Raw genomic sequence first — 144,179 nt, forward strand, 5'->3', positions numbered from 1 at the left:
CTGAGAAAAACTTAAATGCTACATTATGTTGATGATTTTCAAATCATGCTTCAGAATTACTGTACATCATCTGAACCACTTGGACACTCTTAGGTCAAATTAATCAATCAAGTGATCTCAACCATCCTGTACGGCTGTACGCATCCTATTCTCTGGTCATGGGTGTTAACTATCCAAACTACTTTTGTAAGTGTGATGGTACAATGTAGCCAAGACCTGGTTGAAATTGCAAAACTTTTGAGCTAATAGCAAATGCTGAACTTTATCTTTTGTCTGCGTTTAAATAACAATGTCCTTCCGAACTGATAATATTGATTTTGAATCTCGATTGCTACTTCTTTTATGTTCAATGATATTAATGATGACGATACGTCAACATGTTTTATGTGATTAAAATTGAACTGACAGCATTTTATTCAACTAGGTAACTTCTATATGAATGTTGGCTGCAGAATCTGCTTTAGGGTCGTTACAGGAAGGCTCTAATATAGAAACATATTGGGGTGCTTCAAAGAAGTCGTGGTCTGGGTTAGTGTTGATGTTTCTCTCTCATCTAGATGTTCCGCTAATATATCACTTTGAATATGTAACTGTATATCCTTCTCATTTACTTTCTGTAAAAACACAGGTTTTCTTCCCAGAATGTGCAAATGGAAGTGTGATGCAGGTCGACTTGGTCTCTTCAAGTCTATCCCTAGCATCCCCGAACTTAACAACATGAAGGTATCCTGTGACGTAAACTGTTATACATAAAGCTGCTAAGCGTAAACATTTAACTGGTAGATAAGAAAGTTGAGATTTTTTTTTGTTACTATTGACGAGTTCATCAGCTCTTAAGAGCATACAGTAAAACTGGTAGATAGGACAGTACAGTACAAGACCCTAAACTGATAGTGGAAATGTTAAAGAGCGTATAGTTCGGAAATCTAATGAATAGGAAAAAAAATACAACCTATCCAGGTACGCATTCAACAGAATTCCATATCTTACCATGCCACATTTCTGGTTACCACCACCACCTAACGAGTTGAACTCTGAAAACGTCAAATTTATCATAAGAGGTAGATCGGCTAAGAAAGGATGGTATAGAATGACAACAGATTCTAGTCTAAAACGTGAAAAGATTACTCTCAAACTGATAAGGGCCGGTGGAGGATTCTTAATCAGGGATTCACAGATGGAAGCGGTTTGTACCGGAGAGGTCATGTTCTCAAAAGATTTAGATTACGGCGTAAGGGGATACAAAATGTTGATAATAGCATCTGCTCTGAAAACGATTGGGGGGAGTACATGGTTCCCCCTTGAAATTTCTACAGATAATGTCTTTGTTATTGATATATTGAAATTTCGTGCGATCACAGGCGAGACCTTTGAATCATGAGCTAGCAGTGGTCATGTAATGTGCGCAGAGTAGCACTAGGATGATGCTATAACTGAGAGTAAGTAATGGACAGAAATCAAAAGCAACGCTTATTGATTGCCTTGAAATTTCGTGCAATCACAGCCAAGATCTTCAAATCACGACGCATCTTCCTTCCCTTCACTGGTAAATGAACAAACCCTTCATAACGATCTCTGTCCATTATCTCTTGTAGTAGTAGATGGAGCTTGTGATATTGAATCCACTCATAGCCTGGCCTAGGAACTGTAATCACTGATTTTCCAGCTACCTGGATGGTATTTGCTAGGTAGTCCTCCCCAAAATTAGCTTCCCTTGGCATAGGAGTGAAACTAATATCCTTCCAGCCCCACTTTCCATTTGAAACAATGAGCTGTGCTTCAATTGTCAGCATGATTTTCTGATATATCCATTATAGTTTCTCGCTGCAAAGATTTGTCTTGTAAAGCGACTCCAGATCGTGCCTAAGATCCCACAGAACGTCACTTCTCAATATATCAATAACAAAGGCATTATCTGTAGAAATTTCAAGGGGGAAACATGTACTCCCCCCAATCGTTTTCTGAGCAGATGTTATTATCAACATTTCGTATCTCCTTACGTCGTAATCTAAATCTTTTGAGAACATGACCTCTCCGGTACAAACCGCTTCCATCTCTGAATCCCTGATTAAGAATCCTCCACCGGCCCTTATCAATTTGAGAGTAATCTTTTCACGTTTTAGACTAGAATATGTTGTCATTCTATACCATCATTTCTTAGCCGATCTACCTCTTATGATAAATTTGACGTGTTCAGAGTTCAATTCGTGAGGTGGTGGTGGTTACCAGAAAGGTGGCATGGTAAGATATGGAATTCTTTTGAATGCGTACCTGGAGCGGTTGTACCTCCTCCAGTACAGCGGGACTGACCCAGTTAAAGCTGTTATTGGATCGGATCGTCGACTCAGAAACAGTTGACTCAGATGTTTGTTAACTTCCACGACACGTGGAAACTCAGTGCTGAAAATCTTAGTGTACTTGTAGGTCGAATAGGAACCGTATGGATATGATGTAGATGCAGATGAAATTACGGCTAAAGAAGATGAAGAAAGGAGGATATCAAAGCAATTTGTAATGAATATGCAGAAAACGGCGAAGAAAGTAACGACAATGAATTTGTTGAGGTAATTAAAGATGACGAAGATGGTGATTCAATAAGATAAATCACTCTCGGCAAAGAAGATGAAGAAGAAGTAGAAGAAATCACCTTTCTTTGCACAGAGATTGATGATGACGACGATGAAGAACATGTCGAATTTGAAATCATGATTGAAGACGACAACGATGACGATGAACCAATTGGGGAAGATAAAGAATCAAGAAACACTAATTTTCTAAAAAAAATCTGAAAAATCCCATGGTTTCTGTCGGTAACAGAGATGATGATCGATCACGACTTCCCAAATTTGCATTCAGATGATTTTTCTTCGCTAGGGTTTCCGATTTAGAACCTGTGAAGTGGAATTCTCAATTTCTAATTTTTTGGTTTTTTCTTGATCTTGGAAAGCTCTGGTTTTAGTGGTTTCCTTAATCCTCGATTAATAGACGCTTCTATAATACCATCAAGCGTCCGGAGTTTAGATTTAAGTCGGTTTTGATTCATAGTTGCTAATTTGTGTTTCTTTTTTTCAACTCCTAATTTTGATCAGGGATGTCTTTACTTGGCCACAATGATTTTGGTTTAAGCACAGGGGATTTGTGGGCAGGGAGGATAGAAATTGCTACTTGTGTTCATTAAAGGGTGCCCCAAGTTGTAAGTTCTGTCACTTTTAATTTCATTGGAGTAGTGTTAGTGTCATGTAGACTTCATTGCAACCCATAAGTTGAACATCTCATCTAGGGTGATGCTTCCTTAAACTGTTAGCTTCTATTCATTGAAAATTTAGCCCCTCAATGATTATAATGTCTCATTTTTATTAATTGGAACGCTAAGGAGGGTCTAGATTTCTTCTTCCTATTTGGGTGCAATTGTGCCAATTTAAGACTTGATTTAAGCTGAGGAATTCTTACACTCTACATTGTCAATCGAGTATAGCATCTCAACCATTTGAACATTCTTAGTCTTAGGTCAAATTAATCAACCGAGTCATCTCTACCATCCTGTAAGCATCCCATTTTTTGGTCATGAGCGTTAACTATCCAAAAAACTTTTGTAAGTTTGATGACTCTGTTGAAATGGCAAAACTTTTGAGCTAATAGCAAATGTTAAACCTTTATCTTTCGCGTGCATTGAAATAACAATGTCTTTCGAAACTGACAATTCTTTTTTCTTTTTTTTTCTTTTTTTGTTATGCAAATTCTGGCTATACATAATATATCTCCATCACTTCATATTACTATTTATGGAGTTATTGAACTTCATCTCTTGTTTCTCGGAAGGTTACATCAAAGCATCTTGAAGGAGGGAATGAACAGAAAGTGGATGTTGGTTATGGAGAAGCTTTTGTTCAAACGCAATGTTACAAGGCTATATAACCGGAAAGGATCATCTATATGACCTGAAAGGATCGTCCAGGTTATGGTATAATCCAGATGCAAGTGGGAGCAATAAGGTTCATCCGGATCAGAACCTGATTGAAGTGATGCCAACTTCTCCGATTTTTCTTGGAAACAAAGCAAAGATATCGCGTGGGAGAGCTGTCTGGAATGATACTCCCTTTCTTAAAGTAAGCCTATCAACTAACAGCCAGTTCAGTTAATGAAATTAATGATGACGATGATGATATGAACTCCGACTATCTTACGTTTTTTTTTCTTCGTGGCAGTCGATTGATGTGATGGATTACTCGTTACTGGTGGGTGCGGACGAGGAGAAGAGTGTGTCCATGACATCATAGATTTGACAAGGCAGTACACTTTGAACAAGCACCTTGAGAAATGGGTCAAGTGCTTCGGTTATTTTTAGGAGGTTCGAAAAATGAGTCCTCCTCACCGTAGTCACGCCAAAGCAGTACAAGAAGCGGTTCAGAAAAGCTATGTCGAGGTATTTCCTTATGGTCCCAATTCAGTGGTCCCCTCCAACTACGATTCCCAGTCGGATCTGGATAGCTTGCATGTTGGAGGAACTTCTCATGATTGAAAATACAGTATGAGCCACTGAAGGTGATAACCTGTGCATAATTCGTCAACTCAAGCTTAGAATGGCATATATCCTTGTCTCCGTCTGAGCCCTTAAGAAAATTTGTTTGTTTCCTCCTTTTTTAGAGAATCTGTTGATTTGTTAAAATAACAGTTTTCACATCCCAATAAGGTTATTTTGGGGTTTTCATTAATTTGGTTTACCTTTCAGAAAAAGAAATTCTGCACGGCCTTCTCCCAGATTCGCTCTTGAATTGAATGACTTATGCAATGTCTTGACGGATTTTTTGTGGGTCACAGGTTTGCCATTGTAATTGTGGATTGTGCTCTTTATAGGACAGATTTCTCTGGAAGGGGAGAACTGTCAACTAGGCAAATGCATCGTGCGAAGTTTTTAAGGAGCATGCAGAAGTTGGCTGTTCACGGTTGAGGTAGAACCCATAACTGCAACTCCTCATAGAAATCTATCCACTGCTCGGTTTAGTATCTGAGAGATCTTCTCTTAGCAGTTATTATTGGGGGTTGCTGCTCTGTTGTTGTTGTTGTAGGTCGGTAATGCTGTAGTTACTACCAACCAAGCTGTTGCGCAAGTTGATGGTTCTGCTATCTTTGCTGGGACACAAATTAAACATGATGGCTCATGCTTCTACAACAAGGTATGTTCTTTATGATGGGTCTCTATACCTTTCAACTGCATTTTTTTCCGATTAATAACACTGTACAGGCGGTAACAAAAATTATGTCAGACTACCACTGCGTAAAGGGAGGGCAGAGGAGCGTATCTCTAAAATAATCAGCTCTCCATGTTTAGCAAAAGCTGAAGCATGGTTTCAGATATCCGCAGAAGGTGTTGCCGACGTCAAGGACTGACTGATTGGCAATTGAAAACCATTCACTCTTTCTTACTCCACCAAGTCATGCAATTGCACTTTCTACCTAATCCGAAGAATCCAAGAAGTTGTATATCTGGAATTTAGTTTGTGCAGGGTGGTTGTTCAATGTATAGTCACTATTGTCTTAACCGATTTATCTTCGACGTTAATCTTTCTTGTTTGTTTGTAATGTCTTTATATGAAAATGAGCTCGAAAATTTTTGCATCCCAGCCATCACGATTCAAACGGCATATGACGGAAATTTGTAGGGTTATCTATTCATCTTCCTTTGCTTTTAATCCTAAGAGCATCCACAGTGGGCGATCAAACCCACATTTTTGGTCCAAAACCGTGATGCAGTGGAACAGACTAAAGATCAAATTCCAGACTAAACCCAAATTTTGGAGTATATTTGGTTTGGGACCAAAACCAAAACCAAATTTGGTCGAGCAGAGTTAAAATGTCCGTTTGGAGTGGGGTGGAGCTATAATGTTCGCCTGGAGTGGGGCGGAGCTATAATGTCCGCCTGTATTAAAGAAAAAATAATAAAAAATTAATGGGGCGAACATTATGAATAACGTCAATAAGAGGAAAAAAAATCTGGGACGAACATTTCAGCAACGCTCGATCAAATATAGTCGAGCACCGTAACGTGACAGCACCATTGCAATTGCTCTATAAGAACTCTTGAGCAGTTTCCTAGTACCAAATTTTGTAAAGTGCTAAAACAGCCTAGCTAGTTCACTTTTGAGTCGAGCTGGTCTTTCCAAATTTTATACGTTCGGGAAAAAATTTCCAGATTTTATATGTTTGGGAAAAGTTATTTCTGGGCTACTTTCCTGACTGACAGACAACTAATTTGCAAAAAAAAAATCCCAATTATCAAACTAGAAAAATTCGGACTTTTACAAGTTTGAGAAAATCTATTATCTGGATAGAACTCCTAAAAAAAGAAATTATAAATGAAGTCGTTGAAACTGCGGACTGATATGGATTTTTGGCAGAGGGGAGAGTAAATATTATTTTTTTTGAAACTGGAAAATATATTGATAAAATTGGTGAAAATTGCAGAAGGAGAATCATTTTCCTAAGAACTAGACATCTATCCGTTCTTGCTTTCTTAGCTAGAATGTCACCTACCTTATTTTCCCAAGTCAAGCAAATATCGTAGTTGACACGCTGATTCAAACCATCTCCTTATATTTTTCCATTCTAGACTAAATTAACCTTGTTAAATACATCCGCTATCTTATAAAATTCACCCTTGCCATCCAGAAAAACCTCCACTAAATGTTTTAATACCCACACGGGACATCAAACTACTGGGTCAAGGTTCATGGATGAACCAGTAGTATAACAATGGGTCAATGGGTCATTAATGATTAGTCATCAACAGTAGCACTAATGTTGTCTAATGTATTGACCTTGAGACGTGGTGGTAATGGAGCAGTAACCACTGGGTGAATAAAGATTAGCATCTTAAAACTCTAAATCTCCTTTAAACACAGAGAAAAAAACCCAAGCCGCCTCCATTTTTCCGGCTCAGATCTTCCCCTTCGGGGGTGGATTTGACCAAAACAACTGTGACCCTTCTTCACTCTATACTTATATTTTCTTATTACAGTTGTCTTTTTAAGTTTATTTAGAGTGTTGGTTTTGCATCTGACTTGTTTAGATCATAAATTTATTGTATGTAGAAGGATATTTCAAATGAACACACAGAAGTGCAAGATATAGCCTACCCCAAAACCCCCTTTCTTACATCAATACGGGGGCAAAAACCGAAATAACAATACAAACAACCATGACCATTGGAAATGATTCAAAATGTCTTATAATGTCCTAAACTTATTGTCTGTAGAAGGATATTCCAAAAGAACACACAGAAGTGCAAGATATAGCCTACCCCAAAATCCCCTTTCTTACATTTATTCAATACGAGGACAAAAATCGAAATAACAATACAGACTATCATGACCATTAGAAATGGTTCAAAATGTCTTATAATATGATAAACTTATTGTCTGTAGAAGGATATTCCAAAAGAACACACAGAAGTGCAAGATATAGCCTACCCCAAAACCCCCGTTCTTACATGTTCAATACGGGGTCAAAAACCGAAATAACCTTACAGACCACCATGACCATTGGGAATGGTTCAAAATTTCTTATAATGTCCTAAAATAATTGTCTGTAGAAGGATATTCTAAAAGAACACACATAAGTGCATGATACAGCCTACTCCAAAATCCCCTTTCTTACATTTATTCAATACGGGGGCAAAAACCGAAATAACAATACAGACCACCATGACCATTGAAAATGGTTCAAAATATCTTACAATGTCCTAAAATTATTGTTTGTAGAAGTATATTCCAAAAGAACACACACAAATGCAAGATATAGCCAACCCCAAAATCCTCATTCTTACATTTGTTCAATACGGGTCAAAATCCGAAATAACAATACGGACCCCCATGACCGTTGGGAATGGTTCAACAAGTCTTATAATGTCCTAAAATTATTGTCTGTAGAAGGATATTCAAAAACAACACACTGAAGAGTAAGAAATAGCCTACCCCAAAATCCACTTTCTTACATTTATTCAATACGGGGTCAAAAACCGAAATAACCATACAGACCACCATGACCATTGGGAATGGTTCAAAACGTCTTATAATGTCCTAAAATAATTGTTTGTAGAAGGATATTCCAAAAGAACACACAGAAATGCAAGATATAGCCTACCCCAAAATCCCTTTCTTTCAATTTATTCAATACGAGGGCAAAAAACGAAATAACAATACAGACCAACTGTAGGTGCTGCAATGAAGAAAATGGGAACTGTAGGTGCTGCAATGAAGAAAATGGGAGAGCTAGATACTGAGATAGGGAAGATACGAAGCTGTCGTAACCGTGGAATGTGGCTGAACTAAAGTTGTGATGCACATTGAGGCGCCGTAGGACCTTAGGCCTTGGAAAATTGGACCAGTAAGCTAAGCTGACTGACTCTGACTCACCATCTGACTAAATCATGACTCAGTTCTTGACCGGGTTGACTCAGCTATCCTAAACGGATTGACTCGTTTTTGACCGGTAATCGGATGACTTTGCCGGTGTCCTGAGATATTTTCCCGTCCAATTTCCGGCGATCGAACATCTCTTTTACAAAAAAAAATCATTTTGCAAATCTGAATCCTTGAAATCACGTAGTGGAGTCGTGTCGTCAAGTTTTTCGGTCGGCCTTCCCACCGTGACAACGGTTGTACTAGTATATGCTAAAATCCCCGAATTCTTCGAGAACCCTAATTTAGATAAATCCGCAAATTGATAATTACAAACCCTAAATGATCGATTGAAATTCAAAAATCATCAATAAGATGAATTAGCACTAACCCATAATCTCAAATTGAGAGGATTTACAAAAAAAAAAGTAAAAAAAAAAATAAAAAAATAAAGTTTCGAATTTATGATGTTGCCGATGTTCATGTTTGTCTGTACATACCATTATTCTTCCTCCTTCTAGTATCTTTCTCTTCAATAAATCATTTAATTAAATCATCACATAATCTATAATTCCACACATATAAAAAGATTTAAGAAGAGTTGTGTATATACGGAAGAACATAAAGAGAAACGGGTTGTATACATGCAAAAAAACAAAGTGAGAAGGTTGGATACGAAGAACGAGATTATGTTTCCCGCAAGATCTAAGTTCTTAGGACGGTTCATATGGGTGTGGAAAATCAATAGATTTTCTAGTTTTGCACCCACTATGAGGCGAGGTCAAGTCTCGACCGCTCGGTCAAGACTAAACCGAACGGTTTAGTTTAAATCGTTATCGGTGTAATGTTGATCGCTTATTAGTTGTTTAGTTTTTATTTTTTCTTCTCTCCTACTTTTTAGTTATTATGATAGATTTTTATTATAATAAGGACCCACAAAATACTTTATAATCCTTAAACATTAATAAAGACCCCGCCAAACACAAACAACAAATTTTTTTATTGATGAGGGTCCCACAAAAGACAATATAATATACTACTTTAATAAAATTTGTCAGTTTTATCATAGTGGGGAAACTAGTTCGCCATTCCATGTGGCATGGTAAAACAACCTTTATACAACCTCTCATACTATAATAAGATAATTTGTTCCCATGTTGTACATGTTGGTGGTCAAAATTCTGAGGATCGGTAGGGTTAGAAATTTCATAAACCATGTCAATTTCTGCCTTATATGCATTATCAACATTATCACATCCTTCGTCTGTGCTTGAAGGTTGAACTATAAAACAAGCTTGGTATAGGGGCGGCAAGGAATGGTAGAGGGGAGGCAAGAAATAGTAAGACAAAAAGGGTCATTAGGTGGTAATTGAAGTGCCCCTTATCAAATGAAATATGAAAATGACCAATTAACCCTCATTGTTAATAATCAAGATTAGTGATTGGTAATCAAGTTTAGTGTTTGATAATCAAAATTAGTGTGATAACTAATCTTCCCTTATAATAAATCTAAAATCTGATTTTTATACTTATGAAAATTAAGAAAAAATATTAGAGGAGAGGAAAAAAAATTTATGTGATATTTGTGAAACCCTAAATTTTGATTCTCTCAACCAAAATGAGTGATTTCAGTGGCAACTTTGAGGTGGGTGAATCTCTATATGATAGACAAAAAAAGTACTACATACCTCTTGATGGAGATCCTGATATGGAGTATTTGTTAGATGGTAGAGATGTTTTAACCCAAGATGAAGGTAAATCTCAACCAATTGAAGAAATTAACCAAGAAAGTGAAGAACCCATAACTAAAAATGATCAGGTATACTTATAAACTAGTTCCCATTAGTTTTTTGTTGCTTAAAATTCTCTAAAGTACGTAAAAATATCAAACTTTTAAAATTTTCAGAAGAACATACGGTTGGAATTGAGCTCGTTACCAACCGTACCTAGTGGTTACGGTTGGTAACTTCATCAGTTACCAACCGTATGTTCTTCAATTTTGGGGAAAATACCAGTTACGGTTGGTTACGAATTTTCAATACCAACCGTACCTGATCTTCCTATGCATGGCAGTATTTACTGCACTTGGTACGGTTGGAATTAAGAATTAGTCACCAACCGTATATTACTCTGTATGACGGTACGGTTGGTAACTAATTCTCAAAATCCAACCGTAAACCTAGGTTCTGTTGATAATTTTTGTATCGTAACCAACCGTACCTAGGGTTCGGTTGGTATAGTATTATCGATACCAACCGTACATGTAAGCATAAATTTGTTTTGTTGCCTAGTTTAGACTAATGTTGCTATATTTTTGTCCAGATCCTTGTTGTACCTCCTACAATGGATGACCAACCTTTAGCAAATCAACTTCTCACCAAAGATTCTAGCTCTCACTATTTAACCGAGGAGACATGGGAGGACAAAAACGATGCAAAGAAGTGGGCTAGAGAACGAGGCAATTTGATTAGGTGTATCATAGTTTGTAATGGTACCACTAATGATAGTGCCTTTCAAATGGTTTGCGAGTGTAGTGGCAAACATAAAAGTAACGCAAAAAAAGATACCTTGGAAGTAGTAAAGACAAAGAAGAAGAATACTACTTTCATTAAGAAGACAGAATGCCCCTTCAAGCTTCAGTTTAAAAGGAACAAGGCAAAGAGGTGGTTTTTGGAGAAAGTTGTATGTGGTAGTCATAACCACCCTATACCCGAGAGTTTTCTATCACACGCTTATGTTGGACGCCTTACCAAAGAAGAAGAGAATATCGGGGAATCATTGACACAAATTCGTATGAAGCCGATTGATATCCTCGCTCACTTAAAGGAAAGGAACCCTCAAAATGCTTCTAATTTGGATAACATCTACAATGCAAGAAAAAAATACAAGGCCAAGAAATGGGAACAACGGCACGAAATGCAACAACTAAAGCATTTGGGTGAGATGCATAACTACTCCGTATTCCACGATGATGATGAGAAAGGACGAATAAAACATCTTTTGTTGGCTAATCCCGAGTTTGTGAAGTTGGCACGGTGCTATCATCAAATCCTTCTAATGGATTGCACATACAAAACCAACAAGTTTGAGATGCCGTTGTTGAACTTTGTTGGACAAACTTCTACCAATGCTCCTTTTAGTGTTGGTTTTTGCTTCTTGAAAGATGAGCTCGAAGAGAGCTATGTGTGGGCATTGAACCAAGTGAAGCTATTCTACATAGAGGGATATACTCCAAAAGTCATTATTACCGACAAGGAACAAGCTTTGTTGAATGCAATAAGGAGGGTTTTCCCGGAAGCTCATAACCTTCTTTGCACGTTCCATTTGTGGAAAAGCATTGAAACTAAGTGCATGAGGTTTGTCCGTCCAACCAAAAAAGGCGAAATGGATAGAATAAAGAAACTACCGTTACATAAACAAGATGAGGCCAAAGAGAAATTTAAGAAGGATGACAAGTTGGCGGAACTAAAATGGGAAAGTTTTAAAACGGAGTGGAAAGCCTTGACATATTCTATCACCGTGGATGAATATGAGGATAGAGATCGTATGTTAGTGGCTCATTGGGAAAAAGGTTATCCAAGTGTTGTGAAGTATTTGTTAGATAATTAGTTGGATCCGCACAAAGACAAGTTCATATCGGCGTTCACTAACCAATATAAGCACTATGACAACCAAGCTACAAGTACGGCGGAGTCATCTCACAACCGGTTGAAGAAGAAACTTCATAGTTGTAATGGTGGGTTGGTTACGTTATTCGAAGCCATTCATTCGTATTTCCTCCGTGATCACGATAGAGTTACGGAGTCTTTTGAAAAAAGAAAGAGCAAGCAACACACCAAATGGTTAGATAATAAGTGGCTAAGGGGAATTACACATCAAGTTTCGCATAAAGCAATTGAGAAGATAATGTATGAAGTCCAACATTATGAATGGGGCGATTATGAAGAAGAGTGTGTTTGTCCAAACATGACAAGTTTGGGACTCCCATGTCGGCATGTTATAGCCACGTACCAAGACAAAGTGATCCCTATTCAAGATTTTGATCCTTTTTGGAAACAATTATCCTTCCGTGAAAATTTTTTTGATGATCAATTAGGAGGAACGTTTGCCGAAACCGAGATTGTAAGAGCTCTAGAAGAGAAATATGCTTCACTAAGCCAAGGCCAAAGGAAAATATGGTTGAGTAGCTTGAGAGATTTAGTATATCCACAATTTAGGTATGATATCAAGGAACCACCAAAGGGGACGAGTAAGGGGAGGCCTTCTACCAAAAAAAAGAGGTATGTAGGAAATAAAAAAGCAAGAGAATTGGCGGAAGAATCAAAGAAAAGAGATCCTTGTGGTTATGAGTGGTTGCAAAAGGAATATAAAGCGGAGGATGAGAGGGAAGAGGATGATGTGCAAGGTAGAACCAAATGAAAAACAGGACAAGTGGATAAAGGTGACACAAGCCGTCGAAATGTACAACAAAGATGTACCGAGCTTCCTACTCAAGAAAGCACGACAAGCAAAATTGATGTTAAAGGAAAAGGTCCGGTGTATCGCTCTAAAGAACAACAAAGAAACAAAGTTGATGATAAAGGAAATGGTTGCAAAGAAAGTGGAGAAAAAGATGATGAATTTAAATGTAAAGGTTCCAATGTCGGTCCCGAGGTTTCCTCCCAAAATAGTTCAATAAAAAGGCTTGTTGGTAGAGTTGGTGTTAAACAATTAGCAATGAACGGTGGAAAGAGTCCGATGGTTGGAATAATTCCGTCAAGTGCTGACAAGGAGAAGGAGACGATTCATATAAAAGGATTGCCTAAAGCACCACCTAGAGACGAGAATGGTCGATATATCCGGAACAGTTACATTATCTATGAATATTACCTTCGTTTTTTCCCCGACTATATTCGTGGTTATATCAAGGCCACGGAGGATGTTCATGGTGATGGGAATTGTGGTTACCACGTCTTCGTGGATCAACTTGGACCATTTGAAGACGCGACAGGGTGGGGTTGTGACCAAGTTACTTACGTAAGGAAAAAAATCTTAATGGAATTACGTGGTCACCGCGACTTCTATAAACCGATGATAAATGATTATAGAAACGAAACCGGTGAGGTGTTAAATGAGAGCTTCAACGAAATGGAAAAGCGGTTAACCGACAACATATGTTTGACAAGGGAATATTGGATGTGCATGCCTATATGTGGCCAACTACTTGCCAACGCATTCAATTGCGTCATTCATTTAATCTCCAGGGACTTGAGCATTACATTTTCACCAACAAGAGTTCCGTTTGACGAAGACTTGTCAATTAAAAAAACAGTTGTGATGGGGCATGTAGAAGGAAATCATTACATTGGCCTCCGATTGCATGAAGGAAGTCCACTACCTCCATTGTGGACGGAATTTGGTTGTGACAGTGAACTCCCCAAAACTTGGTGCAATCGATTTGAGGAAAGGATTGAATTATGGAAGGCCATAATTCAATCTATGCCTAAGCAATTCGTACTTATGAGCGATGATGAAGAATGAATGAATGAAGTATTATGTTCAAAGTAGTTCAAAGAATGTTGAAAGTGACAATATCATAAATAATTTTGATGTTTTGATTATTTAAATCAACATATTAAATTTCATTCATATTAAATTTTGATGATTTTGATTTTTTTTGATGATTTTGATTATTTAAATCAACATATTAATGATACTAAAATGATATTAAATTTCACACATGGGAAATTCTTAAAAACCAAGAGATACGGCTGGTAACCGGATTAGAGTTACCAACCGTATATGTCTAAAAGGATACAGGAAGATATACGGTTGGTTAGCTTAGTTGCGTTATCAACCGTACCTGATAATTTAGGCCACATCCCACTCCCAGTTTACATACGGTTGGTTAGATCTCTTGGTTACCAACCGTACCATTATATACCGTTGGTATTTTTGTTGCGTTACCAACCGTATCTGGTATGTTAGTTGAGTTATAATCCAAATTTATAGATAGTATCCAGTTGTTCATTTCCATAACTAACACATATAAGCTCATAAGCTAAATTTGTAGATTTATAGATAGTATGAACAAGCTAAATTCCATAACATCGACAAAAAATTATCCACAACAATATTCATGACATCCAAACACAATTATCCATAACAAATATTCATGACATCCACACAAAATTATTCATAACAATTATCCATGGCGGCCGCCACGACCTCTTTTGTCGGTGCTACCACCACCACCGCGAGTTTTAGGACCACCGCGACCGCGACCACCTCTTCAGCTATGACCCACCCCGCCATCCTCCTCTTCATCATGTGTGTCTTCGCTGCTAGGTGAAGGTTGACGATGGCTACTACTCGCACCTCCAAGAGAGTCTCTACTCCTCTTTGAGCCTCGTTCTTCCATGACCAACCCCTCGTACAATTCACCCATGTTGGGATTATGCAAATTCCTTATTTGATCTTGCAAGATCTTTTGCTGAGGAGCTTTAAGAGGAGTAGAACCACGTATACATGAAGTCATGCTATTCGCCAAAGCTTGTCCCCGCTCTTTCTATTGACATGTAAAAAAGAGTGTTAAGAGATTATTTCATTATATACATTAATCTTCAAATCCAAAGTCATGAGGATAACAAAATTACGTACCGACATGAAGTATAGCTTCTTCCAAGACACACCAAATAGACCCGTTTTCTCTTTGGTCTTATCAACCGCATTCCTTTGTGATACAGCCTTATGAATCGCTTGTTGGGCCTCCGGATCATTATTGATCACATATGGATGACCAAAATAAGTATACCAATTCATGTAATCAGCAGCGGCTTCTTTCGTGTTGATACAAGGAACTGCCTCTCCCGCTGCGAGTTGGTATCTTTCTTCATGACGATTGTTCCAAGCATCAACCGTAGGAGTTGGGCGGTAGTTGAGTACAATGGTGGGGCCTTTTGTCTCGGATCCTTCCTTGGATAACTTGAAGTTTTCCTTGATATCCCTTACTTGAATATGACCAGTTTGGCGTAGAATGCGACGAGGATTGGTCATAACGTAACCAATGGGATGATACAATGGTCCGTTGTAGCCTGCGGTCTCTGTGAACCTACGAACATCAACTTCATTGCGGATCCTCACATAAGGGTCAAAGATAACATCTTCAACGCTTAAAGCATCTATTTGCTCCCTCATTCAAATGAGCTTGTCATCTTTGAACCTTTGTTGTCTACCGGTGAACATGAACTTCTTTCCCGTAGGGGAAAAATCATCCTCCTCCCAATTAGTAGGAGGGGCCAAGCTAGGAAAGTGGTCATAAACCCATGCCTAAAAAGAAGAGTGAGTATAGTCCATTAATCTCATGACTAAAAATATAACAAAACATTATATAATTGAATAAAAATGAAATCAAACTTACCATTAGAATCGCAACATTCCCGACAATTTCAGTAGCTGCAACCCTCGAGGATTTCCTTAGGCTATCAAGTAGATATGCAAGGGTGGCAGTGGCCCACGAATAGTTTTTGGTGTTGTCCAAATTCTTCAACAATTGAAGATAATGAACATTCACCCGATTTCCCGAGTTGTCGGGAAAGAATACGATCCCAAGAGAGTACAACAAGTAAGCTGTGGCTGTACGCTTAGCTGTTATTCGATCAATCACCTCACCTGCCTTTTCCCTCTTGAAAGTTCCTTTGAAATTTTTCCTCAGATTCTTCAACAACAGCTTCTTCAACGGGTTTTTTATTTTGTGTGGTTCCTTTGGGTCATAACCACCAGCCAACTTAAACTCCATCTCGGTTTCATCTTTGCCCCACCCAAGTGTTTCTTCAAGAAGAGCGTAAAGGTCAGACCAAGCCATGTTGTTGTTGAAACCTTTAAATACTGATTGTCCTTCAACTTCAAGGTCAGTAATTTGCTTCACATCGTCCGATGTTATTGTCATCTCTCCAAATGGAAGATGAAATGTATTGGTTTCAAGCCAATATCGTTCTCTGAAGGCAGAGACCACAACACTATCGTACTCCGTTTGGCAATTGAGGGTTCCGGGCGCTAATCCTGTACTTACTACTAGATCTCGAACCAAATCACATTCCTTACTTAATGGCCAATGTTTAGCCCTTTGACGCTTGAGCAATTTTGTGCATCTTGCATGGTCCTATAAAACACAAATATACAAAAATATTAAACACATATTGATGAACTCAAATAAACAAACAAAATGGATCACAAACAGTTGAAATTTGAATGCTAAGAAAAACAAGAAAAAACATACCCTTGTCTGACAGACTTTTGCGGCCCAAGAATCCTTATAACCAAATAAGATGGAAGACTTATCTGGAGCCTCGACCCAAAGCATTCTGTTCTTCTTTGCTGGCAACAACAGTTCTTTGCCTTTAGGAATATGCAACCCTTTTGGTGCGGGCTCCTTTCTCGGCTTCTTTTCTTTCCTTTGCGGAGGTGAATAAACAACTACCTCTTTTCCTTTGGTATTTCTACCTCTTCATCATTTTCTTCCTCTTCCGTTTCTTCATCATTCTCTTCATCTTCCTCCTCTTCATCATTTGCTTCCTCTTCCTCTTCTTCGTAATTTGATTCATCTTCCTCCTCTCCACCATCACCGGTTTGCCTAGCTTCTTCTTCAGCTTCATCATTAGTTCCTTCCTCTTCAATTTCACGGTTAGTTTCATCTCTAACCTCTTCTTGAACATTATGTTCCCTTCCTTCTAACTCAACTACAGATTGAGCCACAGGTTGCTCCCTCAACTTAATTTCAAACCTGTTCTTCTTCCTCATCTCATCCTTGTGTATACCCCTATTTTGAAATCCTAAGTGTTTCTCACCTCGAGGGGTGGGTGTGTGGTCAATCGGGGTCAAGATATTTCCTCTCTTTTTCCTACACAAGCATTACAATTGATTGATTAACTAAGAGATAATAAATAATATTTAAACAAAACACAAACAAATTCCTGCTTAGGCCAACACACGGTTGGTAACTTGCTTTGGATTACCAACCGTATGTTTGATACGGTTGGTAACTTATTTTTCGACACCAACCGTATCTCACATACGGTTGGTAATTCAAGCTTGGTTTCCAGCCGAACATTCCAAAAACTACACAGGAGAATATACGGTTGGTAAATTTCCTTGGGTTACAAACCGTATGCTAGGTACGGTTGGTAACTCACGTTTCGCTACCAACCGTACCTAAACCTAATTTTCAAGGTACGGTTGGTAACTTGCAACATACCAACCGTATGTTCTTAATATGTTGCAGGTACGGTTGGCATCGAAGTTGTTTCCAACCGTACCTCATAAGAAATTTTCAATTTGCAGTTCCAAATTCGATCCAAAACCCTAACTTTTCATGCAAAACTAACTTAAATCAAAACACAATAGACTAAGCACTAACTGGGTTTTCGAAACGTACCTTAAATAAGTCATTTTAACTGATTTTGATTGTCTAGGAGTTTGAAATTGATGTTCTTGACCTAATGGAGGATTAGAACCGCTACAATCTTCAGCAACTTTCTTCTTCGACATCTCTAATATAGTTTGAAGGAGACGATTATCAATTTACTCGCCGATTAATCGAAGAACAACGATGAATTTTTTTTTAATGGTGGTATAGAAGAAGTGAACCGTATGAAGAAGATGAAGTAAAACCAATTTTGTTTTTAAAATCAGTTTTAATTGGGTTAATAATGGGAAGGGAAATTCAGTATTTTCAACCACAAAAGCAATGATAAATTAGTCCACTTGAGGGGAAAAGGGTAATCTGATCAATTAAAAACCCCCATGGGATACTCCCTAACCAATTCAAGGGACATTTCTATCATCCTTGCCGCCCCTCTACCATTCCTTGCCGCCCCTATACCAAGCTTGCTATAAAAAGTTCTAGAGTATGTGAGTTGGACGTAGATTATGAAACCTCAACATAAATTGAGGAATCTTCTTTTAGATCCATGCCTTCTACTTAGACTTGCTCCTTTGCTTTCTGCTATTTTTTCTAAGCTTCTTTAGCCTTTTCTTTCTTTCCAAGAGTTCAAATTGTCTGCAAGGACAAAAGAACATACCAAACACATGATTTTTATTCACCAAGTTCCCAAATTTAGGTCTTCAATGAGGTTCATAATCTGCGCAGAAAAATACCTTCTCTGAGCAGATTCTTCCTCCTCTACAAGCAACTTCTGACACCTTAGAGCTTCTGCATCTTTCTCGAAAGGGCATTCCTTAATCTGCATTGCAATATAATTATTAGACCGAAATAGATATAGATGCAATGAGCTATTGAGCAGAATATGTCCAACAAAATCAGAATGAGGTATAAATTAGTTACCAGTTTTTGCTCGACTAAGAAACTTGTGCAAGCGATTAAATTCTTCATTTCGAGTCCAACCTTCCAAGGTTTGCCATCAAACATAAATTTTTGCATTTGATATAGATATGCCAGGAAACAAAATGGCATCTCGCTGGCATCATGAAGGATATTGAATAATTCAGTAGAGGATATAAGAAACCTCAAAGGACTTTCTTGAATGAGATCCTGGAAAAAGCATATGCACCTTTGAATACCTTAAAACTGACAGATACTACAATAATGTAAATGAACAACAAATACTGAACGAGTGTCTAACCAATAGAGCAGCGCCAGCCTTGACGTAACTCCGAGGCAGTGAGAAAAACCCTGGTTTACGGATAAACAATGCCAATTCCCTTATAACTGCAGATCCAGGAACACCCTGCAATTTATTTCTTTTTAGAAAGCATGCAACAATAGATTAAAATGCACATATATTGCGCCAAACAAACCACAACAAATGAACGAAAATCTCACAAAAATAAAAATAAAAAATTCAAATAACTGAATAAGGACAACAAAACAACTACAGGATTCCTCAAACAAATTACTCATGTACCTCTATTCTACAACATTTAAGTCATTCAGATTTTTCCTCTCTGAAAGCTTATCTAGAGCCTTCAAGAGCCTAAAAATCACTATTTCCTGTCTATCTTCTCAAGTCGATAGCTTCTTCTCATGCTCAATATTTTCCCCTTCAGAATAACTATAGTATGACTCAAATTAAAATAAAAATGAAATGATATTCCAGCACCCACAAGAAAAGGAATATAGCGACAAAACAAGGGTAGTTAGTTTGATGAACCATCTCGATGCACAAGCTTCACAAGCATTGAAGTAATTTCTAACTTCTCACCCTCAATCTTGGTTCTGAACTGATCTCAAGGGACAATATCAATTAAGTCGATTTTACAAGTGGGGAGCACATCCAGTTTCTCAAAATTTTATCTCTATAGGGATAATCCTATATATATAGCACTCAACATACTGCACAATAAAGCCCTAAAAACAGAAATCATGCCCCATTTTCTGATAATTTTACACTAGTAAGATGTCTATGCTTAATGTATTAAGCAACAACTTGAGAAACTGTACGACTCTGAAACCGTAAAAAGCAATATAGGTGCAATGAAAAATTACTGAATGAAACCCCAAAATTGGGTAGACAACTTACATATTCATAAGAAGAAGAAAGATATTGACCACGACGAGTTACATCTTTGAGCAATACTGAAATCGCTCACCTTCATTTTCCAGCAGACTCTCAATCAACTCTAATATCAACACCCATTTTTGAATTCTTCTTCTTTACTTTCAAAATCACCCCAGATTACTTCAATTGAAGTTTCTCTGTTGGAGTTTGGGGGACTACGAAAATAAAACAACGAACGAGGAGGAGGAAGAAAAAGAAAAACCAAAAAAAAAAAAAAAGGTGGCCAGGATTCGAACCCGCAACGTTTAGGTGACGTTACCCTAGATTTTACTACAATGCCCTTCAACTATTACAACATTTCCAACCTCCGTGTCCGCACATTAAATCTAGGTGATTACCCATCATTTTTGTTATATTTGCGCCAATTTTAGTGAGAAATGGAAGCATAGAGGGGCTCTTTAGTCCTTTCATTGTTGATTAAATTGTTTGGAACACCAAAATTCAATCTTTTTGTGTGAATCGATGACTTAGGATTTACAAAAAAGTGGCCATATAAAGGTCCTCCGTCGCTTCACTTGGTCGGTCCAATTAACTTCTTTTCTAATTTATGAATTGGGTATTTGTAATTTTTTATAGATCAATGATTCATCATACACGATTGATTCAATTTGATGTTTGTTTTTATGAATCCTGAGAATAAGTTTGGGAATATTTTCCGGAGAAAAATAATGGAAATGGTTAACATATGAAGGAGGAATAGGTGAACAATTGAGAGTTGTTGTTGCAGTGGTGAGCAAATATGAGGAATTAGTACAGAAACAAGGAAGGATCAGTACGAATGTGTATGACTGTGCATCAACAATTGAGAGTTGTTGATATGGGTTATATTTAGTTAAAGAAATCAGTAAAGAGTCTATGAAAAATTTAATGGAATGGACTTGGTGACAGTTTTGTTGCCTTTTAAGAGTATATGAAGCTCCAGTTGATACTAGAGAATGGTTTACACGGAAGAAGAGTCGGAAATGATTTGATGCTACCGAGACTATATTACACCAAATTATTGGTGAGAGAAGCTGAGAAGGGTCTGTTAGACGTGAGTCTGGTTTGGTAGTTGCAAACTGTTGGTGTCGTGTGTTTCACCCAAAGTGTTGCGTAAGGATTCTTTCGAGATGGTAAAATCCCCTGAATATGATTAAGTTCGTGTATATGGGGCAAAAAAAATCATTTACTTCGGGGCAAAAAGTTATCAAGAACAACCCTGTAGAATCCCTAGATTTATGTGTTTTTCTTACCCCTATGCCTCCGCCCATGGGATAACTATGTTAGTACATATAATAGATCGGTAGAAAAATGCATCACAACATCGGGTTTAATATTTCACTTTGTTGTGTTAACACACTGGAAACTCGATAAAATTATCAAAAATTGTTCGTATTAACGTGCAGTTGCTTAAAAAGTTCAAAATTATCATATCAGACTAACTATGAACTAAATGAATTAGGCAATTTGGAATGCAAGTAACATGAGTCCAATTTTGTGCACACTCCTTTAAAGAGTGTGCACAAAACAAAAGAACCTTATTCGTTGCTGAAAAACAGGTGTTTTCTATTTAATAAAATGGATTTTCTTCTAAAAAAATTTTGATTTTTATCTTTAAAAAGAAAAGAAAATATATACCAAATCTAACTTCCCTTAAAATCATGCATGATTTAGCATCAAACACGTTGCACATGAATTATACTACCATTTCCTTGGATGATGTTTTTGGTACCATGTGTATTACCAGACTTCGCAGTACAGAAATCCAACATATTATTACTACTGAAACTAGGAACACAAGGACTTGGAGTTGGAGATGTAACTGGCATAACTTAGCTATGGGGAGACCAATTAGGTACTGATTTTCCATTTGATGTATGAAATTCACCATTACTTAGAAGACCGTAAAAATAAGCCTCGCTTTAAGATGATCAACTATTGAATTATTATTATGATTTACTTCAGATGGGTACAAACTTTGTTCCCTCTTGTTCTCTGACTTCTTAAGTTGTTGATCATATTGATTACTCATACCTGATCTTTAATCTCCTTAATTATTCTACAACTGCTGATCCTCCCCTAAAAACCAAACAAGAAAATGAAATTATTGAAACCCGACCATCGTATAGAACACGTTGCAACATACATATAGAGAGTGACAGTCATTCAAATAGATCAATCTATAAGAAAACCATAAACGATTTCATGTAGATTTTAGCTAACATTATCCAAAACAGGTTGGCTGCACTTGAATTTCTGTATGTATTATATAGTGGAAAACAATACTACTTTTCATGAATGGATTAACTCTTGGTTCTCTAACACTAACAGAAATGGTTATATAATGCAGTGGGCTGCGTTTTGTAGTATTATAACATGGCACATCTGGAAAGCCAGATGTAATTGGGTTTTTAGAAAGGAAAACAGAATAATGCAACTACGGCTAACACCATAGTAAAATTCATAAATAGTGTCGCTACCACTAATAACTCAAGATACAATTTATTTCAAATAACCCAATGTTTGATGAATTCCTAGGTATGTGTACTTTGGAGAACAGATCTACGATAGCAAAAATGTGTTACACTATTAACATTTCTCTGACCATGATAGATCATATTTCATCATCAGGCATTGGATTAACTTTAACTGATTTTGCAGGGTATACAATTGAAGCTAGGGAAAGTACATGTAATTCTACCAACAAAGAAGATCCGGAGAAGAAAGGTGCTAAAATTGCTTTCCGGTGGGCAACACAATGGAGTGGTCATGAAGTAGCTTTTCAGAGTGATTCAATGCCTACTTTGCTGCTGCTTAAAGGAATGTATATTGAAGCAAGAAAACTGAGATACATTATTAGTAGTGACTTCCAAAGTATCAATCATGAAGTAGTGAACTTTAAGATTTCAGAACTTATTTTTTGTAACAGATTAAATGTAATATATGGGAAGCTGATACTGCGGATTTTTGTAATATCTATAACCTCCAACACAGATGGACATGAATTGATCTAGGAGGCTTGCTTAACTCTTATAATCATCAGTTTTTTAATGAACCCGTTCCTTGGTCGAATTTTGATCCGATCTTGGTAACAAACTTTGAATTGTTATGTTAGAGGGTATCTTCCTCTTTTTTATGAAAAAAAAACATTATCCAAGAAAGAGAGAACAAATATTGAATGATTCTAGGAATGTTATATTTGATGTATATTTTCTTTCCTTTTTAAATATTAAAATTAGATTTATTTAAAAGAAAAAAATAATTTTATTAAACAGAAAACGTCAGTTTTTGAGGAACCAATAAGGTTCTTTTGTTTTACATAAGTGAACTCCAAGTAACATTTTGGAATCTTCACAAAAGGTTGAACCAGGCCCACAATATCTACAAATTTATAGCTACTCATAGATCCCACGGGTATAAAATATCCGAAAATGATACGTATACCGATTTTACTCCCGACGGAAAATCCCGCGTCTAACAAACCTCGGGCCCATATTAACCCATTTATAATCTCGATGTTAAGAACGTTCCACTGGGATGTTGGATTGCCAATCGGGAGTAATCGCAGAATTTGGACGCGGTGAGTGTATCGCCACTATAACCTAGAAAACACCTAAAAATTCATGATGTGTCATACTTATCTTTACACGTTCTCATCAGATAAATGAATGATATTAGTATTTTATTATGAGCCGTTATATTCATGTAGTTTCCCTATCCGGAGATTTTTTTCTTTTCTTGTTTTTTGTTTTTTTAGAAAAGATATTATTTGGGCTTTTTACTAAAGTGACCATGTTTTTGTAGTATATTTAAGAAACTGGCCGTTATTTCAAATCTTTTTATAAAGTGGCCGATATTGACAATTTCATCCCGTTTTTTAAAAAAAACGGGTAACTGCAGTTAACCGTGTATGTGTCCGTTATTCTACTTAAGAAAAGACATGTTAACCCCTCTTTTGAACTAACTCGGTCGAACCTAGTTAAACGGTACCAAGAGACTAGCTAGGTTACTACCTAGTTAAACCATGAGCGATTCATGTTCTTCTTCCTGTAACGTGTTCTTCCCCAAATTGAATCATTATCAAGAACCCTAATCAACCAAAGCTCTTAAGTCTTAACACATCACCAACAGTCCTACCACATAAACTCTAAATCATCCATCAATCACCTAAGACAGAGAAATTTATTCACTTCTCCCTGTCTTTTCTCTGCCAAAATTGATCAAGCTATGATATTCTCTCTCTGTCAATTTATCATTGCAAATTTCGAATCATCAATTCATTAAAAACACAACTATCCGCATCTTGAATTAGTAAAAAAAATTCATATATGATAAAACCCCTAAATTTCTCAAGAACCCTAATTAAGAGAGGATCCCCAATTTAACATTCAAAAATCCTAATTCATGAAATTAAATTCAAACAAACATGCATAAGATGAATCAACACAAACCCATTGTCTCAAATTGAATCAATTAATGAATCATCAAAATCGTCAAAAAAATATATAACTACCAACTTACAAGAGATTAAAAACAATTGAGACAAAGAAGTTCTGCTGGTGGTAGATCGTTCAATTCTCACAATATTAGAAACTCCAAAACAATCCAAACTTCCAACCTATATCAGAAATCAAAACCACTCAATTGAAGAAGAAGATGGAAGAACTTTCTGCAGCTCTCCTCCTTTGATTTCTGATATCTTCCCAAAACTTCAAACATCTTCTAAACATAGTACTATTGATCTTTTCCTCTTAATTTCTTAAAACTTCAAAAATCTTCTAACTGCTCACCAACTACGTCTCCTTCTACATACTACAGCTCTCGCTCTCCTCTGCTTGAGATTTTTTTTTCTGAAACGAAAATAGGGTGGACACAGTAAAGAGATATCTAGGGTTACTTAGGATATGGTGGTAATTTTGACGGGGATAATTGACTAAATCAAAGTGGTTGACCATTTTGGTGGATCCGGTTGGAAAATCTAACGGAAAGGCCATTTTATAAAAGAATTTGAAATTCTGGCCGGTTTATTAATTGTATGCTCGGAAGCCGATCAATTTCTTAATTTGCCCATATTATTTTCATTTGATTTTGGGGCAAAATATCTCCGTTTTCCTTTTTAGGTCCATTTATCTATAAACGCTAAATATCTAGGCCTTAAATATCTTCGTGCTCTTTCCACCAGAGATACACAGAGCCGAGAGAGACAGAGAGATTGAAAGAAAGAAAGAAAGCACACGCTCTTTCTACTTTCTTCTCTCTAAGGCTAAGCCTGTTTCCTTACAGTTTGTTTGTGTTGGGTCTGGGTTTCTTTGATTGCAAACCTAATAGGTATTTGTTGTTATACTTTTTGGCTTAATTTATTAAACTTTGTTTATGTGCAAAGATTTTAATTTTGAAATGATTTTAATGTTTTAATGCAGAAGGTTTGATTGTGAGGGATTAGTGGGTTGTTTGAGTAAGCTCAATAGACATGAAGAACTGGAGGAATTCAGTTGAGAACAACCAAGGTTTGTTTTAGAATTTGCCACTATGTAATGGTGAATTTGATGTTTTGGGCCCTTTATTTTAAGTAAATTATTGAGGGTTCCCAAGTAGTTCTCACTCTCACAGGCAATACCCCCTCAATTGCCAACAAGTTACACAAGTCACTGATAAAATGAATTTTTCATTGTTGGGAGTTATTTGGTGATTAGAGGTTTGGAGTCTGTTCAGTTACATTATTTGTGCCAAACCTCTAAGATCCGGAAAGAGAAAACAACAAGAATTTGATATGTGCTCACTAGCTGGTTGCAAGAATGCTTCAACCAGCATTGGGTAAGCAGGGCATAAGACTGGACACGTGGTCCCGTTTTGTTGTGGCGTGTTTAAGATCTTTTTTTGTGTTTGCTCTGTGCTAGTTAAACTTTGTTGCTAATGACGGTGCTAACAGAAGGGGTTTTCTTTTTAAGTTTCACATCTCTGCATACAAGTCATGTATATTGTAGTGTCTTGATGTTTTGTCCTTTGGTCTTGTGAATTTATTATGTCTAGGAGGATTGAGAACAAACGAGAGAAATTTAGTGGCTGAGATGATTGAGGTGAGAAAAGTTAGGACTGCGTTTATGGTGGAGAAATGTCGAAACAGGAATGAAGCAGTCATGTGTCCCAAACCACAGAGACAAAATATAAGGTCTTGCCGACTATACTTATTTCTCTGTTACTAAATGATGCCTGCTTGTTTTATTGGTTGAAATGTGTTCGCAATATATAAATAAACTTTTACTGTTAAGTGAAGTCTACATTATCTCGAATACAACTCACATTGGCTGAATAGTTGCATTGCTAAAACTGTTTTTCTTTAAAATCAAAGTGGTGCTGGTTACACCTAGTATAAATGCACCCAGACACCCAGTAGTATTTCTTAGTTATCTGTTTACACCTGATTAGGAGAATTCTTGCTTGAATGAGATTCAATCTCAGCTTAAATGGGTGAGAACCAAGATTAATTGAATTATGGCCTAGAGGCTAGTAGTAGTAGATGACGGTTATCAATAGTTAGGTACATAAATTGTAATCTGTCAGAACTCAGTGTAATTTAAGGGCTTGAGCTTCTATATTGGTCAAAATATATATAAAGCTGATTTGTTCAAAGCAACAACAGTTTCCAAAGCCACCGAACTACCGGTAAACAATGCAGATGGTCATGCCGATTCTCCCTTTGTAACAACTTGGAAGAGGTGACAGGAAATTTAGTTAGTAATTGATTCTATTGATTGTAAATGCTAGAATAGAACTCTCCCTTCTTTATGCTCTGAATGCACTTCACTTCTTATTGTAATTACATCTCACTGTAAATTGATATGAATAATAATGCGACTTTCAGGCCTTGGGGGGGGGGGGGGGGGGGGGGGGGGGGGGGGTATGCCGACCAAAACATAGCAGGTCAGCTTTCACATATCTTTGCGGGCAAGGTTTGTTATCTGCTACCCATTTTTATTTCTTTTTATGATTCGTAACCAGAGTTGTGTTGGCTAACCGTGCTTTTTGCTTCCAGCAGGCATCCCCGCCATTTTACTCAGGTTCTCCTCCTATCCGTTCTAGTAACCCTGTAACCCAAGATGCCCGTTTCCGTGAACAGAGGGGTCAAGCAAACCCTATTCGTGATTTTTGTATAGAAAGTTCAGAAGTTGATCGGATTCGAAGCATCACAACGATGGCCTGAGACAATTTTCCCACGCATACCACCACACCTACGTGTTATCTGTATCAAGTGAGCTTATTCGGTTTTTGTAACTGCGAAACTGTAGGATTCGATTATCATGTATAAAGTTTCATTTCTTCAAGTTAGTTTACCTTCCTTCAAAACTTTGGTTTTGTTAAGAAGTTATGTAAATCCTGTAGCTTTTCAGGCCTTCATTATACAATGAATCGGAAACAAAGAGTTTCTGATCTGAGAATGGTTGATGAATAAATTTTATCTTTTTGGTACTATTAGCGTCTGAATTTATTAATTTCATTTTCCAAAATCCTTGGAAAGAATAATCCAATTCACTTTCTTCCCGGTTTACTATCGATTTGCATGGACCAGAAGTGCTGCTACATACATATCCATGCTAAGTTGGTTCGCCCAAAAACGCATCACTAAGTTGGTTTCGAAGGGTTACAACGACTCTAAAGAAGCCAGCTTCCTCAAACAAAATCACTACTGTGTTGTCCCCTCCCAGAAATACCAGCAACTTCTCCAAACTCCAGTTTTGAGCCATCAGAGTTGAGAAGATATTTCAATCTTTTACAGAGTGGCCTCTATGAACTACATGTTCTGCCTTGTAGTTTCAACCCTAAAAATGGAAGCCGAAACTGTAAGATTGCTAATGATTCACTTGGATGTAATTCTAGTATTTACACTCTACTGCAGACCAAAATAGACAAAAAAATTTTTTGCATAATGGAGGTGCATTTCTGGTTATAGTGGGGCTGTTTAACTCATTGGGCCCAAGTGGAGACCTGCAACAGACCAGATATGGACTGGAGAATACATGCTTTATTCTGCAAGGTTCACATTTGAGTTAAACAGCCCACTAAACTTATACACAGATGGTAATACAAACCTCAAATAAGAGAATTCAAATGCTAATGAAACAACTAGCATAAACAACTCATGAAGATAGTAAGCAAAAGATAAAATTCACATAGAACAAGTAACTCGATGGTGCTTGTTCACATCAACAACAACCATGAGTGTTTCTCAAAACCAATTTCTGAACATTTCAATGCAACCACAAAAGCAATATAATATTCGCAAAGAGTATAAGGTTAATCAAGAACTAGCACCCTTTCACGTGAAGTCCAACAAGCACCTTCTCTAATTCGTACGGAGATAAAACATAATATAAGGAACACACCTAAGCCTGCAATTAAACAATCAAACACAAGCGAGTGTCTGAATGTATTGAAAAGAAAAATTGGATCGACCAAACTGGTTTGAATGACCTGGTGCCAGTCTATGAATTTCCTTGAAGCTCTTGTCCTGTATATCATAAGAAAAAACTTTATCTTGGATTAGTAACACAATCTTCGAAGAATTGCTTTCTACTTCCTCTACCAGCAATACATCAAAGTCAGGGGGCCGTGGGTACAAAATGATCAATTCTTGGGGAGAAACATGATATTTTACATTCCATCCCGTGTAGTCAGTCTCCATTTCCAAAACTTCAAAACTAGAAAGTGAAGCAGGACTGACAATTAGATGCAAGTGACCCCTACACTCCCCGAAGAATTTAACCATCACTCTATCCTCTACCTTAGGAACAGAACGGTAGTCTGGCATTTTCATTCTTAATTCTTGATCAACATTGAAATAAAAAGAATTCCCTTCTATCGATGGGTCAATCCAGTGCAACGAACCTTTCCAAAATACTCCACTTTTATAGAGGAAGCTACGACGAGGTGCAGAAAAAACATCTCCATAAAGCTTCCAAGTAGCAGTTTCAGATGAGTATATCTCCAATTGAAGATCCGCATTGGTATCAGAATCTTCAGGTTGTTTGGTGAACCAAATGCAAACAACTTTGTAGTGTGGTGAACTGTGTGGATCGTATGCCAAGCTGACACTAGAATACCCAACGAAACCCTTTTCTTTTCCCTGAGATCCACACACAATAGACCGAAATTGTTTAGTAAAAGGATTGCAAACGTAATAGGTGCGCTCCAAGAAACTTGCTCTAATGCTGCTACAACATATCAGACCATTGCAAGATTGGTCAATTCTTATACCTTTCGGATCCTGAATAAAATCTAGGGTTTCAAAAGGGGCAGCGGATGAGGAGGACCCATCTAGCGAAACGAATTCCAGTTCCGGTTGATTTGTATGTAAAATTAGCCCATTGACTGGATGTGGGTATTGATGACAATGTTCCCTAGCAAAAAATGGATCAGATATAACGGATCGCCATTTTTTGGAAACGAGTTTGAACTGAAGCAGAATTTTAATTGGTAAACGCGACAAAATCTGTATCAAGATATCAACACTGCTAACTACAAGAGAGAGTGATGATGGATTCTCATGAGGATTCATCACACAAGTAGAAATTGGATTCATCTCTTGAACAGTAAATAATGTAAATCAACAAATTCTAAATTTTGGAATCCAGAATATACCTCTCAGTTGCATCAAATCATTTACTTTGAAGCTCAAGCGATCATTATTTTTGCAAGCTCCATACATAAGAAAACCCTAACTGTCGTTCCTTCCTTTCTGATTCAACTTCCATCGACCCCAATTTAAGAAAAATTGGGAAGGGGGTGTTCGAGTCAAGTCAAACTGTGTCAAGTTCGGTCAAGCCAAGTCAATACTAAGCTGCATAACAGCCGCCGCAACCATGTAGCCACGGGGAGAATGCCAATGGCTCAAATGATCACCCACCCGGAGGCCAGGGCTTTAGCCCTAGTAATAGCTTTAAAATCCTAAATGAGTGGATTTAGGAGTAGTCTAGCACCAGTGTTCTATACTATAAAATAAAAATAAAATGATCACCCGCCGACCATTTCAAAGAAGCATATTTAAAAGAAAAAAAAACAATAACAAATTAGGTGTTGACCACTTTCGAATTCAGGTCATTGAAATCATTATCCAGTAAATTTACGAATCACTAGTATCATGATCCCATAGTTTTACATAGTTTTAGTGAAAAATTAATTTTTCATCAGAGCTTTTCTGCCCGTTAGAAATTTCAAAAACATTTTATAGTTTTGTAAAATACGTAAAAAATACTTTTACAACTCCAAAAATCATAAAACTTGGTGGGGTGAACAATATATATGTCTACTAGTTGTAGAAAAAAGCATTCAGCAAAACTCTTCTTGAGCTTAGAGATAAACCCGAAACTCTAAAACTCAATATAACTTTAAATTTTGTTCTTTCATTGGTTTTGTAAATTATTAAAAAAAATACTTTACAATTCCAAAAATTACGAAATTTAGTGTGGGTATCAATAAAGATGTCTAATACATCGTGTTAAAAGGATTTTGTTTTATTGGCAGCAACTTGGTGGATGAATCATGTTGAGTAGCATGCGGAACAAAAATGATAGAGGCACGTATTAGATACGATGTCCTAAAGACAATATCGCACGCTACTCCTCTAAACCGAGAGATGATATAGCTTCATTGGCGAGTTACCTCCAGAATATAACTATCGTTAGCGTTCCTTCTTGTAGGATACAAGAGAACGTCCTAAGAACTTGCAGTGCAAAACAACTCAGTGAAACCACCTTGTTTCACACAAATAACTCATAGAGAAAAATGGAAGAAGAAAACTTGTTTTCTGTATTTTTCTACTATTCTGTTTTTCTATTAAAAACATAGGAGTTAATGTTAAATTGTTTTTCTCTCAAAAATGAAGTATTTCTTTTTGTTTCTTTTTGTTTTTTTTTTCTCTTTTAGCTACTGAAAACATGAGAAGAGTTCTATCTTTTTCTACTTTACCCTCCTTTTCTTATATTGTTTCAAAAGTTAAGAACCATGAAAATAATCTCAACGTTGGAAACAATAAGGATAGTCTCATGCCACAAAATAAATGAGAAGATTCTTTTTATTGATAAAAGAAATGTCAGGCATGCATTAAACAATGACAAGGAAAAATGTGAAAGCAGGTTTTGAAACACAAGACATTGTTTTACCTATTCACAAAATAGGACCAGGAATCTGTTTCAACAACTCTCTTTATTGGATTTGTAGTAGGGACAAAAAGGCAAGACCTGCAAAACACAAAAAAAATACTCGGACGCTCAAGTTAGAAACAATTTCATGCAGTGCTTATTGAATTTGTGGGAATAAAAAGGCAAGACCTGCAAAACACAAACAAGAAACTCCGACGCTCAAGTTTGAGTTAAAAATATTTACCTTTTTAATTTAAACAAAATTCATGCTCAAACGAAATCTTACTTGCATGACTCTACACTCTAACCCGCTCAGGTTTGTCTACATAACCTTCCTATTGTTCCTCACTTGACCTGTATACCAAATTTACGGGAACATTTTAGTAAAAAGTATCAAAATTATGTTTCTCCAAGAACCAAATAGGTCTAAAAGCTCAATGTACTTTAGTGCAATCAGACTATTAATAGAAAACAAAACTAGTCATAAAAACCCAAGGTGACCATACTTGTGGTACAAAAATCCCACTCAAATGTTGGGATCCATTAAAACTCCATCTTAAACAAAAGTGATACAAAAACCCCAAATTTTTAAAAATTGAAAAAAAAACCCAAATTTCAAAATCGGTTTCATCAAATTCTTTGGGGTTTTTGTGTTACTTTTGTTTTAATGGTTTTTTTTTGTTACTTTTGTTTTGATGGTTTTTTTGTGAATGGATAGTGACACCTTTGGGGTTGTAACTCGCGGACCGTTTATACTTTCTATGGGAGGAAATCACACTCTCCCATCTTTCAAAAAAATTGTGCCTAAAGTGAAAATATCACTTGTCTTGAAACGGAGGGAACACATCGTTTTATTAGTTGCAATGGAATATAAGTTGATGCATAAACCAAAATATAGTTGGTTTGCATAATAGATATACATTAAATTTTTGAAAATTGTGCCTAAAATAAAAAACACCTCCGAATTTTTTGTAAAAACTCTAAATTTGATATTGTCGTTTGTACTCATTGCGTAGATATTTTTATAATCTTTTCGACGAAATAAAATTTGTAAAATTTCAAGGAACGAATTTTTAAATATGTTATTTAAAGTTTGCTTTCCAATTATACCTCTTAAAAAATAGGATACACAAGGACTTATAGTAATCGGACTAAAAAGGAAGGACAAGTTAGTCCTTTCATTTTTGATTGATTTTTTTTGTTACAAACACCAAAGCCAATCTTTTGTGTAAAATTTGACAAAAAAGTCATACCTCACATTGACACAAAATCACCATATATAAGATCCTCTCTCACTTCGTTTGGTGGGCCCAATTAAGATTAAGCAATATTAAGTACATGTTGGAGCGTCATTCCAAGTTGATCCTGAATTACATAGTTGTTAAGAAACTGAGGGTGCATATCCATCCAAATGTGTGTTGTTGATACGTGTCTGAGGGATTGTGTTTTGTCAATTGCAAAGTTGCCAGAACATCAGTTGTTTGATTTGCTTCCCTATAGAAATGGAATATCCGCAAATTTGGTATTTGGTGCACTAAATACTTGATTTTGTGGATGAGAGGTTGAATGTGCCATGGTGGAGAAGTGTTAGTGGTGAGGTAGTATACGAGAGCTAACGAGTCAGATTGGATGATTAGGGATGCGGTATTCATGGTGCAAGCTTGTTCAACCCAATTACCATCCCTCTTGTCTCAGTCATTATTGCTAAAGTAAATCCAAGTGGTTCAGCTATCGTACAAACCATTTTTTTGTCTTTATATCGAAGCACCGCTCCTGCTCCAGCAAAACCTGGATTATATCGTGATGCTCCGTCACAGTTTAATTTAATGATACCCTAGGAGGATGGATCCATCCCACTGAAGAATAATAGTGATGTGATTGGATGTGTCAAGCCTCGGGGCTAATGATGGATGATGATGTTGACATTATTAGAATTTTGTAGCTTCTTTTAGAGATTAAAAACATGGTGATGTTTGGTGGTTCATAAGTATGTTGGAAGCATAATTTGTTTCTATGATTCCATGTGTGCCATTAGATATAACACAGGTGGATTATGAATTCAAACGGTAGCTTGGTGTGGGTGAATAGGATGTAATAGATTTTGGACATTGGTTAGAGGGATAATGGTCAGAATATTTTTGGCGCAGTAAAATTCCTATATGTTCCCGCACTAGTTTAGATTCAGGGCATAAGCATAACAGGTGGGATAAGGTTTCTGGAGACTAGTTGCAGGCTTGCAACATTGACAAATAGGGGTTTTTATGATTCGTCTATGATGAAGTAATTCTTTAATAGGCAACCCATTGTTTAGAGTTTCCTTGTAAAAATTTGGATTTTTATATTCAACTAGGATAGTCTCTCCAAAATCACTCATCCCCTCATGATTTTTTCTAGCCATCCATGGTAGGCAAACTGAAACATTAATTGCTTCATAAAAGAAGTGCTACGAGCTAAAAAAGAAAAAGCTTCTGCCATAGTTTAGATTACTAAATTGGTGGAATTTTAATTTTGCCAATATATTTTAATTCAATTAAAGAAAAAAAACAACCTTGTTATAGGGGCGGTAAGGAAGGAATGGTAGAGAGGCGGCATAGAATAGTAAGACAAAAATGGTCATTAGATGGTAATTGAAGTGTCCCTTATCAAATGAAATATGAAAATGACCAATTTACCTTTATTGTTAATAATCAAGATTAGTGATTGATAATCAAGTTTAGTGATTGATAATCAAGTTTAGTGTTTGATAATCAAGATTAGTGTGATAACTAATTTTCACTTATAATAAATCTAAAATCAGATTTTTAGAGTTATGAAAATTAAGAAAAAAAGTTTAGAGGAGAGGAAAAAACTTATGTGATATTTGTGAAACCCTAGATTTTGATTCACTCAACCAAAATGAGTGATTTCAATGGCAACTTTGAGGTGGGTGATCAAAATTAGTTCCCATTAGTTTTTTGTTGATCAAATAATCTAAAGTATGTAAAAAAACCAAATTTTTAAAATTTGACGAAGAACATACGATTGGAAATAAGCTAGTTACCAACCGTAACTTCTAGTTACGGTTCGAAAGGTATCCAAAATCAACCGTACCTGCAAATTTTGAAGAATATACGGTTGGTTTCAACCCAAAACGAACCGTACCTTGAAAAAATTGAGAATTAGGTTTACGTACGGTTGGTATCGGAACCTTAGTTACCAACCGTACCTGGGTCCGGTTGGTAACTTAAAGCACATTACCAACCGTATATTGGGTTCGGTTGGTAACTTGATGCAGGTTACCAACCGTACATCACTGCTTCAAAAGTTCTTAACATTCAGGATGATGTACGGTTGGTAACCTGCATCAAGTTACCAACCGGACCCAGTATACGGTTGGTAATGTGATTTAAGTTACCAATCGGACCCAGGTACGGTTGGTAACTAAGGTTTCGATAGCAACCGTACCTAAACCTAATTCTCAATTTTTTCAAGGTACGGTTCGTATTTGGGTTGAAACCAACCGTATGTTCTTCAAAATTTGCAGGTACGGTTGGTATGTGGGTTATTTGCAACCGAACCTCACATGCAAAATTCATTTTCCAGTTTCAATTTCGATCCAAACCCCTAATTTTTCATACAAAACTAACTTAAATCAAACACAATAAACTAAACCCTAACTGGGTTTAATTGAAGAGGACGATAAAAAATCAATTTTAATGGTGGTGGAGAGGAGGAGAAGAGAGATGAAGTAAAGTGGAAAAAAAAACTGTTTTGCTTTTCAGTTTGAATTGGGTTAATAATGGGGAAGGACAATTCAGTATTTTCAACCACAAAAGCAAGGATAAACTAGTCCATTTGAGGTGAAAAGGATAATCTAGTCAATTAACAACCTCCATAGGACACCTCCTGACCAATTAAAGGGACATTGCTATCACCCTTACCACCCCTCTACCATTCCTTGCCGCCCTATACCAAGCTTGAAAAAAAAGATCTATACGGGAATCATTTTTGGAAATTTTTTTTGGGAAAGCAATAAAAAGAATGACGTTTCCTAATTCCTATGTGTTGCCACGTGTGAGACATCGATACTTATTATCAGAGAATGTGAAGCATCGGTACTTATTATCCTAACGTTTTTAGGGGCCACTCAAAAGAAATTAGGGGTCAACAATCAAACAAAAAAGGTCACCCAATCCTAAATTGTGTTCACCCCTTATCTCCCATATTTCGTAATGACAAAATTACCCTTCGATATTCGGTAGTTTGAGCAGGATTCGGGTGATAAAAAAATTTGAGGGATTTTTTTTTTTTTTTTTTTTTGCTTTTTCGAACTTTGGTTCAACCATAATCGGTAGTAAAGTGTGTTACTTTAACTTCCGAATGTATATTGGTCCCAAAATGAGATTTTTCCAAAATCCTTTAATTTTCGACTTTGGTACAACCATAATCGGTAGTAAAGTGTGTTACTTTAACTTCCGAATGTATATTTGCCCCAAAATGATATTTTGCCAAAATCCTTAAATTTTCGAACTTTGGTACAACCATAATTCGGTAGTACATTGTGAGTAGCTCCGAATAGACAATCGTAGACGACCAGAATCGGGTAGTAAATTTGACTTCCGAATGTATATTGTCCCCAAAATGAGATATTGCCAAAATCCTAAAATTTTCGAACTTTGGTACTACCATAGTCGGTAGTAAAGTGTGTTACTTTAACCTCCGAATATACTAAATTTTTGAATTTTAGCACTACCATAATCGGTAGTAAATTTAACTTCCGAACGTATATTGGCCCCAAAATGAGATTTTACCAAAATCCTAAAATTTTCGAACTTTGGTACTACCATAATCGGTAGTAAAGTGTGTTACTTTAACCTCCGAATATACTCAATTTTCGAATATTAGTACTACCATAATCGGTAGTAAATTTGATTTCCGAATGTATATTGGCCCCAAAATGTGATTTTGCAAAATCTTAAAATTTTCGAATTTTGGTACTACCATAATCGGTATAAAGTGTGTTACTTTAACCTCCGAATATATTCAATTTTCGAATATTAGTACTACCATAATCGGTAGTAAATTTGACTTCCGAATGTATATTGGCCCCAAAATATGATTTTGCCAAAATCCTAAAATTTTCGAACTTTGGTACTACCATAATCGGTAGTAAAGTGTGTTACTTTAACCTTCGAATATACTAAATTTTCGTATTTTAGTACTACCATAATCGGAAGTGAATTGTGTTAATAAGTGATGCTTATTATCTGCCGATTGTGTTCATGGCCTCAAATTCAAATTTTCAAAACTTAACAAAAGTTTTAAAATTTTATACTTTCACAATCGGTAGTTAATGATGTTCATTATCTATCGATTGTGCGTAACTTTTTGTACAGAGAAATTTAATTTTTAGAATCAAGAATAATCGGTAGATATCGATCAATTTACCTACCGATTATGGTTGATGTTCTTAAGAAACGAAGAACATCAACCATAATCGGTAGGTAAAGTAGATTATTATCTACCGATTATGTTTCTGCTAGTGTAAATCCAAGAACATCAACCATAATCGGTAGGTAAAATAGATAGTTATCTACCGATTATGTTTCTGCTACTGTAAATCCAAGAAAATTTTCGGATCAAATTTTTGATTTCAAGTAATCAAATCCTAATTTTGAATCACAACTACTATCATCTATTCGTTTTGTTTGTTGAACTCTTTTTTTTTTTGATGTTCTAAGTTTCAACTTTAAGGTTAATGAATTTTGGGTTTTAATTTTAAACAATCAATCATAACATTTGCTTGATCGATGATCTTTGTTTTCAATCAAAATTAAAATGATGGAAAAAATTTCAATGGGTGGAAACGAGAAGAAGAAGTAGAATGATATGATTATGAAAATAAAGGATATAGGTTTAGATTTAGTATAAAGGTGAAGGACAATATAGACAATTTTTTATTTTTAAGACATCCCTTAACCTCCTTCAGTGGATGGGAATAAAAAGGTGGTCCCTAATTCTTTTTGAGTGGCCCCTAAAAACGCTAGGCTTATTATCATCACTATCCGTTTTTACATAGACGAAGTTAGGTATACCTATAAAAACATTTGAATATGTGGCATGGATCATAGATGTAGGGTGGTGCCAGATGGGGTCTTAAACATTTTTTACACCACCTATGAAACATGAAAATAACAACATTTACACGAAATAAAAAACAAGAGGGACATTGGAACATTAAAGTTTCAGAGATTCGAACTCTGTCTGTGACATTGGACTATACAGAAAATAAAAATCAAGAGGGACAAGAAGAGGAGAGAGAACTTGACCTCTTTTGCAGAGTGAATATAGGATGAGTATATAGGATTAGGAATAAATCGTTTTGACCCAAGAATTTCTCTAATAGAGAGGTGGAATGTGCACCCCGGTTTTGATGGGTGCACAAATTTGAACTCGATGGTCTACAGCTTTATTATTGTTCCATACAAAAATACATACATGTATATAGAAACTTTTCAGGATACTATGAAATTTTTGACATTTTCTATAATTATATAGTATTAGATATAGTAGAAGATAAATCATCTTTTTTTTTTTTTGCTAAGACAATAAATTTCATTCCAAAGATAAAGACTACATGTTTAGAAGAAAGACAAGTTTATCGTCAAACCATTCCTACATTACATTGTTCCTTCTAAAATGCATGGATGCTTTATCAGCTAAAGATATAAAAATTCTGTTAATCTAATCTTGAAAAAGGAAAATTGCTTAAAGAAATTGACATTCATCTAGAATTGTTTGACTAAACCAACACAGTTGGTTGTTATTATTGTTCAAATAAGCAATTTCACTCTTGGCATCATTGTGAATGCAGAAACTGCTAATGCCTTTATCTTCCATCAATTTGATTCCTTCTAGTATGGCAATGCATCGTGCTTCTTTAGCTGTTCTTGCTACTCCTTTGTTGAGTTTGCATCTTCGAAGGTCCCTGCCATATCAGTTAAAACAAGCCCATAATCTGCTTCATTAGTGTTTTGCCAAATCTTGCATTACAGTAAGGAATGCTACACAAATCAGGCAGACCATTGTTGTTTGGGACCTGAATAGGTAAAGGTGGACTAGCTGGTTGATTATGAGCCACATGCATACAACGATTTATGCCTTCTATCAGTTTCATAGAATATATTGTTGACAATGTTAATCGGCATAGCAGTTTTATTTTGGAAAATCCGAAAACGCCTATCTCTCCATATACACCAAGCTGTGACAAATATCGCCTGCTTTGTTGCTAAACTATGACTACTCTTCAGCCAATCATCAAACCATCTTCTTATGTCAATATCAAATTTTTCCTCTTCCCTAAAAGAGGCAAGATGACAAAATGGAGTGTTTGCCCATACAGATTTTGCATATGGGTAGAATAAAAGTAAATGTTCAGTTGTTTCAGCTAAGTTAGCATCACACAAGAAACACAGATCAGTTTGGGTTCTATATTGCATGAGTCTAGCATTGGTTAGAAGAATATTTTCTATACATTTCCATATAAAAAAGTTATATTTTGGTTTAGGGTGGGAAAGTTCCAAAGATCTTTGCATGTAGGTTGACTATGATGGGGGTTCTGCATGAATTGTAGCTCACCTGCAAGTGCCTTATAGGCTGTTTTCACTGAGAAATCACCATATCTGGTATGCAACCATACTAATCTGTCATTTCCAGTGAGAGAATTTTAATCCTAAGAATCTTTTGAGCATTTTATATAGTGAAGAAACTATTAATAAGTTATACATTCCATGTCCTGGTACTAGCTACAATGAAATCAACAACTAGCATGTCAGGGTTGGGGTAAATATGACAAAGTGGAAGAGATTCTTCTGGTATCTGATTGTCTGTGAATGCATGAATGCTTAGTCCATTTCGAACTTCCCAAATAGAGTTTTCTCTAATGATTTTTATACCAACTTTTATACCCTTCCATAACCAAGATGAATCTAATGGTTTCCTAGCATGCAAATAATGATTTTTTTTGAAATACTTACATTTCAATATTTTAACCAAAAACTCACTCCGCGAGTGAATTAGAGCCCAGGAAAGTTCGACAAGCATTGCTTTATTAAAGATTCTTAAGTCTTTAAAGCCCAACCCACCTTGCATTTTGTGAGAACAAGCATTACTCTTTTTTTTATAAACAGACCTCTAACAAAGACTAGCTAGAGATGCAGTTGACAAGTCTAGGAGTAGTGACCCCCCTTACATCATTTTGAAATAAAAAAACTAAGAAACTAGGTAAATTTCCTATCCAAATGCCTTCCCTTTCCTTTGAAGCTCCATCTTTAGTGAGTTTACCATCCACGTTATTATCTTCTCTGTAACGTTGTCTGAACTTAAGTTGGTTGAAGTAGATCTTTAGGTTGTTGATTTCTCTAACAAGCCTCTTAGTTTCTCACTCCGACTGAGAAATCCATTTGCACGGTTGGATTGCATATTATGAGTCATTATTTACCTCCAGATTAGTAATCCCCAACTCCACAACCAAACGAAGCCCATTCATAATGTCCCAAACTTTTGCAACATTATTTGAGTTCTTGAAAATATGTTTATTGTAACAAGCAACAAAGTCTCCTCCTTCGCTCCTAATGATGCCTCCAATCCCTGGAAAACCATCATCATTAGCAGAACCATCAGTATTTAGCTTATAAAAACCAGCATTAGGAACCTCCCATGCAATATGAATCTCATGTTTGTTCTTGGTATAATGATATTCCCTAGAATATTGCAGAGCTTTCGCAAGGATTAACTGAGCAGTAAATCTTACGTTTTCAAACAGAAAATTTTCCAATGAATCCAAATACTCCAAAGGATAAAAGGACATAAATCCTGTCATTTAATTCCCCCTATTTGAACATCAATAAAATATATTTTTCTAAATAAAGTTGGGGACATTGGTTCAAGGTCAAATTGCACACCAAATATGTCGTTGAGCTATCTTCATATATGCCAAATATTTGGGAAACCGAAAAATAAATGAATACAATCCTCAAGGTCATCATTACACAACCTATAACCCGGATGATTAACATCACCTTTACGGTAAAGAAATCCATTCATCTTAAGCTTGTTATGTCACAATTTCCAAAGATATATCCGGTCAGTATTAGTATTATGATAATTAAAATTACTTACTTGAAGATGCTTGTAAGCATCTTTTATAGTAACTTTCCCAGTAGTATTTCCAGTCCATACAAGACTATCCCTAATATCAGCACTATCACTTATAAGAATAGCCATGACCAAGTCCATTACATTGCCAGGAACACTGCTAGTTAATTTCATAATATCCCAGTCCTTCCTTGAAGAATCAATGTAATCACTAACAGTCTCTCTAAGAACAGAGCTACCATCTATTTATATCATATCAACAATTGAGCTATTAGAGACCCAAGGATCTCTCCAAAAATCAACAGTAGCACCACCTCCTATACTCAATTGCACACTATTCCTGATAGTATTTCTACCTTTGATTATACTCCTCCAACAACTTGAAGATCTAGATTTCACATCCACATCCCATAAATTCTGGTTTTTGAAGTACTTAGCCTCTAACAACTTAGTCATTGTACTATCAACAGTCTTAATTCCCTCGATAGTCACCTCCCTACTGAGAAAATCATTTTCATTAGCAGTAACCACAGCTGGAAAGAGGGTCCTTAGCTCACTATCACACAAAACAATGTTAGTTGAGGTAAACAGACTTTCAAAATGATTAACTATGACAGATTCAATATCTTAAGCATATTTAACCCACTCACCTTTATTATTTTTAATCATGGAAATGGTTTTTTTTATCCTAACAAGCGTAGACGTATGAAAGAACCTAGTGTTCTAATCATCTTCCTTAAGCCAAGAAATATGAGATTTTTGTCTCCAAAAGGTCTATTCTAACTTCAGAAGTCTAAGATACTCTACAACACAACCATTCACTCCAATCTTGGCGGTATCAGAAGGCCAAGAATAAAATTCATTTTGTACCTTTCTAAGATTCTCTTGAGAAACTGCAATTTGTGTTTGGATATCACCAAAGACATGTTTATTCAATTTTTTGAATTCCATATGGATCTTAACAATATTGTTAAAAAAACTATCAGTAACATTATTATCCATGTTAGTATTCCAATTATCTTTAACAACATCACTAAATCTAGGGTCCTTAACCCACATAGCTTCAAAACAAAAAGGTCTAGGTTTAAACCTTGTTTTAGATTCAATATCAATAAGAATGGCTCTGTGGTCCGGATTAAAATAAGAGAAATGAGTTACCTGAACCTTGTTGAATCGATTGATCCAATTTGAGTTGGCAACGACTCTGTCCAATCTCTCCTTAATATTACCAACTCCCACCCTCTTGTTATTCCAAGTGAATTTAGGAACATTGAAACCCAAATCAATCAGTCCATAGTTATCCATGAAATCTCTTAGTTCAGATAATTGGCTAGGAGCAGGACTTCTCCCACCTCTCTTTTCCTGACTGCCTCCAATGATATTAAAATCTCCCATTACCACCCACTCAGAATTATGAACATCAGACACGGCTTGGAGCTCGTTCCACACCTTCTTTATACTTGACTTATTAGTATTTCCATAAATGGTGGATAAAATCCAAGGACTCTTGGAGTTTGAGATGACCACATCATGAACCGCCCATCTTTTCTGCCTAATGGCTTGAATATCCACCTCATCCGGGTTCCACAAAAGACACATTCCTCCAGAGAAACCCTCAGTATCGATCACTATGGACTTTTCATAGCCCAATTGTCTAACAATACCTTCCACATGAGGAGCAAGCACTCTAGTCTCAAGGAAATCCACAATATTTGGCTTATGTCTCTTGATCAATTTATTCATAACACGATTAATGAGGGCCTCACAACACCCCTACGATTCCACATTAAGATCTTCCTCGACAAATCATTAAAGATTCCAATTATCTTTAACAACATCACTACATCTAGGGTCCTCATCCCATATAGATTCAAAACGAAAAAAGTCTAGGTTTAAACTCTGTTTTAGATTCTATATCAATAAGAATGGCTATATGGTCCGAATTAAAATAAGAGAGATGAGTTTCCTGAACCTTGTTAAATCAATTGATCCAATTTGAGTTGGCAAAGGTTGTGTCCAATCTCTCCTTAATATTAGCAACTCCCACTTGGTAGGTTTCTAAAAGGTGTAAAAAATTATCCCCGGCCAAAAACTTGGTGGGCCCGGAGATATGTATAAAATTAAAGCGCAATGAAAACGCGGGCCTACAGTAATACCGCAAGTGCACGGTCGTCAGTTGTAGCTCGTGCAAGTACGGGTCGATCCACAGAGATCGGGTGTGTTTTGGAGTGTTCTAGCTAATTGGGTTCCTAAATTGCTATTGGGCTATGAAGCCTTTTTGGCTTCAATTGGGCTTAATGGGTTTGTTTCAATAAAATGAACTGAGTTTGGGCTCAGTTAGTCTTTGAAGTGCAAATGGGCTTTGGGCCTTTGATTGAGCTTTGGGCTCAATTTCACCCTAACAGTGAAGTGATCTTTCACTGTAATTTGGCTTTGGGCCTTCTGGAATGAAATGTATTGGGCTTGGCTAATGAACTAGACATTTGGGCTTCACTGAATTGAACTTGGGCTTAGTTGGCTTGGAGAGGCAGCAGCAGTAGCAAGACTGCACAGCAGCTGCACAAGCAGTGCAAGTAGCAGCAGCAGCCTAAGCAATGAAAGCAGCTACAGCAGGGAAAAACAAGGCAATGAAAGGCAAAGCAGGGCAAATAGTATGATGCAGCAGCAGCACAAGTGCTGCACAGCAGGGGAATTCAAAGCAGCAAGGCAATGCAGTGAAAGAAAGAAAGCAGCAGCAACAGGGTTGCAGCAGCAGCTGCAGCTGCACAAGCAGTGCACAGCAGCACAAGGCCAAGAGAAGAAAGCAGAGCTGGCAGTGAAGCAAAAACAAATGAAGAAAAACAATGCAGCAGTGCAAGGCAAGTGAGAAAGAAAAGATGGCAGTGAACAAAACAGTGAAGACAGTAAAGAAAAAACAAGCAGAGAACAATGCAAGAACTAAACAAAGCAAATACTAGACATCAAAGAAAAATGATAAAACAAACCAAGGCCTAAGGCCAAGGGCAGGGATGATGGTGAAACTGAAATGGAGCAAAACTAAGGCACTCTTCTAGAGTGGGAAGAGAACTAGCTTGCTCATTGTCACTAGTGAGCACTAGTTTCTCCCCACTACTCAATCAACTCAGTGCAACCTAAGCATACACAAGGAATGGCAAGAAAATCAGCTTGCTATGAGCACTGATTTCTTCCATTGCACAATCAGCACAACGCTTCTAAGATATCTAGCCTAGCATTTCATCAAATGTGACAGCAAATTAAACACAACAATGAACATGTAACTGACAGTGAGCAACAACAAACATGAACACAACTAACTGAACTAACAATGAACATTTAACAGAAACACTAACAGGATACAACATAACAGGACACAAGTAACATGAACATGAAACTGAACTAACAATGAACATTTAACAGAACAGCAAATTGAACTAAAAAGGAACAACATTAACAGACATGAACTGAAATTAACATGTGAACTGAAATTAACAGGACATGAAAGTCCTGGATGTCGGCTAATCCAAACATAGTTTCTACAACACACCCACACCCATATTTATACCCACAGACAATTAGGGTTTTCAATAAAAATCCCCAAATTTGAGAAATTAGGGCTTTTAGAAATTGGAGAAATCTCACCTAATTCTCTGAAATTGTTGTCGACCCATAACTCTATTTGTCCTTCTCTACCTCTCCATGCCTTCAATTGCGTCAATTTCTAGCTATCAACCTAGTTCCTCGAGTACACATGCCATCAGTGAGAGGCGTGAAATGGATGAACTAACTTGACAGTTAGGAGAGATGGTGGCGTCTGTGATGTCGGGGAAGTGGGTGGTTTGGCAGTGGAGATGGGGGTGAAGTGAAGGCTGGTACGGTGGAGGCAGGAGATGGTGTTTGGTGGTGGCAGGACATGGTGTCTCTGCTGTGGAGGGGAGGTGATGGAAGAGGGGCTCGATGGTTTGGGAGAGACGGGGGGTGTCTGGTTAGGTGGTAGGGTTCGGTTGCTAGGGTGTTAGGCGGCTTCATCAAGAGATGATGTTTCGTGAGATGGGCCGCGAGATGCGAAGCTGGTAGGTGGATCGGATGGTGATGTGAAGTGAAGCTTGTATCGACCGTCAGATTTTTTGATACAACGAAGTTAACGGCTCTAGATGGGGTTAGGTGTTGTAGTGTTAGTCGGAGATATCAAACTTTGATGAACAGCAAGGGAGCGACCGTTGGATTCAACTACCATCTAATCTGAAGGCTTGGAATTTCATCGCTGTGGTGGGCAGAGACTTCAGATTTTGATGCTCTATGAAGGAGCGACCGTCGGATGCTTCTGAGAACTGATCTGATGGCTGAGAACGGAGGCGCTTTTGTGTGTAGAAAATGAGGTTGTGCGCACCATTCTTCGCGGCTTCCTTGCGTAATTTCTCCCGGCTTTTCACTACTTTTCTGCTCTTTTCGCTCCGCGACTCATCCGAACTTTATTTATTACCTAAAAATGCAAAATTAATTAAAAAAAATATTTATTCTTGAAAACAATGAAAATACAGAATATGGGATAAAATGTAGAATTAATGCACAAAAGATGAGTTAAATGCCAACAAAAAGGGATAAATATATACAATATTTGGCACTCATCACCACTCTCTAGTTATTCCAAGTGAATTTAGTCCCATTGAAACCCAAATCAATCAGTCCGCAACTATCCATGAAATCTCTTAATTTAGATAATTGGCTAGGAGCAGGACTTCTCCCACCTTGTTTTTCCTGATTGCCTCCAATGACATTCAAATCTCCCATTACCATCCACTCGAAATTAGGAACATCAGACACGTCTTGGAGCTCATTTCACACCCTCTTTCTATTTTCCTTATTATTACTTCCATAAATGGTGGACAGAATCCAAGGACTCTTGGAGTTTGAGCTGACTACAGCATGAACAGCCAATATTTTCTGCTTAGTGGCTTGAATATCCACCTCATCCGGGTTCCAAAAGACACATTTCTGCAGAGAAACCCTCGGGGTCGAACACTATGGACTTTTCATAGCCAAATTTTCTAACAATACCTGCCACATGAGGAGCAAGCACTCTAGTCTCAAGCAAATCCACAATATTTGGCTATGTCTCTTGATTAATTTATCCATAACACGAGTAAATGAGGGCCTAGCAGCACCCCTACAATTCCACATTAAAATCTTTATCGACAAATCATTAAAGATTCCAATTATCTTTAACAACATCACTAAATCTAGGGTCCTCATCCCACATAGCTTCAAAACGAAAAGGTCTAGGTTTAAACTTTGTTTTAGATTCTATATCAATAAGAATGGCTCTATGGTCCGAATTAAATAAGAGAGATGAGTTGCCTGAACCTTGTTGAATCAATTGATCCAATTTGAGTTGGCAAAGGTTGTGTCCAACCTCTCCTTAATATTAACAACTCCCACTCTCTAGTTATTCCAGGTGAATTTAGTCCCATTGAAACCCAAATCAATCAGTCCGCAGCTATTCATGAAATCTCTTAATTCAGATAATTGGCTAGGAGCAGGACTTCTTCCACCTCTTTTTTCCCGACTGCCTCCAATGACATTCAAATCTCCCATTACTATCCACTCAAAATAGGAACATCAGACACGTCTTGGACCTCATTTCACACCCTATTTCTATTTTCCTTATTATTACTTCCATAAATGGTGGACAACATCCAAGGACTCTTGGACTTTGCGTTGACCACAGCGTGAACCGCCCATCTTTTCTTCCTAGTGGCTTGAATATCCACGTCATCCGGGTTCCACAAAAGACACATTTCTGCATAGAAACCCTCGGGGTCGACCAATATGGACTTTTCATAGCCAAATTTTCTAACAATACCTTCCACATGAGGAGCAATCACCCTAGTCTCAAGCAAATCCATAATATTTGGCTATGTCTCTTGATTAATTTATCCATAACACGAGTAAATGAGGGCCTAGCATCACCCCTACAATTCCACATTAAAATCTTCATCGACAAATCATTAAATATTCCAATTATCTTTAACAACATCACTAAATCTAGGGTCCTCATCCCACATAGCTTCAAAACGAAAAGGTCTATGTTTAAACTTTGTTTTAGATTTTATATCAATAAGAAAAGACTTTATGGTCCGAATTAAAATAAGAGAGATGAGTTACCTGAACATTGTTGAATCAATTGATCCAATTTGAGTTGGCAATGGATCTTTCCAATCTCTCCTCAATATTAGCAACTCCCACTCTCTAGTTATTCCAAGTGAATTTAGGCTCATTGAAATCCAAATCAATCAGTCCTCAGCTATCCATGAAATCTCTTAATTCATATAATTGGATAGGAGCAAGACTTCTCCCACCTCTTTTTTCCTGACTGCCTCTCATGACATTCAAATCTCCCATTACCATCCACTCGAAATTAGGAACATCAGACACGGCTTGGAGATCATTTCACACTCTCTTTCTATTTGCCTTATTATTACTTCCATAAATGGTGGACAGAATCCAATGATTATTGGACTTTTCGCTGACCGCAGCATGAACCCCCATCTGGTCTGCCTAGTGGCTTGAATATCCACCTCATCCGGATTCCACAAAAGATACATTCCTCCAGATAATCCCTCAGGATTGACCACTATGGATTTTTCATAGCCCGATTATCTAACAATACCTTCCGCATGAGGAGCAAACACTCTAGTCTCAAGCAAATCCACAATATTTGGCTTATGTCTCTTGATCAATTTATTCATAACACGAGTAAATGAGGGCCTAGCAGCACCCCTAAAATTCCACATTAAAATCTGCATCGACAAATTATTAAAGAATTTAGGAACTTAAATGAACCTGAAAGGACCTCTAGGTAGTTTCCTTTTCATCCTCCTTGCTAATGCAGCCTTGTTCAACTCCAATAATGGAGTGAGACTGGTCTTGAACTGTCGTTGGTAAAATATTTCCGGATCCAAACGTGCAGTTAAGATCATCTTGAACTTCAATAGATCGTTTGGGCGTCTTACAAGAGCCGAGGTTTTCACCATTGGAGATAACTTCGCCTCCATAATTGTTGCATCTTGCCACATCCTTGACACGCAATCTAGTTCTTCCCTTCCATGATTTAGAAACTCCTATGGATCCATGCGTGTCTAGTTTGAAGGTGAAATTCTTAATGTAATCAGAGTTTGTTGGATTATGTCCAAAAATATACTCCAGTCCAGTTGTTCTTGTGGATGCACTATTGTTGGTAACACTTGGTTCAGCTGGCTTATCAATTGAGCAATGTCCTCCATCATTTGAAGTTTAATGTCCACCCTTGAAATTTGTTTTATCACTATTCTGTCAGATGGTTCTGCATTGCCTGAAAATCCTCTTGTGCTCTCCTCACTGGTGAGTCTTCTACCCTCCACTGCACCACTGACGACATTGGACAAAATTATTGAAAACGGATGATTGTTGAGTTCCATTTTCCTGATTGTTTTTTCCGCTTGCTGAATCCTCCATTACGTTTTTGCCTTTAATTATAGCCCTTTGGTCATTAACTTTCCCATCATTAACTCCCCTCCCACTATCCTTATTGGCATAGTTACTTTTCTTCCGATTAATATTCCTACCTGAAGATGCTTACACTACCTCTTTTATTAGCCTTCACTTCCTTGATTTGTAACTGCTTTACAAACCTATCATATTTCCCACCATGCATTCCACTATAATCATTTTGATTGTTACCATTTTGAGCATTAATTGTTACCTCACTACTGTGATCAACCAAATTCTATTCTGCCAGAGAAGCAAACCTGTTAGATACCCCCTACTACTATCTTGCACCTGTTGGCTTTCCTCTCCAAGCCGATTAGGCAAACCACTGCTTATACAACCCTTTTGTTTTCTTCCAGATACAACTGTCCAAATATTATTACTTTTGGTGTTACTCACACTAATATCTCCATGGCCAACAAAGTATTTCTTTCCTTTAGATGTAATATGTGCATTTAAAAAACTGAACCTAGAATTTGTCTTGTTATCCTGCACCATTTGGTTAGATACTCGAGTACCATTTCCTTTAGCCTTATTCTTCTTTTTGTCAACCAACATCTACGGGACAAAGCTTTCCTCAATATTAATGGGACGATCTTTACTACCAACCATATTCTTCTCTGAGCTTTTTGCACCTGCAACATTAGTAATATTAGAGACACCGCTTGATTCATGGACAATCTGTGGGAAATTTTCCTTTTTATGAGACAATTCCCCGCAATGAAAACATATCATGTTAACACCTTCATATTCAATTTTTTTTGTTTAATGAGACCTATTTGAACTAGAGAGACTAATGGTTTATTAGTACAAACATCAGCACAAACTCTAGCAAACCTCCCTCTTAAAACTAATTCAATGGTAGTATCCACTTTTATGAGTCTACCTAGTTTTGTTCCTACTTTCTCTAACACTGACTTATCAAAATATTCAAGAGGAAGTTCAAGAAGCCTAGCCCATACAAATTTTGTACGAATTGAAGCTTCAGAGGGTTTGAATTTAGGTGACCATCTTCTCATCGAAAGATAATGTCCACCAATAAACCAAGGACCTTCACATATAGCAAATCTATAATCATCAGGATTCTCAAAATTAAAAAGAAAAAAATCGAATCTAAGATCAAGGATATGTACCTTACCAGTTGGTTTCCGAAATTCATTAACCTTTAAAGACATAAATTTAAACCCTACTGTCTTTTCTACCACTTTCTCAATCAGGCAATGCTTCAATTGTTGAACAATTCGTTTTTGGGTATCAACATCTAAGGAAATGGATGGAATACCATTATCTGTATCAACTTCACTTGTAGTTTCCGCATTCATCTCTTCGAATTCCATCTCCATGTCCTGCAATCCCCATTCACGAAAGAAATTTTCCTATCTTGCTGCAGTATTCACAAAGGCATCATGATAATAAATGTGTTTTGATTGAACAAACTGAGGTTGGGAAGAAACACAATTGGAATCTCCTCTGTCAACTAATTGATCAATACACATGTTCTCAACTTGAAACCCGTGTGTTTCTTTATCAGCCTTAAATCGGAAAGTAGATCCATCATATGAGTATTAACTCCACTTACAACAGTACAATTCCCACCGTTAGTGTTTGGTTGAATCCCACCAGGTTCAACTGTACCATCCATGATTTCTAATTCCTTATTAATCATCAGAAATTGAAGAAAAATTTAACGAGTTGGAAAGTTATTTGTCGCATGAGTTTTCGCCCGAGTTGTCTCTCTCTCTTCAAACATTACTCTAGTTATAAATACCCCCTGAGTTGTTATCTCCCACCAGAAATCCCTTTGGGATTGTTCAACTTTTTGCATAATGGTATCTGGTATGAGAAAGATACTTATGTGATATATTATAGAAGATAAATCATCAATTTAGTTTATTTCGGACAAATCAAGATATCATTCATACTAGGAAAATAACTTATTATATGAATGATAAAATTCATGTAACAAGATTTATAGTTCTTCAATATATTATTAACTATTGATATATAGAGGTAAATTCCTTAAGGCGGGACTGAAAAAACCTATTAATATTAAAACGTAGAGGTTATTACTATTTGTAACTGTCCCAAGTTAGGATCATGATTTATTATTAATATGTATAGATTATTAATATATGGAGGTTCTAATTACTATGATAAAAAAAAAGGTTCTTTGTCGTCATGATATTTGGCGTGTGCATGATAAAATCGATATACCTTTGCGTATTAATTCAAAACTCATGTTTTATTTTTTCCATCGTTAGTACTCAATTCCTCCGATCTTCATCGTTTCTTCACTCCCCTTAACCATTACCCCCCCCCCCCCCCCCACACCAATCAAAATCTCTACCCCAATTAATCCACCGCCACTAGCACCACAACCATAACCCAACCACCATCGCCATAACCAGCATCACCACCACCGTAATCAGGTATATATTTAACTTTTTTTTTTGAGTTCAAATTCAATTATATCCATTTCTTTTGATTTTAAATTCAATTGTTACCATTTTTCGAATTTAATCTTTTTGCTTATGTCGAACGAAACCAGCTGATCAACAAGGGAAAAAAACATAATAAATTCTACGAATACCCCAAATCAAAACGAATAGAACAAATTCTGTGGACTACCCAAAATCAAATCGACCACAACAAATTTTGTGAACTACATAAAATCAAATCGTACAATACTGTGATTTTGGAAGTCAAGATGGAAACGAGGACTGGGTACAAATTATGAAGGATTTGGGGAAGTTTTTAACCGTTAAAGTTAAAGCTGGCATGTGTTGTTTCCATTGACTGTGATAGTGAATAAATATGATTAAAATTATTAGGAGTTAGGTGGGCTTATTCTTAAACAAGATATTTAAAAAGAGGAATCTAGAAATATAAGCTTGTTTTATCTTGCGTTTTCGAATATATGCCCATTTTTTTTTTTGAAGTTTTCGCATATATGTCTATTTTGACTTGGTCCCACTGATTTTTTTGAATTTTTTTTGGATATCGTTAAGTGCAAGAAGGCAGTTATCTCATCTATTAAAAATTCTTAGTTACCCTTGAACCACATTTCCTTTGTGCAAGGTCGATTTCCCACCAGTTAAAAACCCTGAACTCTATACCCTGAACTTGGGAATGATGAAGCCTGTATCAAAAACATGAACCCTAAACCATAAATCCTGAACTTGCGAATGATGACCCCTTTTGGGGAACGATATAACGAACCTAAAAATGGTGAAACAATCCTGAATGAAGATCAACGAACCTTAAAAATTATGAAGAATGTCAATGTGGCAACGAATAAAGGCTAAATAAGTAAAATTATAATAGGACTTAACCAAGATGGATGTAAAAATGGAGACATTCCTATATTTAGAAAGTTGAAAAAACGGACTTATACTTGTAAACTGGGTTTCGAATAGGCCTAAATTTCTCAATTTCTCGTATAAGAAGCTATAAGTTGTATTTGAATAAAGCTTTTAGCTATGAATTTATTAGTGGACAACATGTTCTTTTCTTGGGTTTTCTTCTGGACATATGTGTAGGGTTATGAGATTCAAATTTGCAGGGAAGTAGCCATCATCAGTTGCACGTACACACTGTTTATAAAAATAAATGATTCCTTCTTTTCCCGACGGAACCACAAAAAATTTTCCTGACATTAAAACTAGCAGTTTTAGCACTCGCAATCTATGTTTTAAAAGGCGAGCGCCCCAAGCGTAGGACCATCGCCCGAGGAATCCAGTTCTACAATGTTTTCCACGCTGGAGCTTTAGGAGAGCGAGTTAGGCGCTATCCTAAGCGCCAAAGGAGTCATGGGTAGGTGGTAAACGTGTTAGCATTTCTGCGACCATGCCTCCATTCTTCTTCATCATCTCGTCGATTCTTCTTCAACATATTGACAATATCATCATATCTTCACAAGTACGGTAAAATTTTCCTAAACTATGATATTAATGAGAATTATGTATATAATTTAATCAAAGACAATGTCAAACATCCAATCAAATTTTTATTGCAGAGATTTTATAGCTAATTAGTTGACAAATATTCAATTATAATTGTAGAGATTTTACAACTAATTAATTATCAGGTATTCAATTAAACCTTAAAAAAAGAAAGCCAAAATAACTATACATATGTTCTCAATATCCTTAATATACTATTTAGAATTAATGAAAAATTACCGCCAGTTTACTCATGATATCTCTCCTCGCAAAATTCACACTCAGATTCAAAAACCAATCTCATGAATACATGCAGGAATTCTCGCATGAGTCATTTAAGGAAAGTCAATGAGGAACTGAAGTTTCGCAATACAATTATTGCCCTTATTTGTCGAGCTAAAATTAAAGTCATGTTCAGAGCCTGGCCTGAGTGTGTGTGCAGGAGGTGCGACGCACATGGCCCATCTAAGGCCAAAGCCCTTTTTCAAGCACAAAAATTAAGCCCACTCGTGACATATATATGATTTATATCTCATGTACGTGTTCACTTAGGTCTCCTTTCTATTCTTATTTCTTCCTTCAGATCTAAAGGGAAAATTATCTTTAAAACCTCTAAACTTTTCTACAAAAAAAAACCTAACCAAGGAAACTCCACTCTTATCTTTTGTTCAATAACAAATTAACTAATAAGACCAATAAATCACTCTAATTTAGTGATGTATGCTAACAATCAACATCCTTCTCCCTCCTCTTTCAAGGATTCGAGGTAATCTAAGATTTCCTTTTTATAAAAATGTAAGACTAATAATGGAATTTTAATATTGTTTCGTTGATATAATCTGAAAGATTCAGGGTTTAGTTATTGGTGATGATTTTAGCTTGTTGTTTGATTTAAGGTCAACTTCACCTTAATTAGGTTTGAAAATTGATCTTAATCTTCACAGGGACAATATTTAGTCTTTATAGGTCTTTTAGGTACAAATATTTTGGTTAACTAACTCACATATGGGAGAACTTGAAGTCATTTACAAAGAACGCGCAATTGGGGGATAGAGGAAAAAGACAAAAACTGGATCTAAATATCAAATCAGGGTCACCTCTTATCTAAGTATTTTATATAATTCCTAATCTACCCCTTACTAATCAGTTTTAGTGGTTAATTATAATTAGTTATGTTAATTGATTAGTTTGAAAATGATTTATAGAAATCTTTATCATTTTGGAGAGATTAGAAGTATGAATGGTGGGTTCAAAATTTTTGGTTGAGATGAGTGACCATAGTGACCAAAGAGTTGTCTTTGAGTCTTCAAAATTTATGTTGAATCTTCTCCAGATGTAACTTTGGATTCACCATGGCTACACCTGCAAAACATCCTGCTGGCATTGATATAATTATGAATACCATGCCGGAACAACCTAAACCGTCATGGTATTCATAGTTATATCAATGCCCACACAATGTTGGAAATTTTCAGAAATGTTTGCCTCTACGCAGAGTTTTCAGAGTGCGAAACAGGGTCTCGTAGATTATTTTTTTTGGTACTGAAATCCAAAACCTATTCCGTTTTGAAATTTTTCTGGTTTTAATCAGTCCACTACCGGCAAATGATGTAAAGTATCCAGAAAATTGAATTTTTTTTCACTTGACTACCGGCATTGATAAATTTCTATAGAGCATGTCGGCATTAAGTTACGACATTGAATGTTAGTTACCAAATATGCCGGCACTATTTTTCGGCATGGTCTTCATTAATTCTGGCGATGTATTTTTTTTTTTAATTTCGACATGGTCTTCATCACTACCGCCATGGTCTTCATCACTTCCGACATGGTCTTCATCACTACCGACATGTTCTTCATCACTTCCAGCATGGTCTTCATCACTACCGGCATGGTCTTCATCACTTCTGGCATGGTCTTCATCACTGCCGAATGTAAAAAAAAATCGTTTTCAAAGTGGAGAATATTTATGTTTTAAATCCCTAACCCTAATGGGAATGACGGTAGTGAAGATGGAAATGAGGGATATGATTTTGTTTTTTGATTTGAAGTTATTAGATTTTTATTTGAGGGAAGGTTATTTTAATATTTTCATACCCAAAAATACCCCTTAGCAGACACTAAGAGGGAAGTAATTCATCTCCCTCAATTACGCGTTCTTTACAAAAGATACGTTCAGTAAATACTAGAAAAACTAGTTGATAATCTTTTTTTAGACCATTTTTTTTGTTGAACTAGACAATATGTATAAAAACAATGCTTAAAACGGTAAATTTTTTTTTTATTCTTATGTTATATATATTAATCATCCTAGTTTCATTTTTCATTGGTATTCGAAATTGTCGGGGAAAAAAATTTGAACTTAAAAAGAACATGCGATTAAGTTCGCACAAGGCCCTACTACGCACAGGATTGGCTCTGCTCATGTTCATCTTCCTTCTCATCCTCTTGGTTTCGTAGTCTTTCTTTTTCTCCTCAATGAATATGAATGTGCTTGAAGTTGTTCATGCTGATGGAATTTGTTTCTGTTGTTGTGTGATTTATGTCATCTGCCAGCATTTGTGTTATGAAGATTCCTCGAAGCTTAACCTGGACATGTTAATAGGTGGATCTGTCTCAAGAGAGAAAGGGAGTTTCTGTATTAACGTTAGTGCCTTACCTACTAAAAATAACCCAAAAATCGGTATATAGAAGATCTAGGTGCAAGGCGACTCCTTAGGCGCCTAGGCCACGGAATCGGCGCCTTGACTAGCACGTAATATAGTATAGCTCGCAAGGCTTTGGTTTCAACTGTATTTGGTTTAGAAAAACAGCTAGGTTCAGCTCCAGCGGCGGGTGCACACCGCGTGCAATTTAACTAGTATAAATAAAGAAATGATCCAACCAAATGTTAAAAAAACATTGTAAAATAAAATATGTCCCGTCATTCAATGATGGTAAAACTTGGGCGTTAACTACGAAACTGGACACACATGTCACGTCTTCAATTATATTATGGTAGGTGGTCAGTTAAATGTGTTTCGTTTGACCCCCTCTCTCTGTTTCACATCTTCTTCATCTCTCCAACTCTTTGTATCTAAAACGCTTAGATCCTTCTTGAACTGGCTTAGATCCACATAGGCTATGAACCCTCTTCGATCTCCTAAAGTCTATGCGTTTAAAAGTCATACTGGTAAGTTAAATCTTTAAAACAGTTTTAATATGTGATTATTCAATCGTAAATATTCAAAAGATGAATATAGAGAGACTTAGAAGCAAAACCATTATTAGCGATCCTTTAATCTTGATGAGGAAGATACACCTTTCAACAAAACAAAAAGTATAGTGACAGAGATTAGGGTTCCTGTAATATTAAGAGTTTCTATTTTATTTTCATATTTAGATTAGGATTACTCTAATACTTTGTTCTTTTTTAAATAATTTTTACTTTTCTTTCTGCTGCAATACCAGCATAAAGAAAGTTGCTTCAAAAAAAAACAATCTTCCTAATGATGTTTACTTGAAACGAACTTCCCTGAAACATAGAGAGAGATGGAGATAAAACGGTAGATTACTGTTTCGATAGATTAGGGTTACTGTTTCTGTAATATATACGACCTTTAACAAAACAACAAAAACTGTTTCGACAGATTAGGGTTACTGTTTCTGTAATATATGTGACCTTTAACAAAACAACAAAATAAAATAAAAATTATAATAATAATACAGTGAGAGTTTTTTTTTCGTTTTTTGTTTTAGACATCCCACCATTAATATTTCCCTAATGATGTTTATCATCTAATATGTAAACTGCTGATCAATAATATTCATACCTTCCCTAGCAAAAAAAAAAAGAAGCAATATTCATATGCTAATTATATACATATGGTGATATTATATTTTGTTAATTAGTAGAGTAGTTTTTTAAGTGAAAGCTTAAATACATGTTATTTACTTATTTTGTCATTTTAAGTTCAATTTTATTTTATTTTATGTATAAGTTCAATTTTTAAGAGTACTGACAATTGTGTGGTGCAAAAAGGAGAGACATCTGCTGTCAAAAAAAAGTGCAAATGGATGCGTATGCAATCAAGTAAGGTTGTTTGCGAGGTTTTTGGAATTCATACCAGCTTCTTAATAGGTTTCAGAAAGGTGTCAAGAGCTGAAATTGGGGAATTTGAGGAAGTTAAGGATTCAAACGTGTTGCCCTGTGTTGCATAGGCTTAAGATAATTCAGTTTAATCCGAGGAAGATTCAGTCAAACCTGGATCTGAGCTAGTAATAAAGCACGTCTATCAGCATTGGTCATCAGAGTCAGATTATACAAAATGATCTCGTTGACTATATAAGAAGGACAAAGTAGGGGATCATTAAAAAAAAGTAGGGGATGGAAGGAGGACAAAGGTTGGAATTCAGGTGGCTTGGAGACAAGGTCCCAAAGGATAGGTTTCCTAATTCAGGGATGGGTCAGGATTTGGTTATCATCAGCTGTGATTCGGGAGGTGGGCTTTGGGTCTTTGAGGAAGAAGGCTGAGTAATGAACAAACTAATGATTTAGCTGATCTGTAGTATCTCCTTGATGGCATCAGCTTAAACTCTACAGTGGATGTGAGATCTTGGAGATGGGATCCAAATGGGGTGTTTTTAGTTGAGTGATGCTACAAGGGGCTACAACAAAGCTCAGGTATGCTTTCCCTTATACAAAAATTTCAAATACAAGAGTTCCTATAAAAATTGCTTTCTTTGTGTGGCTAGTTCATCATGGCGCCATCCAACACAAGACATCTAGAGTTCCTACAAAAATTCCTTCTTTTTTTTGTGGCTGATTCATCATGGCGCCATCCTAACACAAGACAATCTTGTGAAAAGGGTATGAAATTCGTTAAATTGATGGATTTTTTGTTCAAAAAAGAAGCTGAAACCATCAATCACCTGTTTATGCACTGCTCTATTATTGTGCAGCTTGGTGAGGCTGCTCTCTTCTTGCTAGGTTTTTGATTTTCATTGCAATCCCCTTGGTCTCTATTGTACTCATTTTTGTTTTTTTTTTTTGCTCTAACTTTCTTTGATGTATTGATCAAAATAAAAAGATTTTGTTAAAAAGCAATCTGTTGGGCTATAAAAGTTGGGGATTTGGTTTGGCACTTGGAAGCTGCACTACCAGTGGCGGATGTACAGCCAGACTTGGGATGGCTTAAGCCACCCCCAAACTTAGAATTTTTTTTAAAACAGGTAGTGGAGCTTAGCCAATTCGAATACAAAACCAGCTGAAATTGTTACAAGACACCCCTAGCTTGCATAAACTTTTTCCAAGCCACTCCTAGTTCCAAATCCTAGCTCCGCCCCTGTGCACTACTCGGTTAATGTCATTTATTCTCCTTATATGTTTCTGAATTTTTTACTTTGTTAATCGAGTATGTCGATGAAATGATGTAAGGTGGAAGTCTGAAGATAAAATCTTTGTTCAACTACCATTAAAACAAGGATCCTGGTTAATACCTGATGAGAAGAATATGAGTAGCACCGTCCTTTGCATTATTTCATCTCACGATTTTAGCATTGTGTGAACTTCCTGTACACTCTTTAGTCTTTACAGAGTTGTACATGAATGGTATTATATGTTGTTAGTATAAATGCCTTCTGTTGGATAATTAGTTAACTGATGAGAAGTTCAACGCTTTTATCAGGTGCTACCAAATATACTGTTCCGTCTTTGCTGGTTGTGTGTGGGTAATTTGGAATTGTGTTTTGGAACTTTTTTCTTGCAATGTTGAACTTTTCCAGGTTTGTTCGAGTGTAAATATCTGGATGTACTATTCTTCTGGTCCTTATTATGTGCGCAGAGTTATTTCATGGCACTTAATATCTTCGGTGATACATATACTTGGTTACTGAACAAGGAACTTTCCTCTTCTCTGGGTTTCAGAGAGCGTTAATTATCTTAGTTTGCAACAACTAATTTCTGGATTTGATAGAATGGCTGGATGTGTGTGCTTGATTTTGTCTCAGGAATTTCTTCCGTCCTAACTGACATCATTTCCAAATTACATGCTGCCAGCTTGTGTCGCCAAGTACCAAGGTAAACATTTCTTTCTCATTATCCATATTAGATCACATCTTATTATTTTGTGGCATATTTGCACACTCTGTTCAACCTTGGGTGGAATTAAATTAAAATTCTGCTGCTTCCATAAGGTCGACCCAATGGTAATCATGTTTTCCGTTAGTTTACAAACCTTAATGGACTTTTGTTTATGAACCTTAATGGATTGGATTTGTTGCGAGTGTAATGATTGAAGTATGGGTCTGTGAATCAGTATGTAAAGAAGGTTGTCATCCTTATTTGGCGAAGCCATTATATGCTTGTTGCACCTCTAAGACCAACAGGAAAGCTTGCAATCAGTATGACTATTAATAGTTTGACAAACTTTAAACTTTGGAATAAGATGTATGTTGTTTGAATAGCCTCTACTCTAGAGCAAAATGTAGTGTGTATGCTGTTTCAAGTAAAACAGTGCGCTGACATTATTATTATTTATTTATTTTCAGTTTGTCCAAAGAGAACTGGATGGTCTGGAATTCATTTGGCTTGTAGCTTGTGGTCTGGAATTCATTTGGCTTGTAGTGTGTTCATGTCTTAAGAGAATATCATATATTGTACTTGCTCAAGGGAATTCATTTGGCTTGTAGCTTGTGGTTTGGAATTCATTTGGCTTGTAGCGTGTTCATGTCTGGAATTCGTCAGACAAGGGAAAGAAAGAAGAATTGTGGTTGTTTTTTCTCGTTGAGAGGTTTATGCATTGCTGAAAATAATGGAGATTTCGAGCTGGTTGTCCAGGACATAATCTTGAGGGTGAAAGCACATCTGTCGCTTACTTTAATCGGTGGAAAGAAGACGAGGAGCAACTAATGGCCGAATTGACCATAAGTGGTGTGCATCCCTGACAGGTACTTTGGGCACTGAAAGAGAAGAACAAAGATTGTCTCGCGCAAACAACAAAAGATCAAGTATAAAATGTCAGTGGGCAGGAAAAATGTCAGTTGGAACATGTAAAAGTTGTCAACCCAGTACCATTACATGGTGTGGCATATGAAGGATATAAATACGTCTGAGTTATAGTTTGGTCTCACAGAATCCACATTGTTGACCAAATGTTTCCCTTCCGGTACTAATGATTGATTGCACCTACAAGATTACACCCAGGAGGGAAGGCCTATCCCTCTTTCTGCAATTGATCAATAAAGAAACAACTCTCAATGTACAGATAGGGGATACTAATGATTATGATTTTGTTTTCCAAACCCGTGGTGTGACTCCTACAACAAAGATGGATGGAAGCGTCAGAATCTGACCAGCGCTTCTTGTTTTCTTGGGATAGCTAGATGATAAGGATGGAAACTTAGATTGGATACAGGATGTTCTGAAAGCCGTGAGCCATCCTTCATTACATTCACCATGATTTGTGGAGCAAGGTTTTGTCTTCGTTACATATTGGGATTTTAAATAAGGCTATGAAATTAGGATCACATTTATAAGATTGACTGACAGGTTTTCTGCCGTAGTTCCACTACGTCGTGACTTAGTGTAATGTTGAAAGGGGGGGACAGATAAATACATTTTAATTTCCAGGACCCTGTTTTAAATACCCTTGAAAATAAGGGGTATTTTGTTTTTTTTAATTTCTTATTTTTCTGGTATCCTCCTGTATAAAACCCAGAACCCCAATTGTAAAGCCAAAACTGTTTCGGTCAAAACCCTAGATACTTCAGCCCCAAATGCTTCCTCAGATTTAAGTCTCAACCATGGCGAAATCATCAAAAAATAGGTGAGAAATGAGTATTTAGTTTCCTTTAAATGTGGAATAGTTGTTGCATCTTACATTTTGGATGTTTTGATGTTTATTTTCTGAATTTTCTGAATTTTGTTCTTGGTTTTAAGCGTTTATATTCTTGTCAAAAAATAGGTGAGAAATGAGTATTTAGTTTCATTTAGATATGGAATAGTTGTTGGATCTTACATTTTGGATGTTTTGATGTTTATTTTCTGAATTTTCTGAATCTTGTTCTTGGTTTTAAGCGTTTATATTCTTGTCAAAAAATAGGTGAGAAATGAGTATTTAGTTTCATTTAGATATGGAATAGTTGTTGGATCTTACATTTTGGATGTTTTGATGTTTATTTTCTGAATTTTCTGAATCTTGTTCTTGGTTTTAAGCGTTTATATATTCTTGTCAAAAATAGGTGAGAAATGAGTATTTAGTTTCCTTTAGATATGGAATAGTTGTTGGATCTTACATTTTGGATGTTTTGATGTTTATTTTCTGAATTTTCTGAATCTTGTTCTTGGTTTTAAGCGTTTATATTCTTGTCAAAAATAGGTGAGAAATGAGTATTTAGTTTCATTTAGATATGGAATAGTTGTTGGATCTTACATTTTGGATGTTTTGATGTTTATTTTCTGAATTTTCTGAATCTTGTTCTTGGTTTTAAGCGTTTATATTCTTGTCAAAAATAGGTGAGAAATGAGTATTTAGTTTCCTTTAGATATGGAATAGTTGTTGGATCTTACATTTTGGATGTTTTGATGTTTATTTTCTGAATTTTCTGAATCTTGTTCTTGGTTTTAAGCGTTTATATTCTTGTCAAAAATAGGTGAGAAATGAGTATTTAGTTTCCTTTAGATATGGAATAGTTGTTGGATCTTACATTTTGGATGTTTTGATGTTTATTTTCTGAATTTTCTGAATCTTGTTCTTGGTTTTAAGCGTTTATATTCTTGTCAAAAATAGGTGAGAAATGAGTATTTAGTTTCATTTAGATATGGAATAGTTGTTGGATCTTACATTTTGGATGTTTTGATGTTTATTTTCTGAATTTTCTGAATCTTGTTCTTGGTTTTAAGCGTTTATATTCTTGTCAAAAATAGGTGAGAAATGAGTATTTAGTTTCCTTTAGATATGGAATAGTTGTTGGATCTTACATTTTGGATGTTTTGATGTTTATTTTCTGAATCTTGTTCTTGGTTTTAAGCGTTTATATTCTTGTCAAAAAATAGGTGAGAAATGAGTATTTAGTTTCATTTAGATATGGAATAGTTGTTGGATCTTACATTTTGGATGTTTTGATGTTTATTTTCTGAATTTTCTGAATCTTGTTCTTGGTTTTAAGCGTTTATATTCTTGTCAAAAATAGGTGAGAAATGAGTATTTAGTTTCCTTTAGATATGGAATTGTTGGATCTTACATTTTGGATGTTTTGATGTTTTTTCTGAATCTTGTTCTTGGTTTTAAGCGTTTATATTCTTGTCAAAAAATAGGTGAGAAATGAGTATTTAGTTTCCTTTAAATATGGAATAGTTGTTGGATCTTACATTTTGGATGTTTTGATGTTTATTTTCTGAATTTTCTGAATCTTGTTCTTGGTTTTAAGAGTTTATATTCTTGTCAAAAAATAGGTGAGAAATGAGTATTTAGTTTCCTTTAAATATGGAATAGTTGTTGGATCTTACATTTTGGATGTTTTGATGTTTATTTTCTGAATCTTGTTCTTGGTTTTAAGCGTTTATATTCTTGTCAAAAATAGGTGAGAAATGAGTATTTAGTTTCATTTAGATATGGAATAGTTGTTGGATCTTACATTTTGGATGTTTTGATGTTTATTTCCTGAATTTTCTGAATCTTGTTCTTGGTTTTAAGCGTTTATATTCTTGTCAAAAAATAGGTGAGAAATGAGTATTTAGTTTCCTTTAAATATGGAATAGTTGTGGATCTTACATTTTGGATGTTTTGATGTTTATTTTCTGAATCTTGTTCTTGGTTTTAAGCGTTTATATTCTTGTCAAAAAATAGGTGAGAAATGAGTATTTAGTTTCCGTTAAATATGGAATAGTTGTTGGATCTTACATTTTGGATGTTTTGATGTTTATTTTCTGAATTTTCTGAATCTTGTTTCTTGGTTTTAAGCGTTTATATTCTTGTCAAAAATAGGTGAGAAATGAGTATTTAGTTTCATTTAGATATGGAATAGTTGTTGGATCTTACATTTTGGATGTTTTGATGTTTATTTTCTGAATTTTCTGAATCTTGTTCTTGGTTTTAAGCGTTTATATTCTTGTCAAAAATAGGTGAGAAATGAGTATTTAGTTTCATTTAGATATGGAATAGTTGTTGGATCTTACATTTTGGATGTTTTGATGTTTATTTTCTGAATTTTCTGAATCTTGTTCTTGGTTTTAAGCGTTTATATTCTTGTCAAAAATAGGTGAGAAATGAGTATTTAGTTTCATTTAGATATGGAATAGTTGTTGGATCTTACATTTTGGATGTTTTGATGTTTATTTTCTGAATTTTCTGAATCTTGTTCTTGTTCTTGTTTAAGCGTTTATATTCTTGTCAAAAATAGGTGAGAAATGAGTATTTAGTTTCCTTTAGATATGGAATTGTTGTTGGATCTTACATTTTGGATGTTTTGATGTTTATTTTCTGAATCTTGTTCTTGGTTTTAAGCGTTTATATTCTTGTCAAAAAATAGGTGAGAAATGAGTATTTAGTTTCCTTTAGATATGGAATAGTTGTTGGATCTTACATTTTGGATGTTTTGATGTTTATTTTCTGAATTTTCTGAATCTTGTTCTTGGTTTTAAGCGTTTATATTCTTGTCAAAAATAGGTGAGAAATGAGTATTTAGTTTCCTTTAGATATGGAATTGTTGGTGGATCTTACATTTTGGATGTTTTGATGTTTATTTTCTGAATCTTGTTCTTGGTTTAAGCGTTTATATTCTTGTCAAAAAATAGGTGAGAAATGAGTATTTAGTTTCCTTTAAATATGGAATAGTTGTTGGTCTTACATTTTGGATGTTTTGATGTTTATTTTCTGAATTTTCTGAATCTTGTTCTGGTTTTAAGCGTTTATATTCTTGTCAAAAATAGGTGAGAAATGAGTATTTAGTTTCCTTTAATATGGAATTGTTGTTGGATCTTACATTTTGGATGTTTTGATGTTTATTTTCTGAATCTTGTTCTTGGTTTTAAGCGTTTATATTCTTGTCAAAAAATAGGTGAGAAATGAGTATTTAGTTTCATTTAGATATGGAATAGTTGTTGGATCTTACATTTTGGATGTTTTGATGTTTATTTTCTGAATTTTCTGAATCTTGTTCTTGGTTTTAAGCGTTTATATTCTTGTCAAAAAATAGGTGAGAAATGAGTATTTAGTTTCCTTTAGATATGGAATAGTTGTTGGATCTTACATTTTGGATGTTTATGTTTAATTTTCTGAATCTTGTTCTTGGTTTTAAGCGTTTATATTCTTGTCAAAAATAGGTGAGAAATGAGTATTTAGTTTCCTTTAGATATGGAATAGTTGTTGGATCTTACATTTTGGATGTTTTTGTTTATTTTCTGAATTTTCTGAATCTTGTTCTTGGTTTTAAGTTTATATTCTTGTCAAAAATAGGTGAGAAATGAGTATTTAGTTTCCTTTAATATGGAATAGTTGTTGGATCTTACATTTTGGATGTTTTGATGTTTATTTTCTGAATTTTCTGAATCTTGTTCTTGGTTTTAAGCGTTTATATTCTTGTCAAAAATAGGTGAGAAATGAGTATTTAGTTTCCTTTAGATATGGAATAGTTGTTGGATCTTACATTTTGGATGTTTTGATGTTTATTTTCTGAATTTTCTGAATCTTGTTCTTGGTTTTAAGCGTTTATATTCTTGTCAAAAATAGGTGAGAAATGAGTATTTAGTTTCCTTTAGATATGGAATAGTTGTTGGATCTTACATTTTGGATGTTTTGATGTTTATTTTCTGAATTTTCTGAATCTTGTTCTTGGTTTTAAGCGTTTATATTCTTGTCAAAAAATAGGTGAGAAATGAGTATTTAGTTTCATTTAGATATGGAATAGTTGTTGGATCTTACATTTTGGATGTTTTGATGTTTATTTTCTGAATTTTCTGAATCTTGTTCTTGGTTTTAAGCGTTTATATTCTTGTCAAAAATAGGTGAGAAATGAGTATTTAGTTTCCTTTAGATATGGAATAGTTGGTTGGATCTTACATTTTGGATGTTTTGATGTTTATTTTCTGAATCTTGTTCTTGGTTTAAGCGTTTATATTCTTGTCAAAAATAGGTGAGAAATGAGTATTAGTTTCATTTAGATATGGAATAGTTGTTGGATCTTACATTTTGGATGTTTTGATGTTTATTTTCTGAATTTTCTGAATCTTGTTCTTGGTTTTAAGCGTTTATATTCTTGTCAAAAATAGGTGAGAAATGAGTATTTAGTTTCCTTTAGATATGGAATTGTTGTTGGATCTTACATTTGGATGTTTTGATGTTTATTTTCTGAATCTTGTTCTTGGTTTTAAGCGTTTATATTCTTGTCAAAAAATAGGTGAGAAATGAGTATTTAGTTTCCTTTAATATGGAATAGTTGTTGGATCTTACATTTTGGATGTTTTGATGTTTATTTTCTGAATTTTCTGAATCTTGTTCTTGGTTTTAAGCGTTTATATTCTTGTCAAAAAATAGGTGAGAAATGAGTATTTAGTTTCCTTTAAATATGGAATAGTTGTTGGATCTTACATTTTGGATGTTTTGATGTTTATTTTCTGAATTTTCTGAATCTTGTTCTTGGTTTTAAGCGTTTATATTCTTGTCAAAAATAGGTGAGAAATGAGTATTTAGTTTCATTTAGATATGGAATAGTTGTTGGATCTTACATTTTGGATGTTTTGATGTTTATTTCCTGAATTTTCTGAATCTTGTTCTTGGTTTTAAGCGTTTATATTCTTGTCAAAAAATAGGTGAGAAATGAGTATTTAGTTTCCTTTAAATATGGAATAGTTGCTGGATCTTACATTTTGGATGTTTTGATGTTTATTTTCTGAATTTTCTGAATTTTACTTGGTTTTAAGCGTTTATATTCTTGTGTAGGGTTCAAATGGTTATTTGTAATTATTTGTAAGGTTGAATTAATTTTGATCAGGGATTTTATTTTCCCAATTCACAAGTAGTTAGACCCTAATTTATTGCCCTAAGATTTAGGAATTTACCACTGTGTGTTTGAAATATTTCCAAGCAGTCTATTATAATGTTTGGAAATTATAACAAAGCAATTTTATAAATTGTTTCAAATACGTAATCATTTATACTTTGTCTATTACCTTTGCAATGATATATATATATATATATATATATATATATATATATATATATGTTCTTATCTGAAAAGTCATTCGTCAATTTTTCAGAAGAAGTCTGACGGGTGAATTTACCCCAGTTCCAACATCAACATGAACAATGGATGACCTAGAGTTTTTGAGTGCAAGGTATGTGCGTAATGGGGGGGCAAGTATGTAACAAAGGCAGGCAATGGCATAAAAAAACTGTACCCTAGGAATAAGGGATACGCAGTGAGAGAAGTTCCATGGTCAAATCCCAAAGGAAACTGCACAAAGTGCGAGACAGATGGTTCGGATCATGGTAATGGCCAATTTTCCTATGGGTTTGCCATTAGAGGACAAGGAGGACGTAAGATTTTTAATCTAGGGGGAGGGAGAGGTCGTCGTTCTAATTCGTCAAAGCCTAATTCTACCGAGTATGCTGAACTCTGTGGGCTTTCTAGAGGTGTCCATCATTGTGTTAAACTCAAGAGGCAGGGCAAGATACAAATGCTACTTCTATCGTGTGACAACAAGTTCGTTGTGGATTTGGTGAATGGAGAGAAGGAGCCGACTGAAGCTAATGGACAGGATTTTATTGATCTTGTCCTCAAGATAAGAGAAGATTTAAATAAACATTTTGGACATCATTGGGTAGTTGAGCAAAATGTTCGTGAAGCATTGTTTCTTGTCGATTACCTGTCCTACCTTGGATGGTTATTAGAGAATGATGATGAATTCTGCAAAGAAAATTACTTCGATTTCACTTCTAGGTACTTCTTTTATAGAGATGTTGAGGGTCCTCCGTATGAAAAATTGGTCAAGATACCTAAAGAACAACTTAGTCCTAGGACACACGATCGGAGGCATGATAAGAGGGAGCTAAAATGGACAGAACTATCCCCTGATGAAAGAGAAGCCCGAAAACAAGCTAAGATTCAGAAGTACAAGCGGAAGAAGCAAAACAGAAAAGCAAGGAAAGCACAATTGCTGGATGCTAAAGAAGATTAAGTTGGGCCACTTTTGTGGGGAGAAAAATGCTCGTTTTGAGGTAAGTTAGTCTTTGAATTGTTTCTGAAAGGTTATGCTTTTTTCTTTTCTTTTTTCCTGCATGTTTTGTTGAATTCAGACTACTTTGAGGTTCTATGGCTAGAACGCATTTAGGATTTGGTCCCTCAAGTTCTTCTTCTAAATGCATATTTGTCTTGTAAGGTGCATTTGAGAGGTTCATGTAATAACTTGATGAATCTGGGGCTTTTAGGTTCCGGTACCTTTCCTAGCAGTCCTTAAGTTAGTCTTTCATGTTCTGATTTACTAATTTACCCAATTGAACTTCACATTGTTTAGATCAGTGATGTTTCATGAGATTTCATGCATTTTTTGGTGATAAGTTACTTAACTTGGAATGTTTTGTATGAGCACAGTTTCTGTTTGAGTAGAATTATTGATTCTAGAAGTTCCGGAGGTTTTGTAGTATAGGTTTTGAAAGGAGATTCGTTGTTTTATCCTGTTTCTCCCTTCAGTTTGGTCCTTGTGATTGATTTGGTGAGTTATGTTGATTTCACATGATCCTTTTGTATGATTATGCTCATGTATCTTGGTGGTGCTATGTGTTCCCCACCTCTGATAACTCCTCAGAAAATTGAGTATCTTTTTTATGTCCACATTCCAAATCACTGTGCTGACGGTATCTACATGGTGCACTGCGAAAGTTATTTGTTTTTAAAAACATTCTCATTTGAGCGTCAATTAGGCTGTAATTGGTACTTCTTTTGTTAGCATTGAGATTGTCACTAGCGTTGTCAAGAAATATCTGTTATTAATATATTGTTTCCCTTTTTTTGTTTTTGTTTGGCAGGACTGTAATCTGATTGTGGGAGTTAAGTATTTGAAGTGCCAATGTCAAGAAAGTGGGTTTGGTGGATTTCAAGTTTAATGCATAATGGTTTTGGTATTTTGTGAATGGCAAGGAAGTTAGCAGAAGAAACATCTTTTTTTCTTTTTTTTTTTCCTGTTTATTTTCCTGCAAACCAATACTTTGTGCTATGGAAACCAAACGAATGTAGAAGAGCCCAAGTTTTTCTCTCTTGTGATCTCTATTTGCTTAAGATAGTGCAAGCGGCTGCATTCAGTTACTTGGTACTGCATTAAAACTCCCCATTGCAATATTGTACAGTATTATATGCTATCTTAATTCAGATTAGTTTGAGAATCCAGCTTACCTAAGCCTCTCTCTTACTTTCAATGTTACTTGATGCTGCGCTAAAACAATGTTGTTAGAACACTAGAATCTAGAATGGTTCAAGTAATTGTTAAGGTTTGTTTTTGTTCCTTATGTATTCTGTATTGTGTTTCTACTGCAACTTTCTATTGAGTCTTGTTTGCCTGTTGCTATGTTGATCATGGGGAGTTATGCTTCCAGCTAATTGAATCTCTATCAATTTTACTAAGAATGTTGAAGCTGCAAATTGGTCTATCAGGCCCTCAGAATGTTTAAGAAATGAGTTACAGGTGATAAAAACTACCAAGCCTGCTCCAGCTAAGAGAGAACAAAGAAGCCAACTTAGACAATTCTAGTACTGGTACATGAGCCCAAGGTTTACTAAGCTTTCTTACGAGGTTTTCAGGAAACTCATTTAATCATGCATATTGATCGAGTGCATTTGATTGTCTCTACCTAGTAACAAAATTTTAGATGAGCAGAGTGAAGTTACGATCGTTTAAAATGAATCTACACATGATGCCTCATCTCCCCTACTCATCTTAGTTGAGAACCAGGATGAGCGACTTCAAGAACTTTACCTATAAAAATGGATCCTGGTGTAAATGACAAATCGTTCTAGAAATATTTACACTAATCAATACGATAGTCTGACGTGATAATAAGCATAGATATGTTGGAAGGAAAGATACTGCTGCCAGGCCTAGCATTTGATAAAAAGCATAACCATTTTATGCCCAAGTTATGACAAATAGTAGCTCCACAATAAATGGATCACATACATGACAATGAAAAATGAAACCAGAACCTGAAATCTTTCACTTTATTGTTTTTACATGGAATGCTCAGGGCCTGGGGAACTCAAGAAGAATTGCCATGTGTTTAAACCAAGCTTTGATAGGTTAGTTGTATATACACTAACATTATTAACAGAGCTGTATGCTAAAGACTTATGGGGAGTTAACATGCTTCCTTTCATCGTGATTCAAGACCCTCGACTCATGCAACTGATGTTAACCCGAGAAAGGATAATAGCTTGATCCAGCCCATGTAATGAATCTATTAAGTGCATGCGTGGTGAAGCTGGACCTTTGTCTATGTCCATTCCTATCTCACCAGCAACACCAAATATAGAGAGTGCTGATGCCGTGGCTTCAAAAGCATGCAAGGGGTCTACTGTAACAAATGCTGCAATGAGAGCTGTAACAGCACAACCAGTTGCTGTGATCCGTTGCATCATGGCTACTCCATTATGTACACCAACCAAACGCTGCCCATCGGTTATTATGTCAACTGCTCCAGACACTGCAACAACTGCGCCGCTTGCTTTAGCCAATGATTTTGCTGCTTCTATTGCATCCATCGACCCATGTGAGCTGTCTGTCCCCTAAACATATCGACGCAATAAGTATCCAGTTTACAAAGTTTTTCTCTACTAAACTATAGCTTATGCATTGTAAGAAGATTGTCAGTAAAGGGGATGAAGAAGAAAACATCATCTTGATATCTAGTTACTTGTGCTTTGGTGCAGTAATCTAGTTCAAATGTCAAATAACAAGTATGATCCATCATTTATTTAGAGCTCGACTTCGACTAGTGATGCCCGGCGTGTCTGGCTTTGGACTCGTGTCATACTCCAGGCAATCATCTATGTGTCATTTATTCATAACTAATGCAAGTTAATACATAGGTACCTCATTTATCCACTAGGTTTTCTTACTTTTCTATTTTTCATAGCATAGTTATCCAACCAATATGTATGTCATCTGTAAGAAAATCAATCTATTTTGTTTTCTTATAGGGAGCAAAAAATTTCAAGTTCGCCAGTTAATGAGTACAATTGGTGATGGGACTACAATAGATTCTTTTTCTCACTAGAACACTTACAGAAACAACATTGAGCAGAAAAAGATAAAAATACTACTCACTAATTGGTGAATTTGGATTTAAGGAAAACAACGAGATATTTCCCTGCCTTAGCCATAATGTTTTAAATTCAAATGTTTCCAAATAGTTAGAAAATTGGTAGTCCTCTAGGCATAAAACTACAACAAAAATGTAAATTCTTGTTCGACCACCAAATACATGCTCCACTTCAAACATTTCCCTATCCACACTTGCACGACTCTCCCTATTCTACCAGTTATTAGTTGCAAATATTTATGTTCTAGTGAAGCTATTCTAGTTTGATCATATTTCTAACATTGTTCCAACCAAGCTTTCTGCCTTGCTATATTCAAACACCAAAGATAATTGAGTCTGCATATCTTGACACTATACTAGGAGGTAAAACACTTGATTCAACCTTTTACGAAATAAACTCTAAAAGCGGAACATAAAAGACCATCTTAACTGAGAACCCCTGTCCTATCGACAAACACCTGGTCCCTTTACTTTTGCAGAGGCTAGGTGGAAACTTTAGAGCACATGGGATATAAAGCTGACACTGTATCCAAATCACCCTATCTGTATGTAACCGCTGAGTCCCTAGAAGAGTTTAGCGAACAAAGTCATAAATTACTGAAGGGAAGATGCCGACATTAATTTGGTAAAATCAGTTACTAGATTCCTATCTAAGTTCTTTGACTAAATTTTAGACAAGTACAATTTCCCAAAAACTATAGGTGGACATCATAATGTTTGTCTAATTAAGCACAATCCACACAACAACATCTTGACGGCGTCATAGTTGAATGAGCTTGGTTATTGATCTGAAAACTTAATTGCCTCTATTGTTTTAATTCCTCCACAGAAAATAAAATTAAAAAAGCATGTAGCTGACCACTTCCCCCACGCAACCCACTGGGTTGAGTAGCCAAGTCTACACTCACTACCAAGATGGCAAAAGATAAGCAGCATCAACATATCAAAATGCAGTTTCTCACAAAGATAGCAGGTATAGTACAATCACTCTCATTTAGCACATTTTCGACCCTCCCTAGTCCCTTGGTGCAGCTGAGAATCTCGTTAAGTACTTGGAAAGTACGACTTCCAGTTAGCATTCTTCAAGTACATAACTAGATAGTCCAATTCTAGGCTTTTCCAGGTACACAGTTCTCCCTAAGAATCTGAATTACTTCAAAAACTCTAAGTTTCAATGAATAATTATACGAATTTCACCCAAAAAAGCAATACAAAAAATCAAAATTCCCTTCCTAGTAGCATAGTAATTACGATTAAGCAAGCGGGTTAATGAGTGAACTGACCTTACTACTGTGGGTATCTCTAGAAGCATTAGCAAGAGCAAGAATTTCAGAAGCATTTCCACGAATAACAGCAGGTTTAAGACCCACGAGCTCAATACAAGTCTTGAGACGAAATTCAGAAGCAGAAACAGCAACTGGGTCAAAAACCCATGGTTTCCCCAATTCACTAACTAACTCAGCAGCTGATTTCATTGAAGGAAGCCAATCTGGTGATAAAGACACAGAGCATCAGCATGAGGTGTAAAATCTGGGATTTCTTGTAAACAATGAAGCATTGCTGGTGATGCACCTGATGCTAACAGAGTATTAGCCATTGAATCAGTGGTGATTTTTCTCTCACTCTTTCAAGATTCTTCCATGTCTTCATCCCCCAATCTTCTTCTAATGATTGATTTTCGTTTTCCATAGTTGGATTCACTGCCTCTGATTTGGTTTGGTTTCACAGGCGCTGTCAATTGCAGTGGGAACATAAATCTGGGCAGAAATCTAGTTGTATTTGGCGGAGACGTGGAGTCGAAATCGAAATAGGAAATCTGGGCAGAAATCTAGTTGCATCTCCTTGGAACCACAAACACAGAACCAAAGTCTTGAGGCAGGGGACCGGTGGGAGGATTAGGTACATTGACTCAAGGAATACCACTGACATTTCAAACCAAATGTTATCATTATGATTTTTTATTATAACAAAAATAAGAAAAAGATTCTGATTTTTATTATTTATTTTTTCGGTCCGCGCTACAAAAAACACATCCAAACAAAAGTGATACAAAAACCCCAAATATCATAAACTGTCTAAACTACCCTCCCCTAATTCAACCCAAAAGAAACTGAGAAAGAAAACGACCCACTAACGGAAAAAGTTTCTTAAAACCTCCGCTCATGTTCGTTCAAAATCAATCTGTTCGTTCAAAAATCAATCCGCTCCTGTATTCATTCAAAATCAATCTGCTCATCCCTAAGCCAAAATCGTTCAAAATCAATCTGTATTCGTCATCATCTTCTCGATTTTACCTTCTTCTCTTATTCTATGGTTGCGTATTTCAACCACTGCTACAAAATCTGACCTAATTTTTCAACCACAAATGGCGAAGAAACAAAATCAACAGGCGAAAAAGAAAGATGAAAAGCTAAAGAAAATAGCGAAACCATCTCCTAAAGGTAAGAAATCGAACTTGCTTTCAAGTTGATTTCGAGTTTGAATTCAAAAGATTATTAGGTTTTGTTTGATTTATGGGTTGGTTTTCTGTTTGCTTTTAGGTTTCATTTCTTAGGTTAGGTTCTGTTTTCATTTGGTTACATCGTTTCTTTGGTTTAGGTTTAGGTTTCAGTTTGTTTGATGTAACCAAACGAAAACAGATTTCAATTGTTTGTATATTTGATGCAACCAGATATTTTTTTTTTCTATTTGATGAAACCATATTTCATTTGTTGTTTATTTGATGAAACCAAAGTATAATCTGTTTTTTTTATGAAACCATTCTGGGTTTCATCATTTTACAACCAATTGGTAAATTGGTTCCACCAATTGTTAATCTGTTACATAATAATAATATGATCTTTTTGATGAAACCATTTTTGGTTTCTTCACTTTTCATTTGTTAGGTTTAGGTCTGCAAGAATGATGTAACAGATTTGGGATGAAACCAGATATCATTTTCTGTTTCTTAATGAAACCCAAAATTGGTTTCATCATTTTTAGTTATTGGTTTACTTCTAGAGTTGTTATTGGCTGTTGATTTGAATTCAAACTGTGGAGATTGGCGCTATGTTACGTAATCTTATGGTTTCATACAAGTTTCAATTATGCTTATGGTTTCATCACTTTGTTCGTGCTTATGGTTTCATCATTACAAGTTTATGTTTTATGGTTTCATCATTATTATTTATTATTCTCTTATGGTTTAATTTTGGTTTCAGAATAGGTAAAAAAAGAGATAAGGAACCATGCAGGTGCTCATTGCATCATTTGTGCGAGCTAGCAGTGAAAATTAAGGCGTTGATAAAAAACAAGCAACTGCATTTGAAAGCTCTTAAATCATGTCCTTTCTGGCGTTTCTTTGAGCCGTTCTATGATGGCGTAATGAAAAAAGATGAGCTCATCAAAAAGACAAAAGCAGTAATAATGTTTTTAAGTACAATTGAAAACAGACTTGATGGTAAGCTCCCGTATCGTTTCAAATTAGCAAGATCAAGGAAAATGATTTTGCGGACAATTCCAGAACATTTTGCTGTGACTTTTGGTTTCCAAATGGTGAATTATGTAGAAGCAGACGAAATTGATGAAGATCTGGTTAAAAAGGTTAACGTCTTTGTGGCTAATTATTTTGCTGGAAATAAAAAGACAAAAAAAAACCGATATTGAAAAGCGTATGCTGGAAGCCGCAAATGATGAAACCAGAGCGGATGACTTTGTCAAGTTTTTCGTAATGTTTCTGTTGGTTTCAGTATTTGTCCCTAACAAATGTGGGCAGACTCTCGCAGCAAAGTACTTGTATATGGTGTTTGATATGAACAAGGTGTGCTGGCCGGAAGTCTTCTATGACTATGTACATGATTCGATAATGACAAACAGAACAGACGTAGAAAATGTTGTTGGTTGTGTAATATACCCTTTGGTAAGTTAAGATTTGTTCTTTTTTTTCATAAGTTCAGTATTTTTTTTCAATAATGGTTGTTGAATAATAAGCGACTTGTTTTTGATGATTAATTTGAATATTGGTTGTTGTTGTTTTTTGCAGTATTCGTTGGAAGAGATGACAAAGATCGCACAAAGAAAGCATGGGCTAGACAAGTATCCGAGGTTTTCTAGATGGAACCTTAGCAACATCTGTCAACAAGTATTGTCTAACTTCGAGAATCTTGAAGAAAAAACAGAACTTTGGTCTAAGGTAAATATTTACTTAGAAGATTTACTTTTCTGATGGAACCAATTTTGGTTTCATCATAAATTCTAGCTGAATTTTTGTTTTTTAGATAACTTCGAGGGTTTTATTTGATACTTTTGTTAGACAATATTCGAAATCTTCTAGGGTTTTATTAGATTATTGCTATGAGTTCTTACCATTACTTGTTACCATTAAAAATGCTTTTCTTGGAATGTCGTCTGTTTTATTTTAAACGAATTTTGGTAAATATTTTCTTGTTCAGATTAACTTTTTTGATGAAACCAGTTTTGGATTTATCAAAAATTTTAGCTGAAACCAATTTTTCTTGTGTACTGCAGGAGAATATTGGTCACCGAAAGGGATCATTCTTGCTTCAGTATGACGAATCAGAAATGCGCTTGGCTGATCCCGTAGATGAAGTGGAAATTGTTGTGCCAGATGAAGAAAATGAAGTGCCGATTAAAGTGCAAGATGAAGAAAATTTTGGTGCTAGCAGTGAAGCTAACTCCTTCAAATCCAAATACCAATTTGCACGAGCATTGATTGAAAAACTTAGGACCAATACTACATATGTTCTTTCTAAAGAAGAAGAATCACTGCTGGCAAAATATGATGCCGAGGACAGGGAACAACAACTGGTACAAAGATAGATTTGATTTTTCTTAGTAACAATTGAATTACTCGCATATATTAAAATTTTCTTATACATTTCATCATTTTTTTGATGAAACCAAATTTGGTTTCATCATTTCAAGTTAATATTTGTTCGATGAATTGGCCAGTTCTTTTTATTCTTTCAGAAGTTTTTGATTTTTACAGCATTAGGTTTTGACACAGGAAGATGAAAAATAAAATAACTTAGGTATCTTAATATTGCAGGTTATAACAAGGTATGTTAACATGATAAATGAACAAGAATCTGAACAAGAGCAGGTCATATCTTCTTCGTCGAAGACAGTCACCGATGATGAACAAGAAGGAGATGGTACTGAGTTGACTCCAAATAATATCGATGATATCAAGGTGGCAGAGCGGGTTGAATCTGAAATGGAGAAAGCTACTTCATCGATGCTAGTCACCAATGATGAACAAGAAGGAGAGGGTACTGAGTTGACTCCAAATACCGTTGAGGATATCAAGGTGGCAGAGCGGGTTGAATCTGAAATGGAGAAAGCTACTTCATCGATGCCAGTCACCAATGATGAACAAGAAGGAGAGGGTACTGAGTTGACTCCAAATACCGTTGAGGATATCAAGGTGGCAGAGCGGGTTGAATCTGAAATGAGCAAAGCTTCTTCGTCGATGCCAGTCACCAATGATGAACAAGAAGGAGAGGGTACTGAGTTGACTCCAAATACCATTGAGGATATCAAGGTGGCAGAGCGGGTGGAATCTGAAATGAGCAAAGCTTCTTCGTCGATGCCAGTCACCAATGATGAACAAGAAGGAGAGGGTACTGAGTTGACTCCAAATACCGTTGAGGATATCAAGGTGGCAGAGCGGGTGGAATCTGAAATGAGCAAAGATTCTTCGTCGAAGCAAATTATTGAACAAGAAGAAAACGAAACTCAATTTGTAATTGATGAAGATGTTATCAGGAAAATGGAATACGAATACAATAAGAAAGGTTGTTCTTCGTCAAAGCCAAATGTTGAAGCGTATACTACTACCCAGCTGTAAAGATGGCGAATGATTTACTTGAGTTAGAGAATGAACAACCTGGATTTGATTTAGGACTGTCGCAGTGTGACAGTCAAGAGAAAGGACAGGGAGAACTCAGTGCTGCGCAAAGGATGAGTAACATGGTTACAAGAATGAGGGAAGACAGAAGGAATTTGGTTCCACCTATCAGAATGCAGGATTACAACACCAGTGTGAAAAAAAGAAGAAAGGTTACAGCTCGTAAGTGCAAGGAGAACAAGAAGGTGCAGGAAGTACAGGGGGTGAAGTTGAAACCAGTTGATAACTTGAAGATCTTGAAAGTACTCAACAAAATGAGAAACCCCTCGTGACCACTTTTTTCAGAAAGAACAATGAAAGGTAATTGGGAAATAACTGATGTAACCAAGACTGGTTTCATCAAAATTTTGTTCCAAGTTATGCATTGTTTCTCCTTTTTTATCCATCATTGACTAGCTTTTTAAAAAATAAAATTAACAGGTCAACGGCGTGGGAGCATTTAAATCTTCAATTACATATATCGGGGAAGATGATGGATAATTTGATGAGAGAGGGTGACGTCGCAGGAGACATTATAGAGTTCTACATTTTGAAGCTGCAAAACAACATCAAAAAAAATGAGTTGAAACAAGATGGTTCTCCAAAGTACCAGAGAGCTGTGTTTATAAGCACATTTCCTATGTAAGTTTACTCCGAAATTCTTTAATGTAAATTTTTTGGCATAAAAAATAGTTGTGGAAAACAAAAAATGATGTTGTTTATATGGTTAATTTTGATGGAACAAAGTTTGGTTTCATCAAACTTGCATGTCTGTAACTAATTAAGGAGCTTTTATCTGGTATTTTGTTTCAGACATGTCACTCATTAGGAAAGAAATGTGGTGCTGTAATAGAAGGCTTCATCGACAAAATGGATTATAGCGTGCGGTTTTTGTTCGTTCCGTTGCTGACATCACTTGGAGATGTAAACCATTGGACATTGCTTACTTTTGATTTTGAAACTGGGGAATTTTATCACTACAACTCCTTGGCTTCCACGGGAGAGGAATGCAGAAAAAGTGCTGAAAGCATGAAACAACGTATAGTATCAGCATTTGCACAGCACGACGCAAAGCTCCCCTGTGATCAGCAGGCAAGTCAGCCAACAACATACTCTTTGCACAACCCTACATGTTGTGAACAAATAGGGTAAGTTATGTTTGGAAGTTTATAGTTCACATATGCATATGCTTGAAATCATTACATCACTTGTAACCGAATGCTTTACATATAGATACTAATATCAGAACACTCTCAGCTAGTCACTTTGTAACAATTGAGACATTGTTTTGGTTTTTCAGGAACGATTGTGGCCTGCATGTTTGCTATTACATGAAGAGCCTCTTGAAAGGAAACATGTCTACAGATATACGAGAAAAGGTGCATAATATGAGACCAAAGTTGGCGTTGAAGATACTCCTTGACAATATAGAATAATACTCGCATGTCGTGCCCGTCCTATTGAACATTCAGTTTTAGTTGAATTTTAAATTACTTTTGAAATGGTTATTGTAATGATGATACTCCTTGACATACAGTTCTCCTTGCAGATTCAAGTTTTAGTTGAAGTTTAAAGTACTTGTGAAATGGTTACAGTTTATATAAAAAACGATTTCGTGCTATTTCAGTTGTATTTCCTTAAAAGCTTATGTCTACAGAAATATGATGTCTCATTTTTATAAAAACTATCCATAAATGATGTGTCATATATTTGCGGCACCAATACAAAAACAAAACATCATCTACTGTGTTGTCAAAAAATATAGAAGAAAAAGTGACAGTAAAACAATGGTTCCACCAAAATAAGATGAAACCCTTTCTGGTTTCATCAAAAAAATGATGAAACCTGATTCGGTTACACCAAACTATAAAGGCCTGTAAAAATTCTGAAAAACTTAAACTTAATCAAACTTATTATTCTTAGACAAAATATAAAATGAAAACACCTGCAGCATATTAACTTCTAAAAACAAAAATATATGAAATAGTAAATGAAACACATATTGTAGTCTAGCAAACGAAACTAAGAGTAAAATTCGATGACTTGCAGGAACCACATATTGTAGTCTAGTCGAAATGACTACAAGTTCTCATGAAATCTGACGAGAAGGGCATGTCCGTTTATTATGGGTGGTCAAAACCTTGCAGGAACCACAGGTTCTCATCTTCTTATTGGCAACTGAACCTGTATTAGGAATCCTCTTCTTCTTCGATGGACGTCCTGGTTGTGGTCCATTATTCGGACCAAAAACCATCGATTTCGGCGACACTGTCACGGGCTTTTCGACTGTGGGAACAGGATTGATTGCATGTTTATACGATTCTCGGTAGAACTTTACTGTAAAGTAGTGCTCAACATAATTGTAAGGATCTTCTCCATTCACCATGATGCAACGGACAGCATGGGCACACGGGAAACCGTCAATACGCCAACGGTTGCAAGAACATGTTCTTCTTTTCAAATTGACAGTCTGTGTTAATGAAGCATGAACTTCAAACACATATTCCGACGACTTGGTGACTTGGTAGTTACATCCATGCATCTTGTTGTCGTGGAGTAGAGCTTCATATTCTGGACATAGAGTTTGACGCCATTTCATTAAGTTAGCAGAGTCCTCGCGACGTTTACACATTTGGTCCATTAGCTTCACCCTGATCTCATCAACCATGATGGCTATAGGCTTCTCTCTCTCTTCAACGACCGAACCATTCATTAAGGAGAGGGTATGAGTTGACTCCAAATACCGTTGAGGATATCAAGGTGCAGAGCGGGTTGAATCTGAAATGAGCAAAGCTTCTTCGTCGATGCCAGTTACCATGATGAAAAAGAAGGAGAGGGTACTGAGTTGACTCCAAATACCATTGAGGATATCAAGGTGGCAGAGGGTGGAATCTGAAATGAGCAAAGTTCTTCGGTCGATGCCAGTCACCAATGATGAACAAGAAGGAGAGGGTACTGAGTTGACTCCAAATACCGTTGAGGATATCAAGGTGGCAGAGCGGGTGGAATCTGAAATGAGAAAAGATTCTTCGTCGAGCAAATTATTGAACAAGAAGAAAACGAAACTCAATTTGTAATTGATGAAGATGTTATCAGGAAAATGGAATACGAATACAATAAGAAAGGTTGTTCTTCGTCAAAGCCAATGTTGAAAGCGTATACTACTACCCTGCTGTAAAGATGGCGAATGATTTACTTGAATTAGAGAATGAACAACCTGGATTTGATTTAGGACTGTCGCAGTGTGACAGTCAAGAGAAAGGACAGGGAGAACTCAGTGCTGCGCAAAGGATGAGTAACATGGTTACAAGAATGAGGGAAGACAGAAGGAATTTGGTTCCACCTATCAGAATGCAGGATTACAACACCAGTGTGAAAAAAAGAAGAAAGGTTACAGCTCGTAAGTGCAAGGAGAACAAGAAGGTGCAGGAACTACAGGGGGTGAAGTTGAAACCAGTTGATAACTTTAAGATCTTGAAAGTACTCAACAAAAATGAGAAACCCCTCGTGACCACTTTTTTCAGAAAGAACAATGAAAGGTAATGGGAAATAACTGATGTAACCAAGACTGGTTTCATCAAAATTTTGTTCCAAGTTATGCATTGTTTCTCCTTTTTTATCCATCATTAACTAGCTGTTTAAAAAATAAAATTAACAGGTCAACGACGTGGGAGCATTTAAATCTTCAATTACATATATCGGGGAAGATGATGGATAATTTGATGAGAGAGGGTGACGTCGCAGGAGACATTATAGAGTTCTACATTTTGAAGCTGCAAAACAACATCAAAAAAAATGAGTTGAAACAAGATGGTTCTCCAAAGTACCAGAGAGCTGTGTTTATAAGCACATTTTCCTATGTAAGTTTACTCCGAAATTCTTTAATGTAAATTTTTTGGCATAAAAAATAGTTGTGGAAAACAAAAAATGATGTTATTTAATGGTTAATTTTGATGGAACAAAGTTTGGTTTCATCAAACTTGCATGTCTGTAACTAATTAAGGAGCTTTTATCTGGTATTTGTTTCAGACATGTCACTCATTAGCAAAGAAATGTGGTGCTGTAATAGAAGGCTTCATCGACAAAATGGATTATAGCGTGCGGTTTTTGTTCGTTCCGTTGCTGACATCACTTGGAGATGTAAACCATTGGACATTGCTTACTTTTGATTTTGAAACTGGGGAATTTTATCACTACAACTCCTTGGCTTCCACGGGAGAGGAATGCAGAAAAAGTGTTGAAAGCATGAAACAACGTATAGTATCAGCATTTGCACAGCACGACGCAAAGCTCCCCTGTGATCAGCAGGCAAGTCAGCCAACAACATACTCTTTGCACAACCCTACATGTTGTGAACAAATAGGGTAAGTTATGTTTGGAAGTTTATAGTTCACATATGCATATGCTTGAAATCATTACATCACTTGTAACCGAATGCTTTACATATAGATACTAATATCAGAACACTCTCAGCTAGTCACTTTGTAACAATTGAGACATTGTTTTGGTTTTCAGGAACGATTGTGGCCTGCGTGTTTGCTATTACATGAAGAGCCTCTTGAAAGGAAACATGTCTACAGATGATATACGAGAAAAGGTGCATAATATGAGACCAAAGTTGGCGTTGAAGATACTCCTTGACAATATAGAATAATACTCGCATGTCGTGCCCGTCCTATTGAACATTCAGTTTTAGTTGAATTTTAAATTACTTTTGAAATGGTTATTGTAATGATGATACTCCTTGACATACAGTTCTCCTTGCAGATTCAAGTTTTAGTTGAAGTTTAAAGTACTTGTGAAATGGTTACAGTTTATATAAAAAACAATTTCGTGCTATTTCAGTTGTATTTCCTTAAAATCTTATGTCTACATAAATATGATGTCTCATTTTTATAAAAACTATCCATAAATGATGTGTCATATATTTGCGGCACCAATAAACAGTAAACAAAACATCATCTACTGTGTTGTCAAAAATATAGAAGAAAATGACAGTAAAACAATGGTTCCACCAAATAAGATGAAACCCTTTCTGGTTTCATCAAAAAAATGATGAAACCTGATTCGGTTACACCAAACTATAAAGGCCTGTAAAAATTCTGAAAAACTTAAACTTAATCAAACTTATTATTCTTAGACAAAATAAAATGAAAACACCTGCAGCATATTAACATCTAAAAAAAATATATGAAATAGTAAATGAACACATATTGTAGTCTAGCAAACGAAACTAAGAGTAAAATTCGATGACTTGCAGGAACCACATATTAGTCTAGTCGAAATGACTACAAGTTCTCATGAAATCTGACGAGAAAGGCATGTCCGTTTATTATGGGTGGTCAAAACCTTGCAGGAACCACAGGTTCTCATCTTCTTATTGGCAACTGAACCTGTATTAGGAATCCTCTTCTTCTTCGATGGACGTCCTGGTTGTGGTCCATTATTCAGACCAAAATCCATCGATTTCGGCGACACTGTCACGGGCTTTTCGACTGTGGGAACAGGATTGATTGCATGTTTATACGATTCTCGGTAGAACTTTACCGTAAAGTAGTGCTCAACATAATTGTAAGGATATTCTCCATTCACCATGATGCAACGGACAACATGGGCACACGGGAAACCGTCAATACGCCAACGGTTGCAAGAACATGTTCTTCTTTTCAAATTGACAGTCTGTGTTAATGAAGCATGAACTTCAAACACATATTCCGACGACTTGGTGACTTGGTAGTTACATCCATGCATCTTGTTGTCGTGGACTAGAGCTTCATATTCTGGACATAGAGTTTGACGCCATTTCATTAAGTTAGCAGAGTCCTCGCGACGTTTACACATTTGGTCCATTAGCTTCACCCTGATCTCATCAACCATGATGGCTATAGGCTTCTCTCTCTCTTCAACGACCGAACCATTTCATTAAGGATAGGGTACTGAGTTGACTCCAAATACCTTTGAGGATATCAAGGTGGCAGAGCGGGTTGAATCTGAAATGGAGAAAGCTACTTCATCGATGCCAGTCACCAATGATGAACAAGAAGGAGAGGGTACTGAGTTGACTCCAAATACCGTTGAGGATATCAAGGTGGCAGAGCGGGTTGAATCTGAAATGAGCAAAGCTTCTTCGTCGATGCCAGTCACCAATGATGAAAAAGAAGGAGAGGGTACTGAGTTGACTCCAAATACCATTGAGGATATCAAGGTGGCAGAGCGGGTGGAATCTGAAATGAGCAAAGCTTCTTCGTCGATGCCAGTCACCAATGATGAACAAGAAGGAGAGGGTACTGAGTTGACTCCAAATACCGTTGAGGATATCAAGGTGGCAGAGCGGGTGGAATCTGAAATGAGAAAAGATTCTTCGTCGAAGCAAATTATTGAACAAGAAGAAAACGAAACTCAATTTGTAATTGATGAAGATGTTATCAGGAAAATGGAATACGAATACAATAAGAAAGGTTGTTCTTCGTCAAAGCCAAATGTTGAAAGCGTATACTACTACCCAGCTGTAAAGATGGCGAATGATTTACTTGAGTTAGAGAATGAACAACTTGGATTTGATTTAGGACTGTCGCAGTGTGACAGTCAAGAGAAAGGAAAGGGAGAACTCAGTGCTGCGCAAGGATGAGTAACATGGTAACAAGAATGAGGGAAGACAGAAGGAATTTGGTTCCACCTATCAGAATGCAGGATTATAACACCAGTGTGAAAAAAAGAAGAAAGGTTACAGCTCGTAAGTGCAAGGAGAACAGAAGGTGCAGGAACTACAGGGGGTGAAGTTGAAACCAGTTGATAACTTTAAGATCTTGAAAGTACTCAACAAAAATGAGAAACCCCTCGTGACCACTTTTTTCAGAAAGAACAATGAAAGGTAATTGGGAAATAACTGATGTAACCAAGACTGGTTTCATCAAAATTTTGTTCCAAGTTATGCATTGTTTCTCCTTTTTTATCCATCATTAACTAGCTTTTTAAAAAATAAAATTAACAGGTCAACGACGTGGGAGCATTTAAATCTTCAATTACATATATCGGGAAGATGATGGATAATTGATGAGAGAGGGTGACGTCGCAGGAGACATTATAGAGTTCTACATTTTGAAGCTGCAAAACAACATCAAAAAAAATGAGTTGAAACAAGATGGTTCTCCAAAGTACCAGAGAGCTGTGTTTAATAAGCACATTTTCCTATGTAAGTTTACTCCGAAATTCTTTAATGTAAATTTTTTGGCATAAAAATTAGTTGTGGAAAACAAAAAATGATGTTATTTATATGGTTAATTTTGATGGAACAAAGTTTGGTTTCATCAAACTTGCATGTCTGTAACTAATTAAGGAGCTTTTATCTGGTATTTTGTTTCATACATGTCACTCATTAGGAAAGAAATGTGGTGCTGTAATAGAAGGCTTCATCGACAAAATGGATTATAGCGTGCGGTTTTTGTTCGTTCCGTTGCTGACATCACTTGGAGATGTAAACCATTGGACATTGCTTACTTTTGATTTTGAAACTGGGGAATTTTATCACTACAACTCCTTGGCTTCCACGGGAGGGAATGCAGAAAAAGTGTTGAAAGCATGAAACAACGTATAGTATCAGCATTTGCACAGCACGACGCAAAGCTCCCCTGTGATCAGCAGGCAAGTCAGCCAACAACATACTCTTTGCACAACCCTACATGTTGTGAACAAATAGGGTAAGTTATGTTTGGAAGTTTATAGTTCACATATGCATATGCTTGAAATCATTACATCACTTGTAACCGAATGCTTACATATAGATACTAATATCAGAACACTCTCAGCTAGTCACTTTGTAACAATTGAGACATTGTTTTGGTTTTTCAGGAACGATTGTGGCCTGCATGTTTGCTATTACATGAAGAGCCTCTTGAAAGGAAACATGTCTACAGATGATATACGAGAAAAGGTGCATAATATGAGACCAAAGTTGGCGTTGAAGATACTCCTTGACAATATAGAATAATACTCGCATGTCGTGCCCGTCCTATTGAACATTCAGTTTTAGTTGAATTTTAAATTACTTTTGAAATGGTTATTGTAATGATGATACTCCTTGACATACAGTTCTCCTTGCAGATTCAAGTTTTAGTTGAAGTTTAAAGTACTTGTGAAATGGTTACAGTTTATATAAAAAACAATTTCGTGCTATTTCAGTTGTATTTCCTTAAAATCTTATGTCTACATAAATATGATGTCTCATTTTTATAAAAACTATCCATAAATGATGTGTCATATATTTGCGGCACCAATAAACAGTAACAAAACATCATCTACTGTGTTGTCAAAAAATATAGAAGAAAAAGTGACAGTAAAACAATGGTTCCACCAAAATAAGATGAAACCCTTTCTGGTTTCATCAAAAAAATGATGAACCTGATTCGGTTACACCAAACTATAAAGGCCTGTAAAAATTCTGAAAAACTTAAACTTAATCAAACTTATTATTCTTAGACAAAATATAAAATGAAAACACCTGCAGCATATTAACTTCTAAAACAAAAATATATGAAATAGTAAATGAAACACATATTGTAGTCTAAGCAAACGAACTAGAGTAAAATTCGATGACTTGCAGGAACCACATATTGTAGTCTAGTCGAAATGACTACAAGTTCTCATGAAATCTGACGACAAGGGCATGTCCGTTTATTATGGGTGGTCAAAACCTTGCAGGAACCACAGGTTCTCATCTTCTTATTGGCAACTGAACCTGTATTAGGAATCCTCTTCTTCTTCGATGGACGTCCTGGTTGTGGTCCATTATTCAGACCAAAATCCATCGATTTCGGCGACACTGTCACGGGCTTTTCGACTGTGGGAACAGGATTGATTGCATGTTTATACGATTCTCGGTAGACTTTACCGTAAAGTAGTTCTCAACATAATTGTAAGGATATTCTCCATTCACCATGATGCAACGGACAGCATGGGCACACGGGAAACCGTCAATACGCCAACGGTTGCAAGAACATGTTCTTCTTTTCAAATTGACAGTCTGTGTTAATGAAGCATGAACTTCAAACACATATTCCGACGACTTGGTGACTTGGTAGTTCATCCATGCATCTTGTTGTCGTGGACTAGAGCTTCATATTCTGGACATAGAGTTTGACGCCATTTCATTAAGTTAGCAGAGTCCTCGCGACGTTTACACATTTGGTCCATTAGCTTCACCCTGATCTCATCAACCATGATGGCTATAGGCTTCTCTCTCTCTTCAACGACCGAACCATTTCATTAAGGAGAGGGTACTGAGTTGACTCCAAATAATTGAGGATATCAAGGTGGCAGAGCGGGTTGAATCTGAAATGGAGAAAGCTACTTCATCGATGCCAGTCACCAATGATGAACAAGAAGGAGAGGGTACTGAGTTGACTCCAAATACCGTTGAGGATATCAAGGTGGCAGAGCGGGTTGAATCTGAAATGAGCAAAGCTTCTTCTCGATGCCAGTCACCAATGATGAACAAGAAGGAGAGGGTACTGAGTTGACTCCAAATACCATTGAGGATATCAAGGTGGCAGAGCGGGTGGAATCTGAAATGAGCAAAGCTTCTTCGTCGATGCCAGTCACCAATGATGAACAAGAAGGAGAGGGTACTGAGTTGACTCCAAATACCGTTGAGGATATCAAGGTGGCAGAGCGGGTGGAATCTGAAATGAGAAGATTCTTCGTCGAAGCAAATTATTGAACAAGAAGAAAACGAAACTCAATTTGTAATTGATGAAGATGTTATCAGGAAAATGGAATACGAATACAATAAGAAAGGTTGTTCTCGTCAAAGCCAAATGTTGGAAGCGTATACTACTACCAGCTGTAAAGATGGCGAATGATTTACTTGAGTTAGAGAATGAACAACCTGGATTTGATTTAGGACTGTCGCAGTGTGACAGTCAAGAGAAAGGACAGGAGAACTCAGTGCTGCGCAAAGGATGAGTAACATGGTTACAAGAATGAGGGAAGACAGAAGGAATTTGGTTCCACCTATCAGAATGCAGGATTACAACACCAGTGTGAAAAAAAGAAGAAAGGTTACAGCTCGTAAGTGCAAGGAGAACAAGAAGGTGCAGGAAGTACAGGGGGTGAAGTTGAAACCAGTTGATAACTTGAAGATCTTGAAAGTACTCAACAAAATGAGAAACCCCTCGTGACCACTTTTTTCAGAAAGAACAATGAAAGGTAATTGGGAAATAACTGATGTAACCAAGACTGGTTTCATCAAAATTTTGTTCCAAGTTATGCATTGTTTCTCCTTTTTTTCCATCATTGACTAGCTTTTTAAAAAATAAAATTAACAGGTCAACGGCGTGGGAGCATTTAAATCTTCAATTACATATATCGGGGAAGATGATGGATAATTTGATGAGAGAGGGTGACGTCGCAGGAGACATTATAGAGTTCTACATTTTGAAGCTGCAAAACAACATCAAAAAAAATGAGTTGAAACAAGATGGTTCTCCAAAGTACCAGAGAGCTGTGTTTATAAGCACATTTGCCTATGTAAGTTTACTCCGAAATTCTTTAATGTAAATTTTTTGGCATAAAAATAGTTGTGGAAAACAAAAAATGATGTTGTTTATATGGTTAATTTTGATGGAACAAAGTTTGGTTTCATCAAACTTGCATGTCTGTAACTAATTAAGGAGCTTTTATCTGGTATTTTGTTTCAGACATGTCACTCATTAGGAAAGAAATGTGGTGCTGTAATAGAAGGCTTCATCGACAAAATGGATTATAGCGTGCGGTTTTTGTTCGTTCCGTTGCTGACATCACTTGGAGATGTAAACCATTGGACATTGCTTACTTTTGATTTTGAAACCGGGGAATTTTATCACTACAACTCCTTGGCTTCCACGGGAGAGGAATGCAGAAAAAGTGCTGAAAGCATGAAACAACGTATAGTATCAGCATTTGCAGCACGACGCAAAGCTCCCCTGTGATCAGCAGGCAAGTCAGCCAACAACATACTCTTTGCACAACCCTACATGTTGTGAACAAATAGGGTAAGTTATGTTTGGAAGTTTATAGTTCACATATGCATATGCTTGAAATCATTACATCACTTGTAACCGAATGCTTTACATATAGATACTAATATCAGAACACTCTCAGCTAGTCACTTTGTAACAATTGAGACATTGTTTTGGTTTTTCAGGAACGATTGTGGCCTGCATGTTTGCTATTACATGAAGAGCCTCTTGAAAGGAAACATGTCTACAGATGATATACGAGAAAAGGTGCATAATATGAGACCAAAGTTGGCGTTGAAGATACTCCTTGACAATATAGAATAATACTCGCATGTCGTGCCCGTCCTATTGAACATTCAGTTTTAGTTGAATTTTAAATTACTTTTGAAATGGTTATTGTAATGATGATACTCCTTGACATACAGTTCTCCTTGCAGATTCAAGTTTTAGTTGAAGTTTAAAGTACTTGTGAAATGGTTACAGTTTATATAAAAAACGATTTCGTGCTATTTCAGTTGTATTTCCTTAAAAGCTTATGTCTACAAAATATGATGTCTCATTTTTATAAAAACTATCCATAAATGATGTGTCATATATTTGCGGCACCAATAAACAGTAACAAAACATCATCTACTGTGTTGTCAAAAAATATAGAAGAAAAAGTGACAGTAAAACAATGGTTCCACCAAAATAAGATGAAACCCTTTCTGGTTTCATCAAAAAAATGATGAAACCTGATTCGGTTACACCAAACTATAAAGGCCTGTAAAAATTCTGAAAAACTTAAACTTAATCAAACTTATTATTCTTAGACAAAATATAAAATGAAAACACCTGCAGCATATTAACTTCTAAAACAAAAATATATGAAATAGTAAATGAAACACATATTGTAGTCTAGCAAACGAAACTAAGAGTAAAATTCGATGACTTGCAGGAACCACATATTGTAGTCTAGTCGAAATGACTACAAGTTCTCATGAAATCTGACGAGAAGGGCATGTCCGTTTATTATGGGTGGTCAAAACCTTGCAGGAACCACAGGTTCTCATCTTCTTATTGGCAACTGAACCTGTATTAGGAATCCTCTTCTTCTTCGATGGACGTCCTGGTTGTGGTCCATTATTCGGACCAAAAACCATCGATTTCGGCGACACTGTCACGGGCTTTTCGACTGTGGGAACAGGATTGATTGCATGTTTATACGATTCTCGGTAGAACTTTACTGTAAAGTAGTGCTCAACATAATTGTAAGGATCTTCTCCATTCACCATGATGCAACGGACAATGGGCACACGGGAAACCGTCAATACGCCAACGGTTGCAAGAACATGTTCTTCTTTTCAAATCGACAGTCTGTGTTAATGAAGCATGAACTTCAAACACATATTCCGACGACTTGGTGACTTGGTAGTTACATCCATGCATCTTGTTGTCGTGGAGTAGAGCTTCATATTCTGGACATAGAGTTTGACGCCATTTCATTAAGTTAGCAGAGTCCTCGCGACGTTTACACATTTGGTCCATTAGCTTCACCCTGATCTCATCAACCATGATGGCTATAGGCTTCTCTCTCTCTTCAACGACCGAACCATTGAAACTCTCAGCAATATTTGAACACAACCTACCATATCGTCGACCCTTGAAGAAAAAACTTGCCCATTTATCAAGAGGAGCTCTACTTAGATAGTCTTGTAACTTCTGATTTTGAACCTTCCTCAACTTATCCCAATTCTCTGAAAATTCTTTATGAGTAGAAGCATACGCACATTTCTTAAACAGTCCCAATACATATTTGTTATAAACTTTGCAACTCTTTGGTAAGCATGTATTGATATTGCATTCCATATGCCAGTAGCACCAACCATGAAAAGCCTCAGGAAAAACAATAGGAATTTGTGTTACCAATCCAATACCTCGATCACTCACAAAAGTAAGCTTTGGTCGCAAAGGAGAAAGGACTTTCTTCAAATTATCCAAAAACCATTTCCAGTTCGCTTCATTCTCCGATGAAACCACACCATAAGCAAGAGGGAAGATTTCTGTAACATGAACAGAAAGCATAACACAAGCATAAGATGATGAAAACCAAACATAAAAAATGATGAAACCAACATAAAAAAATGATGAAACCAACATAAAAAAATGATAAAAACCTTACCATCATTTCCGGTTAGACCTGTTGCTGCCATCATATGACCAAGGTACTTGCTTTTCAAGTGAGCCGCATCAACGAATAATACAGGACGACAGAAATTGAATCCACGACTACAAGCTTCAAAACAGATAAACATCCTCTGAAATTATGGTCCCTTCTTCAACTTCCAAAACCACGTGAGAACCAGGATTGGTTTCAATCAACTTGTTTTTATACCAGTTCAAGAACATAAAAGATTTCTCGTTCTCTCCCCATGAAGTATTCAGTGCATGCTTCTTACCTGCGTATGCATAATAACGACTAATGTCAAAGCCGAAGTCTCTCGTAAAAGATTCCATAATATGCTTAGTTTTCTTATTAGGATCCTGTTTAATTTCATCAATAATCAAGCTACTAACTAGTTTCTTCGATATCCGTGGCATGTTAACAAATCCACCAACACAAGTATGCTGATTATTTAGTTCCTTGATAATAAAAGGACTTCCTACAACACCATCAACAGACACAGCATATAAATGCCAGTCACATTTCTCCTCTTTGTTCTTATTAGCACAACGTGCACCAATCCTCAACTTCTCATTCCTATATACCATGTATTCATAACCCAGCTGCTGCGTGATACTTCTGTAAATCACAACGAACTTGTTCAACACCTCCCGGAAACAACTGTTCAACTCCTTGAAAGAGATGTAACCAGTGAGCAGACTTCAACGGTTCCTTAATTTTATCTGGAACATCATAATCAATCCGTGGCTTCTCAAAAGGTATAATTCCAGAACTTTGTGGCTGGTCATCAAAAGCTATAATTCCTGAACTTATTGAACCAGAACTCTCAGCTTGACTTACGAGTAACTCCATAATCCCTTCTTTATTATACATACTAAATAGAGCCAAACATTGAAGATCAAAATCAGAATGAATGACCTTTTGCTGATCATCAACCATGTGAAAAATTTCCATAGAAGGAGGAGAGAATTCACACCAACTTGAGCATATACTAGTCTTCAAATTAGCAAAAGACTCTTGGAGGCCAATACGAAGAGTTAAACAATCTTCTTTGTGACATACAAGTGCGAGAACAGAATCCATAATCTACAGAACAAAATGATGAAACCAAAAACAGTTTCACCAGATGTGAATATCAACAACAATTTTTTTTTTTGAAAAACAGTTCCAAAGAGATGGAATCCTTCATAAGAACATCAACACAAACATAAAAAATCATATGCTAACATCAATTCAGTTTATTCGACAAGAGTGACTAGCAAATTCACACAAACAAAATCAAAAATCAACACAAAAAAGAGAATTGAATACCTGAAAAGTTGATTGATTCCTTGAAGACGAAGATTAATATGAAGACGAATATGATCAACACGAAGTTGATTGATTGTTCAGCTGGATTCTTCAATTCGAGATTCAATTTCAACTTGAAAAGCGGAAATATGATTTCAGCTAAACTGAATTGCAACCAGATCTCGAATAGCGAATTGGATTCTTCTCTTCTTCGAACAACTACGTTTATCTTCTCTTCTTCGAACAACTGAATTGGATTCTTCTACGTATCTCGAATAAACAGATCTCAAAACTTGTAGCTTCTCTTCCGGTTCTTCAATCAAACAAACCTAAAATTGCTCTCTCAATTTTTGAATTGAAATTGGGAGAAGATGATGACGAATCTTTGAATTGAAACGAAAAGAATGAAGAAAACTAGGAAAGAAGAATCACACTTTTTCTGAATCTGATTTGTTCGGTTCAGAGAGGAAAAAAATCTTCTTGTTTCCGCCAAACTTTCCTTTGAAAGTGTTTTTATATGCGGAAGGTTAATTTTGGAATTTAGAAATCAAATAAAAACTGAATTTTAAAAAATTTATTTGAATTGGGGTTTTTATCCCAGTTTTGTTTGAAACGGTTTTTATTTGTTAAAAATAATAAGACCGGTTTTTTCTTATCACTAGTTTGTTCACCTAGGGGTTTTGTCACTAGTTTTGTTTTTAAATTAAAAAAAAAAAGAAAAGAAGAAACGTTGTTTTTGTCGAGTGGACAGGATTGGAATAGGTGTGTTGATATCCGACAGTTATGTTATGTTTCGTGCTCCGTCTATATAAAAGACTGTCAAACCCAAGTGATGCCTCTTTGTCTCTCCCTATAGCTTTCTTATTCTCAAGCATTTGTGTTTCTGTATCTTTTGAATTTCCAATTAAATCTCAGTTCCCATCGTTTGAATCATTCCTGACGAGGTAATCTTTGTCTTTGAGATATTTTAGTTTTGTTTTGGATTTGGTTTCAATTGGATTTAAAAATTAATCTAGGTCTGCAAAAAGGGGGTTTTCAGGGTTGTCTTTTGTTGTCATTTTTCTATTCTATTATATTAGACTCTCATGTGAATCTCATCATCTGATTTCTGATGTATATTTACAGGATGGCGTCTGTAGAGAAGAAAAATAGATTCAGATTTGCAGTATCGAAGAAAAAAACACACGGACTGGCAAAAGATATTACGAAGGGGAAGCAGGATTGGACCTTTTTGCTGTGCTATCCCAGTTCGGTTGCTTCGGATAAATGTGTTGGCGAGATCTTGACGGCAATTGAGGGGATCGGCTTGGACATCATGGGTAAGTATACCATTCATGTATATTTATTTTCAATTTTCATGCATGCTGTTTGCCGTGCATTCTCAATTCATAGTTATTTGATTTTGTTTGTGTTTTCAGGGATGAGATTAATGTGCGCATCAGCAAAATTTCTTTCTACACACTTCGACAGGGATGGTAGAAACCCTTGTCCCGGTGATTCTACGCTACATCTTCTTACTCGCTATCCATTTATTGCTATGATATTGGTAGGTGAAGGTGCTATTGAGAAGGCTCGTCAGCTTACATCACAAGAATATGAATCATATTTTACCTGCGAAAAGGAAACAGTTAAACTCTTGGCGCCTGGCAGGTAATGTTCTTGACCACATTTAATAACTCTTATTTGGATTAGAATGTATAATTCTACTGCTTTCCTGTAGATAGTACTTCTCAACACCACAATTTTTGTTGGTGAAGCTGAGTTTTACTCTGACACAATGATGAATTGAACATTTTGTGTAACAGGCTAAATGCTTACACCAGTGATTCATTTAGAAGTGCAGTAGAAGATTATGAATTGTGGTTTGGTAGTGACGCTCTTTGTACCTGGAGAGAAGAAGTAGAGGCAAGTAAATATCTGGCATGTGCATTCCCTGATGGCACTGTATCTGGCCCAACAGACAATGTTAGGGAAAACATAGTGAAATTGGAGCACTATATTACCGTTCCACCGTAAGTTTTCTGTTCTAGTTATGAATTACAATATCTATTTCTTTTTTCCTGTCTCTCATTGTTTTGTCTAAAAGAGGGTCGGTGATAGTCATGGCTAGCCATCGATAGACCAAAAGAGGGTGAGAGCAGTACCAAGATGATTGACCGCTTGGGAAATCCTCGTGTACCTTTGTTTTGTTGAAAACCAGCCATTTCCTCTGGAAAGGGTGAGCGCAGTACCAAGATGGGCGACTGTCTGGGTGGTCCTCGTGTTTCCTTTCTAGCCTACCCCAACTTTTTTGGACTAAAGTCTTAGAAGAAGAAGCTTGTCACTGTTTTTGTCTTTACTCTGTTTTATATAGTCTCAATATAAAATTTCAGGAATTTCGCCGACATTTACTACAAGGAAGATCTTACATTTGTCCTAATTAAGCCTTTGGCTTTCGAAAAGCAATTTGTGGGTGAACTGGTATCCATTATTGAGCGTAATTCATCTTACATAAAAGGTTTGCAAATGTCTTTGATTTAATCTAGTTTATTGTATGTCTAGGTTGATGATGTAGTATTTTTGAAATTTGAGATCACAATTTGGTTTATACAATCCTTTTATGTTAGGGTTAAAGCTGGTAAGAAAGTCTGAATTTCATGACAGCAAGGCATGGCTTGCTTCGTCAAGTGGAGATGAGAGTGGAGATGAGAAACGTGAATTTGGTATTGGTATTGCCATGCTTGTGCGTCAAATTCTCCCACATATACAAATAGTGAATGATGGAGATGGTTGCATATGCAATGACGGCAATACTGGGAAGATAAAAATTTGCAGGTAAAATATGTTTTACCTTTTTGGAGGTTTATTTTTGTACACAGAGTTGAGCTTCTCTTTCCTTTGTTGGTTTTTAGTTTGTGAAAAGGTGTATTGGGTTGAAAAATATGTCTTTTTTGGACCAATTACATATCAACGGATACTGTTGGTTAAAGTACATCCCTGTGTTTCTGGTTTTTATGTGGATGCTTATTCATTTTATCATATGTTTTTGGCAGCAACTTGATTTACCTAGGCGAGCCAGGGGATAAGACAATGATTTGTGAATTTTTTGAATTTGGCGCTGTTTCTTGGGTGGATCCCGCTAGTGGTGCTAACTGCGGTGGTTATTTTGTGGCAACCTTGTCAAGCCTCCAGTTCGCATGATGTGCTCGTATTCATCTCATCTTTATGTGTATACATTCCATAGAATTAGACGACTTATTTGTTATGTTATGTTATGTTAGGAGAAAACTCAAATTCTCAGCATGATTAGCTCAACACAGAGTCGCAGACTTGTCCTTTCCTTAACAGAGTTGTTTATGAAATTGTCATCTCCCAGTAATGTTGACTTGGTACATTCTCTATGAGGCCCTACTGCCGTACATTATTATTATTATTATGGTGACCTCCGTTATTGGTGCGTGTTCAGGAGTTCCCTCATCGAACTTCCATTGTGCAATTTGTTTTAGCCATTTACTTGGGTGTTAACACAATGATTCATCCAGTACTGGGTATCTTAGCCCGTACAATGCAATGGTGGAATGAAAAGGAGATCCGATGTACTGTGGATTCCAAATCAAGTGCTCTGAAGTCCAAGTCTGGGATTGCTAGTATGCTATTGTAGAAGTCCAAGTCTGTTTTGCTTTGTAATATACAGCGTGGGGAAGAATAAAGGTGCCAAACCTCAAATAGTAACTTTCCTAAACATTTTGTTATAGAATCCTCATTTTGTTAAACGAATGTTCATTTTGCTACTAGCTTATCATAGGTATCACAAGAGTTGTTATTTTTCTTTGTGCCTGCTGTAGTAGCAATTATCTGACAAATGTGTGTCGCACCATCCTAAGCGCTGACGTACCGAAGAAATGGTCACAGAAGAGTACCGAATCACCTCTCGGTCTTGACACGGTAAAAGAGATATCTTCCTCGCACGATTAAGGAGGGAACACGTGTAAAGCGAATGCTACATCAGTGGAGTTCAAATCGGGGACAAATCATTAAATGTGATTGATGGAGCACACGTAAGAAGCAGAAGAATCGGGGGACAAAGCATTAGATGTGATTGATGGAGCACGCGTAACGAGTCATGATGGGCCCAAGGGTGGCAGGTTCGGGTTGCGCGGACCACTGGTATAGGGTCGAGGCACATCGGAGTCATTCTTGTTGGATAAGAAGAAGGATCGGATATTATGTACCAGGCGAGGATGTATCGCAGGCAAACTCTTCCGGTGATTATGGAATTGGCTATCAAGCATCTGGAGGAGGTATTAATATTCACCCGACAAGATCATCAGAATTGATAGAACAAAGCTAACACCGTAATCTAGTTGTATGAGCACCCCAGCCTATAAATATACACCCTTGTGTTGGGAGAAAGGCAAGTGATTGTAAGTGAGTGAGTAATGAGAGAGACCAAGTATTGTTCGAGAGATATCATCTTGGTAACTTGAAAGAAATAATAAGATCACCCATTTCATCCTGGACGTAAATAATTATGACGAACCACGTATATCTTGTGTTCTTGTGTGTCTCTTTACTTTTTTATCTTGCAATCTCTTTATCTTCAATGTTAGATGTAGGATGTATTATTATTTTTAAAACTACAAGCTCTTTTTGAAAATATGCAAGAAGATAACAACACAGATGAGCTTATTGAGCAATCAAAGAAGGCTATGATGTCATACCAATATTTTAGAAGAGAAAATTTCACGGTCACGGCAGTTTGTTCAGCCTTTCTATAAGGGTGGATGCTTTGGTCAAAAAATTGTAAAATGTAACTTTTGTTTCTGCGTACTAATATAACACGCACGCACGATGCGCTTGCCGTTCCATGATTTTGTTGTCGTTGCCTTGTGTAAGTTAACCGTTAAAATCAACACTCAGTCAATGATCAAAGTGAGCGATCAACACCAAATAGTGAAAACTTATTTCAAGCTAATCTGCAAAAAGTAATTACAACTAAACTCGAATCTGTCTACAAATCAAAAGAAAGAATGAACTAAAATCAGTAAGAGGATTGAATAAAATATGAATTCACGAACCAAATCTAAAGAGAAATATTTTTTAAACATTTAAAGTGTTACACAAACAACTAATGCGACAAAGTCAAAATTACCTCCCTAAATTGGGGACTATGCCAATTAATTGGGGCCTATAACTACATGAAAAAATAGTGTCATTATGAAGTAATTTGTAGAAACCCCTTATCCCTGATTTTTGTTAATACCTAATATACCATTATTAAATTAGTGATGATTAATTAAGTTAATTTGTTAAATTAATAAGCGTTTGAGTGGGATTATAATGTTTGGATTAGAGTAGAAATTCATTTTCTTTTTAAAGGTTTAGAGGGAAAGAGGTAGAGGGAAAAAAGGGAAAATTAGGGTTTTTGATTTTCTTAGCAAAAATGAAAGAATATAGTGATGATGAAGACTCTAGTAGTGACGAAGAGATGGGTACATCAGATTTCGATACTACCGAATTGGAAAATTTGTTGAATGAAGAAGAGAAAGACAACCAAAAAATGTTTGAGGATATTATTCAAGTACAAGAACAATTTCGTCGGGAAGAAGAAGATGATAATGCTATTAATAAACATGTGTGAGTTGTAACGATCTACAAACATGTATTTGCATATCCCAATTTTCGAATAAGGAAAAACATTTCAAAACTTTAACCCATAATCGGTTTATTCGATAGCATGACATAAACCGATTCTGGGTAAAATCCCCAAATTGGGTACAGGAATCGGGGTTTGTTCATAACCATATAACCCGATTGAAGAAGATCAACCCGAAGCCGTATCTGTGTTGGGACCTGATACCTCTGCCCACTATTTCACCGATTTGGAATGGGAAGATAGAAACGATGCAAAGCAATGGTTTATATACAAGGGAATAGAGATCAAATGTGCATTAGATCAAATGGAACAATTATCCGAGAGCATTGGATGCAAATTCCTCTATGTGGTCATCTCTTGGCGGAAACGTGGAGTTGCGTTGTTCATCTATTTGGTAAGGGATCATGTTATACATACGCACCAAAATACACCATTTGGGATGAAAAATCGCTTAAGGATCGGAGAATTGTTTTATTCAACCATAACAACATACATTATATCGGTCTTAGAGTACGTGATGATTGTCCATTACCACCGATAGATAAGTTAAATGAGGTCTCGGAGCTCACCAAGGAGTGTTTTAAAAAATACGATGCCAACATGAGGCGACGAGAGGAATTGATCGAGCCGGATCAATTTGAGGGTCTCCATTTGTTGGAATGAGTATTTTTCTTATGTTAAAAACTTGATCTCTCGGATGCTTATATTTTGTCGCTTTCTTATATTGTATTTTGCAAACTTGAACCAAGCTTAATGAATGAAAGTGGTTTTGTTTTTTTTGGGAAACTTGCACTCATGAAATTTGTTCCAGAATCGGACTTTAAGTTTATTTATAAAATCCGATTCTTGAAGTAATTTGTTGCAGCTTTTTCAGAATCGGTTTATATGGAGCATAATGTAATCTGATTATTGGATACAAATATTTTTAACTAAACAATCGGATTACATATGGTCCAAAATGATCCGAACATGAATCAAGAATCGGTTGATTTGTGTATTAACTTAATCCGATTATAGTTGATGTTCATCACATCAACTCTGAATCGGGGTATGTAGGTTCACAGTAAAATCCGATTAGCTTCACAATCGGATTACTATGGTTTATATATAAACCGATTCTGGGTGATTTTCAGATACTTTGATGAGCGAATTTCAAAGTTTTAGAGGTAAATCATTGTAGAGTGTCTCTTAGAAGGAAGGGGTTAAAGGGATTTAACTCAATCACTTGAATTGTCTGTTTTTGAGTTTTTTTTTTTGGTAAACCAAAAGGAAATTAGATTATAATTGTTGTTTGTGATTTAGTTTTAATTTTGATGGAAGTTGAGTTTTGATTAATAATTTTTGTATTTGTTAATTAAGTTATGATTTTGTATTTGTATTTGTGTTAGAATAATTAAAGTTTTTTTAAGGTTAATCTAGTAATTTTACAATCTTTAGACATCCCTTATCATTCTCTATTGGGTGGATGAAGAAATCCATAGGCCCTAATTTAGCCAGGCAAAATTATACGGGTCGTGAATTATAACCCCAAAGGTGTCACTATCCATACACAAAAACTCCAACAATACAAATTGTTCACAAAACCTCGTTTAGCATAAACTGTCTATATTACCCTTCTAGTTTAAATTAACCCAACAAAAACAAAAATCAACCATATAACCAAATACAACAACCCACCACCAACTAGCAACACCGCCGGCCACCATCCGTCGCCGGCCACCACCACCGATCGGCGCGGGCCACCACCACCACCAACCAGCCGCCACCGACCACCGCCTCCAACCACCACCGCGCCGCCGCCGCCCACCACCACCGCGCCACCGTTGTCGCCGCCAACCACCATCACATACCACCGACGACGACGACCACTGCCGCCGCCGAGCAACACCACCATTATCGCCGGCCACCACCAGAGAAAAATGAATTTCATTGATCAATATTCAACAAAATGAGGAAAAAATGATGAAACCAAACAGAAAAAATGATGAAACCAAAATTGGATGAAACCAAAATTTGGTTTCATCATAAAAGAAAGGAGAAGGAAGAAAGAAAAAAAAATGAAACACAATAAGTTGAAACCTACCACCACCGTCAACTGCACCACCCTCATCGCCGCCACAACCATCATCACCACAACCACTACTACCATTACCTCCTCAACTAAAACTAGTTTCAACAAAAAAAAATCCACCTGTGTCTCACCATCAAAAATTGATTTCATAGAGATCAATATTCAACAAAATGAAAAAAATACGATGAAACTTAATTAAGTTTCATCATTTTTCCACATATTGTCATTTCACCAACACAACTTCAATGATGAAACCAAACACGACGACTTCCAAGTCAGACCGATTAAACTAGGAAAAAATCAGGTGAAACCAAAACTTGGTTTCACCATAAAAGAAAGGAGAAGGAAGAAAGAAGAAAAAATGAAACACTATAAGATGAAACCTACCACCACTGTCAACTGAACCACCCCCATCGCCGCCACAACCACCACTATCATTACCTCCTCAACTAAAACTAGTTTCAACAAAAAACATTCCACTTGTGTCTCACCATCAAAAATTGGTTCCATATAGATCAATATTCAACAAAGTGAAAAAAAATACGATGAAACCTAATTCCACATATTGTCATTTCACCAACATAACTTCAATGATGAAACCAAACACGCCGACTTCCAAATCAGGCCGAATAAACTAGGCAAAAATCGGGTGAAACCAAAATCATAAACTTAATTTTCATCATTAAAATCTTTGGTTTCATGATAGAAAATAGGCAAGTTTATGATGAAACCAAATTTGGTTTCATCATAAGTTTACTGTTTTCACCGACAAAAACTGTCAGAATTTGATGAAACCAATTTTGGTTTCATCATAAATATGTCATTTTTCCACCACAATATTGATTTCGACGATGAAGATGTATCACCATTTGCTGGTGTTGTTGGTGGCCAATTTGAAGGTATTGGTGGTGGTTTTAGATGATAGAAGGAGGAGGCAGAAGTAGTGTTGGTGGCGGATCTGACATGTAGGGGTGGGAAAAAACAAAAGTAAGAGGAGGCGGTATTATTGATGGAAATCAAGACATAGAAAGAGAAGAAGGTGATGATGGTGTTAATGGAGGAGACGGAAGTGTTGTTGGTGGCGGATTTAGACATAGCGGCTGGTTTGATGGTGACGAAGCTACTATTGGTGATAGATCTGAACATAAAAGTAGAAGAAAAGAGAAGGAGGTATTCGCGGAAGAGATGGAGGTGTTGTTGGTGACGGATCTGGACATAACGGCTGGTTTGGTGGTGGCGGAGCTACTGTTGGTGATAGATCTGAACATTAAAGTAAAAGATGAGGTGTTCGTGGAGGAGATAGAGGTGTTGCTGCTGGTGTTCGCGGAGCCATTTTTTGCTGCTGGTGGTGATGGTGGTGGGGAGAAGGAGGCGGAGGAAAGAAGAAAAGAGAGAAGAAGAAGAAGAAATCAAGATAAAAAGGGTATGTTTGGCTTTTTTAAAAGTAATAAAACCTAAATTTACTCATTGTTATTTGATATGGGGTTTTTGTGCCACTTTTTAATCAAATGGTTTTTATTTATTAAAAATAATATGGCTGGATTTTTTGTACCACAAGTTTGGTCGCCTTGGTGTTTTATTACTAGTTCTGTATAATTTTGGGTTTACGGTGACCACAGCAGTCCGGTGGACAATGTGGGATGGAAATAGTGTGTTGGTTCATTTACAAGGCTCATTGCCTTCAAATTTCTGCATCACCAGCAAGAAAAATTACACTTAGCCATATCAAAACAAACACCTCAAAACCCAAAGAACCCAAAGACCAGATCATGTATAGAAAACCATCTTTAGCTCAAGTCACTAACCTGCAGACAAAAACAACAGTACTGAAGAGTATCATAATGGTTCATTGCAAGTTTACTTCAGCACTAACAATGGCAGGGGTATAATACTTTAGGACAAATTGAAGGACCAAGGACCTTCAAAGACGGAATAAGAAGTATAGAGGAGGGCAGGTCCATGGGATGATAGAGGCAATGAAATGGGCAGAAGCGAAGGAAAAGGAGGACTTGCAATGTTAACATGGAAGACACAAAGTTCGGTCATATGCGGAGGAAACCAGAAAATATCTCGAATATCACAACCTTTGAGACACAAGTGGAACTTTTTTAGAACACCGTCTTGGGTCTTTAAATGTAAGCAATGCAGGATAAAGTCTAACTGGAATCTAAGCAATGCAGGATAAAGTCAAACTGAAATCTAAGCAATGCAGGATAAAGTCAAACTGGAATCTAATCTGCACTACTGCGGAGTACTCTATGAAGCAGCTCACCATGCAGCTTGGTTAACTTTACGCAATAAATCATTTCCAAGAAAAAAAAAATGAAACAAACCCCAAAATTTCGAGAAGAATTGGAAAGCAAACTCATCCTCCAAATAAACTGAAATTCCTTTAGAATGATCTTTATCTTATATAAAAGATCCAATAAAGATCTTTACCTTACAAATCCACAAAGTAATATAGACAAAACAAAGTTTGGACTGGGAACTCTATCAAGCAACCAAGAAAAGGCCCGTGATTTGAATATTCTAAATAAATAAAACAAAACATGGAAACTAACTCTGTTTCAGAAGGAAGATAAAACAAGTTCTTCATTTTCTGTTTTCATCCTACATATTTCATTAAGTTTCTTGCATTTGGTCTTTTTGAGGATAGAAGAGGACTCTTTTTCCGGTAGCTTCGCATTGGTTTGCTCTAGAATGTTTGGCCTCGAGCATGGCAATAAATCCAAACATCTTCAATTCAGTTCCAAGTACTTTCTATTGTCTCATACCGATCCTTGAGACTACCCTGTAGTATAAGAATATTGTTTAACAAAACAAACTATTAAATAATCTGCATGGTGATCAATGTATTTACAAACATGTTAATCAATCAACATAAATATATATATATATACGCTCATTAAATCTAAATATCCACTTACATGCTTTTCGAAGTGCACAGGAAGCAGCCCAGGGGCCACAGTATCAATCCAACTTCCGAATCTTCTATTAGAAATCTGGCTACCCTGTATGATTTTATCATATCAAAAACATTAGTACTTTAAACTTTATAACCATTAAATCCAAATGCAGGGCTGTGTTCCGAATGTGACTGTTTTTACTTAATTGTCAGTATTGGTGTGAAGAACTGTATCTGTTGACTTCGTTCTGCAGAAATCCTGCTGAGTTGGGGTGTGAGTATTTGGATCGATCTAGGGTGGTCTGCCCATTTCGGAGGTTATACCAAGTAAACCACTTTCCAAGAATCAGCAAACCAGGTCAGTTGCATTATCCACAATTTGCAACTGAATTGCTGCATCTTGACTTGAACTTGCCTTGAGCAGGCGTCAAGACACAACATTGCCATCATAATGCAACCTAGGATGTTAAGATAGTTTAATCTATCACTTTCCGAAAGGTTCAGTTGGGTGTATGCAAAGCCAAATTTTATCAACGGACTTTTATCATGTGTTGCACCTAATAATTCAGAGCTTTGTTAACCAGAGATGCTGATACTGATACTGATATTATGTGACAGGTACATCAAGACCTCCCCAATTGACTATTTGTGATCATAATCTGAATAACGAAAGTGTAATGATCCCTAACAGACAATCATCAGGCCATTCATCGGACTCTAGTTATCGTAGCATTTCGGTAGTGTGCTTTGTGATTTATCTTAGTGTAAAAACTAATTGCATGGAGGAAAGTTGTGGGCTTGGTTGTTCAGGCAGGAAGTGATGCATCTTATAGTGACAATCATGGAATTCAAGAATGTACATTAGCGTAGTTGTTTTCTTTTTGCTATGTTAACAGAGTGTTATTCAACAGTAACGAGTTAAGAAACAACTTGTAACATTGTTTTTTAAAAAATTTCAGTAATACTTGGAATCAATTCGATGACTGATGTTTGATGTCTCTAAACAATTACCTCTCCTATGGTTCATGATGTATGTATTTATGGTCATAGAATGAATCTCTAGTCTGGAAATTTTGGGAGCGCTATGCCAGGAAAAAAAATTAAGATAAAAATCATTAAATGAGTCAATTGCTAATATACCTGTGCAATATCGTTGACGTGCTCGTATGTATGTCTCAAGAGTCTGATGAGATCTACTGGCTTTTTTGTATCATAGTTTGTAATTACAGGCCTTCCACCTGCATCTTTCACTTTCCCAGCACGTGCATCATAAAAGTGTGTACGGATGCAATCTGGAGCAGTAGCTTCTGTAACGAAATGTTCCCAGTCAGAAATTGGGGCTGCCACTGATTCCACCCAAGTTCGGCCATTGTAATTTTACAATTTTTACCCATGGATCCCCGTAGGTTGTATCTTATTGCGACCAAGTTATCAACTTTTTCTTGTGGGTCCATGAAATTTGGATGGGCAAGAAGGTGTCTCCATTTCTTTTCATCCATCATTTTCTTACAATAAGAACTAAAAACACTAAAAGTAAATTAGTGATATGAGTCATACGGCAATCATAGACAATAGATGGTTAAAACAATTAATAGTAATATACGTAATGAAAGATACACAACAAAATTCATTTATTTATACGTTATAGATAGACAAATTTCTACCTGTTTCCGCGTAAGCATTTCAGAAATGAATTGATATTTGGCCCCATCCTGCCTGGGATAAACCCCTTGATTGACTCAATAAGTTCTGCTAAAGATTCAAATCCTGTGTCCTGAGACTCATCGTCTGAAACCAGCAACATAAGGTGTGAGTAACTTTTTATTACTATTTTGTAACACAACAAAAGTACAATGCTGATTTCTGGGTTTACAAATGTTTTTTATTCAAGAGAGAAATATCATGAACAGATAACTAAGAATTAACTAAAATTGTGGGTACAGTTTTATTCGGGCAGTATGGTTTCGTATGCAATTAGCTCATGCGGTCAGGCAAGGATAGACAGCTGGATTTCTGTCTGGTTTGGTCTCTATACCTCATCCCCAATAGACAACATGGAATTTCCAGAACTAGGAGCTGCGGTATGCTAAAAGCAAGGTGCCAAAATTGCTTTCAACACATAAAGCCGAACCCTACAACCACCATTAACCTCATAAAGAACTGATGAATTTTAGCTTTTTGGGACTCTCATAGGTTTGATGGAGTTTTATATTGTTGGAACTCTCATACTCATGGTGGAGCAAGACTAAACTCACTGAAACTCTCTGATCTATTGATGTGCTTGCTCACGTTGTTACAGATGGACTCACTGCCTTTTTATAGGCTTTGTTTACCGACCATATAATTCTCTAGATTTTTCTTGACTAAACTAGTTACACTTTCTTCTTTTCACACTACAATAACCGACTCATTTTTATCTCTAGTTTTCTCTAGATATTTCTTTTAGAGCCGACTCATTCCATCTTGTTCACACTTATTCATTACAAGATTTTACTAAACAGTAAAAGTAACTCTAGATTACGAATTAGTTCCAACAAGAACCAACTTACTCGATTACAGAACCTCAACACTAACCAATTACCTCTACGAAATCCAACTTGGCAACAAATAAATGACCTTCAGTTAACATTTCCCATCAAGCGTGCTGCCATGTAATTGTATGTTGTATACAAAGATACTTTGGATATAGATGGTATTGGAATTATGGTTGTCAATGAGATGGGAAAAATTACATGAGTGTGGGGATCAAGCTCAGCGCAACAAACTATACAGGAGTGATGGTTAAAATTCTTGCAGCTTTCGCCATGGCAAGAACCAGGAGTACCGGTCAATGTAAGGTGGAGCTAGAATATAAAAATATCAAGGTTCAATGTAGTCGACAACTAAAGAATCTGGACAGGTTGTCTGAAAATGCTCTTCTCAATCAATCAAGGGAGCTTTGATCTTATTTTAGAAATGTTATTTCATTCCAAGTGGATGGAGGAACATGGGATAACTTTCATTATAATGTTGTCAAGTTTGTAAACTTGAAAGATGCGAGGTTCTCTGAAACTTCTAACTAGGCTGTTTGATCTAAGTTCCTTCTCCAAAAAAAGAAAATAGAAAAAAAAACCTTGCAGTGTGTACCTGTCCAAATTTCGCAATCCTTTAGCTCGGGATACCTATAATTCTTGTCGTACTCATGGAACACGATCTTCTCAGCATCTATTCTTTTAATATATAAGCCTTGCTCTTTAAAACCCACTAATGAATCCGTCACTCTTCTGCAATATTGGTATCAAAGTTTAATACAAACACTAACTAACATTTTCTAGTCAAAAGTTTACATGGCAAAAAAAACAACCAGTTTTACACAATCAAATAACTAAATTACTCACAGTATAATTGCAACCAACATTTGACCCATTTCCATTTTGCTAGGCAACTTGCTACAGAGGGTTTCCACCCATAATTGATCAGTGCTGAAGCTACTAAGAACGTCTTTCAAACAAGTAGTCCACCCTGCGTGCATGCATGGTCGAGTACCATTGCTAGGCATCAAATTCTTAAGTATACCACTGTAGCTAATACAGTGCGGCATCTTATTCCCAAGTATGAGGCCTAAACTTTGGCGGTAATCACCATCTTCCGCCAACTTCCAAGGTATCTGGTTGTATACACTACTCTTAGTGCGATAATGCAGTTCTTTCACCTAACCAAACAGAAAGACAATTGATATTAGCATTAATAACATCACCTATCATTACTTCAAATGCTTAAGTGATCTAAAGTGACACATGTCCTAAGTAAACACACCAAAACTAGGGGGAATGGTGGTGCAACATTACTTTTTAACATGCTTTCAGGCTCTTTATATTTGACGGGTTTTTTACGAAACTTAGCAACAGATGAGATATAGCAGACTCAGGGTAAGAATGAATCCTCCAAAACAAATTTACCCAAGAATGCTAATTTTTCAAACTTAAATATATAATTCCAAAACCCGGTTGGCAGACCTGATTCCAATCAACCCTATGCATCTTACGAACACCGTTTCTGCTTTGCCAGAGAAAATCTTTTTTGCACTTGTTCAAAAACTCAGCTACATCAACAAAAAGTTTCAAAACAGACGTAACATGACTCGTGATTGGTACTGAAGCAGCTTTAAGTAAGGTAGTACCACCAGAAAAGTCTTAGGATTTAGCTTTTCAGCCATGCATTCTTTTTAATAGCTTATCAGCAAGGTCAGAGACCATGCCTCAGTGAACAGGCACCTCTAAATATTTTCTAGGAGCACTTAACTTTAAAGTACTCAGTAAAGTTCCTTATAAGGCTCTTATGCACATTAGAAGTTAACATGAGAGTGAATTTAGCATGACTAATATACAAATGAGTGGATAATAAGTTGACAGTAAGCAAATAATACCCCATACTACTGTTACACTTGCATAATATTCATTGTGTATATTCCATTTATAATATATCGAATGAGTTAGACCATAGTCACCCATACATGTGCAACCCAGACATGGCAAAACAATATAAAACGCATGGGTATCGAAAATTTACCTTAGTTTTGTCCTTTTGATTCCCCAGATTTCTTGAGTAGAAAGGAAAAAAAAATGTAAGGTGATTCTTTTCTAGCAAAATTGACTAAGTCCATTAATATAATAAGTAAGGTAAGAGAATACTTACAGAGGGGAAACCGTTGATAATCTGGAATTACCCAACACGTCAAAAATCGCACCTTTAAGAAACGAGATCACTCCATGCTGAACTGAATACATAAAACAGTTGAGTTTCCCCATTTTACATGCATACATTGCACATAAAACACTAGGCTCCACAAAACAGATATGTATCTTCTCTCCAGTTTTTGGAGGAATAGGTAATTCTATACCTTTAGACCACTTGTCACCTTTCAAATCATACAACCATATCTGATCCTCTAACACGGATATCATAATGTTACCAACAAAACAGGGCTCAAAATAATGAGGACTTTTTGAGAACATCAAATTCGAAGAAGATCCATTAATCCATTTATTTGATGCGGTACAATATGTATAATAATGTGGTCTCTCAGTCCATATTTATAGCTCATCTTTTTTCATGTGGTAAGCAAATGAAGATACCGATGAATTCGCTGGTAATCCATGAATCACACCAACTGCTATACTTAAATATCCTCCTTTAGACAAAGCAAAATGTTCTCCAGATGTAATACTTCCATTACCTCCTATAAGACAACTACCCCCAAGTTTTGAAGCAAACGAAATATGATCACAGCGAGCAAATTCAAGATCACGGGATGTTGACCATTCCTTCTTTAGAATATCATATGACAAGTTTTGTTTTTTTGCTATGCCATCTTTATCAGCACCACCATGACAGTGTAGAATATAAGTATTTGAAATCATGGAAGTAGATACACCAGATAGATTTGAGTTATCAAAGCTTGCGACATCTTCTATCAATAGACTTCTATTCACCCCTCTTACAATACTATACCACTTCCTCTCTGATCTAGATGTATCCCATAGTGAAAGGATTACCAAGGGTTTGTTATTAAATGATGTACCCCCAACGATTTCAAAAGCTCTTGATCATCATCCTCTCCAATATCCTACAAAAAAACCAATGCAAGGTTAAAAAGTGTCAATGACATTGCGTTTATCACTATCAACAATCAAATGTAATAATATTCAGTGATAAAGGGATAGACAAAGTAACTTACTTGATTGCCAGTCTGAGTACCAGAAGACGTACCAGCACCTGAAACAATTCAAAGCATCAAAGAATGAATCATTAATTCCATCGGAAGAATGTTCCGACGTTTAACAACACCAACACCAACAAATTAACCTAAGCTCCTTCAAGCTAGACATAACATCTGTTAGTCTGCAAAAGTGTTTGAAAGGCACATAAACCAAAGGCTTCATCACACTTGAATGTGATTAGGGAGTTCTTAAATTTCTCGGTAGCAAAATAAATAGCCTATATATCAAAAGATTTTTCTCCAAAATTACTAAACAAAAACCCTAGAAACTATAATCGAAAGAAGAAGAAAAAAAACCTAGAAATTTTGAGAATACGAGAGAGAGAGAGAATGCTTACCCTCAGAATTTCTCCCCTTTTTCTTTCCCATCTCTAATCTACGAAAAGACCAGTTAACACTGAGAATATCAAACCCGTAATAGAAAGGGAATAAGCTTTCTATAGTAAGTGAAGAGAATTTCTTTTAGTATGTTCTTTTCTTTACTCTTTAGGAAGTTCTCTCTTTCTAAAAGATTTCTTCACGGGTAGAGCCGAAAAGGAAATTCGCTTTCTATAAGGTTTCCATACACGAGCCGAAAGAGTTTCATTATTATTATTATTTTCCTTTAAAAATTAAACCTCTCTTCAACGCGGGAAAATGGTTATATATCCACCCATAATATGTTTATAATATAAACTCACATGTAAGTAATGAGATATTGACATTAATATTAAAAAAATAAAAAACACCGATTAAAATTAGTTTAGGTGCTCGATTTTTTTTTTGGAGTAGAGTCACACTTCTTCCATATGGAGAGACGGACTTCCACAAGCTTATCTCACGTTTATGAGAAAATTAATCCGGCAAACAATGGTAAATGATGATTTTATGATAAAAGGCAAAATGATCATTTTCACGCATAAGGGCAAAAAGATCATCTAAGAAATCATCTGACGTAGCTTAAGATTGACTCTCTATCCTAGACAACACTTGAACTTTGAGAGGGCTTGGTGCAATTACCAAGACAAATTAATAGACTTAGGTTCGAGATGGTGTTGAGCCTCTCGCTAACCTTCCCGAGCCTCGCTGCCCTTGCCGAGGATTTTCTCCCTAATAAGTGTTTCGTTATTGGATTTTAAAAATTAAGCCTCCCTTTAACGCGGGAAAATAGTTATATATCCACCACCCATGCGTGAGTAATGAGATATTCACATTAACACTATTAACAAAATGAAAACACCAATTGAAATTAGCTACAGTGCTCGATTTTTTTTTTGGAGTGGAGTCGCATTTCCTCCGTCTAAAGATACGAACTTCCAAAGACTTATCTCAGGTTCATGAGAAAATTAGTCTGGCTAACAGTAGTACATGATGAGTTAATGATAAAGGGAAAAATGATCAGTTTTCACGGATAAGGGCAACACAATCATCTTAGAAATCATCTGACTTAGCTCAAAACAACACTTGAAATTTGAGGGGGCGTGGTGCAATTTCCAAGACAAATGAATATACTTAGGTTCGAGATGGGAGTTGAGCCTCGCTAACCTCTGTTGAGCCTCGCCGACCTTGCTGAGGGTTTTTCCCTTAAATGAGTGTTTCGTTACTGGATTCAAGAATTTAAACCTCCCTTCAACGCGGGAAAATGGTTGTATATCCACCCATATATGTCTATAACATGAACCCACGCATAAGTAATGAGATATTCACGTTATCACTATTAAAAAATGAAAGCACCAGTTGAACTTAACTAAAGTATTCGAAACTTATTTGGAGTAAAGTCACATTTTCTCCATCTAGAGATACGAACTTCCATAAGATTATCTCGGGTTCATGAGAAAATTAATTTCACAAATAGTTGTCAATGATGATTTTATGATAAAGGACAAAATGATCATTTTCAAGGATAAGAGAAAAACGGCGATCTTAGAAACCAACTGACTTAGCTATAGATTGACTATCTTTCCAACAACACTTGGACTTTGAGGGGGGTTGATTTCAAGACAAACAAATAGACTTAGATTCAAGATGAGTGTTGAGGCTTGCTAACCTTGTTGGGATCGCTTCCGCTGCTGAGCCTCGTTTCCCTTGCTGAGGGTTATTTCTCTTAAATGAGTGTTTCTTTATTAGAATCAAAAAATTAAACCTCCCTTCAACGTGGAAAAATGGTTATATATCCATCCATGTGTGTCTATAATATGAACCCACGCGTAAGTAATGACATATTCACATTAAAATTATCACAAAATAAAAACACCAATTGAACTTAACTAAAAGTATTCGAAACTTATTTGGAGTAGAGTCATATTCCCTCCTTCTAGAGATTCGGACTTCCACGGGCTTGTTGCAGGTTCATGAGAATACTTAATCTTGAAAACAATTGTAAATGATAATTTTATGATAAAGTGCAAAATGATCATTTTCATGGATAAGGGAAAAATAGTAGTCTTAGAAATCATCTAACTTAGTTGGATTGACTATCCATCCAAGACAATACTTGAACTTTGAGGAGGTGCTGAAAAAGCGGGGGTCTAACAACCACACCCAATATTTCGTTTGGCAATCTGAGAGGACTTACTCCAATATACTTTCAAGAGAATCAACTAGACAGTCAGACTCAATCTTATAGAAAAGTATATCAAAGAGTGATATCTCTATTTCTCAATTTAATTTGCAATCAACAAATAGGAATTTGCAAGCTCGATTGAATATAGGAGAAATAACTTGAACGATACCAAAGACCAATGTTCAAGTGTCAGTCAATTTATATCAACAACCAATGGTCGGATTATCTAATTAATTGATCTTAACGCCTGTGATATTTCAATTATATGACAAAATATAATGCGAAAAACAAATAACACAGACACCAGAATTTTGTTAACGAGGAAAACCGCAAATGCAGAAAAACCCTGGGACCTAGTCCAGATTTGAAAATCACACTGTATTAAGCCGCTATAGACACCAATGAACTTCGGACTGGACTGTAGTTGAACCCTAATCCATCTCACACTGATTCAAGGTACAGTTGTGTTCCTTACGTCTATGATCCCAGCAGGATACTACGCACTTGATTCCTTTAGATGGTCTCACCCACAACCAAGAGTTGATACGAACCAAAGTTGAAGACTTCATAAACAAATCTGTTACACACGGAAAAGTCTATTGGAATAGATAAATTTGTCTCCCACATAAATACTTATCAGTTTTGTTCTGTCTTTTGATAAATCAAAGTGAACAGGAACATGAACCAATTGATAACCCGAACTTATATTCCCGAAGAACATCCTAGTATTATCAATCACCTCAAAATAAACTTAATCGTATGGTAGCGAAACAAGATATTGTGGAATCACAAACGATGAGACGAAGATGTATGTAACTACTTTTAATTTTACCTATTGGAGATAAATCTCAAGCAAATCTTAGCAAAGATAATACTCAATCACGATAGTAAAAGTAAGATCAGAACAAGAAACTACAGGGGAAAATAGTTGGGTCTGGCTTCACAATCCCAATGAAGTTTTCAAGTCGTTAACCTACAGGGTTTCGTGAAAAACCTAAGGTTAAAGGAGAATCGACTCTAACTTATGCAACTAGTATCACACAGAAGGTGTGGGGATTAGGTTTCCCAGTTGCTAGAGTTCTCCTTTATATAGTTTTCAAATCAGGGTTCACAATCTAAGTTACCTTGGTAACAAAGCATTCAATATTCATCGTTACATGAAAATCTGATTAGATTCAAGCTAATATCTTTGAAATGTTAGATCGAACTTAGCTTGTTATACACAAATGAAATGTACCTTCATTTAGGTTTATGTAAATATACCTAAACGTGTACACCATGTTGGCTCAACTGTAGTTAACCGAGGTTAGGTATATGAACACTTTCATATCAACCTTATTCATCTTAACTATAACTAGTTCAAATGACTCAAATAAAACTAGTTAAAGAGTTGTTCAATTGTTATATTCTCATAAAGTATACAAGAACACAATTGAAGCAAAATTGGTTTGATTCACTCGAATTAATTCATGAACATTATTGCCACGGTTTGCAAAGAATGCATTCCTTAATATATATATATATATATATATATATATATATATATATATATATATATGTGTGTATTAATTCATGAGCAAACTAATTCTAGAACTTTAACCACTCAAGTATGCAAACGGGTACGCATACTTAAGTAGACGGTCTGAGTTTGGGTTTGCCAGTATGCGAACGGGGACGCATACCTTAGTACACTTCCAAAACCCGCCAAAAATTCTCGGACCTATATCTTACGCAAGTATGCGTACCGGTATGTGTACTTAGTACACGAAATTTCACAAGAACTTGTAATATTCGGAGGATAATTTTTTTTTGTAAAGTCCCGAATGTACGATGGCCCAAAAATCAGAATTTGGGAAAAACTGATACTTTTCAAATTTTGAACTTGCAATAATCGGAAGTAAACTTAGTTACCCAAACTTCCGAATGTACAACACAAATCATTGTCATTTATCTGCTCTTCTTTACTTTACGACCGTGACTACCTCCCAGTCCTGCACGACCACGGGTTTGAGCACCTTCAGTTGGAGCACCTTCAGCGCTCGATGAAGCTCGAGTTCTTTTTACCGTCTTTGATACTGCCACCTTGGGCGGATGCCTCTTCGTGACTTTCTCCCCAAACTGGGCTTGATTATTAGCAACGACTGTCGCCTCTTCTTCTACTGCACTGTTAGCAGTTATCTTCCAGAGAAGATGGCCCCCGCAAAGAGTGGCTGCTCTGCATGTTACCAATCGACTAGGAAAAGGAGAACAACCTGGTGGCGGGGAGATTTGAGCAACACTTGTAACACTCTTTCTCCATGATCTAGTACCCAAAGTAAAGACCATACTTATAAAGTACTCCTCAATGTCTTTGGAAGTAAAAATGATTACAACCTTGTATTCGTCTGTTGATGAATCAAAACCAAAACCATGACATAAATATTGGCATTCCCCTCAATCCTTAGGATACGTATAGGGGAGAGAAAGTATTTCCCTCCTGATAGGGTTGATGATATTAACAAAATTACGACCAGACCCTTTTTTACGAACTAGTGTAATACAAGCAAACCCATTACAGTAACCTACTAGTTCAGCTCTGCTTTGGTTTTCTACGTTCATTAATAATCTAAATTTGTAATCACTGTCTAGACTGAAAAAAGCAGCTCCTCCTTTAGAAGTCCATACATTAAGTAAATTGAATACTAGATTTAACTTACGATTTTTGTTGTGAGCAAAGTGAGTCTTAGCAAACTGTGCATCATTTGAAATTGAATTGCACCATAACTTACTGATGCAGCTGTATTGAGATAGAGTCCGAAAAGGTAATCTGGTGAGAATGTTTTCTATTACTAGTTCCTCAGGAAGATATGGCGACGCAGCAGCAACATCAATATTCATCTCCTCAGGAAGATATAGCAACGCAGCAGCATCAATATTCATCTCTTCAGGAAGATAGTTGGTATAACAACGTATCACATCCTTTGGTTATCCGTGAAATCAAATCCAACACTACTGCGGCGGGTTCAAGTTATAATTGTATCATCAAAGACAAACCAGCTGGTTATGATAGACTGGTGCGTGTTCTTATATTTTTGTTCATTTTATATTACTCCTATAAATCTTAGGTAATTACCGTTTGATGTTATTTCATTACGTATAAAAAACATGTAAATATGTTCAAGCGTGTTTCCAAAATGTTAACTGCATGCCTGAATAACGGAGATCCCATGCCATCTGAGAAGATCAAAGAGGCTAGAGACCTAGTTGATAATATGGATAACGAAGATTATGCGGCCTAGACTTCAAAATTTGGAAAAATATCAAGATCATGTGGGTCTATAGACCAACATGTCCTGATCATTAGTATGTTACCAATCAAAATAGAAACCTGTTGAGCTAAATTATAGCGTTCGAGTCTTTTCGAGTGTGTATTATTCGAACGTACACTCGAAACGGCTATAAGTAGAAAATTCGTGTTTATGACACCTAGGCTTCAAAACTTGGATAAAATATCAAGATCATGTGGGTCTATAGACCAACATGTCCTGATAATTAGCATGTTTTCAATCAAAATAGACACCTCTTGAGCTAAATTATAGCGTTCGAGTCTTTTCGAGTGTGTATTATTCGAATGTACACTCGAAACTGCTCTAAGTAGAAAAATCTTGTTTATGTGGCCTAGACTTCAAAATTTGGAAAAATATCAAGATCATGTGGGTCTATAGACCAACATGTCCTGATCATTAGCATGTTTCCAATTAAAATATCGAATGTACACTCGAAACTGCTCCAAGTAGACAAATCTTGTTTATGAGGCCTAGACTTCAAAATTTTGCTAAAATATCAAGATCATGTGGGTCTATAGACCAACATGTCTTGATAATTAGCATGTTTTCAATCAAAATAGACACCTCTTGAGCTAAATTATAGCGTTCGAGTCTTTTCGAGTGTGTATTTTTCGAGTGTACACTCGAAACTGCTCTAAGTAGACAAATCTTGTTTATGAGGCCTAGATTTCAAAAATTTGCTAAAATATCAAGACCATGTGGGTCTATAGACCAACATGTCCTGATCATTAGCATGTTTCCAATAAAAATAGAAACCTGTTGAGCTAAATTATAGCGTTCGAGTCTTTTCGAGTGTGTTTTATTCGAATGTACACTCGAAACTACTATAAGTAGAAAATTCGTTTTTATGACGCCTAGGCTTCAAAACTTGGATAAAATATCAAGATCATGTGGGTCTATAGACCAACATGTCCTGATAATTAGCATGTTTTCAATCAAAATAGACACCTCTTGAGATAAATTATAGCGTTCGAGTCTTTTCGAGTGTCTATTTTTCGAATGTACACTCGAAACTGCTCTAAGTAGAAAAATCTTGTTTATGTGGCCTAGACTTCAAAATTTGGATAAAATATCAAGATCATGTGGGTCTATAGACCAACATGTCCTGATAATTAGCATGTTTTCAATCAAAATAGACACCTCTTGAGCTAAATTATAGCGTTCGATTCTTTTCGAGTGTGTATTATTCGAATGTACACTTGAAACTGCTCTAAGTAGAAAATACGTGTTTATGAAGCCTAGGCTTCAAAACTTGGCTAAAATATCAAGATCATGTGGGTCTATAGACCAACATGTCCTGATAATTAGCATGTTTTCAATCAAAATAGACACCTCTTGAGCTAAATTATAGCGTTCGAGTCTTTTCGAGTGTGTATTTTTCGAATGTACACTCGAAACTGCTCTAAGTAGAAAAATCTTGTTTATCTGGCCTAGACTTCAAAATTTGGATAAAATATCAAGATCATGTGGGTCTATAAACCAACATGTCCTGATCATTAGCATGTTTCCAATAAAAATAGACACCGGTTTAGCTAAATTATAGCGTTCGAGTCTTTTCGAGTGTGTATTATTTGGATGTACACTCGAAACTTCTTTAAGTAGAAATTCGTGTTTATGAGGCCTAGCCTTCAAAACTTGGCTAACATATCAAGATCATGTGGGTCTATAGACCAACATGTCCTGATCAATAGCATGTTTTCAATCAAAATAGACACCTCTTGAGATAAATTATAGCGTTCGAGTCTTTTCGAGTGTGTATTTTTCGAATGTACACTCGAAACTGCTCTAAGTAGACAAATCTTGTTTATGAGTCCTAGATTTCAAAATTTTGCTAAAATATCAAGATCATCTGGGTCTATAGACCAACATGTCCTGATCATTAGCATGTTTCCAATAAAAATAGAAACCTGTTGAGCTAAATTATAGCGTTCGAGTCTTTCCGAGTGTGTATTTTACGAATGTACACTCGAAAATGCTCTAGGTAGAAAATTCGTGTTTATGAGGCATAGGCTTCAAAACTTGGCTAACATTCCAAGATCATGAGGGTCTATAGACCAATATGTCCTGATAATTAGCATGTTTTCAATCAAAATAGACACCTCTTGAGCTAAATTATAGCGTTCGAGTCTTTTCGAGTGTGTATTTTTCGAATGTACAGTCGAAATTGCTCTAAGTAGAAAAATCTTGTTTATGTGGCCTAGACTTCAAAATTTGGCTAAAATATCAAGATCATGTGGGTCTATAGACCAGCATATCCTGATCATTAGCATGTTTCCAATCAAAATAGACACCGGTTGAGCTAAATTATAGCGTTCGAGTCTTTTCGAGTGTGTATTATATGAATGTACACTCGAAACTTCTCTAAGTAGAAAATTCGTGTTTATGAGGCCTAGCCTTCAAAACTTGGCTAACATATCAAGATCATGTGGGTCTATGGACCAACATGTCCTGATCAATAGCATGTTTTCAATCAAAATAGACACCTCTTGAGCTAAATTATAGCGTTCGAGTCTTTTCGAGTGTGTATTTTTCAAATGTACACTCGAAACTGCTCTAAGTAGACAAATCTTGTTTATTAGGCCTAGACTTCAAAATTTAGCTAAAATATCAAGATCATCTGGGACTATAGACCAACATGTCCTGATCATTAGCATGTTTCCAATAAAAATAGACACCGGTTGAGCTAAATTATAGCGTTCGAGTCTTTTCGAGTGTGTATTATATGAATGTACACTCGAAACTTCTCTAAGTAGAAAATTCGTGTTTATGAGGCCTAGCCTTCAAAACTTGGCTAACATATCAAGATCATGTGGGTCTATAGACCAACATGTCCTGATTAATAGCATGTTTTCAATCAAAATAGACACCTCTTGAGCTAAATTATAGCGTTCGAGTCTTTTCAAGTGTGTATTTTTCGAATGTACACTCGAAACTGCTCCAAGTAGACAAATCTTGTTTATGAGGCCTAGACTTCAAAATTTTGCTAAAATGTCAAGATCATCTGGGTCTATAGACCAACATGTCCTGATCATTAGCATGTTTCCAATAAAAATAGACACCGGTTGAGCTAAATTATAGCGTTCGAGTCTTTTCGAGTGTGTATTATATGAATGTACACTCGAAACTTCTCTAAGTAGAAAATTCGTGTTTATGAGGCCTAGCCTTCAAAACTTGGCTAACATATCAAGATCATGTGGGTCTATAGACCAACATGTCCTGATTAATAGCATGTTTTCAATCAAAATAGACACCTCTTGAGCTAAATTATAGCGTTCGAGTCTTTTCAAGTGTGTATTTTTCGAATGTACACTCGAAACTTCTCCAAGTAGACAAATCTTGTTTATGAGGCCTAGACTTCAAAATTTTGCTAAAATGTCAAGATCATCTGGGTCTATAGACCAACATGTCCTGATCATTAGCATGTTTCCAATAAAAATAGACACCGGTTGAGCTAAATTATAGCGTTCGAGTCTTTTCGAGTGTGTATTATATGAATGTACACTCGAAACTTCTCTAAGTAGAAAATTCGTGTTTATGAGGCCTAGCCTTCAAAACTTGGCTAACATATCAAGATCATGTGGGTCTATAGACCAACATGTCCTGATTAATAGCATGTTTTCAATCAAAATAGACACCTCTTGAGCTAAATTATAGCGTTCGAGTCTTTTCAAGTGTGTATTTTTCGAATGTACACTCGAAACTGCTCCAAGTAGACAAATCTTGTTTATGAGGCCTAGACTTCAAAATTTTGCTAAAATATCAAGATCATGTGGGTCTATAGACCAACATGTCTTGATAATTAGCATGTTTTCAATCAAAATAGACACCTCTTGAGCTAAATTATAGCGTTCGAGTCTTTTCGAGTGTGTATTTTTCGAGTGTACACTCGAAACTGCTCTAAGTAGACAAATCTTGTTTATGAGGCCTAGATTTCAAAAATTTGCTAAAATATCAAGACCATGTGGGTCTATAGACCAACATGTCCTGATCATTAGCATGTTTCCAATAAAAATAGAAACCTGTTGAGCTAAATTATAGCGTTCGAGTCTTTTCGAGTGTGTTTTATTCGAATGTACACTCGAAACTACTATAAGTAGAAAATTCGTTTTTATGACGCCTAGGCTTCAAAACTTGGATAAAATATCAAGATCATGTGGGTCTATAGACCAACATGTCCTGATAATTAGCATGTTTTCAATCAAAATAGACACCTCTTGAGCTAAATTATAGCGTTCGAGTCTTTTCGAGTGTGTATTATTCGAATGTACACTCGAAACTGCTCTAAGTAGAAAAATCTTGTTTATGAGGCCTAGATTTCAAAAATTTGCTAAAATATCAAGATCATCTGGGTCTATAGACCAACATGTCCTGATCATTAGCATGTTTCCAATAAAAATAGAAACCTGTTGAGCTAAATTATAGCGTTCGAGTCTTTTCGAGTGTGTATTATTCGAATGTACACTCGAAACTGCTATAAGTAGAAAATTCGTTTTTATGACGCCTAGGCTTCAAAACTTGGATAAAATATCAAGATCATGTGGGTCTATAGACCAACATGTCCTGATAATTAGCATGTTTTCAATCAAAATAGAAACCTCTTGAGCTAAATTATAGCGTTCGAGTCTTTTCGAGTGTGTATTTTTCGAATGTACACTCGAAACTGCTCTAAGTAGAAAAATCTTGTTTATGTGGCCTAGACTTCAAAATTTGGCTAAAATATCAAGATCATGTGGGTCTATAGACCAACATGTCCTGATAATTAGCATCTTTTCAATCAAAATAAACACCTCTTGAGCTAAATTGTAGCGTTCTAGTCATTTCGAGTGTGTATTTTTTGAATGTACACTCGAAACTTTTCTAAGTAGAAAATTCGTGTTTATGAGGGCTAGGCTTCGAAACTTGGATAAAATATCAAGATCATGTGGGTCTATAGACCAACATGTCCTGATAACTAGCATGTTTTCAATCAAAATAGACACATCTTGAGCTAAATTATAGCGTTCAAGTCTTTTCGAGTGTGTATTTTTCGAATGTACATTCGAAACTGCTCTAAGTAGAAAAATCTTGTTTATGTGGCCTAGACTTCAAAATTTGGCTAAAATATCAAGATCATGTGGGTCTATAGACCAACATGTCCTGATAATTAGCATGTTTTCAATCAAAATAGACACCTCTTGAGCTAAATTATAGCGTTCGAGTCTTTTCGAGTGTGTACTTTTCGAATGTACACTCGAAACTGCTCTAAGTAGACAAATCTTGTTTATGAGGCCTAGATTTCAAAATTTTGCTAAAATATCAAGATCATCTGGGTCTATAGACCAACATGTCCTGATCATTAGCATGTTTCCAATAAAAATAGAAACTTGTTGATCTATATTATAGCGTTCGAGTCTTTTCGAGTGTGTATTATTCGAATGTACACTCGAAACTGCTCTAAGTAGAAAATTCGTGTTTATGAGGCCTAGGCTTCAAAACTTGGCTAAAATATCAAGATCATGTGGGTCTATAGACCAACATGTCCTGATAATTAGCATGTTTTCAATCAAAATAGACACCTCTTGAGCTAAATTATAGCGTTCGAGTCTTTTCGATTGTGTATTTTTCGAATGTACACTCGAAACTGCTCTAAGTAGAAAAATCTTGTTTATGTGGCCTAGACTTCAAAATTTATCTAAAATATCAAGATCATGTGGGTCTATAGACCAACATGTCCTGATAATTAGCATGTTTTCAATCAAAATAGACACCTCTTGAGCTAAATTATAGCGTTCGAGTCTTTTCGAGTGTGTATTTTTCGAATGTACATTCGAAACTGCTCTAAGTAGAAAAATCTTGTTTATGTGGCCTAGACTTCAAAATTTGGCTAAAATATCAAGATCATCTGGGTCTATAGACCAACATGTCCTGATCATTAGCATGTTTCCAATAAAAATGGAAACCTGTTGATCTAAATTATAACGTTCGAGTCTTTTCGAGTGTGTAATATTCGAATGTACACTCGAAACTGCTCTAAGTAGAAAATTCGTGTTTATGAGGCCTAGGCTTCAAAACTTGGCTAAAATATCAAGATCATGTGGGTCTATAGACCAACATGTCCTGATAATTAGCATGTTTTCAATCAAAATAGACACCTCTTGAGCTAAATTATAGCGTTCGAGTCTTTTCGAGTGTGTATTTTTTGAATGTACACTCGAAACTGCTCTAAGTAGAAAATTTGTGTTTATGAGGCCTAGGCTTCAAAACTTGGATAAAATATCAAGATCATGTGGGTCTATAGACCAACATGTCCTGATAATTAGCATGTTTTCAATCAAAATAGACACCTCTTGAGCTAAATTATAGCGTTCGAGTCTTTTCGAGTGTGTATTTTTCGAATGTACACTCGAAACTCCTCTAAGTAGAAAAATCTTGTTTATGTGGCCTAGACTTCAAAATTTGGATAAAATATCAAGATCATGTGGGTCTATAGACCAACATGTCCTGATCATTAGCATGTTTCCAATCAAAATACACACTTCTTGAGCTGAATTATAGCGTTCTAGTCTTTTCGAGTGTGTATTTTTCGAATGTACACTCGAAAATGCTCTAAGTAGAAAATCGTGTTTATGAGGCCTAGGCTTCAAAACTTGGCTAAAATATCAAGATCATGTGGGTCTATAGACCAACATGTCCTGATAATTAGCATGTTTTCAATCAAAATAGACACCTCTTGAGCTAAATTATAGCGTTCGAGTCTTTTCGAGTGTGTATTATTCGAATGTACACTCGAAACTACTCTAAGTAGAAAAATCTTGTTTATGTGGCCTAGACTTCAAAATTTGGCTAAAATATCAAGATCATGTGGGTCTATAGACCAACATGTCCTGATCATTAGCATGTTTCTAATCAAAATACACACTTCTTGAGCTGAATTATAGCGTTCTAGTCTTTTCGAGTGTGTATTTTTCGAATGTACACTCGAAAATGCTCTAAGTAGAAAATCGTGTTTATGAGGCCTAGGCTTCAAAACTTGGCTAAAATATCAAGATCATGTGGGTCTATAGACCAACATGTCCTGATAATTAGCATGTTTTCAATCAAAATAGACACCTCTTGAGCTAAATTATAGCGTTCGAGTCTTTTCGAGTGTGTATTTTTCGAATGTACACTCGAAACTTCTCTAAGTAGAAAATTCGTGTTTATGTGGCATAGACTTCAAAATTTGGCTAAAATATCAAGATCATGTGGGTCTATAGACCAACATGTCCTGATAATTAACATGTTTTCAATCAAAATAGACACCTCTTGAGCTAAATTATAGCGTTCGAGTCTTTTCGAGTGTGTATTTTTCGAATGTACAGTCGAAATTGCTCTAAGTAGAAAAATCTTGTTAATGTGGCCTAGACTTCAAAATTTGGCTAAAATATCAAGATCATGTGGGTCTATAGACCAACATGTCCTGATAATTAACATGTTTTCAATCAAAATAGACACCTCTTGAGCTAAATTATAGCGTTCGAGTCTTTTCGAGTGTGTATTTTTCGAATGTACAGTCGAAACTGCTCTAAGTAGACAAATCTTGTTTATGAGGCCTAGACTTCAAAATTTAGCTAAAAATATCAAGATCATCTGGGTCTATAGACCAACATGTCCTGATCATTAGCATGTTTCCAATAAAAATAGACACCGGTTGAGCTAAATTATAGCGTTCGAGTCTTTTCGAGTGTGTATTATATGAATGTACACTCGAAACTTCTCTAAGTAGAAAATTCGTGTTTATGAGGCCTAGCCTTCAAAACTTGGCTAACATATCAAGATCATGTGGGTCTATAGACCAACATGTCCTGATTAATAGCATGTTTTCAATCAAAATAGACACCTCTTGAGCTAAATTATAGCGTTCGAGTCTTTTCAAGTGTGTATTTTTCGAATGTACACTCGAAACTGCTCCAAGTAGACAAATCTTGTTTATGAGGCCTAGACTTCAAAATTTTGCTAAAATGTCAAGATCATCTGGGTCTATAGACCAACATGTCCTGATCATTAGCATGTTTCCAATAAAAATAGACACCGGTTGAGCTAAATTATAGCGTTCGAGTCTTTTCGAGTGTGTATTATATGAATGTACACTCGAAACTTCTCTAAGTAGAAAATTCGTGTTTATGAGGCCTAGCCTTCAAAACTTGGCTAACATATCAAGATCATGTGGGTCTATAGACCAACATGTCCTGATTAATAGCATGTTTTCAATCAAAATAGACACCTCTTGAGCTAAATTATAGCGTTCGAGTCTTTTCAAGTGTGTATTTTTCGAATGTACACTCGAAACTGCTCCAAGTAGACAAATCTTGTTTATGAGGCCTAGACTTCAAAATTTTGCTAAAATGTCAAGATCATCTGGGTCTATAGACCAACATGTCTTGATCATTAGCATGTTTCCAATAAAAATAGAAACCTGTAGAGCTAAATTATAGCGTTCAAGTCTTTTCGAGTGTGTATTATTAGAATGTACACTCGAAACTGCTCTAAGTAGAAAATTCGTGTTTATGAGGCCTAGGCTTCAAAACTTGGCTAAAATATCAAGATCATGTGGGTCTATAGACCAACATGTCATGATAATTAGCATGTTTTCAATCAAAATAGACACCTCTTGAGCTAAATTATAGCGTTCGAGTCTTTTCGAGTGTGTATTTTTCGAGTGTACACTCGAAACTGCTCTAACTAGACAAATCTTGTTTATGAGGCCTAGATTTCAAAAATTTGCTAAAATATCAAGACCATGTGGGTCTATAGACCAACATGTCCTGATCATTAGCATGTTTCCAATAAAAATAGAAACTTGTTGATCTAAATTATAGCGTTCGAGTCTTTTCGAGTGTGTATTATTCGAATGTACACTCAAAACTGCTATAAGTAGAAAATTCGTTTTTATGACGCCTAGGCTTCAAAACTTGGATAAAATATCAAGATCATGTGGGTCTATAGACCAACATGTCCTGATAATTAGCATGTTTTCAATCAAAATAGACACCTCTTGAGCTAAATTATAGCGTTCGAGTCTTTTCGAGTATATATTTTTCGAATGTACAGTCGAAACTGCTCTAAGTAGACAAATCTTGTTTATGAGGCCTAGACTTCAAAATTTAGCTAAAATATCAAGATCATCTGGGTCTATAAACCAACATGTCCTGATCATTAGCATGTTTCCAATAAAAATAGACACCGGTTGAGCTAAATTATAGCGTTCGAGTCTTTTCGACTGTGTATTATATGAATGTACACTCGAAACTGCTCTAAGTAGAAAATTCGTGCTTATCAGGCCTAGCCTTCAAAACTTGGCTAAAATATCAAGATCATGTGGGTCTATAGACCAACATGTCATGATCATTAGCATGTTTTCAATCAAAATAGACACCTCTTAAGCTAAATTATAGCGTTCGAGTCTTTTCGAGTGTGTATTATTCGAATGTACACTCGAAACTGCTATAAGTAGAAAATTCGTGTTTATGACGCCTAGGCTTCAAAACTTGGATAAAATATCAAGATCATGTGGGTCTATAGACCAACATGTCCTGATAATTAACATGTTTTCAATCAAAATAGACACCTCTTGAGCTAAATTATAGCGTTCGAGTCTTTTCGAGTGTGTATTTTTCGAATGTACAGTCGAAACTGCTCTAAGTAGACAAATCTTGTTTATGAGGCCTAGACTTCAAAATTTAGCTAAAAATATCAAGATCATCTGGGTCTATAGACCAACATGTCCTGATCATTAGCATGTTTCCAATAAAAATAGACACCGGTTGAGCTAAATTATAGCGTTCGAGTCTTTTCGAGTGTGTATTATATGAATGTACACTCGAAACTTCTCTAAGTAGAAAATTCGTGTTTATGAGGCCTAGCCTTCAAAACTTGGCTAACATATCAAGATCATGTGGGTCTATAGACCAACATGTCCTGATTAATAGCATGTTTTCAATCAAAATAGACACCTCTTGAGCTAAATTATAGCGTTCGAGTCTTTTCAAGTGTGTATTTTTCGAATGTACACTCGAAACTGCTCCAAGTAGACAAATCTTGTTTATGAGGCCTAGACTTCAAAATTTTGCTAAAATATCAAGATCATGTGGGTCTATAGACCAACATGTCTTGATAATTAGCATGTTTTCAATCAAAATAGACACCTCTTGAGCTAAATTATAGCGTTCGAGTCTTTTCGAGTGTGTATTTTTCGAGTGTACACTCGAAACTGCTCTAAGTAGACAAATCTTGTTTATGAGGCCTAGATTTCAAAAATTTGCTAAAATATCAAGACCATGTGGGTCTATAGACCAACATGTCCTGATCATTAGCATGTTTCCAATAAAAATAGAAACCTGTTGAGCTAAATTATAGCGTTCGAGTCTTTTCGAGTGTGTTTTATTCGAATGTACACTCGAAACTACTATAAGTAGAAAATTCGTTTTTATGACGCCTAGGCTTCAAAACTTGGATAAAATATCAAGATCATGTGGGTCTATAGACCAACATGTCCTGATAATTAGCATGTTTTCAATCAAAATAGACACCTCTTGAGCTAAATTATAGCGTTCGAGTCTTTTCGAGTGTGTATTATTCGAATGTACACTCGAAACTGCTCTAAGTAGAAAAATCTTGTTTATGAGGCCTAGATTTCAAAAATTTGCTAAAATATCAAGATCATCTGGGTCTATAGACCAACATGTCCTGATCATTAGCATGTTTCCAATAAAAATAGAAACCTGTTGAGCTAAATTATAGCGTTCGAGTCTTTTCGAGTGTGTATTATTCGAATGTACACTCGAAACTGCTATAAGTAGAAAATTCGTTTTTATGACGCCTAGGCTTCAAAACTTGGATAAAATATCAAGATCATGTGGGTCTATAGACCAACATGTCCTGATAATTAGCATGTTTTCAATCAAAATAGAAACCTCTTGAGCTAAATTATAGCGTTCGAGTCTTTTCGAGTGTGTATTTTTCGAATGTACACTCGAAACTGCTCTAAGTAGAAAAATCTTGTTTATGTGGCCTAGACTTCAAAATTTGGCTAAAATATCAAGATCATTAACATGTCCTGATCATTAGCATGTTTCCAATGAAAATAGACACCTCTTGAGCTAAATTATAGCGTTCGAGTCTTTTCGAGTGTGTATTTTTCGAATATACACTCGAAACTGCTCTAAGTAGAAAATTCGTGTGTATGAGGCCTAGGCTTCAAAACTTGGCTAAAATATCAAGATCATGTGGGTCTATAGACCAACATGTCCTGATAATTAGCATGTTTTCAATCAAAATAGATATCTCTTGAGATAAATTATAGCGTTCGAGTCTTTTCGAGTGTGTATTATTCGAATGTACACTCGAAACTGCTCTAAGTAGAAAATCCGTGTTTATGAGGCCTAGGCTTCAAAACTTGGATAAAATATCAAGATCATGTGGGTCTATAGACCAACATGTCCTGATAATTAGCATGTTTTCAATCAAAATAGACATCTCTTGAGATAAATTATAGCGTTCAAGTCTTTTCGAGTGTGTATTATTCGAATGTACACTCGAAACTGCTCTAAGTAGAAAATCCGTGTTTATGAGGCCTAGGCTTCAAAACTTGGATAAAATATCAAGATCATGTGGGTCTATATACCAACATGTCCTGATAATTAGCATGTTTTCAATCAAAATAGACACCTCTTGAGCTAAATTATAGCGTTCGAGTCTTTTCGAGTGTGTATTTTTCGAATGTACACTCGAAACTGCTCTAAGTAGAAAAATCTTGTTTATGTGGCCTAGACTTCAAAATTTGGCTAAAATATCAAGATCATGTGGGTCTATAGACCAACATGTCCTGATCATTAGAATGTTTTCAATCAAAATAGACACCTCTTGAGCTAAATTATAGCGTTCGAGTCTTTTCGAGTGTGTATTTTTCGAATGTACACACGAAACTGCTCTAAGTAGAATATCCGTGTTTATGAAGCCTAGGCTTCAAAACTTGGATAAAATATCAAGATCATGTGGGTCTATAGACCAACATGTCCTGATAATTAGCATGTTTTCAATCAAAATAGACACCTCTTGAGCTAAATTATAGCGTTCGAGTCTTTTCGAGTGTGTATTATTCGAATGTACACTCGAAACTGCTCTAAGTAGAAAAATCTTGTTTATGTGGCCTAGACTTCAAAATTTGGCTAAAATATCCAGATCATGTGGGTCTATAGACCAACATGTCCTGATCATTAGCATGTTTTCAATCAAAATAGACACCTCTTGAGCTAAATTATAGCGTTCTAGTCTTTTCGAGTGTGTATTTTTCGAATGTACACTCGAAACTGCTCTAAGTAGAAAATCCGTGTTTATGAGGCCTAGGCTTCAAAACTTGGATAAAATATCAAGATCATGTGGGTCTACATACCAACATGTCCTGATAATTAGCATGTTTTCAATCAAAATAGACACCTCTTGAGCTAAATTATAGCGTTCGAGTCTTTTCGAGTGTGTATTATTCGAATGTACACTCGAAACTGCTCTAAGTAGAAAAATCTTGTTTATGTGGCCTAGACTTCAAAATTTGGCTAAAATATCAAGATCATGTGGGTCTATAGACCAACATGTCCTGATCAATAGCATGTTTTCAATCAAAATAGACACCTCTTGAGCTAAATTATAGCGTTCGAGTCTTTTCGAGTGTGTATTTTTCGAATGTACATTCGAAACTGCTCTAAGTAAAAAAATCTTGTTTATGTGGCCTAGACTTCAAAATTTGGCTAAAATATCAAGATCATGTGGGTCTATAGACCAACATGTCCTGATCAATAGCATGTTTTCAATCAAAATAGACACCTCTTGAGCTAAATTATAGCGTTCGAGTTTTTTCGAGTGTGTAGGTTTCGAATGTACACTCGAAACTGCTCTAAGTAGACAAATCTTGTTTATGAGGCCTAGATTTCAAAATTTTGCTAAAATATCAAGATTATCTGGATCTATAGACCAACATGTCCTGATCATTAGCATGTTTCCAATAAAAATAGAAACTTGTTGATCTAAATTATAGCGTTCGAGTCTTTTCGAGTGTGTATTATTAGAATGTACACTCGAAACTGCTCTAAGTAGAAAATTCGTGTTTATGAGGCCTAGGCTTCAAAACTTGGATAAAATATCAAGATCATGTGGGTCTATAGACCAACATGTCCTGATAATTAGCATGTTTTCAATCAAAATAGACACCTCTTGAGCTAAATTATAGCGTTCGAGTCTTTTCGAGTGTGTATTTTTCGAATGTACAGTCGAAATTGCTCTAAGTAGAAAAATCTTGTTTATGTGGCCTAGACTTCAAAATTTGGCTAAAATATCAAGATCATGTGGGTCTATAGACCAGCATATCCTGATCATTAGCATGTTTCCAATCAAAATAGACACCGGTTGAGCTAAATTATAGCGTTCGAGTCTTTTCGAGTGTGTATTATATGAATGTACACTCGAAACTTCTCTAAGTAGAAAATTCGTGTTTATGAGGCCTAGCCTTCAAAACTTGGCTAACATATCAAGATCATGTGGGTCTATGGACCAACATGTCCTGATCAATAGCATGTTTTCAATCAAAATAGACACCTCTTGAGCTAAATTATAGCGTTCGAGTCTTTTCGAGTGTGTATTTTTCAAATGTACACTCGAAACTGCTCTAAGTAGACAAATCTTGTTTATTAGGCCTAGACTTCAAAATTTAGCTAAAATATCAAGATCATCTGGGACTATAGACCAACATGTCCTGATCATTAGCATGTTTCCAATAAAAATAGACACCGGTTGAGCTAAATTATAGCGTTCGAGTCTTTTCGAGTGTGTATTATATGAATGTACACTCGAAACTTCTCTAAGTAGAAAATTCGTGTTTATGAGGCCTAGCCTTCAAAACTTGGCTAACATATCAAGATCATGTGGGTCTATAGACCAACATGTCCTGATTAATAGCATGTTTTCAATCAAAATAGACACCTCTTGAGCTAAATTATAGCGTTCGAGTCTTTTCAAGTGTGTATTTTTCGAATGTACACTCGAAACTGCTCCAAGTAGACAAATCTTGTTTATGAGGCCTAGACTTCAAAATTTTGCTAAAATGTCAAGATCATCTGGGTCTATAGACCAACATGTCCTGATCATTAGCATGTTTCCAATAAAAATAGACACCGGTTGAGCTAAATTATAGCGTTCGAGTCTTTTCGAGTGTGTATTATATGAATGTACACTCGAAACTTCTCTAAGTAGAAAATTCGTGTTTATGAGGCCTAGCCTTCAAAACTTGGCTAACATATCAAGATCATGTGGGTCTATAGACCAACATGTCCTGATTAATAGCATGTTTTCAATCAAAATAGACACCTCTTGAGCTAAATTATAGCGTTCGAGTCTTTTCAAGTGTGTATTTTTCGAATGTACACTCGAAACTGCTCCAAGTAGACAAATCTTGTTTATGAGGCCTAGACTTCAAAATTTTGCTAAAATGTCAAGATCATCTGGGTCTATAGACCAACATGTCTTGATCATTAGCATGTTTCCAATAAAAATAGAAACCTGTAGAGCTAAATTATAGCGTTCAAGTCTTTTCGAGTGTGTATTATTAGAATGTACACTCGAAACTGCTCTAAGTAGAAAATTCGTGTTTATGAGGCCTAGGCTTCAAAACTTGGCTAAAATATCAAGATCATGTGGGTCTATAGACCAACATGTCCTGATAATTAGCATGTTTTCAATCAAAATAGACACCTCTTGAGCTAAATTATAGCGTTCGAGTCTTTTCGAGTGTGTATTTTTCGAGTGTACACTCGAAACTGCTCTAACTAGACAAATCTTGTTTATGAGGCCTAGATTTCAAAAATTTGCTAAAATATCAAGACCATGTGGGTCTATAGACCAACATGTCCTGATCATTAGCATGTTTCCAATAAAAATAGAAACCTGTTGATCTAAATTATAGCGTTCGAGTCTTTTCGAGTGTGTATTATTCGAATGTACACTCAAAACTGCTATAAGTAGAAAATTCGTTTTTATGACGCCTAGGCTTCAAAACTTGGATAAAATATCAAGATCATGTGGGTCTATAGACCAACATGTCCTGATAATTAGCATGTTTTCAATCAAAATAGACACCTCTTGAGCTAAATTATAGCGTTCGAGTCTTTTCGAGTATATATTTTTCGAATGTACAGTCGAAACTGCTCTAAGTAGACAAATCTTGTTTATGAGGCCTAGACTTCAAAATTTAGCTAAAATATCAAGATCATCTAGGTCTATAAACCAACATGTCCTGATCATTAGCATGTTTCCAATAAAAATAGACACCGGTTGAGCTAAATTATAGCGTTCGAGTCTTTTCGAGTGTGTATTATATGAATGTACACTCGAAACTGCTCTAAGTAGAAAATTCGTGTTTATCAGGCCTAGCCTTCAAAACTTGGCTAAAATATCAAGATCATGTGGGTCTATAGACCAACATGTCATGATCATTAGCATGTTTTCAATCAAAATAGACACCTCTTAAGCTAAATTATAGCGTTCGAGTCTTTTCGAGTGTGTATTATTCGAATGTACACTCGAAACTGCTATAAGTAGAAAATTCGTGTTTATGACGCCTAGGCTTCAAAACTTGGATAAAATATCAAGATCATGTGGGTCTATAGACCAACATGTCCTGATAATTAACATGTTTTCAATAAAAATAGACACCTCTTGAGCTAAATTATAGCGTTCGAGTCTTTTCGAGTGTGTATTTTTCGAATGTACAGTCGAAACTGCTCTAAGTAGACAAATCTTGTTTATGAGACCTAGACTTCAAAATTTAGCTAAAAATATCAAGATCATCTGGGTCTATAGACCAACATGTCCTGATCATTAGCATGTTTCCAATAAAAATAGACACCGGTTGAGCTAAATTATAGCGTTCGAGTCTTTTCGAGTGTGTATTATATGAATGTACACTCGAAACTTCTCTAAGTAGAAAATTCGTGTTTATGAGGCCTAGCCTTCAAAACTTGGCTAACATATCAAGATCATGTGGGTCTATAGACCAACATGTCCTGATTAATAGCATGTTTTCAATCAAAATAGACACCTCTTGAGCTAAATTATAGCGTTCGAGTCTTTTCAAGTGTGTATTTTTCGAATGTACACTCGAAACTTCTCCAAGTAGACAAATCTTGTTTATGAGGCCTAGACTTCAAAATTTTGCTAAAATGTCAAGATCATCTGGGTCTATAGACCAACATGTCCTGATCATTAGCATGTTTCCAATAAAAATAGACACCGGTTGAGCTAAATTATAGCGTTCGAGTCTTTTCGAGTGTGTATTATATGAATGTACACTCGAAACTTCTCTAAGTAGAAAATTCGTGTTTATGAGGCCTAGCCTTCAAAACTTGGCTAACATATCAAGATCATGTGGGTCTATAGACCAACATGTCCTGATTAATAGCATGTTTTCAATCAAAATAGACACCTCTTGAGCTAAATTATAGCGTTCGAGTCTTTTCAAGTGTGTATTTTTCGAATGTACACTCGAAACTGCTCCAAGTAGACAAATCTTGTTTATGAGGCCTAGACTTCAAAATTTTGCTAAAATGTCAAGATCATCTGGGTCTATAGACCAACATGTCTTGATCATTAGCATGTTTCCAATAAAAATAGAAACCTGTAGAGCTAAATTATAGCGTTCAAGTCTTTTCGAGTGTGTATTATTAGAATGTACACTCGAAACTGCTCTAAGTAGAAAATTCGTGTTTATGAGGCCTAGGCTTCAAAACTTGGCTAAAATATCAAGATCATGTGGGTCTATAGACCAACATGTCCTGATAATTAGCATGTTTTCAATCAAAATAGACACCTCTTGAGCTAAATTATAGCGTTCGAGTCTTTTCAAGTGTGTATTTTTCGAATATACACTCGAAACTGCTCCAAGTAGACAAATCTTGTTTATGAGGCCTAGACTTCAAAATTTTGCTAAAATGTCAAGATCATCTGGGTCTATAGACCAACATGTCCTGATCATTAGCATGTTTCCAATAAAAATAGAAACCTGTTGAGCTAAATTATAGCGTTCGAGTCTTTTCGAGTGTGTATTATTAGAATGTACACTCGAAACTGCTCTAAGTAGAAAATTCGTGTTTATGAGGCCTAGGCTTCAAAACTTGGCTAAAATATCAAGATCATGTGGGTCTATAGACCAACATGTCCTGATAATTAGCATGTTTTCAATCAAAATAGACACCTCTTGAGCTAAATTATAGCGTTCGAGTCTTTTCGAGTGTGTATTTTTCGAGTGTACACTCGAAACTTCTCTAAGTAGACAAATCTTGTTTATGTAGCCTAGACTTCAAAATTTGGCTAAAATATCAAGATCATGTGTGTCTATAGACCAACATGTCATGATCATTAGCATGTTTCCAATCAAAATAGAAACCTGTTGAGCTAAATTATAGCGTTCGAGTCTTTTCGAGTGTGTATTATTAGAATGTACACTCGAAACTGCTCTAAGTAGAAAATTCGTCTTTATGAGGCCTAGGCTTCAAAACTTGGCTAAAATATCAAGATCATGTGGGTCTATAGACCAACATGTCCTGATAATTAGCATGTTTTCAATCAAAATAGACACCTCTTGAGCTAAATTATAGCGTTCGAGTCTTTTCGAGTGTGTATTTTTCGAGTGTACACTCGAAACTTCTCTAAGTAGACAAATCTTGTTTATGAGGCCTAGATTTCAAAAATTTGGAAAAAATATCAAGATCATGTGGGTCTATAGACTAACATGTCCTGATCATTAGCATGTTTCCAATCAAAATAGAAACCTGTTGAGCTAAATTATAGCGTTCGAGTCTTTTCGAGTGTGTATTATTTGAATGTACACTCGAAACTGCTCTAAGTAGAAAATTCGTGTTTATGACGCCTAGGCTTCAAAACTTGGATAAAATATCAAGATCATGTGGGTCTATAGACCAACATGTCCTGATAATTAGCATGTTTTCAATCAAAATAGACACCTCTTGAGCTAAATTATGGCGTTCGAGTCTTTTCGAGTGTGTATTTTTCGAATGTACACTCGAAACTGCTCTAAGTAGAAAAATCTTGTTTATGTGGCCTAGGCTTCAAAACTTGGCTAAAATATCAAGATCATATGGGTCTATAGACCAACATGTCCTGATAATTAGCATGTTTTCAATCAAAATAGACATCGGTTGAGCTAAATTATAGCGTTCGAGTCTTTTCGAGTGTGTATTATTTGAATGTACACTCGAAACTGCTCTAAGTAGAAAATTCGTGTTTATGAGGCCTAGCCTTCAAAAATTGGATAACATATCAAGATCATGTGGGTCTATAGACCAACATGTCCTAATCAATAGCATGTTTTCCATCAAAATAGACACCTCTTGAGCTAAATTATAGCGTTCGAGTCTTTTCGAGTGTGTATTTTTCGAATGTACACTCGAAACTTCTCTAAGTAGACAAATCTTGTTTATGAGGCCTAGATTTCAAAAATTTGCTAAAATATCAAGATCATCTGGGTCTATATACCAACATGTCCTGATCATTAGCATGTTTCCAATAAAAATAGAAACCTGTTGAGCTAAATTATAGCGTTCGAGTCTTTTCGAGTGTGTATTATTCGAATGTACACTCGAAACTGCTCTAAGTAGAAAATTCGTGTTTATGAGGCCTAGACTTCAAAACTTGGATAAATTATAAAGATCATGTGGGTCTATAGACCAACATGTCCTGATAATTAGCATGTTTTCAATCAAAATAGACACCTCTTGAGCTAAATTATAGCGTTCGAGTCTTTTCGAGTGTGTATTTTTCGAATGTACACTCGAAACTGCTCTAAGTAGAAAAATCTTGTTTATGTGGCCTAGACTTCAAAATTTGGCAAAAATATCAAGCTCATGTGGGTTTATAGACCAACATGTCCTGATCATTAGGATGTTTCCAATCAAAATAGAAACCCGTTGAGATAAATTATAGCGTTCAAGTCTTTTCGAGTGTGTATTATTCGAATGTACACTCAAAACTGCTATAAGTAGAAAATTCGTGCTTATGACGCCTAGGTTTCAAAACTTGGATAAAATATCAAGATCATGTGGGTCTATAGACCAACATGTCCTGATAATTAGCATGTTTTCAATCAAAATAGACACCTCTTGAGCTAAATTATAGCGTTCGAGTCTTTTCGAGTGTGTATTTTTCGAGTGTACACTCGAAACTGCTCTAAGTAGACAAATCTTGTTTATGAGGCCTAGATTTCAAAAATTTGCTAAAATATCAAGACCATGTGGGTCTATAGACCAACATGTCCTGATCATTAGCATGTTTCCAATAAAAATAGAAACCTGTTGAGCTAAATTATAGCGTTCGAGTCTTTTCGAGTGTGTATTATTCGAATGTACACTCGAAACTGCTATAAGTAGAAAATTCGTGTTTATGAGGCCTAGGCTTCAAAACTTGGCTAAAATATCAAGATCATGTGGGTCTATAGACCAACATGTCCTGATAATTAGCATGTTTTCAATCAAAATAGACACCTCTTGAGCTAAATTATAGCGTTCGAGTCTTTTCGAGTGTGTATTTTTCGAACGTACACTCGAAACTGCTCTAAGTAGAAAATTTGTGTTTATGAGGCCTAGGCTTCAAAACTTGGATAAAATATCAAGATCATGTGGGTCTATATACCAAAATGTCCTGATAATTAGCATGTTTTCAATCAAAATAGACACCTCTTGAGCTAAATTATAGCGTTCGAGTCTTTTCGAGTGTGTATTTTTCGAATGTACACTCGAAACTGCTCTAAGTAGAAAAATCTTGTTTATGTGGCCTAGACTTCAAAATTTGGCTAAAATATCAAGATCATCTGGGTCTATAGACCAACATGTCCTGATCATTAGCATGTTTCCAATAAAAATAAACACCGGTTGAGCTAAATTATAACGTTCGAGTCTTTTCGAGTGTATATTATTTGAATGTACACTCGAAACTGCTCTAAGTAGAAAAATCTTGTTTATGTGGCCTAGACTTCAAAATTTGGCTAAAATATCAAGATCATGTGGGTCTATAGATCAACATGTCCTGATCAATAGCATGTTTTCAATCAAAATAGACACCTCTTGATCTAAATTAGAGCGTTCGAGTCTTTTCGAGTGTATATTATTTGAATGTACACTCGAAACTGCTCTAAGTAGAAAAATCTTGTTTATGTGGCCTAGACTTCAAAATTTGGCTAAAATATCAAGATCATGTGGGTCTATAGACCAACATGTCCTGATCATTAGCATGTTTCCAATAAAAATAGAAACCTGTTGAGCTAAATTATAGCGTTCGAGTCTTTTCGAGTGTGTATTTTTCGAATGTACACTCGAAACTGCTCTAAGTAGAAAAATCTTGTTTATGTGGCCTAGACTTCAAAATTTGGCTAAAATATCAAGATCATGTAGCTCTATAGACCAACATGTCCTGATCATTAGCATGTTTCCAATCAAAATAGATACCTCTTGAGCTAAATTATAGCGTTCGAGTCTTTTCGAGTGTGTATTTTTCGAATGTACACTCGAAACTGCTCTAAGTAGAAGAATCTTGTTTATGTGGCCTAGACTTCAAAATTTGGCTAAAATATCAAGATCATGTGGGTCTATAGACCAACATGTCCTGATCATTAGCATGTTTCCAATAAAAATAGAAACCTGTTGAGCTAAATTATAGCGTTCGAGTCTTTTCGAGTGTGTATTTTTCGAATGTACACTCGAAACTGCTCTAAGTAGAAAAATCTTGTTTATGTGGCCTAGACTTCAAAATTTGGCTAAAATATCGAAATCATGTGGGTCTATAGACCAACATGTCCTGATCATTAGCATGTTTCCAATCAAAATAGACACCACTTGAGCTAAATTATAGCGTTCTAGTCTTTTCGAGTGTGTATTTTTCAAATGTACACTCGAAACTGCTCTAAGTAGACAAATCTTGTTTATGAGGCCTAGATTTCAAAATTTTGCTAAACTATCAAGATCATCTGGATCTATAGACCAACATGTCCTGATCATTAGCATGTTTCCAATAAAAATAGAAACTTGTTGATCTAAATTATAGCGTTCGAGTCTTTTCGAGTGTGTATTATTAGAATTTACACTCGAAACTGCTCTAAGTAGAAAATTCGTGTTTATGAGGCCTAGGCTTCAAAACTTGGATAAAATAATAAGATCATGTGGGTCTATAGACCAACATGTCCTGATAATTAGCATGTTTTCAATCAAAATAGACACCTCTTGAGCTAAATTATAGCGTTCGAGTCTTTTCGAGTGTGTATTTTTCGAATGTACACTCGAAACTGCTCTAAGTAGAAAAATCTTGTTTATGTGGCCTAGACTTCAAAATTTCGCTAAAATATCAAGATCATGTGGGTCTATAGACCAACATGTCCTGATTAATAGCATGTTTTCAATCAAAATAGACACCTCTTGAGCTAAATTATAGCGTTCGAGTCTTTTCGAGTGTGTAGGTTTCGAATGTACACTCGAAACTGCTCTAAGTAGACAAATCTTGTTTATGAGGACTAGATTTCAAAATTTTGCTAAAATATCAAGATCATCTGGATCTATAGACCAACATGTCCTGATCATTAGCATGTTTCCAATAAAAATAGAAACTTGTTGATCTAAATTATAGCGTTCGAGTCTTTTCGAGTGTGTATTTTTCGAATGTACACTCGAAACTGTTCTAAGTAGACAAATCTTGTTTATGAGGCCTAGACTTCAAAACTTAGCTAAAATATCAAGATCATCTGGGTCTATAGACCAACATGTCCTGATCATTAGCATGTTTCCAATAAAAATAGAAACCTGTTGATCTAAATTATAGCGTTCGAGTCTTTTCGAGTGTGTATTATTAGAATGTACACTCGAAACTGCTCTAAGTAGAAAATTCGTGTTTATGAGGCCTAGGCTTCAAAACTTGGATAAAATAATAAGATCATGTGGGTCTATAGACCAACATGTCCTGATAATTAGCATGTTTTCAATCAAAATAGACACCTCTTGAGCTAAATTATAGCGTTCGAGTCTTTTCGAGTGTGTATTTTTCGAATGTACACTCGAAACTGCTCTAAATAGACAAATCTTGTTTATGAGGCCTAGATTTCAAAATTTATCTAAAATATCAAGATCATCTGGATCTATAGACCAACATGTCCTGATCATTAGCATGTTTCCAATAAAAATAGACACCGGTTGAGCTAAATTATAGCGTTCGAGTCTTTTCGAGTGTGTATTATATGAATGTACACTCGAAACTTCTCTAAGTAGAAAATTCGTGTTTATGAGGCCTAGCCTTCAAAACTTGGCTAACATATCAAGATCATGTGGGTCTATAGACCAACATGTCCTGATTAATAGCATGTTTTCAATCAAAATAGACACCTCTTGAGCTAAATTATAGCGTTCGAGTCTTTTCAAGTGTGTATTTTTCGAATGTACACTCGAAACTGCTCCAAGTAGACAAATCTTGTTTATGAGGCCTAGACTTCAAAATTTTGCTAAAATGTCAAGATCATCTGGGTCTATAGACCAACATGTCCTGATCATTAGCATGTTTCCAATAAAAATAGACACCGGTTGAGCTAAATTATAGCGTTCGAGTCTTTTCGAGTGTGTATTATATGAATGTACACTCGAAACTTCTCTAAGTAGAAAATTCGTGTTTATGAGGCCTAGCCTTCAAAACTTGGCTAACATATCAAGATCATGTGGGTCTATAGACCAACATGTCCTGATTAATAGCATGTTTTCAATCAAAATAGACACCTCTTGAGCTAAATTATAGCGTTCGAGTCTTTTCAAGTGTGTATTTTTCGAATGTACACTCGAAACTGCTCCAAGTAGACAAATCTTGTTTATGAGGCCTAGACTTCAAAATTTTGCTAAAATATCAAGATCATGTGGGTCTATAGACCAACATGTCTTGATAATTAGCATGTTTTCAATCAAAATAGACACCTCTTGAGCTAAATTATAGCGTTCGAGTCTTTTCGAGTGTGTATTTTTCGAGTGTACACTCGAAACTGCTCTAAGTAGACAAATCTTGTTTATGAGGCCTAGATTTCAAAAATTTGCTAAAATATCAAGACCATGTGGGTCTATAGACCAACATGTCCTGATCATTAGCATGTTTCCAATAAAAATAGAAACCTGTTGAGCTAAATTATAGCGTTCGAGTCTTTTCGAGTGTGTTTTATTCGAATGTACACTCGAAACTACTATAAGTAGAAAATTCGTTTTTATGACGCCTAGGCTTCAAAACTTGGATAAAATATCAAGATCATGTGGGTCTATAGACCAACATGTCCTGATAATTAGCATGTTTTCAATCAAAATAGACACCTCTTGAGCTAAATTATAGCGTTCGAGTCTTTTCAAGTATGTATTTTTCGAATGTACAGTCGAAACTGCTCTAAGTAGACAAATCTTGTTTATGAGGCCTAGACTTCAAAATTTAGCTAAAATATCAAGATCATCTGGGTCTATAAACCAACATGTCCTGATCATTAGCATGTTTCCAATAAAAATAGACACCGGTTGAGCTAAATTATAGCGTTCGAGTCTTTTCGAGTGTGTATTATATGAATGTACACTCGAAACTGCTCTAAGTAGAAAATTCGTGTTTATCAGGCCTAGTCTTCAAAACTTGGCTAAAATATCAAGATCATGTGGGTCTATAGACCAACATGTCCTAATCAATAGCATGTTTTCAATCAAAATAGACACCTCTTGAGCTAAATTATAGCGTTCGAGTCTTTTCGAGTGTGTATTTTTCGAATGTACACTCGAAACTGCTCTAAGTAGAAAAATCTTGTTTATGTGGCCTAGACTTCAAAATTTGGAAAAATATCAAGATCATGTGGGTCTATAGACCAACATGTCCTGATCATTAGTATGTTTCCAATCAAAATAGAAACCTGTTGAGCTAAATTATAGCGTTCGAGTCTTTTCGAGTGTGTATTATTCGAACGTACACTCGATAGTGCTATAAGTAGAAAATTCGTGTTTATGACGCCTAGGCTTCAAAACTTGGATAAAATATCAAGATCATGTGGGTCTATAGACCAACATGTATTGATAATTAGCATGTTTTCAATCAAAATAGACACCTCTTGAGCTAAATTATAGCGTTCGAGTCTTTTCGAGTGTGTATTATTCGAATATACACTCGAAACTGCTCTAAGTAGAAAAATCTTGTTTATGAGGCCTAGATTTCAAAAATTTGCTAAAATATCAAGATCATCTGGGTCTATAGACCAACATGTCCTGATCATTAGCATGTTTCCAATAAAAATAGAAACCTGTTGAGCTAAATTATAGTGTTTGAGTCTTTTCGAGTGTGTATTATTTGAATGTACACTCGAAACTGCTATAAGTAGAAAATTCGTTTATATGACGCCTAGGCTTCAAAACTTGGATAAAATATCAAGATCATGTGGGTCTATAGACCAACATGTCCTGATAATTAGCATGTTTTCAATCAAAATAGACACCTCTTGAGCTAAATTATAGCGTTCGAGTCTTTTCGAGTATGTATTATTCGAATGTACACTCGAAACTGCTCTAAGTAGACAAATCTTGTTTATGAGGCCTAGACTTCAAAATTTAGCTAAAATATCAAGATCATCTGGGTCTATAGACCAACATGTCCTGATCATTAGCATGTTTCCAATAAAAATAGAAACCTGTTGAGCTAAATTATAGCGTTCGAGTCTTTTCGAGTGTGTATTATTCGAATGTACACTCGAAACTGCTATAAGTAGAAAATTCGTTTTTATGACGCCTAGGCTTCAAAACTTGGATAAAATATCAAGATCATGTGGGTCTATAGACCAACATGTCCTGATAATTAGCATGTTTTCAATCAAAATAGACACCTCTTGAGCTAAATTATAGCGTTCGAGTCTTTTCGAGTATGTATTTTTCGAATGTACAGTCGAAACTGCTCTAAGTAGACAAATCTTGTTTATGAGGCCTAGATTTCAAAAATTTGCTAAAATATCAAGATCATCTGGGTCTATAGACCAACATGTCCTGATCATTAGCATGTTTCCAATAAAAATAGAAACCTGTTGAGCTAAATTATAGCGTTCGAGTCTTTTCGAGTGTGTATTATTCGAATGTACACTCGAAACTGCTATAAGTAGAAAATTCGTTTTTATGACGCCTAGGCTTCAAAACTTGGATAAAATATCAAGATCATGTGGGTCTATAGACCAACATGTCTTGATAATTAGCATGTTTTCAATCAAAATAGAAACCTCTTGAGCTAAATTATAGCGTTCGAGTCTTTTCGAGTGTGTATTATTCGAATGTACACTCGAAACTGCTCTAAGTAGAAAAATCTTGTTTATGAGGCCTAGATTTCAAAAATTTGCTAAAATATCAAGATCATCTGGGTCTATAGACCAACATGTCCTGATCATTAGCATGTTTCCAATAAAAATAGAAACCTGTTGAGCTAAATTATAGCGTTCGAGTCTTTTCGAGTGTGTATTATTCGAATGTACACTCGAAACTGCTATAAGTAGAAAATTCGTTTTTATGACGCCTAGGCTTCAAAACTTGGATAAAATATCAAGATCATGTGGGTCTATAGACCAACATGTCCTGATAATTAGCATGTTTTCAATCAAAATAGACACCTCTTGAGCTAAATTATAGCGTTCGAGTCTTTTCGAGTATGTATTATTCGAATGTACACTCGAAACTGCTCTAAGTAGACAAATCTTGTTTATGAGGCCTAGACTTCAAAATTTAGCTAAAATATCAAGATCATCTGGGTCTATAAACCAACATGTCCTGATCATTAGCATGTTTCCAATAAAAATAGACACCGGTTGAGCTAAATTATAGCGTTCGAGTCTTTTCGAGTATGTATTATATGAATGTACACTCGAAACTGCTCTAAGTAGAAAATTCGTGTTTATGAGGCCTAGCCTTCAAAACTTGGCTAAAATATCAAGATCATGTGGGTCTATAGACCAACATGTCCTAATCAATAGCATGTTTTCAATCAAAATAGACACCTCTTGAGCTAAATGATAGCGTTCGAGTCTTTTCGAGTGTGTATTTTTCGAATGTACACTCGAAACTACTCTAAGTAGAAAAATCTTGTTTATGTGGCCTAGACTTCAAAATTTGGCTAAAATATCAAGATCATGTGGGTCTATAGACCAACATGTCCTGATCATTAGCATGTTTCCAATAAAAATAGAAACCTGTTGAGCTAAATTATAGCGTTCGAGTCTTTTCGAGTGTGTATTATTCGAATGTACACTCGAATATGCTCTAAGTAGAAAATTCGTGTTTATGAGGCCTAGACTTCAAAATTTGGATAAAATATAAAGATCATGTGGGTCTACAGACCAACATGTCTTGATAATTAGCATGTTTTCAACCAAAATAGACACCTCTTGAGCTAAATTATAGCGTTCGAGTCTTTTCGAGTGTGTATTTTTCGAATGTACACTCGAAACTGCTCTAAGTAGAAAAATCTTGTTTATGTGGCCTAGACTTCAAAATTTGGAAAAAATATCAAGATCATGTGGGTCTATAGACCAACATGTCCTGATCATTAGTATGTTTCCAATCAAAATAGAAACCTGTTGAGCTAAATTATAGCGTTCGAGTCTTTTCGAGTGTGTATTATTCGAATGTACACTCGAAACTGCTATAAGTAGAAAATTCGTGTTTATGACGCCTAGGCTTCAAAACTTGGATAAAATATCAAGATCATGTGGGTCTATAGACCAACATATCCTGATAATTAGCATGTTTTCAATCAAAATAGACACCTCTTGAGCTAAATTAAAGCGTTCGAGTCTTTTCGAGTGTGTATTTTTCGAATGTACAGACGAAACAGCTATAAGTAGAAAAATCTTGTTTATGTAGCCAAGACTTCAAAATTTGGCTAAAATATCAAGATCATGTGTGTCTATAGACCAACATGTCATGATCATTAGCATGTTTCCAATCAAAATAGAAACCTTTGGAGCTAAATTATAACGTTCGAGTCTTTTCGAGTGTGTATTATTCGAATGTACACTCGAAACTGCTCTAAGTAGAAAATTCGTGTTTATGAGGCCTAGGCTTCAAAACTTGGCTAAAATATCAAGATCAAGTGGGTTTATAGACCAACATGTCCTGATAATTAGCATGTTTTCAATCAAAATAGACATCGGTTGAGCTAAATTATAGCGTTCGAGTCTTTTCGAGTGTGTATTATATGAATGTACACTCGAAACTGCTCTAAGTAGAAAATTCGTGTTTATGAGGCCTAGCCTTCAAAACTTGGCTAAAATATCAAGATCATGTGGGTTTATAGACCAACATGTCCTAATCAATAGCATGTTTTCAATCAAAATAGACACCTCTTGAGCTAAATGATAGCGTTCGAGTCTTTTCGAGTGTGTATTTTTCGAATGTACACTCGAAACTGCTCTAAGTAGAAAAACCTTGTTTATGTGGCCTAGACTTCAAAATTTGGATAAAATATCAAGATCATGTGGGTCTATAGACCAACATGTCCTGATCATTAGCATGTTTCCAATCAAAATAGAAACCTGTTGAGCTAAATTATAGCGTTCGAGTCTTTTCGAGTGTGTATTATTCGAATGTACACTCGAAACTGCTATAAGTAGAAAATTCGTGTTTATGAGGCCTAGACTTCAAAATTTGGATAAAATATACAGATCATGTGGGTCTACAGACCAACATGTCCTGATAATTAGCATGTTTTCAATCAAAATAGACACCTCTTGAGCTAAATTATAGCGTTCGAGTCTTTTCGAGTGTGTATTTTTCTATGTACACTCGAAACTGCTCTAAGTAGAAAAATCTTGTTTATGTGGCCTAAACTTCAAAATTTGGAAAAAATATCAAGATCATGTGGGTCTATAGACCAACATGTCCTGATCATTAGCATGTTTCCAATAAAAATAGAAACCTGTTGAGCTAAATTATAGCGTTCGAGTCTTTTCGAGTGTGTATTATTCGAATGTACACTCGAATATGCTCTAAGTAGAAAATTCGTGTTTATGAGGCCTAGACTTCAAAATTTGGATAAAATATAAAGATCATGTGGGTCTACAGACCAACATGTCTTGATAATTAGCATGTTTTCAATCAAAATAGACACCTCTTGAGCTAAATTATAGGGTTCGAGTCTTTTCGAGTGTGTATTTTTCGAATGTACACTCGAAACTGCTCTAAGTAGAAAAATCTTGTTTATGTGGCCTAGACTTCAAAATTTGGAAAAAATATCAAGATCATGTGGGTATATAGACCAACATGTCCTGATCATTAGTATGTTTCCAATCAAAATAGAAACATGTTGAGCTAAATTATAGCGTTCGAGTCTTTTCGAGTGTGTATTATTCGAATGTACACTCGAAACTGCTATAAGTAGAAAATTCGTGTTTATGACGCCTAGGCTTCAAAACTTGGATAAAATATCAAGATCATGTGGGTCTATAGACCAACATATCCTGATAATTAGCATGTTTTCAATCAAAATAGACACCTCTTGAGCTAAATTAAACCGTTCGAGTCTTTTCGAGTGTGTATTTTTCGAATGTACAGACGAAACAGCTCTAAGTAGAAAAATCTTGTTTATGTAGCCTAGACTTCAAAATTTGGCTAAAATATCAAGATCATGTGTGTCTATAGACCAACATGTCATGATCATTAGCATGTTTCCAATCAAAATAGAAACCTTTTGAGCTAAATTATAACGTTCGAGTCTTTTCGAGTGTGTATTATTCGAATGTACACTCGAAACTGCTATAAGTAGAAAATTCGTGTTTATGAGGCCTAGACTTCAAAATTTGGATAAAATATACAGATCATGTGGGTCTACATACCAACATGTCCTGATAATTAGCATGTTTTCAATCAAAATAGACACCTCTTGAGCTAAATTATAGCGTTCGAGTCTTTTCGAGTGTGTATTTTTCTATGTACACTCGAAACTGCTCTAAGTAGAAAAATCTTGTTTATGTGGCCTAAACTTCAAAATTTGGAAAAAATATCAAGATCATGTGGGTCTATAGACCAACATGTCCTGATCATTAGCATGTTTCCAATAAAAATAGAAACCTGTTGAGCTAAATTATAGCGTTCGAGTCTTTTCGAGTGTGTATTATTCGAATGTACACTCGAATATGCTCTAAGTAGAAAATTCGTGTTTATGAGGCCTAGACTTCAAAATTTGGATAAAATATAAAGATCATGTGGGTCTACAGACCAACATGTCTTGATAATTAGCATGTTTTCAATCAAAATAGACACCTCTTGAGCTAAATTATAGCGTTCGAGTCTTTTCGAGTGTGTATTTTTCGAATGTACACTCGAAACTGCTCTAAGTAGAAAAATCTTGTTTATGTGGCCTAGACTTCAAAATTTGGAAAAAATATCAAGATCATGTGGGTCTATAGACCAACATGTCCTGATCATTAGTATGTTTCCAATCAAAATAGAAACATGTTGAGCTAAATTATAGCGTTCGAGTCTTTTCGAGTGTGTATTATTCGAATGTACACTCGAAACTGCTATAAGTAGAAAATTCGTGTTTATGACGCCTAGGCTTCAAAACTTGGATAAAATATCAAGATCATGTGGGTCTATAGACCAACATATCCTGATAATTAGCATGTTTTCAATCAAAATAGACACCTCTTGAGCTAAATTAAAGCGTTCGAGTCTTTTCGAGTGTGTATTTTTCGAATGTACAGACGAAACAGCTCTAAGTAGAAAAATCTTGTTTATGTAGCCTAGACTTCAAAATTTGGCTAAAATATCAAGATCATGTGTGTCTATAGACCAACATGTCATGATCATTAGCATGTTTCCAATCAAAATAGAAACCTTTTGAGCTAAATTATAACGTTCGAGTCTTTTCGAGTGTGTATTATTCGAATGTACACTCGAAACTGCTCTAAGTAGAAAATTCGTGTTTATGAGGCCGAGGCTTCAAAACTTGGCTAAAATATCAAGATCATGTGGGTTTATAGACCAACATGTCCTGATAATTAGCATGTTTTCAATCAAAATAGACATCGGTTGAGCTAAATTATAGCGTTCGAGTCTTTTCGAGTGTGTATTATTTGAATGTACACTCGAAACTGCTCTAAGTAGAAAATTCGTGTTTATGAGGCCTAGCCTTCAAAAATTGGATAACATATCAAGATCATGTGGGTCTATAGACCTACATGTCCTAATAAATAGCATGTTTTCAATCAAAATAGACACCTCTTGAGCTAAATTATAGCGTTCGAGTCTTTTCGAGTGTGTATTATATGAATGTACACTCGAAACTGCTCTAAGTAGAAAATTCGTGTTTATGAGGCCTAGCCATCAAAACTTGGCTAACATATCAAGATCATGTGGGTTTATAGACCAACATGTCCTAATCAATAGCATGTTTTCAATCAAAATAGACACCTCTTGAGCTAAATGATAGCGTTCGAGTCTTTTCGAGTGTGTATTTTTCGAATGTACACTCGAAACTGCTCTAAGTAGAAAAACCTTGTTTATGTGGCCTAGACTTCAAAATTTGGCTAAAATATCAAGATCATGTGGGTCTATAGACCAACATGTCCTGATCATTAGCATGTTTCCAATCAAAATAGAAACCTGTTGAGCTAAATTATAGCGTTCGAGTCTTTTCGAGTGTGTATTATTCGAATGTACACTCGAAACTGCTATAAGTAGAAAATTCGTGTTTATGAGGCCTAGACTTCAAAATTTGGATAAAATATACAGATCATGTGGGTCTATAGACCAACATGTCCTGATAATTAGCATGTTTTCAATCAAAATAGACACCTCTTGAGCTAAATTATAGCGTTCGAGTCTTTTCGAGTGTGTATTTTTCTAATGTACACTCGAAACTGCTCTAAGTAGAAAAATCTTGTTTATGTGGCCTAAACTTCAAAATTTGGAAAAAATATCAAGATCATGTGGGTCTATAGACCAACATGTCTTGATCATTAGTATGTTTCCAATCTAAATAGAAACCTGTTGAGCTAAATTATAGCGTTCGAGTCTTTTCGAGTGTGTATTATTCGAATGTACACTCGAAACTGCTATAAGTAGAAAATTCGTGTTTATGACGCCTAGGCTTCAAAACTTGGATAAAATATCAAGATCATGTGGGTCTATAGACCAAGATGTCCTGATAATTAGCATGTTTTCAATCAAAATAGACACCTCTTGAGCTAAATTATAGCGCTCGAGTCTTTTCGAGTGTGTATTTTTCGAATGTACACTCGAAACTGCTCTAAGTAGAAAAATCTTGTTTATGTGGCCTAGACTTCAAAATTTGGATAAAATATCAAGATCATGTGGGTATATAGACCAACATGTCCTGATTATTAGCATGTTTCCAATCAAAATAGAAACCGGTTGATCTAAATTATAGCGTTCGAGTCTTTTCGAGTGTTTATTATTCGAATGTACACTCGAAACTGCTATAAGTAGAAAATTTGTGTTTATGACGCTTAGGCTTCAAAACTTGGATAAAATATCAAGATCATGTGGGTTTATAGACCAACATATCCTGATAATTAGCATGTTTTCAATCAAAATAGACACCTCTTGAGCTAAATTATAGCGTTCGAGTCTTTTCGAGTGTGTATTTTTCGAATGTACAGACGAAACAGCTCTAAGTCGAAAAATCTTGTTTATGTAGCCTAGGCTTCAAAATTTGGCTAAAATATCAAGATCATGTGTGTCTATAGACCAACATGTCATGATCATTAGCATGTTTCCAATCAAAATAGAAACCTGTTGAGCTAAATTATAACGTTCGAGTCTTTTCGAGTGTGTATTATTCGAATGTACACTCGAAACTGCTCTAAGTAGAAAATTCGTGTTTATGAGGCCTAGGCTTCAAAACTTGGCTAAAATATCAAGATCATGTGGGTCTATAGACCAACATGTCCTGATAATTAGCATGTTTTCAATCAAAATAGACATCGGTTGAGCTAAATTATAGCGTTCGAGTCTTTTCGAGTGTGTATTATTTGAATGTACACTCGAAACTGCTCTAAGTAGAAAATTCGTGTTTATGAGGCCTAGCCTTCAAAAATTGGATAACATATCAAGATCATTTGGGTCTATAGACCTACATGTCCTAATCAATAGCATGTTTTCAATCAAAATAGACACCTCTTGAGCTAAATTATAGCGTTCGAGTCTTTTCGAGTGTGTATTATATGAATGTACACTCGAAACTGCTCTAAGTAGAAAATTCGTGTTTATGAGGCCTAGCCTTCAAAACTTGGCTAAAATATCAAGATCATGTGGGTCTATAGACCAACATGTCCTAATCAATATCATGTTTTCAATCAAAATAGACACCTCTTGAGCTAAATGATAGCGTTCGAGTCTTTTCGAGTGTGTATTTTTCGAATGTACACTCGAAACTGCTCTAAGTAGAAAAATCTTGTTTATGTGGCCTAGACTTCAAAATTTGGCTAAAATATCAAGATCATGTGGGTCTATAGACTAACATGTCCTGATCATTAGCATGTTTCCAATCAAAATAGAAACCTGTTGAGCTAAATTATAGCGTTCGAGTCTTTTCGAGTGTGT

At 35.9% G+C, this 144,179-nt stretch overlaps 3 protein-coding genes, 3 long non-coding RNA genes and 2 pseudogenes across 6 annotated transcripts; 4 read left to right on the forward strand and 4 right to left on the reverse strand.

The window, feature by feature from the left end:
- The window catches only part of LOC113346013, a 14,603-nt pseudogene extending 8,982 nt beyond the window's left edge, over nt 1-5,621 (forward strand).
- A 19,494-nt stretch (nt 5,622-25,115) lies between these two features.
- On the forward strand, nt 25,116-26,237 carry LOC113345984. The gene is made up of 3 exons (XR_003358350.1): nt 25,116-25,258; nt 25,351-25,437; nt 25,961-26,237. It is a non-coding gene; the product is annotated as an uncharacterized LOC113345984 (long non-coding RNA).
- Nucleotides 26,238-26,818: 581 nt separating this feature from the next.
- On the forward strand, nt 26,819-27,400 carry LOC113345989. Its single transcript, XR_003358352.1, has 2 exons — nt 26,819-26,880; nt 26,967-27,400. It is a non-coding gene; the product is annotated as an uncharacterized LOC113345989 (long non-coding RNA).
- A 652-nt stretch (nt 27,401-28,052) lies between these two features.
- Nucleotides 28,053-29,652, reverse strand: LOC113345991 (F-box protein At5g07610-like). Its single transcript, XM_026589617.1, has one exon. It carries the CDS (start codon nt 29,505-29,507, stop codon nt 28,332-28,334), a length of 1,176 nt encoding a protein of 391 aa, XP_026445402.1. The 5' UTR covers nt 29,508-29,652; the 3' UTR covers nt 28,053-28,331.
- A 38,054-nt stretch (nt 29,653-67,706) lies between these two features.
- LOC113345996 lies at nt 67,707-70,827 on the reverse strand (annotated as a pseudogene).
- A 19,285-nt stretch (nt 70,828-90,112) lies between these two features.
- LOC113345990 lies at nt 90,113-92,713 on the forward strand. Its single transcript, XM_026589616.1, has 7 exons — nt 90,113-90,232; nt 90,414-90,607; nt 90,707-90,938; nt 91,094-91,300; nt 91,661-91,785; nt 91,895-92,102; nt 92,321-92,713. The coding sequence occupies exons 2-7, from the start codon at nt 90,415-90,417 to the stop codon at nt 92,466-92,468; spliced, it is 1,113 nt and encodes a 370-aa protein (XP_026445401.1). The 5' UTR covers nt 90,113-90,232; nt 90,414; the 3' UTR covers nt 92,469-92,713.
- Nucleotides 92,714-99,481: 6,768 nt separating this feature from the next.
- On the reverse strand, nt 99,482-104,728 carry LOC113346022. The gene is made up of 8 exons (XM_026589637.1): nt 104,574-104,728; nt 104,448-104,478; nt 103,277-103,590; nt 103,026-103,162; nt 101,564-101,687; nt 101,040-101,426; nt 99,922-100,005; nt 99,482-99,785 (listed from the first exon to the last, which is right to left on the reverse strand). The coding sequence occupies exons 1-6, from the start codon at nt 104,699-104,701 to the stop codon at nt 101,147-101,149; spliced, it is 1,014 nt and encodes a 337-aa protein (XP_026445422.1). The 5' UTR covers nt 104,702-104,728; the 3' UTR covers nt 99,482-99,785; nt 99,922-100,005; nt 101,040-101,146.
- Nucleotides 104,729-105,458: 730 nt separating this feature from the next.
- Nucleotides 105,459-106,103, reverse strand: LOC113346023. The gene is made up of 3 exons (XR_003358362.1): nt 105,996-106,103; nt 105,616-105,653; nt 105,459-105,504 (listed from the first exon to the last, which is right to left on the reverse strand). It is a non-coding gene; the product is annotated as an uncharacterized LOC113346023 (long non-coding RNA).
- Nucleotides 106,104-144,179: the final 38,076 nt, after the last annotated feature.

Source organism: Papaver somniferum, unplaced genomic scaffold, assembly GCF_003573695.1.
Source record: "Papaver somniferum cultivar HN1 unplaced genomic scaffold, ASM357369v1 unplaced-scaffold_85, whole genome shotgun sequence".
In the NCBI taxonomy this organism is placed as follows: Eukaryota; Viridiplantae; Streptophyta; class Magnoliopsida; order Ranunculales; family Papaveraceae; genus Papaver; species Papaver somniferum.

What these genes read in the sequence shown, in the direction of transcription:
- LOC113345991 (XM_026589617.1), bottom strand. Translation starts at nt 29,507, where the DNA reads ATGAATCCAATTTCTACTTGTGTGATGAATCCTCATGAGAATCCATCA.
- LOC113345990 (XM_026589616.1), top strand. Translation starts at nt 90,415, where the DNA reads ATGGCGTCTGTAGAGAAGAAAAATAGATTCAGATTTGCAGTATCGAAG. An exon ending in CACTATATTACCGTTCCACC is followed by an intron (nt 91,301 to 91,660) that starts GTAAGTTTTCTG and finishes ATAAAATTTCAG; the next exon opens with GAATTTCGCCGACATTTACT. An exon ending in TAATTCATCTTACATAAAAG is followed by an intron (nt 91,786 to 91,894) that starts GTTTGCAAATGT and finishes CTTTTATGTTAG; the next exon opens with GGTTAAAGCTGGTAAGAAAG.
- LOC113346022 (XM_026589637.1), bottom strand. Translation starts at nt 104,701, where the DNA reads ATGTATGCATGTAAAATGGGGAAACTCAACTGTTTTATGTATTCAGTT. An exon ending in TTATCAACGGTTTCCCCTCT is followed by an intron (nt 104,479 to 104,573) that starts GTAAGTATTCTC and finishes TTTCTACTCAAG; the next exon opens with AAATCTGGGGAATCAAAAGG. An exon ending in AAATGCTTACGCGGAAACAG is followed by an intron (nt 101,427 to 101,563) that starts GTAGAAATTTGT and finishes ATTTACTTTTAG; the next exon opens with TGTTTTTAGTTCTTATTGTA.